This window comes from Takifugu rubripes, chromosome 1 (genome assembly GCF_901000725.2).
Source record: "Takifugu rubripes chromosome 1, fTakRub1.2, whole genome shotgun sequence".
NCBI lineage: Eukaryota > Metazoa > Chordata > Actinopteri > Tetraodontiformes > Tetraodontidae > Takifugu > Takifugu rubripes.
This window is the reverse complement of record NC_042285.1, coordinates 23,009,429-23,153,607: the sequence shown is the minus strand read 5'-3', so window position 1 is coordinate 23,153,607 and position 144,179 is coordinate 23,009,429. Positions and strand designations below refer to the sequence as shown.

At 43.5% G+C, this 144,179-nt stretch overlaps 3 protein-coding genes across 6 annotated transcripts; all 3 read right to left on the bottom strand.

Annotated features, from left to right (window-relative positions):
* Nucleotides 1–13,992: 13,992 nt before the first annotated feature.
* Nucleotides 13,993–15,948, bottom strand: LOC101065798 (histamine N-methyltransferase A-like). Its single transcript, XM_011611632.2, has 8 exons — nt 15,880–15,948; nt 15,623–15,757; nt 15,389–15,528; nt 15,212–15,264; nt 14,997–15,104; nt 14,747–14,877; nt 14,585–14,678; nt 13,993–14,495 (listed from the first exon to the last, which is right to left on the bottom strand). The coding sequence occupies exons 1-8, from the start codon at nt 15,931–15,933 to the stop codon at nt 14,143–14,145; spliced, it is 1,068 nt and encodes a 355-aa protein (XP_011609934.2). The 5' UTR covers nt 15,934–15,948; the 3' UTR covers nt 13,993–14,142.
* A 1,263-nt stretch (nt 15,949–17,211) lies between these two features.
* Nucleotides 17,212–20,696, bottom strand: LOC101066023 (histamine N-methyltransferase-like). Of its 3 annotated transcripts, none has more exons than XM_003962073.3 (7): nt 20,583–20,696; nt 19,879–20,025; nt 19,610–19,662; nt 18,964–19,071; nt 18,132–18,262; nt 17,945–18,038; nt 17,212–17,780 (listed from the first exon to the last, which is right to left on the bottom strand). In XM_003962073.3, exons 2-7 carry the CDS (start codon nt 20,013–20,015, stop codon nt 17,419–17,421), a joined length of 885 nt encoding a protein of 294 aa, XP_003962122.1. In that variant the 5' UTR covers nt 20,016–20,025; nt 20,583–20,696; the 3' UTR covers nt 17,212–17,418. The 3 variants fall into 3 exon arrangements, with proteins under 3 accessions (XP_003962122.1, XP_029703645.1, XP_029703634.1); XM_029847785.1 differs by lacking the exon at nt 20,583–20,696 and adding an exon at nt 20,329–20,503; XM_029847774.1 differs by lacking the exon at nt 20,583–20,696 and adding an exon at nt 20,303–20,334.
* A 4,477-nt stretch (nt 20,697–25,173) lies between these two features.
* thsd7ba (thrombospondin, type I, domain containing 7Ba) lies at nt 25,174–134,175 on the bottom strand. Of its 2 annotated transcripts, none has more exons than XM_029846385.1 (29): nt 133,906–134,175; nt 107,290–107,600; nt 102,909–103,085; nt 79,417–80,272; nt 77,401–77,649; nt 76,449–76,618; nt 74,613–74,771; nt 71,938–72,135; nt 66,413–66,604; nt 64,928–65,159; nt 61,457–61,572; nt 59,955–60,087; nt 59,640–59,743; nt 54,646–54,837; nt 50,753–51,010; nt 49,891–50,071; nt 38,608–38,745; nt 37,887–38,040; nt 35,482–35,629; nt 35,271–35,386; nt 34,827–34,944; nt 33,552–33,697; nt 33,209–33,377; nt 30,315–30,488; nt 29,244–29,339; nt 27,898–27,980; nt 27,087–27,282; nt 26,911–26,998; nt 25,174–26,837 (listed from the first exon to the last, which is right to left on the bottom strand). In XM_029846385.1, exons 3-29 carry the CDS (start codon nt 103,081–103,083, stop codon nt 26,753–26,755), a joined length of 4,926 nt encoding a protein of 1,641 aa, XP_029702245.1. In that variant the 5' UTR covers nt 103,084–103,085; nt 107,290–107,600; nt 133,906–134,175; the 3' UTR covers nt 25,174–26,752. The 2 variants fall into 2 exon arrangements, with proteins under 2 accessions (XP_029702245.1, XP_029702248.1); XM_029846388.1 differs by having other exon boundaries at nt 38,608–38,741; nt 49,893–50,071.
* Between the last annotated feature and the right edge of the window lie 10,004 nt (nt 134,176–144,179).

Below are 144,179 nucleotides of genomic sequence, written 5' to 3'. Positions count from 1 at the left end.
GCTTTACTTTATCTTCCTTGACCTGCACTTTATGTTTTAAAGAGCACATCTTCAAACAGATTCCAACTGAATCATATGTAACATACAGTAACGATGATTAAAATGTGTTTTATCCTTCTCAGCAAAGCAAATCTGCCTTTGAAATGTGCAACGTTTGTGTGTAATGGGATGGGATCCACGCCGACCTGCCTCCCTTTGGGTGTTGGGCAGCAAAGTTAGTGAAAGTATCTGGACATAAATCAGAACAGATGAGTCAGCGGGTTTTAAAGCCTCTGCGTCCCAACGTATCTGTTATATCTCCTGGTTACGAACAAGGTGATGATATATTCTGTTGTGCTTCAAGGATAAAGGAAACAAGGCGACTGCAGTTTGAAGGCCTATTTCATTTTTCTGACTCTCAAAATTCGAACTCAGGAGCCACACTTCCATTACTACAGCCCACAAAAATAAAACCTTTTAAACACAGCTCAGTGCAGCATCTGAATAAATTAGCCCCTTTAATTCTAAGTAGGAAACAGTGAAATTTTACACACAGATTTATACGCTGCTGAAGACACCAGTATTTATGGTCCCGACCGCTATGTATTCAGTATTAACGCAGTGTTCCCAGGCCTCTGCTACCTGAGACTCTATTTCATGTCCACTTTCTGGAACTGTGACAGCAGCTTTAATTAAAGCCAGCGCACGTGAGCGCCGCTAAAACCCCGTGAATTTCTGCATACATCACCTTCTAAAAGGGAGCCGTTATCAATAGCGGTAAAACAAATGTGACAGCCTGAACTGCGTCCTTTCTCCCCGGACCCTATAAAGTCCCCCACAGGGAGGGTGTGATGAACGATTCAAGGCCAGCTCCGGCCCAGGGATGCTCCACTGAACCATGCTCTGATCTATCATCCGGCCTGCCTATATTAATGATGAGGTCACACCACCGAGGGTCACGGCGTTGCTGATAAAAGCGCAAAGCCGGCTATTTGTTACGAGCCCAACTTGACTGATCGTAACTCTTTTGATGAAAGGGGACATGATTTCACACCCTCGCGCTGTCGTGCCCGACGTGGCTCGAGTGTGGCTCGTAATATGTCGTTTGAGGGTGGCGGCGAATGAGCCCTATCATAGTCAATGCAGGAGTAAATGAAGTGGTTGTTATCGCTTATAGCGCTGATTATGGTCTGCTGGGGGTGGGGGGGGGGGGGGGTTATGGGCTGCCCAAGCCCTGCTCATATATAAACTCAGCTGTGTACAGTCAGGAAAGTGCCAGCTGTGCTATTTGCTAATGTTAAAGAATGACACATAAGGACGACAGGAAGACCTGATTATGCCTTACAAGAAAATAGTTCCTCCATCTCTTCCTACAGTTACTATTAGGCTGAATCCATCCAAAGGCGCATAAACACGAACGTCGTCCCCACATTCGTTTCATAGCCACGTTTGTGCGGCCTTATCTCACAACAACATCCTGCAAGTGGATTAATGAGAGTTACAAGAGTGGAGTTTGGGCACAGCCGCAGGTAGTGGAGGTCCCAGTCGCTGGGAAATCAAGTGGGAACCGGCTGTTAGCCGGGTCAGAGCCAAAAAGGAAGGGTAGGGAAAGGTGGTGGTGGGGGGGGGGGGGCAGTTAGCACAAAATAGCATTCGCCATATGTCCCCATGCGCTGGTGGAACGTGGCGTTCAAATCATGGAGAGCGATAATGCTCTCAAAGTCCCAGATTACCAGGAGAAATCGGCTTAATGCGATATTTGGATTGTAATTTTAAACATGGGTTAAGCTTTAGCAACTTCAATTGTGATATAATAAAGAGAATAAGGCCGCGTCCCCGCTGGATCACACAGATTCATCTGTAGCTACAACGTCAGCATCTGTGAAATCACACCGATGAGCAAGACAATAACTTTAGGTTGGCTTTCAATATAACGGTAACCTCAGGTTGTGTTTCACACACTGGAAGAATATCTGCTACTGGCTAATATCTGACTCGTGCTAGCCTGTTTGCTTTCATACTTTCCTTCATGTCCTATTACTTACCTGTGTAAATAGTGTGGTGCAAGCTTCTGTAGACGTGCTACTGACAATTTAGCGGTTTAAGGTAGAAAACGCCAACCACATCAATAGCTTAGCAAGCGGAGCCTCTTTACAGACAGCAACTTTTGTGTTGGACTAAACTTGCAGGTACCTAATTTTCCTTATTATTGAGATGGTGTAGCTGCAACTTCAGCCGTCAGTATTGCTAAATTTGGAATGTAATTTTCTTCAGTTTGATAAATGGAGTTGAAAAGAGGCTCTCCTGTTGTAGACGGCAGGATGAATAGCAGCTGATTGGTTGGCTGATGCAGTTGTGCGGTAGGAACAGACGCGATTCTGCTTCCCAGGATTCGGCTCCACAAATGATCAGAAAAAGAAAACATTAAAAATGAGCGAGTTTTGGGGAAAGGACCCCGTGTGCTTCCAGATGATCTGCGATAATCCCATCCTGACTTTTGATGTTATCAGAGAGGAAAGAACAAACTCCACGTCTGAAAATAGCTCTTTTCTCTCTGCTGCCTGGAAATACCTGATAATTAAATGTGATTTTGTTGAGTCACAGCCCTCGTGCTTCTTTCCTGCTCCTCTCTCCTATTGTGCTCGGGGGGGATCAGGTCAGGTCATTTTTGAGTGCTGCTTTCACTTAGCCGACTAATGAAAAGATGAGCGCCTCCGACTCTCTAATGGTTTTGTGTGAATGTCAGCAGGGAGCCGGAATCAAGGTTTCCCTCTCTGATCAGAGGAGCGGCTTCTCCGATCGGCTGAGGCCACCTAACGGGATCCTCATTAATGTCCTGTGCGTGCGCGTCTCCAAATTTTTGATTGAGTAACCTTCCGCCAGTCGGTGGTTGGCGCGGGCGTCATACGTTTTTGCGTGAATGCAAACGCTATAAAAGGTCAGGGACACGGACGGATCGATACTCCAGGACGCCGTTGAAATTCAACCTGCACCGCGCCATATTTTTTCATCCCCTGTGTTCATTTGAATTCACAGAATCCATCTTCAGGCCGCGTCCGCGCCCTTGCCGCGCCGTCGTCGCTCATTAATAAGCCCTATCAGATCTTCTGTAAACTGCAGCTTATTTTCACGCCCTCAGGCTTCTATCTGGGTCCACAAAATGAATCTGCGAACATCAGAGCGATCGCTGCCCTCGCTGAGCAGCATTCCTCTCTGCTGCCCTGAGTTAGGAGCCATGTTCCGCTTCATTTGAGCCGACATCCGGCCAGAAAATGATCTGCGCGGCCGAGAGGAGTCTTGCCAGCCATTTTGTGGGTGTCTGGATGTGTCGGGCTCCTCCGCGTTCATTAGCAGTCGAGTCACAGCGGTGCGATGGAGCGTATCCTCTCCGAGGCCCGCGGGGACTGTCAGCGGAGTGACTGAGACGGATCGCAGGTGGACTAGCAAGGAGACCTGCCATAGATTAACTCGTCTGCCAGCAGGGGGACTATGTGGCGCCATTTGTTTTTGGCTCAGCTGATAATTTTTCCAATTAACCTTTAAATGCATTGTTTTATGTTGTCAGTGTGGACAGACGAGCGAGTGCCTGCAAAACTTTCCTCTGGTGAGAAGCTGTGCGGGTGTGATGGGATCACCAGACCGGGGGCTCCCAGGTCAGCAGAGTGGCGCAGCGGGAGCGTGCTGGGCCCATAACCCAGAGGCCGATGGATCGAAACCATCCTCTGCTAAAGACTTTGGAAATTTCCCAACATCATGTCGTGCACAGGTTTTGTAATGTTGGTGTGTTGCTAAATTAGAGGTTCTGGTGATGCTCCTGTCAACCTTTTAGCAGAATAATCAGAGACTTGAGTAGATGAACCTCCTTCAACACAAGATATTGATAAATTACCATCACATAGTGCTCGTGAAAGGTGCCTCTGTGCGCAACACTTCACTTTCAGCAACCTAATCAATACAGAAACTATTGGAATTCTTTCATATATCTGCTGTGTGTGTGTGTGTGTGTGTGCCAGTGTGAGATCTCTCAGGGTGCTACCAAGTGGACATGGGACGTTCAATGTCAAACTTTATATTTACTATCAAACGTCGCCCCCGGGGCAAGAGACACTCCTCTGCGAATCAATCCAAAATGGCCATCCTAAGAAGATTTCCCCAAGCCCTGAGAGGTTCATGCTTTAGATTAAAAATGTGTAATTCCGTCGCCATCTGGCTCGAGAAAAGGAAGCGCTGTGTGGACGCCGGCCCAGTGCAGCATCTTGGAGTGGGCTATTGCTTTCCAAATAGCTCTGGGCTGTGCCCCCCCCCATATGTATTTGTGCAGTATCGTTAGCTTGTTTTCTGTCGGCGCCCTCCTCTTCAGAAAGTTTAAATCTTTTCACAAAGCATGGACATTTTTGATAAGGAATCTGGGTCAAGGACTCAGAGGAAAGTCACTGAACAGTAATTAAAGCACTCGGCCGTGTTCAAACTGTCTCCGCCACGAGCTTTGAGATCGACGTGCATTCAAGGATTTGGAGGGCCATTGTTTCTCTCGTCTCGCGAGTAAAATCATGCCCCCCCCCCCAAAAAAAAGCTGAGGCTGTAATTAAGAGAGCTGGGTTGTTATCATGCCACCAGGGGGACGGGAGCGGAGCTGATCGTTCACCTTAAAGTGCACATATACGCTAAGAACGTCAGGAAAAAAACAAACAGGATTTATGCAGATCTTGGGGACAATATGCAGGAACGTCGCCACCGCTGGGACGACCGCGGCCTCGTGAAAGTCATAATCCCTCTCTGCGAGAAGACGATATTTGGCTGCCACCTCTGTCGACTGTAGCATTGTGCCTGTGGTCTTTTTGTTTCTTTAGGAGAGCCTCTGGCTGAGCATTTGAAGTTTTTAATCTGCTGTTCCACAGACTAAGGTCACCTTTCACTCCCTCCCCTGGATCTTTTTTTTTTTATTTGCTCTTGCTTAGTTCTGGCAACCCCACCATTTCACACACTATTAAAAGGAATCTGCTAATGCAAGGAGTGGGGTCCTTGGCTTGTGGAAAGCGATGGCATTTCTGAATTCTGTCTCTCTAAAAGACTCTAGGCGAGTGGCGCAGGGTTTATGACCCTAAGATTAGTCACTTTTTGGAGCTGGATGTACCGCCTGGGGCTGTTTCTGCCAGAAACTGATTTTCATATTGATGTGCGACGTTGAACCCTCTCCAGTCCACATATTGGCTCATGCATCACCTGGACTCTGCTGCTGTCAAGCCTCAGTGATAGCAAGTGGAGCAGACAATTCTTCTGTTAATAAATAAACAAGTCAGACACCGCTCGTACATATTATATCCCCGAGGCTTGAGGCGTCCTGGCCGCGCACGCTCCGCGCATTTCATCACCATTAACATTGCATGACATTCAATCTCAATTTTGGTCTGATTTTATTCCACAAAGCATAATTATGACGCGTTAATGTATGACTTGCATGCAAAGGTACAACAATGGCAGCGATTTTGCCCCCCAGGGCAAGATTATTGTCCTCCTGATTAACTCTAGGATAGTCCGTATCCGGTTTATCAATGCCAAACACAAAATGTCATCATCAAGTCATACCTGCCTAACCTTTCCATTTTTATCAGTATTTTGTATTTCTTTTTAAGATAGAGCACAATAACTAGATTCTGATTAATTATTCTATCTTAATTATCATGATTTATTTATTGGGGAGGCGGGTGGCGCCATAGGCAACCGCCTACATGCCCTGTTTGTGTGATGCTTTCATTATTTTACTGTCCGAAAATATTTGAAATGGGAAAAAAAATGGCGTAAGAGGCACAAAATCATATATAAGTAAAAATGTACAAGTATATATGTAACTTCACATCATCTGCCTTTTTCATCTTTCGCACAATGAAGTAAAAGAGCAGTTGGGGAATTACAGCGAGCCGAGCTTTGCATGTGTTACACAGCCCAAGACTAAAGAGAGATTATCCCAGGCCAGATGTGTCTCTCTCAGAGGAGAAAGGAAAAAAGATGCTGTCCGTTAAGACGCAGCCACATCCTGACGCTTGGAGCAGCAGGGCGTCGGCAGCCGGGCGGCTGAGGCGTCTGAACATGGAAGATTTCAGGTTTAGGACGCGGTCGCCTTTTCATGTCGTCAACGCCGCATCCGTCATACTTACAGCAGCATTCACCGGGGTGACTGATTGACAGTAATACAGCGTTAGCCTCTTTCTGCTCAGAGGCAAATGTCATGGCTGTTTATACACTTCCGGCCTGGGGGGTTTGAGGAAGGGGGGGTTGCGTGTTGGAAGCCAGGGTTCAATTTTGCCTGTTTAAAGACCTGCAGGGAAAGATATGCTGCACAGAGATGACACGACAAAGCCTCTCCAAAACACAACTGATGGATCACTCTTTATTCCTAATATCATCACACCCGTTTTTTGAAATTCTTTTTTTTTTTTGGCGGGCTTTATTTTGAGGGAACGTGCTTTCGGAGCCAAAGCAGCCTCATGAGCTATGGCCCCAGAGCGGAGGACCCGGCGCTCCTCGCAGCGCAGATTGCATTTTATTGAACCAGAGCTTGTCAGCGTTTTTGGTGAGCTGGTAAAATATAATTGTGTCATCCTTTATAGAGCAGTGTTGTGGTGACAGCGCGCAGAGAAGCTTCATTACTCTGCTTTTTATTGGGGGTGGGTGGGGGAGAAGCGGGGGCACTCTCCGGGTGATGAATAACGCCTCCCCCGCATGGAGTCAAGGTAAAACACACTCACGGCGGCGGCGTGCGCCGCTGCAGGAGCACGGATCATTTAATATGAAATCAATTTAACAGAAGAATTAGAGCTGCTCGCCGTAATGGCTTTTATCTGATGCCCATCAATGCCTGTATGGATCGGCTGATATAATCGAAGGTTCCGGGAACAAAGAGGTGACAAAACGCGACACACGCGCTTAAATGCGCGAACATGCGGATCCTAAACTGAAAGGACGCGGTTTCCATCTGGAATAATGAATTTCTTTAAACACAAACGCAGTTTTAGTGCAGCGGGGTCATGTCAGGTGAGCTCCTTCTGGATTTACATCCGTTTTAATTAGATGGAGCTTGATGGGGTTTGCAAGGGGGGGTCGGAACTTATCTCAGAGCAGCCGGAACAGGTCGATGGGCCCTCAAAGGACGCACAGAACGCACCCTTCTGACCCGGAGGGACAGCCTCAGCACTCGCATTTATTCCGCTACTGAGTATTTTACATTTCTGTGATGATTCAACCCAACATTTTAATGTTGAATACTAACCTCCGAAACTGTTTTCTTTTTTATTATATACTGACTGAATATTGCACGGCTGCCAGAGTGTTGTGCTGCTGGGTTTCTATGGTAACCCACAATGGACAGGCTTGAAAAGAAGTCGGAGTTTTTGTGAATATTATCTGTCAGCTGTGGGATTTTAGTGGTGATGTACAACAAGGCAGTTATGGAAGGGTGACCCCAGGCAGCCACCGTAGACCTCTGGAGGAGGTCAGAGGTCAGCCATTGTTCCAACTGGATCGGTATCTCAGAATTCTGACTTTATATATAATATTTTGACTGAAGTACTTAGTTGGAATTTTTACCCAGCCCTTTTCTTATTTAGAAACTTATTTCAATCTGAAGGCAAAGTCTTATTTTTCATTTGGCTTTCACTGGCGTGGTGACTGTGGCAGCTAAAGTCCTCAAACTGACTCAGTTCCGACTGATGTGACGGACACCGAATACCCCCATTCACTGAAAACCCGCCCCAAACGACAGCACCGACATTCTAAACAAAGTTGTATATGGGAGGAAAACTCAAGGCACCATTTAATGAGGATTGGTGGAGGCAAAACCCGGCGAGGATCCTCATCATGAGTCATTAAGAGCGAGGGGAGCCGCGCCTTAAATAAAACCGCAAAGTTTCCAACCTCATTTCATTTTCACAATCAAACCTGCCCCAGAGAAGGGGGAAGGGGGTATTTAAGATGCCATGAATGGACGTGCACCAGAACCAGCGTTTAATAAAAGCCCAGATAGCGCTTGATTAAAGCACCGAAGAAGAATAAAGCCAGAGCAGATCTGCAGGGAAATGTAAAGACTTATTTTCTTATTCTCCTGACAGGGATTAAGCACAAATATCCTCACTGCTGTTATTAGGTCGTGGCCGAGCTGCACAGGATCAGTCTTTCACTGTCTGATCCAAAACAGCTGCAGGACAGACGGACGTCGGCCTCAATAATAACAGCAACAAAACACAGCAGATATCTGTTGGGTTTAGGAGGAGTTTAAAAGGCCTCTTCTTCTTCTCCTCGTGATGATGATGATGATGATGACGCACCGGAGTCTCTGATAATCACCATGGCGACTTCCTATGATAAACTCCAGGGTGCAGTGAAGTTGACTGGTAAATGCATTTGATCCCATGTCTGTTTTGCTGGTGGATTAAAGAGCAGCTTCATTGCTGGTGACTGGACGGCCCAGCCGGGCTGGTCCTGGTGTCGCTCTCCCCTCTGTGTCCCCGGAGTGCAGAGCCACGAATGTGGCTCCCAGCCTGGGGATTTGGGCTGTTTAGCGGGGGTAAACGTCGCCGGGTATAATTAAAGAGGCTCTGGCCCCGGGAAGCTCTCTCGGCTGACGGCGTGAACAACCGCCGGCGAGAGTCGCTGTCACTTTTATCGAGCGAGCGGGTTTAGAAGAGCGCGGCTCAGAGTCAGAATCCAGTTGTTTCTCAAAGTCGTTATCACCGTTTGTCAGGCGCCCGCGACCTCCTTGCAGGAGCAGCCTGCTTTTCTCTGCAACCTCTTTTCTTTCCACAGGAACAAGTTTCCCAGCCGCACTGCTAAAAATCCAAAGACCTGAATTTAGAGTAAATCATTTGTGGATACACCAAACGCTCCGTGTTATCTGTAATTAATCAAAAATGTGAGAAGAAGTGGCCAATCAGTGGCATTTCTTTTTTTTCTTTTTTTGGCAGAGGGGGAGGCTGGTTTATCTCGCATGCACTACTGGTGCAACGGCGTGAAGCTGCGAACAAATACGGAGCTTATCTGGGTCTATATTCTCCGCCCGTAGGAGCAGTCCTGGAAATGGGGATAGAAGGCCTCGCAATCAGCAGATTAATGAGACAGACAAAGCCAAAGTTGATTAGAGCAGAGTCACTCCGATGCTCCATTTTTGATTTGTGGTTAATTGCTTGGGAGTGATTTAACCCCGTGCGTCTTTCTGCAGCGGCGATTCTTGTTCAAAACTGGTGCTTTCATTTCACAAATTTGCCAATCAAAGGCAGGTGGTGCTGGAGCCTGCAGGAGTCTGGAGTCCGTGCATGTGGCTACTGAACAGGGCTAATAGTCCAGGTGAAATACAACAGCCTGACATTTAAGGGACTGTTATCTGAGATATATTTCAAGGCCCGGTTGCAGTTTGGTGCCCATTAAAATGTGCATGATGTATTTAGGGAGCAGCGCGTCCTGCTCTGGTCTCAGAGAGCTCAGCAGTGATAGCATGCCAGATAAAGGACGCCTCCAGAGGAGTGGAGCTGTGTTAAAGAAGGGTAAACGTTGCCAAACAGCAGTCCGAAGCACGCCCCAGTGTCATCTTTGGTTCATTTTTTATCTAATAAGGAGAATGTTACACAAGCAGATAGGCTGCACTGGGAATTAAATGATTTTATATGAATAATATGAATGTGCTCATTTGCCTTAAAAATGAGCTTTGTCATCTATTTTGTCATGGAAAAAAAAATTCTATGAAAATGTAATTAAATAATCACTTTCAAACATGAGCGCTGCCACGTGTAAAGGCTGGAAAAGTCTTGATGAAACATTCATCTGAATTTTGAGACTCTTCTTATCGAGTACAATCTCGCAATTTCCTGACGAATATCTGCTGCTATTGTTCGTCCCAAACCAATGAACAGAGATCTGAATATGTGTACATGCAAGATCACTATTTGGCAGAAAGGAGATCCCACATGTTCTTTATTAATCCAATATATAATAGATGTATAAGATATTTTCCATACTACTGGGACGTATGTCAGTTGGAGGTCCTTCACAGTAACTACAGAGGGATGTAAATAGTTCTTGAAGAACATTAGCTCCAAACTGTGTCTTGAGGTTGATTATCTCAGTGACTGATGCTCTGTCATTGGCTGCTATGAGAGGGGCCCAGCGAGGACCCCCAGTAATGGAGCCCTAGCAGGTGCTGGAAGCCCACTTACACCAGGGGGGAGTGCACCAACAAGAATTTCTGATGAATTTCAATTACTCATCTCTTAGAGCTAATGAGGTAAATGAGCAGCCAGAATGCATTTGCCGGATAGCTGCAGACGAGACCTCTGTGGTTTGTCAGGCTTTGGTGCCCGTGAGGTGAACAATCTGCTACTGAGCGTGTGTAACCGCCTCCAAACATACTGTTGTTAACGTTGGTTCTGTTGTTCTTGGTAAAAATGTGAACAAAATGTAGAATTTTGATGTGATGTCATGTTTTACTGAAAAAAATGTGTGTGCCATTTATTGAAGAACGTGTGTGAAGCGCACGTTCACGGTAACGGGAGATTATCGTGTATATACTGCCACCTCCTGGTGGTAAGATGAACCGCAATAACATCAACCATTTTCTTCTTTTTTTCTATCCCTTTGTGTGTGATTTTTTTAAAATGTAGTTGTATATTAGATTTATTTTTCAAAGTGGTTTAGAGTGTGACTGTGATTACATGTATGGTTTCTCCAGCAGACCAAGGGCATGAAGGGCTTTGAGCTGGAGAAAACACCACCCTCAGTGGTGGAGTGGGCTTCCTCTTCTCCAGGGGCTTCACCCATCGTCCCTGGAGGTGGAGCATGTGGTGAACGGAAGGTTTCTGCTGGTGAAGGCGCGCCTCCAGAACCACACCTTGGTTTTTATTCATATTTATGCCCCCACCAATGGCACAGAGGAAGAGCTTTTTAGAAAAAGTCAGCACAAGATTAAATAGCTGCAGGTCGGAAGAGTTTTAATTCCCAGGTGGGGGTTTTAACTGCACAGAGTCTTTTTTAGACCGCAGTCATGCAAAGCCTCATCCGGCCTCTCAACAGTCTGAGGCAGCTGGTGGGTGTGGAGGAGGATGCACACAGAGAGCAGACGGTACACATGGCGCCGCCTGAGTGAAGGTAGGATGTCCTCGACCAGACTCGACCAATTTTATTGCTTCAAACACCACTTCAGTGTTTTTAGGGGTTGCCAAATTCTGCCAGTCGGTTTTATGGATCACTCTTTGGTCTTAAGTGAAGTCGCTATTAAGAATATTTTACATAAGAGTTAGCTTGTGTTTAGCACCGGACAATGGTTTTAGAGAGGTTTTACGCTATTTCTGGTCTGGAAATCGGATTTTACATGTCTTAGATAGTGGTGGGACAGTGGCAAAACACATTGAAGTCCTCAAGTCCAAAAAACTGGCCTCAGCCAGTCTGCTGTACTGGTCAGGTCCCGGATTCAGAACATCACTGAGAGAAGAGGGGTGGGCAGAAAAGAGTAACACACTCACTGTTTTCGGGCACAGGGCAGGAACTCGTAGAGCCAGACCAGTTAAGGGAGCTCGCAGTGGAGTTTTTTTCGTCCCTCTACACCAGTGAGTATCATGAGAATGAGGCACTTTTGAGGAGTTCTGTAGGGAGCGGCCTCAGGTCTCTGAGGAAACAAAGTCACGGCTGGACAGGCCGCTGCAGCTGGACGAGCTCCACGCTGAGTTTTACAGAGCCTTCAGGGACATTGTGCCCCCCCCCCCACACATGCTGGAGGTGTTCAATGAAAGCCTGGCCTCGGCTACCCTGCCATTGTCCTCCCGGAGGTCAGTCGTTACTCTTCTGCCCAAAAAGGGTAACTTGCAGGACATGTGGTTCTGGAGCACATAGTGGCCGCAGCAGGACCCGACCTAACGGGCTCAGGGGCCGCGGGCTCTCTGCTGGGCATCCGCCCTGTCCAGGCAGCCGACGGAGGTGATCCCTTTCCAGAGATCAAGCTGGTTGCCCATCTTGGGGATCTGGACGGTCCTCTCCTTAGGCCAACACAGCCATCCATCCTGCACGCAGTGGACAAGAAGACCCTGTACCAGAACTGCAGGAAGGTAATCAACAAGAGAGGACTGTCCAATAGAAGAGCCAGCGTGTGGACTGACTGGTTGGGAGGGGATGGAGCCCGTCCCTGCTGGAGGGCGGTTGGGAGGGGATGGAGCCCTGCTGGAGGGTGCTGAACAAGTTGCCCCAGGGACCTCCAGTGGAGGATCTAACATGGGGCTGTTGCTTTTATCTTTAGAATCCTGAATCCTGCTATGTTGGACCAGTGCCTGTTCTGTTGCCTCCGAGAGACAGATGTTAGTGTGAGAGACTCACTGTGCTTTTTAGTGTTTTAAAATGTGTTTTTAATGGTTTTAATGAACCCTTTTCGATTAGAAATTTTATTTTTGGAGTAGAGTATAACAAGACTGTTGGAAACAAGTGGCAGCTCCTGAATTTTATTTGTGGTGAAGATAGCGATTTACATTTCTAGAAAAATAAAATAGAAAAAAAAGGAGACTGTGAAGCTGCCTCAGTGTGGCGCTGCAACATCCGGTGCATTATAAAATGATAAATAAAGTAATTGCAAATAAAGTGTTTTTGTAAAAATCAAATCTTCTTCTTCTTATTTCTCTTTTTCAATAAAAGCATTGTTTGGTATTTTCAAAAAAGGATATAAATTTGTTTTATTAGAACTTTAAAATAGGCTTGTTAGAGCTAAGTTAGAGCATCAGTTCAAACCATATATATATAGCATTTACACTTAATGATCAGATTAGCTAATTAATTAATCAGTGACTTTTCCCAACTGACGTTAAAAATAGAATAGAGGCTGCGAAGAACATTGCGAAAGGTGAAATTAATCCAACTTCTTCCAACAAAGAATTGGACATGTGAGCGCCCTGCTGGAGTGTTCTTCCTCGCTCATCCAGCAGGTGTCGCCCCTCCCCGCAGATCTCCTCACTGTCCTCTGCTCCCCGTGTCCACATGTCCCCACACTGGCTTCAGTCACAGCCCAGCTTTTGTTCTTCCATGTTATGGCAGCTCTTGCCCGCTTCTTTAGATCAGAATATACAGGATCTACAGTAAAATGACACCGGTTTATGCTTCTGAATCACATCCAAATGAATGACAAAATGCAGTTTATTGTTCTGGTCAATTTGTTTGACACAAGTCACCTTTTAATGAAACTCTTAATGTGTGTTTGTCCTCCTGGCAGGCGGGTTTGCTAGCTCCGCTCCCCAGTGCTGCTTTTGTCTTTGTTTCTTCTCCGCGTTTTCTTCCAAATGCTTAATTAGTTATTTATTCTTCCTTTGTTGTCTCACTTAGGTGAGGATGAGAATAAACTTGGAATTTAATTAAATAGGCTTTTAAGCCTGTGTGAAGGTTTTCTATTTGTACTTGTATATCTTAATAGATTTTAATCGTCAAAGTAAAATACAGACTAATTTATCAAGCAGGCACTAAGTATGTGTTATAACAGGTTATGTAGTGAAGGAAAGAGTATCATAATAAATCATAATAAAGGCCCCCCCCCTCACACACACACACACACACACACACACACACACTCGTGGTCAACACCAACAGTGTGTTTTGACCTATGACAATAATATATTGGCAGCAAATAAACAAATAAAAAAATCTTATGAAATTTCATGGCCCACTCCTGCCACTGACGTTGTTATTGGGGCGCTTTGTCTTTTGAAATTTCATAAACTTCAGTCCGTTTTGTGATCTCGACGGTGACTTTAACCTTTACCGCTCATAATCAGTCTGTAGAATATTTACTCTGGGCTGGATTTGGGCCCCCGGGGAGCTATTGCAGCTGCTGCAGCTGTAATTATGGAGTTATTACAGATCCTACCCGACCAGACAGCAAAACCCGAAAATAGAAAGACAACATATAACGGATTCATTATATGTTGTCTGCTTTTGTTGTTTTCCAACACAACCAGAGGTATTTATTTACAGTATGGAAATGAATTCCAATTAAGTAAATTCCAATTTATACTGTTTATTCATTATTGAAACATTTGCAGACAACCAAACACGCAGTCACACAATGAAATTATTTAGTAAAAATAAACTGGCAGGATATGAACAGTTGCGTAACACGATGGCGGTTATGAAGAGAAGGAATCTACACACTCAAGCACGGACGAGGAGGCAGCTCAAAGTGGCGTCGAACACGACCCTGCCGTCTTTCTCTGTGCTGCACTTGTTTTTGAGGAAATCTAAGATTTCCGCCCTGATCTCCGGGGTGAAGGACTGATGGAAGTCGTCTCTGGCCGTCAGGAAGTTGAGCAGGCGGCGACCTTTCGTGCTGCCCGGGTCGGCGCACTCGGTGACGTCGAAGCAGTTGGGAATGGCGTGCTCCTCAAACTTCAGGCCCAGGCTGTTGAGGGAGGCGATCACCTGCTTGGAGGAGCGGTATTCCTTGATGACCTCGTCGCAGAGCACCCTGCTGTAGGTGGACCAGAGTCTGTCCCAGCCGCTGTCATCTGCCGTCACCACCACACGGCGTTTACACACAGACCAGCACCAGCACCAGCACCAGCACCAGCCACATTCAGGTCTCCCGTCTACTCACGTGCTTCAACGATGATCATAAATGTGCCCTTTTTCTTCAGGAGGCCGTGGTAGAACTTGATGGTTTCGGTGAGGGCGTCCACGTAGTAGATCATCTGGAAACGCAGCGGCAAGTTTGGAAGAATCCCGCCTCTCGCGTTCTGGAAAAGCCGAGTCGGAATACCTGAATCGAGTGGATGAAGTCAAACTTCTTCGCGTCCACCTTCGCTTTGACTTGATTGATGTAGCTGTCGCTGTGCATGATGTGCCAGGTGAACGGGACCCCCTGGATGTCGGGGCTCTTTGCCACCAAAGCTGGCAGATAAACAGTCAATGAAATCCAAAACTACCAGCGTGAAGCTTGAGACACTGGGAAAGGCTTTCAGTTTGACCTTTGAACCCCTGAGGGCACTCAAAGATCTAGTGTGTGATACCTTTGAAGCCCTCTGTGAGTTTGGAGCTGCCCTCCACAACGTCGACAGTGATGGGGAGGTCAGGGCACGCGGCCTTGAGCAGGCCCAGGATCTGGACGTCCATCTCGCCTGCGTACAGGTGAGGGAGGATTGTTTCAGGCTGTTTTTTTTTTCATTTTAGAAAAGGAATCTGAATTTCTGGCCCTCGATCACGGATCATTTTCCTCAGCACGTACCTCCACCACTCCCCAGACCCAGGACATCCAGGCCCTGCTTGTCTGCACTGATCCTGTTGGAAAAGATCACAAAAGAGGGAAATGAAAGCGTTTGTGTGTGTGTGTGTGTGTAAGGGGGGGGGGGGGATTCCTGCATTCACACATTCACCAGCGCTGCAGAATTCTGAAGCTTTTCACCTTTTGAACTCTGCTGGCAGGAGGTCCCGAAGGCACTTGAGCATGGCCTCATGCTCTCCTGAATGGTCCAAATAGAACTGGAAGCTTTGGACCGAGGCGCCCTCGTAACAAGACATTTCTTCCGAGGCCATGGCTGATTCCTGAAAAAGAAGTTGCAAACGCCGCCTTCAGTGAAGTCACGATTGACATAAGCAGAAGCTACAGCAGCTTTGGAAGAATCCCATTCCTGTTTACCTTCTCTGAGTGTGGAGCGTGAGGACTGGGAGTTGCTGTGGTTCCCCTTTTAACCCACTGGTTGGATCTCCGCTCCCATTGGCTGGCCGGGCTTCCACCTCGGCTCTTGCATAACTCCTGAAAGCTGAACTTTGCCTAAAAATCCAGTTACAGCTGCACTCACTATAGTGGACAGGAAGTCCACTATATAGTGGACACTATAGTTCAACTATACCATAGTCGAACATCCAAACTGACAAGAGAAATTCAGTTTTAACCTTCAATAAATGGCAAAAAAAAGCGCCTGTGGGTCCATTGGCGTTTCCCTCCATGTGAGCTGATCAGAACATGCAGCCTGTAAGAGCAGCTGTCAAAGACAAATGTCTGACAGCTGCGTAGCTGATTGTGTGTCGGATATGATTCAAATACGTCCGGAGATTAACAATTAAGTTCTCCTGAAAAGAAGCAGAGGTGGTGCTAACTGATAAAGTCACAGTTAAAGCATTTAATACGACTCTTGCCGAATAATCACTGCAGAAATACATGTACAATCACAAAAAGAACAACAAAACAAAATCAACCAAGTTAAATAATTTAAAAAAAATGGAAATATAAAAAATAAGGAGAACTAAACAAAACCTGAAGTTTTGATTTCTAATTTATGATACAGGATGAAAGGTGTGTCACATAATTAACCCGTTAACAGACAGCAGTGTTCTGTGGCTTATAACACACGCATGCACACACACTGGTGTTAAAAATGTCAATTGTGTGGGAGCCCAAAGTACCGATAGACTCCTTTCTGTGGAGTTTCCAGGCTCTCCAGTAACTCCAGTTTCCTCCCAGTCTGAAAACATGCGCGTCAGGATGGAGGAGACTCTTTATTTGCTCCTTAGTGACTGGGTGGTGGCGCATAGGCGCCCCTTGTGGTCATAAAGAGTATGGCGACTGAAGCTGCACGCTGCAGGCTTCAAGAAAGTTTAATTACATTTCAGTTTTGCTTTGAATTTTCATGCCAAAGGGGCAGAAACACTAAGCTATCCGAATCAGGGGAATCCTTAATATCACACATTTTTATTGCGACCATTACTTCAACATGCAATCCTCAAATCTGTGAATCCTCCATAGATTGATAGAGGCCACGGCGCATTTGCAGTCATGTTTTGCCTCGATTATATAATGTAATTTGACGTCTCATTGCACATGTTTTGTCAAATTCATACCATTGTCCCTCCGAACTCCTCCAAGCTTCTGCCCCTTAAACTTCATCGAGTGGAACAGACTAAATATTTAAGTGTTTGTCACCCCACAGAGTTTACTACACTCGCTCTTCTACATCAGGTTATTTACAGCACCGAACATATACACGAGGGTGGAAGTCAACATCTGCTTTTATAGTTTATGTTGGAAAAAATGCAAATCCGGCAATTAAAAGACATATGGACCGAAACAGCTCTGACAGTCGATGTAGCCCCGTGGATACATCTCATGGTTCATACGTGAGCGTGTTCATCCCACTCACAGAGCTGGCTGGGTTATGTCAATACGTATATACATAAAACACAAGTGATATCAGCTGCCAGATGAGCAGTAAATCTCTCAGTCTTTTAAAACAGATCAATTTTATTCAAACTCATTTACAAAGGGGCAGACCTAGTTCACAGGACATGACAGCATGTTAACACACCACTCAACATTTATCAGAATGAGATTTGTTTTAGATGTTATTTATACTGCAGTCTTGACTCCCTGGATTAAAAACATTATTAACTAGATGTTAAAGAGCAGCTGCGCGTTTGTCCGCTCTAATAAATGTACTAGGTGAGCCGATCGAGGACGATCACTCCCAGGTTATTATTAAACATCACCCTGCCGTTGGTCTCCACGCTGCAGTCCGGGTGTCGCAGCAGCTCCAGCACCCCGGCCCTCAGCTCCGGCGGGGCGGTTTTACTGAAGTCCAGGACCTCGGTGAGAAAATCGAGCAGCAGCTCCCCTTTCTCGTCCCCCTGGCTGAAACACTCGGTGATGTCCATCTGAGAGGGCAACTCAAAACTCTGGTACCTCACCCCCTCTGAGTCCAGGAAGCTTTGGATGTCTCCAGTCGTCACACACTGGCTAATGTCGGTGTGACACAGCTGGTTTTTGTAGGTCTGCCACAGCTTTCCCCAGCCACTCTTACCTGGGACCCATTGAAAAGGGGCCTCTTAAATAATGCCCATAATGCTACAATAAACCTTTACAGGCTTTAAAACCAGGTAGCAATCTATATAAAGCACCTAATAGTATTGTAAGGTTATTTTCCACCTGTGTTGTATGCACAGCGTGCACGGCGGTGGCACTTACCAGAGACCAGGATGACAAGAAGCTTTCCATTCACACTCAGGAGACTCTGGAAGAATCTCACCGTCGCTTCGGGGTCGTTCACGTAATACAGCATCTGTTGATAATAAATTCACAGATGATGGAACCGTGTCCCAGCTGAACATGAGTGGAGTCTTTGGGTCAAAGGCATCACCGCGGCAACACCGACCTGTATCATGTGAATGAAGTCGGCCTCTTTAGTCGTCTCGCTGGCTCGCCAGTGCTCCTCAAACTCCGTAGCCGTCATCCTGTTCCAGTTAAATGTGATATAATCTAAAGTCGGTGTCTGGGCCACCAGAGCTGCGTAAGACACAATAGAAAGTAGAAAAACACCTCATTTCTGCAGATGCGCCACATGAAAGTTATGTTGTATCTTGTGTAACTAGTCAATTTCAGTCATTTAAGTTGATTTGTTTTGCCAACAGTCATGATTTGGATGCAGCGACCATCAACATTTTACTGACAACCTGAACACGCTGAATCTGGGATGTTTGTGATGCTCCACGAAGAAAAGGTAAAGAAACCGAAAGGAAATCTTTTTTAAAAAAACCCAAAGGAGCGGAAAAAGAATGACGGGCCAGGTCTATCGTAGGGAGAGACTTGGAACTCTGGATGTCAGATAGTGGTTGAATGTCAGTTCTCCTGTTCAGGAAACACATTTAATCTCAACCCAGAGAAAATTGTCTGACGGTTGTTGTGTTGTTTCCTACAAAACGTGAGCAACACACGCAAAGAAGGAAATGTTCTGAGCTGCAATCCCCAATCTGACCACTAGATGTCTCTATGCTCTTATTCATTCTCTAATTCTCATTCACGAACACACACACACACACACACACACACACACACACACACACACACACACACACACACACACACACACAGTGCTGGATCCCAGTGGGACTCCCAGGAACTGTGACAATTAGTTGAACCAGAAGGAACCCATGGAAAAAACAAAGCTTTAGGGAAACAACCCGAACAAGTGAGTCCAGTTTCTCTACCTTTGTATTTGTGCAGTTGTTGGGCGCTGGGCTCCACCACCTCGTTATCCACTGATGCCCCTGGGTGCTTCGAATGGAGCTCGGAAAGAATCTCAAGGTCAATCTCACCTACAGAGATAAATTCAGGTTTTAAAGATTTTTATGCAAAGAAAACCTTAAAATTCTTTCCCCACAGTATCAAACACAGCAGCTGTCAGAGGCAGCCATTTTTAATGGCTGACTTACACATCTTAACCGCACTGACAGCTCAATCTGCATGAAGAGGAGCTGTGGACAGGTGCTGAATGTGTCTGAATACAGCCATCGGGGGACCGGTGGACTTTACTGGTTCGTTAAACGACCTGCAGCAAGGCTCCCTTCGAAAAGTGACCCAAGACCGCAGGGAAGCACAACGGAGTGACCTTCATGTGAGCTAAAGGTCATAACATCTCGGGGACTTTGGAGTTTTTTATGAAATTAGTCTGGATGTCACCTCGGCCACAGAGGTAAAGTAGAGCAGAGGTAGACGTCAAGATGCTGGTTAGGGATCAGGCAGGTGGCTGCAGGGATGCTAACCTTTGAGCAAATTTACTGGGTGTTATAAATGCTGCCTCTTAAAGCAGCAGGCTGACACATCACAGCACACGGGGGCAGGTTGCGCTCCTACCTGCTCCGCTTCCAACTCCGATCACATTCAGATGGGCTTTTCCATTCCCGACACTGAGGAGAAAACAAAGATGTCAACAAACGACCAACATTGGGGGAGCGGCCAGTACATAAAGCCACACCCCCAAAAAGGCAAGTAATAGTTCAAATTGTATCTTTTCCTTCTTAAAACTCCGTCAAGCAAATGGAGACACAAAGAATAGGCAGACAGACGTTGAATAGCTCATGGGGGGTTTAATTAATCCAACATCCTGTAACACATATATTTACCTTGCCAAAATAGCTGGCAGCTCTTTGTGGATGAAGTCCTGCATACACTGATGCTCAGTGGAACGCTGCAGGAAAAGCTTGAAGCATTCCTGATATCTGCTGTCGTCCAGAACCAGGCTCCTCAGAGAAGACGCCATGGCGGGATCTCTGTCAGGGGAAATGGTCAAAGGGGTTTGAATGTAATTTGTAGTTTTACTGGCGCATGAAACGTGACCTGTGCGTAAAAGTGACACTGAACCCTCCGTTAAATCCTCTTGAAAGAATAAATTTAAGATTTTACAAATAACAGGGTGGTTCTCTTGAAGCATGAACTCTCAAGTCATCACCTAATCACCAACAACGCGTCTGCAGCGATATGAAACGTTACAAATATCGCGTCGTTGTCGCTGATAAGTTTCCTTTAATTTCCCCCTTAAGTTCCCACCCGGAAGCTGCGAGCATCATCGACACCTGCAGAATCTGGACCTGCTTCAGGTCCGTGAGGCAGCTCAGGCATCTGCCATCGCGTCTCCTTCGGCCAATATTTGCTGCCACCGCGCAAAGAAGACCAGGAGGTTCTGTTCCCCGTGGTTCCGGATCGCTCGGTCGCTAAAATGTCACCGCGCATCTTTACGCGCGGAATCGGCTGTGCTGCAAACTGAGACCATAGCGTGGTTGTTTAAACCCTTACTTACTAAACCCTTACTTACTAAACCCTTACTTACATGCAGGCGCAGGCGTGTGGGTGACTGGGTCCAAAGAGTTGGTCGAATAATAAGAACCTCCCACATGGACGAAGAAGGGTAAAGGTCGACAGAAAACCCGCCCAATAAAAATACAGCAATCCGGCGCGCTGAAATATAAATAAAGAAAACGACACAATGGGTAAATAAAACAGTAACGTATTATTATTATTATTATTATTATTATTATTATTATTATTATTATTATTATCATTAGTAGTAGTAGTATAATTATTTTTATTTGCTGTTTTAAGACACGTCTCATTGTTATAAATGTGTTTTTATGTCTGTCTTAATGTTTTGAGCTCCGTCACTATGGACGATAAAGTTTTTTTGTTAAGTAGAGCTTAATTAGTTTAACAATGGTAACTTGCTAACAGAAACACACGCACGCACACACACACACACACACACACACACTCACACATATGTAGATGTATGTTTTCCTTTTATGGATCATCGTCAGGTCACGTCAGGTCATCGGTACAATGTCGCCATCTCCTGGTAGAACGTGGAATTCCAGCATGTTCATTTTTTCCTCTTCCTTTTCTTCATTTTGCCCTTTATACAAAAAAAATCGTATTTGTTCTACCAAGAATTAATGACGTCCTTGGAAGTCCATAAACAAATATAAACGATGTCACTGTCCAATTTCTGTGTGAGGAATATCCGGTTTTACAGGCACACTGCAACTCTCACTGTCACTCTCATGAGTCCATATTGTCTCGATGTCTCCAGCTGTTGGACACTTTGCTATTTCTGGTTTCTGCCACAGCTGTCAGGCTTCAGTTGCCACTCAAGGCCACAGCTCAGCTGCAGACTGCGCCAGGATGTGACTGAGACAGCTGGGTGCAAGAGGGCAGCAGCTGTGGCACACGTGGAACGCCACGACCGGGTAGATAGCATCATCTGCGGAAACATCTGTTCCCAGTATGGCTCCACATCGGAAAACTCTTCCAAAGCTGGTGGATAACAGAGATAAGGTCCTGATTTGCAGGTGTGGCCAGGTGGAATGGTGATCTGGAATCAGCCTGGCCACCCTGGCAGCGGCAAAACAGCAGAAGACAGCGGGAGTAGGAGACGCTGGAGGAGCGACGCCAGCAGATCCCTACAACATCTGGAGGTCTCTGTCCAGATAAAGACAACCCTGAGACACTGGTGAGGGTCCGTTGTTAGAATTCCTGATAAGATTTCAGGAAAATGAGGAGCTATAAACAGCCTGAACGTATCCAGCGGTGTGTAGTGCTGGGCAGAAGTAAGCAGAGAGACCAAAGAAAGGACCTAATTGAAGAGGAGATCTGCCGACCTACAAAGGCTGGAATGATAAGAGGTTTTCCATTCATGCTGCGGAGCGTCTGGAAGCAGCAGCTCCGGGCTCCCTCCCATCACACGCTCTGTTGATCCCGGCGCTGATATTAAATCCGCAGAAAGATGTCGTTATGTGATTAATTGCTTCGGAGTGCTGCTGAATGAAGGCGTCCCAGATGTGTCAGAAATCAAGTCTGGAAGTCAAAAGCGTCGCCGTGGCAACGCCAACCTGTGTCACGTGGACATGGTCGGCCTTTTCTTTTCGCTCTCCAGCAACCCTGGAACTATCTCCCTCCCCGTTAAACATGACATATTCCCAACAACACGGTCGTGTGGGGGACGGAGAAAGAAAGAGACCGCCGTGACTGGGGGGGCTCTGCTGCTGGGTCAACTACGGGGCCGCTCTGCCAACCACAAAAGATGCCGTCGTGCTTTGGAAAGCGCGATGCGTGTGAAAAGACTGAGCCGAGGGAGCGGGAAGTGCATTGAACAGCGAGGTCAGGAGAACAAAGGAAACAATCGGGGAACGGCGGACGCGACACGTGAGGGTCGAGATGGTGATTGTGCTCAGCTCACACACAACTTTCACCAGCCGTCCTGGACGGATTTTCTCCGGGTGTGAGGACAATTGCTGCGAGCTCCCGCCAAAGTCAAACTGGTGATTAAATGTCCACTCTAGAAATAACAGAACACTTACCGGTAACCCCAGAAACCCCAACATTATTTTTATGTCACAACCAGTAAAAACCAAGACAAAACATTTTAAATTAAATCCTCTGCATGTGGTGCAGTGTGTGTGTGTGAGTGTGTGTGTGTGTGTGTGTGTGAGTGTGTGTGTGTGTGTGTTTGCGTGCTTCTTATAGTGATGCAGTTAGCCTCGTTAGCATTAGCTTTAGCTTTAAGGAGAAGACCCCAAAAGTTCTGCTCACCTCCAAATGGCAAATTCCCAATTCAGCAGTTCAGAACACCTTTAAAGTATTAAAGTGGGAATCAGCTTAAGGAATTGCGTTTGGAAGTTTGCAGAAAATAAATTGCTTTTGGATAAATGAAAATTTTGCGTAAATATGATAATCCAAAGTGAGATAGAATCACTGGCTGAGACTTCTTTCTTATTTAGGAACGGGCAGGTTCTTCGTCTGGCTTCTTACAGATGCTAACAGGCTAATCAGGTGATTTTACAAGAGACAAATGAAGTTAAGGGGAATGCAAAGGATCGAATAAGTGAGCAAATGGCGAGTCACCCCAGACAAAACTATATCAGCAGAACAGGTCGGTAACGAATCTGGCAGGCGGATGGATGGAAACCTCTGAGCAATATAAGGTTGGAGGTCTAACTGCCGCTGTAAATGATGACACGGCAGAAAGAGAAGTGAGCTCATAAATCACTGATGTCTCCTCACCTTCACTGTGCGTCACAGCCAGTTACTGTGTCACACAACACATGAAGGTAAGACAGGAGCCCCCCCCCCCCCCCCCCCCAGCTCTGGTTGACATTTGGACGGGACTTTCTATTTCCACTGCTGGGATGGAAGGGGGGGGGGCACTTTGAGCCTTCAGAACCGTCGAGCCTGGAATCACATCCTGCTGCCTGCAAAACGTGTGTGATATTTTAAGGCTTGTAACTGTCAGATTCCAGCGGGAACCTTCAGGTGTGAGACGTTCCGAAGCACCTTCAGCGCCGGGCTCCGATTGTTGCCGTGACACCTTCTGTCTGTCCGATCTTAAATGATGCGTCCACGTTTTTTTCCCTTAGATTTAATTAACATGTAAGATGCAAATGCCTCTTTTTTGAGGACGGTTACAAGAGGCCCACTTTTAACGCCCCCGTGCATCAACGTGGAGGAACATGATGAACGTTCTCCGTGCACTGCTGAGCCACTATCCTGGTTCTCTGCTGGACAAAAGTAAGTTAGTAAATTAGGCAACACGGAGGTGAAACTCAGTTGGAACTCGGGAGGTCTCGATCACTATCAATTATCCCTTAACTGCAATAGAACACTGTTGCTACAGCAACGGGAAAGCCAGAGGATTGCTTCCTCCCTTCTACTACTGCTTAATGTTTCAGGGCCGTGCAGAGCAGACGTTGCATTCGCTGACTGGATACAGTGTGTTTGCTAAGTGGAGAAGATGAAAGGAGTCACATAAGGACACTTTAGTGCCCATAATTTCTCTGGAAGTGTATACTTATGTGTTGTGTTACCCACAGGGCTTCTGATCTCACTGTCTGTGTTACCTGCCGTGGTGGTAGAGGACCCGAACGCAGGCCAGGACACAGTGGTGGAGAGGTCAACGGCTTTATTTACTGGGGGGAGGGGGCACACAAAGAACACGAGGGCAGCCCTCCAGGGCTCGGGGAACAGGGGCGGCCCTCCAGGAGACACGAAGCTGGAGCGGCCCTCCAGGGCAACAGGAACACAGGAACAGGTGCGGTCCTCCAGGGAAAGCTGAAGCACGGGAATAGAATAAACTCAGAGCACCAACACACGACGGAAGCAACCAAACAGGCACAACCTGTTTAAATAGGCAGCAAGATGTAAATTGCCTACAGGTGTGCCCGCCTGCAGTGCCTGCTGCACCCAATTGTGCTCAACACCACCCCCTGCAGGCCAAAGACAGACACAACCCAGAAATCCCAACAGTCTGTTGATAATAAATGAGGATCTATGTCCCGTTTTTATCTACACAAACCTGCAACTGTTTAACCTGAACAGTAATTTGACAACAGCTTTAGAAAGTGGCATTTGTTTAAACTGACATTGTTTACGTTCTCCTGTATGCAGATCAGGGCATCAGCTCATCCGCTCCTGAGGTAAGAAGCAGGATTTAACATAAATTTGCTAATGCCCCCCCCCCAAAAAAAAACCAAATCAGCGTGCTGTGAATGTACGGTGGGCAGGAGAGGGTTGATTTATCTAATCTCTAAAGATGGCGCCAAGGCTCCCTCCTCCCCCCCCCCCCCCCCCCACACTCTGATAAGACGAAGTGGACGGGACGAGATGGGTCCACGTCCCCACCACCAGACACCAGTGTTTTCTAATCAACCCCCTCTCAAGCAAAAGTGTCAGTCTGGAGCAAATTAGCTTGGTGGACGTAAAGATGTGAGCAGGGTTCCACTCCCAAGCTGCCAACGCTCTGCTATGATAATGACAGAGGACAAGATGAGCCCCCAGATGAGCCTCGCCTCACCGGCTGCATCTCTCTGTGCACTTTTTCAGCTCTGAAGATCAGGCGAGGAGAGTCCAAGAAAGAGGAAACGAAGCTGGGCTTTATTGTCACATTTCCACAATTTATTTGCATTGTTGTCCAGCTCGTCATGTACACACAAGAGTAACACAAATATACCATAAAGAATGAATAAAAACACCTTCGGGGAGAGTATCTGGACCTTTTACCCAAATTGACTCTTGCAAGATGTTTTTTTCCCCTCTTTTAAAGTGGAAATCTGGCCAGATAATTGCCAAAACACGGTCATCTCACTCCAAATTGTTAGCATGTCACAGTCCTGCCATTCAACATTTACTTTGTGGGCTAATAAACAGCAGAAAGAATAACAATAAAAATGTCGTAGAACAGAATGTCTGCAAGGCCACTCGGATCTCCAAAACGGTTCAAACGTGCCTACAGACACCCGGCAACCTTCAGGATTTCAGATTTGCTGCTAAAATACATTCAGAGTCAGAACCTTCAATGGCAGCGGCAGAAAGAATCACAACCATCACAAAAGAAGAGAGACAAACGTCCAAATGTAAAAGATGACAATTAAAGAAAAAAGCAACAGAAAAATTAAGAGAAGAGAGTGAGAGAGAAGCTCAGCCATGAGAAATGATCCCCAGTCTCCGTCCACCTCAGCCTAAACTCGCTGCCACGGGCTGGAGTTATTGTGTATTCCTGTCGCTCCATTTGCTGACTGCCAGCCTGCAAATGTGGTGAAACCTTGATGGCACAGAACTGTTTCTGTTCCCGCAAAAATAACGAGAGAAAACCAGAATTAATTGAGGAATTTCAAGTTCAGTCGACTGAAAAATGAAAATCCTAAAAGGGCCCAACAAAGGGTGGAACCTGGGGCGATCTGTTCACGCCTGAGGGATGAGCGGCCGCCAGCATTTGGTATCAGCTGTTGTGTTCGGTGCAAAAATGGAAAATTAGCCAAAAGATCCGAAAAAGAAAAAGGTGTAAACAAAACTCGGGTCTGTCCAGGTTGCTCTCAGACGGTTCTTGGCTGCACTGAGAGCCAAACACCTTCACCAAATTTAGTTGTTGTTTGGAGTCGTCAGTGGCCGAGAGTGAGAATCGACTGCATCGCTGTGCTGTTGACATCCAAGTAAAGCCTCCGTTTGGTGGTTCACAAACACACAACATATGGCATCATCAACAAAACACAATCCCATAGCAACAACTTGCATTACAATTAAAACACTAGAAAAGTTGGAACCAAACCAAAGTGAATCAGCACTAACGTAGTGCATAGAGCATCTTGTTTATTCCCAGCTCCACATAAAAAGGCTTGTTTACCCAAAAGCCTTGTGACATTTCCGTTCACAAAGATCCAGCACTGATGAGACAGAGTCAAATGTCAAATGCGCCGTTGTTTCTTCCTGGAATGCCACGAGCGGCCGCTGCCAGCATCTCCCTCACGACACGAGCACGAGACAAATAACCAGACAGTCAAGTTGAACTTTGCTTTCAGTGAAGGAGGAAGCTTTCTCGGCTCCCATCAACCTTCTCTGATACAACATGTGGCTTTTTTTTTTCTCTCCTTGCTGTAAAAGTGGCAAAATGGTCATCAAACAAGGATCTGAAGGCAGTTAGTGTCCTCATCTTGTCTCTGAGGTATACGAGTCTGTTTACATGTCCATGTCACCGTCGTAGGCCAGGGTCAAGGGTTTCTGCGGCGCGGGAGAAGAAGTCTTAGCGGGCTTTGACGGTGCACTACAGAAAGAAGGAAACACAATTTTCTTATTTGATTTTCATTGGTGCTAGCACAGAAGGCAAGGGTACGTACCAGAGCAGGAATGTTAACGCGATAATGAAGAGAATCAAGATGAAGCCAACTGCAGTCACAGCATAAACCCACAGCTTCACTCTGCCATCTGCGCAAAGAAAACCTTCATTTTAGACTCCGAGCAGCTTTACTGGCGCTCAGGAACGACTCCACACCTCTGTGTGAGGATCGCCTACCTGGTCCGATCGGTCGTAAGGTCCACTCATTGAAGAGGTCCTGGCCCTGAGAAGGTCGGGCTTTGGATCTTCCAGAGGTGGTTTTGACATCAGCTTTCTTGCTGCTGTCCACCCCGGGTGTTCTGGTGCAGTAGTCCAAGAAGCCGTGCGTGGTCATCACTTCCGTGTAACCCCTCTCACACCCACAGACTCCGCTCTGCGTTGGGAGGAGGACCAGGACCAGAACATCATTTACTGGGACAACATCTCTGCCTTCCCCCTGACATAAGACACTGCTGGTGAATCACGCTCACGTGCACTAGAACTGTTTTACCTCCTCAGGGTAGCAGGGACGGGCCCGTTTATCGGCACTTAGCCTCGAAAATGCTATTAATGACAAATACAAAAGCAACTATGGCACCAAAGCTGGTAAACAAACGCAGCGGAGCGGCTCCTTCCGTTGTCTAACAGGTCCACCTAAATAGAAGAGAACAATCTGGCACCTTTTAGAGCCCGATGAATCCATTTCCATTTCCTGAGAGCTGATATTTTAGAAGAGTTTGTGCCATTACACTGATGAGCATTAGCGGGGCAGCGAGGTTTCAGACCCATTCATTCTTATTTTTATGGGCGTGTCTGTGCAGCTGCATCCTAATCTTGACAGAGTTCCTGAATGACAGAGTTCACCTCCAGCTGCAGCATAGCGACCGTGCTTTACAACAACGGCGTCTCGTTCATCGCAGTCTGCTTAACGCCACAGCTAGAATGCTCTGTTAGCAGGAAATGGAGGAGAGGTCGAGATGGAGGAGAGATCTCGGCTGCTATATCCTACCGGCGTGCAGTGTGAGAAGGGTTTGGTGCACGGAGGGTGGCAGTGTCTGACCGTGGTTGGCCTTTTCTGGGGGAAACACCCTCCTGGAAAAAAACAAAAAAAACAGGTTCTCATTTCGGTTCCTCGGCACAGTGATCGCTAAATTAATGCACTGCCACACCTGACAAATGGGCTCGCTAGCCTATCACGGCCTCCGATCAATCCATGAACGGTTTTAATCCCTACATGGAAAATTGCGTGTCAGAATATTAAAGCAATGTCTCTGGGCTGCTGGCTTCCCTGCTGAGGCGGGACGTTCCTCCTGGGCTCACATTTACCTGCAACGCGTTGTTAAACCGATAGGATCACACTCCCTCGCTATTTACAGCATTTCAAGTTTGCCTAAAGCTTCTGCTCCCACAGCACACTTACCTTTGTTCTCTTCCTCTAGGCTTCCCACCGATACAGATGCGTGATTGTATTTATAAGGATTGAAAGCCTGGCGGCTCAGACTCGGGCTTATTGATTACTTTGGTTAAGAGGGAGAGGGGAAATCAATAGGGGCTGTGCTGAGAATAGGTAGATCAAATAAGGCGTTAAATTTAACTTGGAACACTTCCCTAAAATGATTCTCCCTTTCTTTCTGCATGTGTGATGCTTTTCACAGGACACAGAGGATATTTACTGTACAAAACAGCAAAAATAGATTTATTAAGACCAAATACTTATTCTACTGATACACCTCTGCTTGTCACTTGTTTCTTAACCATCACTTTCCTGGTAGTTTATACTTGCCGTTGGTTGTGAAATCTGTTGATGTCCCTTAATATTATCTTATTTAATTGTTTACAACTGTGTCATTCAAAATTAACACCATTGAAGCTAGTAAACAACTAATGGTCGAATATTTATAAAGTCCACTAGAAACAGAGCAGACTATTATTCTATTGGAATCTTTATGGACCATTTTCTATAATCCTAAAAATGTTGATACATTTTTACACTTAAACAAAAGCAACGGTAATTTAATAGTCTAGAAAAATATCATTCATTAAGTGATATTCTTTTGCTAATTATTTGATGAATGCCTAATCAAACATAACCCTGAATTGAACTCCAAATTAAACAGAATAAAGGTTATTGCAGAATCGGGTGTATAATTGCAGCATTGAGAAGTCTTACTGCATAATAACCACTTTTGTCTGTATTTCAGTAATTGTGCTTTTTTACCTACTTTGAGGATTCGTGTCTATTAAGCTCAAATGTCAAAGAGTGCTGAACAGAACTTGAAATAAGGTTCACATTTACTGCATGTTCCCGTTAGTGCTGTTACAGCCTGTCCCAGGTGATCACGTGACTCTGCTCACCTGTGACATTGACACCGTCTGAGCGTTGACACCACACCACTCGTTCATTGTTGCTCCATCCTCCTGTTCTCCACTGGTAGCTGTGGCACTTTCCTCCTGTTAAAAAAAAAAAATCAATAAAGTACAAACAGCAGCAACATTAGGTCAGGGGTGGTCCTCAAATACCAAAGAAAAATGCCCTTCCAGTGGGCAAAATATTGTTCCTTTCTTTGGGATGTCAGGGAAATTATCCGCTTCCTTTGGTGCACAACAACATATTGTAATTCAATAGAAACGGGGGCACGTGCGCTCTGGACAAATGCAGCTTTGGAAGAAAATTAGATAGTACAAAGTGGCTGGAAACGTATGAAAGACACCTTTCATTTTCTCCATGAGGAAGCCTTTTATTTTGCTGTGGTGAACCGGAGGGGAAGATTGATCTGCATAAAGAAACATGCTGAAACGCTTGCTGCTCTGTGCACGTCCAGATCAAAGAAACGAGGCAGAAAATTACAACGGAGAGCATGAATGGGTACAGGGACGCATCCTCAACTCCTTTACAGTGTTTTTACAGACATATAAAAGACCATTGTAGCAACAGATACACAAGACAGTATTTGATTAGAATAAGCTCCCAAAATGTTGAAAAAGCCAGTGGTACACGTCTTTAAAGAAAGGAGCAGGTTTAACTGTCTGTTTCGTGATTGCAGCTCCTCTTCGGTGGTAGAATGATCATAACCACGAAGGGCACAGCCGGCCAGGTATAGAAAGGGTGGCAGTTCGCAATGAGGTCAAATGATTGATCTCTTTTTAAAAACATGAATCCAAATTTATGCAGTTTTATTACTTTTTATCGCTTTCTACCTGAAAAGCATTTGTGTCTCCTCGACATAAGTGCCCACGTATCCTTTTATCTCTGACTGACACACTAAAAGGCCATAAAATAAACGCTGAGGTGGGTCATTATTTCCTGAGGTCTTTACATGGTATCCAGGATACACGAGCAGTAATGTCAGTCATTATTATAGCTGCTTTATATTAGACACTACGTTTAAAAAAAAATGAAAGGCCCGGCTTTGTTTAATTTGGTACCTTTACACAGTCGGCTTTCATACACTTGATGTGGGCAGCTGCCTTTGTTCTCCAAGACCTGAATAATCACAGCTCTGGAACGAGCGTGGCGGCCGGTGGTTTCGAAACTCCGCCCCTCCAGGCAGGTCAGCTGGCAGGTGCTCCACGAAGACCAAACTGTTAAATGGCAGTCCCCTGCCGGCAGAAGACAAAAGGCAAAAAAAACCAAAAACCTCGCTGATTACTGCAGTTAATAACAGGCTCGTATCAACATGCCTTGAAAGTATTTTTTTAAGGAGCTCCTTACAAGCTGCCCTGCTGGCTTCCATAGCACTTAAAAGACTGTAAAAACCACTTAGGCACACTTTAGCAGGGAAAAAAACATTTGTTTTCAAGCAAATAGCCAATTCTGGGAAAGGTTTTGGGAGCTAAATTGATTTGGGAAGCGTGGGTGGATAAAATCTGGTTGATGCATTCAGAGGGTGTAGCAATAACACCTTAATTCCTGCTTCCTTCAAGGTCAAGCATCAATTTCCCGCGTAGTCCTCAATACAGGGAGCGTGTGGAGATAATATCACCCACTTTTGCAGCTCCTCAGCCAAAACAGCCCTCGGATTCTCTGCCCCCAAGCCCCCACCCGTGAATGTGGATGGAGGCGCCTCATTATCTTTCATCTTTACGCGGATCTAATCAATCGGCTCCGACCTCATGCTGTGGAGGCACGCTGCGGGGAGCGCCCGGCAAACAACGCACATATGATTTGTATCGCATACGCGTCGACAACCCCTGCTGGCCTCCCACACGGCTTTGCCACTTTCGTACCGCCACATGCACGAGCAGATATGTACACTGTACACACCCGCTGTCAAACACACATGGTCCTCAGCCACAGATCGCAGCACAGGCACGGTGACTGACGAATCAACATGGGGATCGGGGACGAAGACGCAAACACAAATTCAAACACCAGAAGATGTCCTCCAGAGCAGATGTATTCGGGACAGGCCTGCTTGGTGAGAGTTATGCCTAAAGAGATCAGAGTGATCTTCTTATCAGATGATAATGAGTCTGTTTTCCTTGTGAAAATCAGACCCGAGTCAGACGTTAGAAGCCGAACTGGTGGAGCTGGCGTGCGCATCGGCTGAGCGTGCCGAAGGCATTCCACACTGTGGAAATATAATGAAGCTTGACAGTGACAAGTGATTTAGGTCATGGCTGTCAGCCGGCCAGAGGCTCTTTTACTGGCGGTAAATGCTCCACTCGCATCATGGTAGAGTTGGCACGTACATCCAGCGGAGTATCCAGTACAGATAATGTCCTTTTTTTATACCATCCTGACAGTAAGAGAAGTTGGGCTATTATCTGCATAAACTGTGTCTTCTGTAGGACACGTGTCATGTAGGAGTGTCCGCAGTCACAGTTTCTCCTTTATATTCACTCAAGGCCATTTCAATAGAAGTTACCATAACTATATGAAAAATAGAATGGATGGAAATCCACATTTGTTCTAGGCATTTGTTGGGCTTTAGTGCACGCTGGCCTTTTGCACATTTACGCATACATTTACACCTCAAACATACAGGCAGTGGTAGAATTCCTCTCCTGCTGAGGCTCATATCTGTGAGCTGACCTCTGACTCTTCTGACACGTTCAGCTTTACATATTCAGGGTAACAAACCATGACTAAAACATTAGCATCTATGGAATATGTGTCTCTTAATCTCATCTCTCTGATGTGAAAAACAAAGTTAAGAGGGGGGGGGGGGGGTATTCTTGCCGCTGATGCTTGCTCAAGGGTCAGACTCTGGGTTTGTCCAGTGTTTCGGTCACCTTACCTACTCCAGCAAATGGCACATTAATGAGCCAGAACAGTTGCACGTTTAATCTCCATGTAATTACTCATTAAATATTCAAACTCCTCGTCTCTGTTTCCACAGCACTTCAGTCCATCTGTGAGTCAGTTGACACGTGGGTCTTAACATAAGCTGCATACTGATTCTTTGCTGACAGTTTGCTATCTTGAGGCAGCAAGAGAAGAATGTCAACAACGAACAAAAAGACATTTTAAAATTGCCATACAGTTTGGTTGTAAACTAAAAAAAACGATTTTGTATATTTACCTGCCCTACGGGCCTTTCATACTTTTCTACAGTCACAACTCTAAGTTGTGACAAAACTCATTAGCCTGGAAACAAATCTGGCCCCTTTCACACACTCCTCCCCTAACTTTAGGTGCTGTCTGTGCATTAACCAACTATCATCACCATCCCTGTGAGCATCACGCGTTCTAAATATGACTGTGATGCAAAGAGTGGGCAGAGGCTCAAATAGCCGCGAGACAATTCTGGCAGTGTATGTTATAATGATGCTGTGCAGCAGCTAAACCAGCCAAGCTGGCATTATCTGAGGGGAGTTTAGAGCTCAAGAAGTTTTTGCATTTTAAGATCTATTTGCAATTTGAGGCTGCAGTGAATTAAGAAAAATCAGATATATTTCCATTTGCTCAAGTACTCTCATTTCTTTTATTTAGCCTTTTGCTCCATAATATTGTAGTGCGTCTTCAATGTTGCCATTGATCGATCACTGCAGACCGATGAGACTCATTAGTTTGCCTGCGACTGTTTCTTGATTTTCTGATCATTATTCAACAGCTGGAAATGTCAAAGATTTGGATGAGTAGACAAGTGCATTTAGTTACAGCACATTAGTTTATGTTCAAACAAACACAGGCACATGATTATTCATTATCCATCAAGTCAGACATTAGAAATGTTAAAGCAATTAATAACTCGTGCAAACCAATAGCACCACACTTAATAAGTTGATGATAGAACTGTAATATTGTGTGCAGGCCTGTATCCTATGCTGAGTGGGGAGAAGTAAAGCTAATTAGATGTATCTGACTGTAGGTTTACCTGGACAGGGGATAAAGCAGGGCTTCTCCATCTCCTGCTGGATCGCCCTCAGACGTCTGTCACCACACAAGTCCTCCGGCACCGGCTGAGGGGCTGACTCGGGCCAGTCTCCCCAGTGGACCACGCATGTCAGGTTCCGTCTGTGAAGCCCCTCACCGCACTGAGCGCCCTGCACGGATGCACAAACACGCGTGACATTTGTGAGATATTTTCTGATGGCATATTTATGCTGAGGTGTCTGAACGCTGGAGGGTAAATGACAACATTTCTAATTATAAGTTGGAGGCGTTTGTCAATATGGTGTTTTGTCCGTCCATCTGAATAAATAAATAAACAGTCGTACCTCCAGAGTGCATGGAGACCAGTCACTGAGCAGCCACCTGTAACAAGGCCTTATGGGACAGGGTTTGGTCTGAGTCAGCTGGCTGGGGCACGGCCGACCCTCCTCGTGTGCCTCCTGCAGGATTCTTCGAGTGCGCGTGGAATAAGCTGCAGAAAATGAAAGCCAAGAAAGTATTTGTCGAAAAAAAAAGGAGCAGGAGAAATTCATTTCAGAAAATACATTTAAAAGAGTGTGAATTGTTTGCATTAAGGATTCATAAACGCCCCACTACACACATATGAAGCTCCGTAAGAAACAAATCAGCAGCAGACGTGTATGATGATGATTTATTTAGGGTTGACGATGTCTGGGGAAAATGTTTTACTCATGACAAAGAGGAATTAGTGCAACAGCTCCATGCATCTGTGTCACAGCGCCATTTCATGCTCACATCAAACTATTTTCTGTCATTAATCATGAGCGAAAGAAAAAGTTTTATGGCGACAGCTTCATTTGTTGATCCGCAAAGATCAGGCCTGGAGCAGCCATCCGGCCAAGACAAGTGAGTAAAGACGCTGCTCTCAGGCAAACACGGCCACAGGACAAGTTTAAAATCAAACCCACAGTGTTAACGTTAGAGTTCTGACAAAAAAAAGATCCTTGCGCTGTCTGACACAGATACAGCAACTCAAATCCCATAGCGGGTCTGAGCTGACGGCAGTCGGAGCCGAGGGAGTGGCAGAGAGAGTCACGGCGGCGGCGACAGCAAGCGTCTTAAATCTAAAGCCCGAGTTGAAACGCAGCGCTAGTCCGAGGTTGTACCAAGGAGTTATAATCAATAATCAACCACATTTCTCTCTGGCCTGAACAGCAACATTTTTATCCAGGTTTAATTATTAGCTTTTGTATATTGCATGAGGTTATAGCTGTCTAATTGCACTTTCAAAGTACCATTATTGTATTTATGAACAGTGAATCATTTATGACACCTGCAAAGGTCACTTTCTTAAACTATAACCTCATAAAGCAAAGTTGTCTGAATTAATGATGAGAAAAACTGGTGAGTGATAATGAAGTGAGAATATTAATACATACATTAATGAAGAAAAAACAGTGTGGCGCACTGCTACTCCGTATAATGAGGCTGTGAATTACATATACTGATAAATATTAATACATTCTAATATATTCCTGCTCAACTCAACAACTCTGAGAATGCTCGACTTGGAATAATGAGGCACATGAGATGGACTGTGCGTCCACTTGTGTTCTTGTCTGCAGGTTCCGTTTATTTACCCTGACTGCCACACGTGCGCGAGCAGTCTGTCCACGGTGTCCAGTCTGAGAGTATGCAGCTGATGGGACAGTCCACCACACAGCTCTCTGACAGCGTCCACTTGTTGACCAGACCCAGCTGCAGGATAAACAGCAGACTTGTGAGGACAGTTGGCTGATTTTGTTTGGAAAGAGTGAGGGTGTTATATGAGAAACAGGCTGCAGGACAGTGTGGCTAAAGCAAGTAGCATTTCAAGTATAACAAGGTTACTCTTGTAACATGACTACTTGCTCCTCATTTCAATTTGTCATGGCAATAATCGAAAACTTGTGCATGTCACACTGAGAGTGATGAAATTCACACTCAAGGAGTGAGCCAGACAACTGGTGCTCAGTGTCTACGAAGGCTGGAGGTTAGACCCTTTGACACAGGAAGTGTATCGTTATGATCTTTGCATTTTTTACCTGCTCACACTTCTGCGAATCCACAATTTTTCCATCGCTGCGAATGCAGTCGAGGAGACGCAGGCGGAAACCCTCCCCACACGTGGCATGTTCACTCAGCTGGCATGTACTCCAATCTACGGTCACACGGCACAAACAGAGTCAACCGTAACCACTGAAATAATACCGGCTTCAGGAGGCGAGTGGCACCCTGCTGTGCAGATGATCCTACCTGAGACTCTGTACCGATGGGTGAAGCAGGTGCTGTTCAGGACGCAGGGCTCTGACTGGACCAGATCCGGGCAGGGTGGGTCTTGTGGTGACGCTGGGGGTCGAAGGATTTGTCTGGTCCTGTTCCTCGATGTTTGGTAGTTGCAAGGCTGTGAAACAAAACAAGGTAAAAAAAAAAAGACAAGAATTTATTTAGATCTAAACTTACAGTAGATAAAAAAGCTTATTTATACAACAGCTGAATTAATGCTGCAGCAAAGATTAGAAATGCTTCATTTTGTTATTAAAGCAACTGTACTGTTACTTATGTGGTGAAAAAGGGTTTGATTAAATGCTCTGTACTCATTGAGGCCCTATATGTGTGTGTGCGTGTGTGTGTGTGTGTGTGTGTATACCCTTTAAAAAAATCTTCAGATTGGAACAAACTGTGAATAAACTGCTTGTGTCTCTGTTCAGAGCCTAAGAAGAAATCAGCTGGCCCAGCAGGAATCCGCCTACTCCACTCAACACTAGACTTCAAATCAGGGTGGACATTTAAACGTTCAATTAGCACTTTATTCCTCCATTAGTTCATTCCTCACACCTGCCCCCACCGCGGTCTTGATGTCAGGCCCCCGCTGTGACCATGAATTTCTGATAAACAATCACATGTCTCACCTTTAGGCCGTGCACTGTTTTCTTCCCATCTTTCCGCCTCCACTGCTGGACAATCTGAGCAGCGTGCCCCTCCCCTGACTGCCATATCCATTTGCACCTTATTCAGCCGTATGCACAGATTTTTCATGTCATATTAAACCTCAGGGCCTAGAATTGTTGGGCTCGAGCTTTAAAAGTGCCGTGATAGAACCAATTAGGTTCGGATATGAATTAATCTCGTCTGCTGTAGGTTAATGCTGACACAATGAGCATGTAAGCACAGTAACATTATGCAAATCAATCGCACATGTTCGCTCTTGCTTGGTCAGAGAGAAAAGTAGCCGTGCAGATTGGAATCACTTCACCAGCGTTGCTTATTATCTGTAACTGGGATCATCAGTCTTCTCCTGAACTGAGTGAAAATGGGTGTGTAAGGTTCATCAGTGGTGCTAAATTAGAGTGAGTAAAATGACACTCCTGTGCTCTGAGAAAGGAACTGATCAAATGTATGAAATAGATCAGATCAAATCCGGCCAGCCAGCGTGTTTGTGTTGTGCAGAGTGCCCTCTTTCTCTTCATACCCAGAACCTAGAGGAGATCACCTTCATTTTTACCTCTGAGAAACTGCAACAGCAGCTTTATAAAAGTTTAAAATCTAATCCTGACCTAATGTTGCATCAAAGGAAATAGCTTAGCCTTACAATCTTTGCACTGGTTATTTTATTGTTTTCAAGCACATGCTGAATTTTGCACACACACAACTAAATGCAAAAAGATTTTGGCTTTACGGCCACCACGGATCACCATAATGTGGCTTTCAGTGACTAAAGCCTGAATCAGAACCTGGTTAACTCACCAGAACCTCCCTTGTTCAGGTCTGTTCTGTTTTCTAAATCAGATTCGGTTGCACTAAATGTCTGTGAATCATTTTGTAGCTAATATTTCCTGATATCCTGGTCATTGTGTGCCTTTCCATTCCTGATAGTTCTGATTGTTGCCACCTGTTTCACCTCCCCTGCTCCTCCTCTCCCACCTCCCTCTGTGCTCCTACTCCATTAATAATAAATAATTTTTGATGTCAGTTGTTGTAGGAGCTATCTGTTTTGCTAAGTCCACGTACACAAACATATAATGACAGAGACAAAATTCTTGGAGGGGGAAAATTGGACTTATTAATTAATCTCTTAATAATCTCTCCTTCCTGTCTCCAGGTTCCAGACCTTTGAAGCATTATATTGGACAAGGATCTGCGAACCCAGTTATAGTTCTTGGAAACCTTTGGCGAGAAATACTCGGGAACATATCCTGCGCAGTCTTAGCCTCAGGGCTAACCTTGGATGGAAAATAGAAGAACAACAATTCACGCTCTGAAATCGTGCTGCTAAAGCTAAGACACAAAAAGGTCAAGCACTTGTCTTGATCTTTAATCACAAATATTTCCCCTGATTTTTTAATGATAATGCAACAATATCTTGAAGATTTGTGTGGAGGAAATTCAATGAAACATTGTTCTATTTTAAATCTGCTATCTAAGGTAATAAACTGGATATATGACATGAACTGACTAAATAAGAAGGCAACATTCAGAAATGAGCAACAGTGGAAAGACTTTATATTCATACATTTGTTAGCTGTTGAGTGGGAGTGTGAATATTGCATGGAAAGAAATTAATTCTTACTTCGGTGCTAGTTCATGTGTAACATACATTACACAACCTGATATCAAAGTGTTTAGCCACAGGCTAAAAAAAGCCAGTTATTTCTTCTCACCAGAGGGCAGCTGCTCCATGGTCCCCAGGCTGATGTGACACAGTCTTTAGGACAGGCGAGGAAGCAGACCTGGGCTCTGGACGGCATTTCCTCTTGATCACATAAACTCACATCCACGCCGCCGGCCTCGCCGCTCGTTCCCTTCTTCACACACCTGGCAGAGCAGCAAAACACGTCTGTGCAACTGGTCTCTGGGGCCCACTTAGAGCCCGACTTGCGCATGAGATTTGGCTGCTTCTTCATTTGCTCAGAGGTCTCTACAGTGTGTGTTTACTTGGTCATTTGTCTTTCTACATAGGCCTATGTTTGAAGAGAAGTTTTCGATCACTGGAGTTTTGCATAGTTTTGCATAGTGAGAGTCCAATGGAGTTTTGGTCTATTAATCACACAGTATTTAAAGCCTGGCCATGATTTAGATCAGTGCTGATCCTGCGGAAGCAAAGGTCCACCCTTAATCCATTGTTCCATTTTTTTTAATTTATGTCTTGTCACCTGGAGGACTGTCCTAGTCTTCATCAAAAAGTCCTCTCCCACAGCCTTCAAATGTGCTATAAATGAATTTCAAGTCTCCCTTACATTCATTGACTGGTAACTTCTGACTTGATAAACAGCAAAGGAGAGATCATTTAAATCGGTATTGTTGCCTGGCTGTTTGCAGCGTAGATTTATTCCTCCCGGTGTGCCAACCCAGCGAGATGCCGAGGCTGGCTGACTCACTGACCTGATCTTGCGGCTCTGGACTCCCTCCCCGCAGGCTGGCAGGTCGTCCACAGCGTTAATAGTACAAATGGACCAGGATTCAACCCGCCACTCATACTGGCTGCAATCACTGTGGCAAGGCACAGCTTCATACACCTGCAGGCGTCCGTAAGGAAACACACACAATTAGGGGCTTGTACCAGAGGAGCGCAAGAAAGCAGACGGGTGAGGAATAAATGTACATGCATGCAAATCAACATGCAAACAGAGTTAAACATGTTGGGATGTAGCTGTGATAATGAGGAATGAGATGTCTCAAAGGTTAAAAGCAGTTTTTTCCTCTGAAAATTGCAAACTTCAGTGTGATTTCTTGTCTGCCTTCAATGCCACCGTGTTGTTTAATGTAAGCTCTTACACGGACCTCTGAGTGTGGTCTTTATTTTTCAACATAAAGCTGCATGCATGCTAAGGTTGCTCTGCATGTGACGCCTGCAGTTCCCAGTGATGAAAAATATTGAATACTGGCAATAGACGTGATGACCTGTTCATTTGAACTGAACAATTCCATTACAAGTTCTTTCGCATTTGTGCGCATTGTCCCTCTGTTTCTGGTGGAAAGCTTACAATAACAAAAGACACACACTTAGTTCAGCCTTGGCATTCTGAAAGCATTCAGACCAGGCCTTAACGACCCTTCACGCATCATTAAAGTCTGCTAAACACCACAGCTTTTACCTGTGTGCACACATCGCTCAGCGGCATTCAGCCGAACCAGTAAATAAATTGAATGCAATGCAAATGCAGCATCATGCAGCACTTAAGCTGCCCCCGGTTAGCCGTATAAGTCCAGAGTGTAACCAAAATTCACAGCTGCTTTTAAAGAGGTGTATTTACACTCAAGTGGAGAAGGCACTTTCAAACAGATGCGAAAAATCATTCCATCAACAAATTGTAAAAAAGCTGTGCGGAATGAATCAAATGCATATTCATTAAAGAGAAAAAGTGTCCCTTTTTTGAACGATAAATTTGCTGATGTAAAAAAGAATACGTCTTTTCAAATTAACATCAAATTTTTGCCACTGAGCGGAAGCTACAGTTCCACCAACATTCCTCTTTTTATACTACTTGAACATAAATCTGGATTTCTGCTGCCTCTATTGACCAATTATTTTTCAAATGTTCATAAAACCTGGTTGAAAAAAATTATGGTTGATAATGAAGTTACCCGCAAGGCACAATGCGAGATAAGAAATAAATGTACTCATACATTTGTGGTATATGGTTAACTGTGATTAAACCTCCTTTTAGGGAAGTCTGAGTCTGAAAAGTAAATCTCCACTCGACCACTCAGCGATATCAGCGCAAAACAATACAGGAAAATATGAATTTCGACAGAGAAAAGATGATGATGGAGATGGCAAAGGGCACTTCCACTAAATGCCTCAGGCTGTGTTGAGCTTCTTCATCCGAAACCACCAGCAGAGTTGCGCACTGTCGGGGCAAACATGAGCACGATGGTCCCGCGAACACACCTTAAACACTCAATCTATGCAACAATCTGCCATCGTGAAAGGTGTCCTCAAGAGGACAGTTGGTGGAAAAACTATGACAAGCTATAATGAGTGGGATGGTGTGGAAAAAGTGTGTGTGTGCGGGTAGTAAAGAGAGAACGAGGGTTGATTATTCCCTCCCCTCTGGGCCACACAGATGCCTATTACACACCCTCATCATCTCCCATCTGTCCCTGCAGATGCCCCTGCTGGGTAAGCTGGCAACTATATGACTGGAGGAGCGCAATCATAACTTAGTAGCTAATTTCCATCACCAAAATTGTCAACATTCTTTTTATTCCCAGCGTTGTTTACCTTCACCAACACGTTGGCACAGCGCACTATGGCACATCGCGGATCTAATACGTGCAGAAAAGTAACGTCAGCAGAAAAAAAAGGGCAGCAACATTTAAAAGACACTCTGGCAGATGTAATCAGAACATACAGAGCAGAAACTCTTGTTAAAAAGTTTGCTAATTACCATCTGCTCTTTCGTTTTTATTTGAGTTGAACCGCCAAGCTCGTGTTCTTTAAGTGCACACGGAAAAGTTCTACCAACAAATGTAATGACGTCCTTAATGTTCTCAAGAATGTGACTGTTAAGCAGCACAGATGGGATGTCGTCCGATTGTCATTAGGCTCCCTTGTCTACTGTTCTTTCTGCTGATCCAGGGGTCGCACGAATGTGTAATTTAGACAAATCTGGCATGCATTTTCTCATCATTATCTAAAGCAGAGGATGTAGAATGAACGGCACTGACCTGAGCCTGCGTAGATGTCCATATTAGACGTGCATGGCAAGCCAGAAGTTGGGCAGGGGAGAGAAGAACAATAATATAATCATTAGTTTGTATTTTGCCTGCAGTGACAGAAATACTGCATTGGGCTCTGCAGCAGAGGATGATTGAGTATTTCATATAGAGTGAATCCAGCAGAAACTGGGTGTTTTGCCAATCTGAGTGATTCATCGCGTGGAGATAATTTTAAAACGCTGCAGTTGGTTCCAACAGCTGTGCAATAGCCAGACTTGCAGCTGAAGGCAACTTTGAGAAATTAATTTTCCTGAGATGGTGGAATGAATGAGCATATGCTTTGGGAGGCTCCACTCTCTGTGGCTAAATAACATCGCTAAAAGTGCCTGATATTGTTGAAAACAGATCAGCATAGATGTCTGATTCATTTACAGTAAAATCAGACGGTATAAACATTTTCTGCGTCACCTTCTTGCATAGAAACTCATCCATTACTTGGCGCATCTGAATTGGACAAGCTTGGGACCATAATCCATTATAATGAAAGAAAAGGCAAATGAAAGAACCGCGCTACACAGAAAAGGATGCACATCCTTGCATCCTTGCTTGTGCCATTGGAATCAAAACAGATTCCAGCTCCACTTCCACTTTCATCCAAAAGAAATGAAAACACTTGCAAGGATTTAACGACAACCGCATCCAGAAAGAGCAATGGCATGAACACGCTTAAACAGCCTGCGCAGGCAGCTATCACGCACCTATGACAACGCTCAGCACAAACACACACAGCCACTGACTCGCCCTCCAGCAAGGATGCTGTTTTATTACAAACAGTAGTGGGGAAAAAAGGACGGCAAGCCTGGAGAGACTCTTTTTGCCATCACGCAGCCACAACTTCAAATAAACTGGCCTATTACTGTCAGCAGGCCCACAGATGAGTCAGAAAAACAATGGTTCCTCTGAGATACGCAGCAGGATTTATTCTCATGTGATGCCGACCTCTCAAAAGTATCCGCGAGTCAATCATTTGAAAATATGGAAACATAGAGTAGAAGCAATTAGGATGCCTGCCTGCAAGCTGTAGTTTTCTGAAAACACAGTAGTGGTCATGGACAGGAGGATGCCAAATTGTTTGGATAAGAAAACAGACATGGAAATGCAGACACGAGAGTTTAAACATAAAAATAGTACTGTCAACTATACTGGCGAACTAGTAAACACGGAGGGAATAACAAACATTTCATTTTCTTTTGAACTGTCACAGTGATGCCTTGATATTTCCCAAGTCCTTGCTACAAAGTTTGCAGCTTCTTTTTTAAAAGATCATTTGACTGTAGATGCACTGAACAAAGCTTCATTTATTAAACACACACACACACAGAGACACACACACACACACACACACACACACACACACACAGACACCCTCTCTCAGTAACAAATGCTGCTGACGTATCTATAACAGTTTGGCATATTAATCTTCTGCAGCTTAGTATGTTTGCAGGTTGCTTAAGTGCTTGTTGAGTACACGCAGCTGCTAAAACAGAGAGATCATCTGTTTCAATATTGGTCCTCAGACGGGGGGACTTGAACTGGATATTTCTATAAATAAAATAAAATAAAATATAAGTGGACAAAAACCCAGCCATCAGTTCAATAAACAATGTTTGCTATGAGCGAATCTTAACTTTGTAATCACATTTTGCACTCAAAATAAATGGAACCCCTCAGGTTTAAGCAGAAGACTCTAACTTCCTTGAGTCCTTGCAAGATTGCCGTGGTTGCCCCCCCCCCCCCCCCCCATGGTGGCCCCTCCTGTGCATAATTACGCGATTTATTTCAAATCTATTTCTACCTCAGAAATAATAATGCTTTTCTCTCTAATATATTAGCAGAATCATTTCACAAGCACTTAACCCTGGAGCAGCTTTTAATAAAAGCTAAGGTCAGAGATCTTTCCCTCATACTCAAGCAATAAATGAGGGACATGCACTTTATTGCCAGGGACAAGAACTCCATCTCACAGTTCAGGGAAGTACAGTATGTCTGCTTGCCTTTTTGGCTTATAAAAAAATAAATGTGAGTACATTAGCCAAAGAGCTCACTTGAGTTAGATATCAAAGCCGTGTGCTCATGTTTTCAGGATGATATGATGTGAATAAAAAGATGTCATTCTGAACAGTGGAGCAAACAATAAAGATATTTAATAAAAGGGCGCACGACTGGTGACAGCAAGTAAATACTGTATAAATTCAGTGTGTTTCACAGTGTCAGTCAGTGGAAAACCATACATTTTGAGCAGTGCGTCTTTTTTGACATATTGTTTTCATACTCTTTTTTTTCCTGAAAACTAAATTTAAAGGTGGGTTGAAGAGCTTTTGTCAACCAAATTTGCAATTTTTCCAAGATTAGTTATTGAGGGTTGCAGCAAAGTAGCAGGAAGAAATGTGTCTCAGCTCTGGAGCCGAGCTCCATCCAGTGAAGGCGCTCACTGCCGTTGGTGCAGCCTCAGTGACCGATGGACCACCTGGATGCTTAAATCCAGCTGCTGTTGGTGGGGTGTGATTAACCCAGAGCAGAGCTTGCTTTGGGTTTGTAGCCTTCATCCCTGGAAGTCGTGCCCAAAAAGTGAGGCATCCTCTCACGTTAGACATCTTAAAGCATCCAGGTGGTCCATCGGTCACTGAGGCTGCACCAACGGCAGTGAGCGCCTTCACTGGATGGAGCTCGGCTCCAGAGCTGAGACACATTTCTTCCTGCTACTTTGCTGCAACCCTCAATAACTAATCTTGGAAAAATTGCAAATTTGGTTGACAAAAGCTCTTCAACCCACCTTTAAATTTAGTTTTCAGGAAAAAAAAGAGTGTGAAAACAATATGTCAAAAAAGACGCACTGCTCAAAATGTATGGTTTTCCACTGACTGACACTGTGAAACACACTGAATTTATACAGTATTTACTTGCTGTCACCAGTCGTGCGCCCTTTTATTAAATATCTTTATTGTTTGCTCCACTGTTCAGAATGACATCTTTTTATTCACATCATATCATCCTGAAAACATGAGCACACGGCTTTGATATCTAACTCAAGTGAGCTCTTTGGCTAATGTACTCACATTTATTTTTTTATAAGCCAAAAAGGCAAGCAGACATACTGTACTTCCCTGAACTGTGAGATGGAGTTCTTGTCCCTGGCAATAAAGTGCATTCTGCAAATGCAGACGCACGTTAACCCACAAGAGCACAAAATGAGACACAAATAAAGAAAATACATGTTCTTGCTCTGAGACTACAGTCAGCCACTGGTGTGCACCTCGCTCTGGGCTGTTGTTTATGACTGCAGAGAGCATTCAGATGGCTAAAAAAAGAGACTTGATTACTAAGTGCTGAACATAACATATAACAGTTCCCAAAGGACAGGTTTTATAACTCTTGTATTTTCAGTCACATATAAAAAGGTTTGGACTTCTTCACACTGCACTGATTCAGTAAAACATGCAGATTAGAAAACATTAAGATAATATTTAGTGCAGCCAAATCTCTGCTTTCCAGTTTGAAATGCAGGCATGGACTGTTCTTCACAAGGCACTTGTTTATTTACTTATTTTCTGGAGGGATTGTTCCCTGGAGTAGGGTAAACTGAAGCTCAACAGCTAAAAGATTCATATAACAATTCTGGTTGTATGAATGTAAAAGCTCCTCTTGCTGTCAGTCAGCGAGCGGCGTTGGGGCATTCATGAAGACCTCAGCTTTTAAACATGTGAACGTGTGAGTGAGTGGTCAAGTATCACAGAACAGCTTTTGAATGCTTATATGAAAAAAAGGAACATTTGAAATAATAAGCCCAAAGCTGGAACAAACAGCAAAAATCAACTGCTGGCACCAATACAAAAGGCTGAAGGCTGGACGTCAATATCTGCGCTGCATGGGTGTTTCCAGTGGCGATCACGGTCCTGTAGCAGCTCAGTGGGAGGCAATAATCAAACCCCCTCAGTAAATGAACAGCTGTAATCAATTGTATTTAAATGATTTCTAACCTTTTCCTTTGCCTGAAGTACTGAGAGAAAAACAGCCTGTAGCGTCAGCAGCCACACACTGACCTTTACCAAGAACACAAACACCCTCCTGCTGCATAGATGACATGCACCAAAGTCAAGCTCTGAACATTTCATTTAGTGAATTATGACTCTGATTCTGCTACTAACAGTGATGTGGCTGATAAAGTCAAGTGTGAATCCAGACATTTGACCTCCAACAGCTGAGAGCTTTGAGCGTTTAATGACAGTCGCATCTTTGGCAGCAGTGACAGCAAGCATGACTACTTGAAAATCTGACTGCAAGACTGATGATTAAAGGTTATTTAAGGCTCCAGCAGCTGGGAGGAGCAGACAGGCGGTGCAGCTTCTGCAGAGCTGGAAAAGGTGCCCCTCAAGCACCATATGCATTTCAGATGCGGATCTTTCAGCTAGAGGTCGGCTGCGATCCTCGCTCTGACTTCAAAAAGATCACATGCTCTCTACAGAGTTTAAATATTAAATGCTTTAAACGTAACTTCACATTCTCGCAACCATGGAGGGGGACCCACATTAATATTTATATAAATACAGAGCTTTTGGGCAGTGATGTACACCAGCAAATATCAAGGAAATTAGAGCGCAGACCAACTGATCTGCCTTCAGTAGATGAAGCATCTATAGAGGAGGTCCATGGTTCAGGTTTCAGTGGAGGCGGCAGATTGATGATAGCAGACTCATGATAGTCTAGACCTTCAAAATCTTGCAACTAAAGACCATTTTTGGAGACAGGCAGAACCTTGCTTTCTCAGCTGCAGCCAGTTGTTCTCACAGAATCGTTCAATTTGTGCAGTATATTTTATAGTGACTTTAGGGGGTGATGTTGTTAGATTCATTAGTAACCACTAATCTTCAACCATAAAGGACAAAGAAAACAAACACTGCAGCAGTGTTGATTGTAGAAATAGATTATGGGAACACATCCATTAATCCATGTGTCACTCGGGTCCAAGACTAGCTTATCAATTAAAGCACACACAGTACCTTTTGAAAAGATCTCAGTATCCCTGTATCATGTTACACTTGTAGATAGTTAAGACAAACTGCTTTAGTACCCTATTGACCCGTATATAGACCTGTGTACTAGGTATAGTCACATTTTATCTGTATTGGACAGAATGTAGTGGCATTTGAATGGAGTAGCAGCAATCATGGGATAAAATATCCACTTGACTGACATAGTGGCTGCCAGCATGCTGTAATACAGCTCATGCATTTAAAAAAGAGCAGCTGTACTGCACAGAAAGCTGTGATAATCCACCACAGCATCATCTGGCACATAAGTAATGATGAAAACCAGGAGAATAAATGGATAAAGATGAGTATTACTGCTCAACTTTCATAACTTTTGCATTTGGAAAAAGCAGCTGTTCTATCTGAGTCTCAGCTAATAAGCAGACTTGTCACAACAACATTAGTGATAATTGGGTGTGCGAAGCAAACGGCCATTTGGATATCTTATTGTTTCACACAGGGAGGGAAAAGTTGCTAAGTTATGTTTGTATCCAAGGTAGTTTTCTCTGTCAACTGGACTGGGTTTCTTCTTTTGAAGACGTTTCGCCTTCTATCCAGAAGGCTTCTTCAGTTCTGAAATCGCTGGGGAGAGAGCTTGAAAATATATAGCCCCTGTGGACCATTTGCATGCTAATGATCGGGGTGGTCACCTGAGAGTCGTTAGCAGGGTCGTTGGTCGGGTCGTTCACCTAGTTTCTGTTGAGGTGTCTCCCCTTTGTCTGCTGGGTCACATGGTGATGAGTCACTGGGTCTCCTGGAATGGTATGAATGTTTGTTTTGCTGTTGGAAGGAGTGGAGGACTGCATTGTATGTGGGTGATAGGAAGTGCCTCAGGCCACCACCTCTGTTCAAGGATGGTTTCTCCAATTTAATAGATAGCTTCCTTGACCCCCCTTTCAAACCAGCGGTCTTCTCTGGCCAGTATCCTTACTTGGCTGTCCTTGAAGGAGTGCCCACTCTCCTTTAAGTGTAAGTGGACTGCTGAATCCTGACCCGAAGAGGTGGCACGTCTGTGTTGTGCCATTCTTCTGTGGAGAGGTTGTTTGGTTTCCCCAATGTACAGTTCCTTGCATTCCTCCTGGCACTGTACAGCATAAACAACATTACTTTGTTTGGGTCTTGGTGTCTTGTCCTTTGGGTGTACTAACCTCTGTCTGAGAGTGTTGCTGGGTTTGAAATGAACCGGTATGTCATGTTTCTGGAGGATCCTCCTAAACTTCTCCGAGACAGGTAGGGGATGGAAACGCTGCGGCGTTTGTTTCTCTCCTCCTCTCCTTTGCTGGGGTCTCGCTTTCTTGAGGTCCTGGTGAAGGCCCAGTCTGGGTAGCCACATGTTTTGAGAGCTGTCTTAATGTGGTCCTGTTCCTTCTTTCTGCCTTGGGATGTGGTGGGTATTTCTCTGGCCCGGTGTTGGAGAGTTCTGATCACTCCCAACTTGTGTTCCAGTGGGTGGTGAGAGTCAAACTGGAGGTACTGGTCGGTATGTGTAGGTTTTCTGTAGACTTCGATGGTGAGATTTCTGTCCTCAGGGATCTTGACTGCGCAGTCCAGAAAGGCCAGACTGTTTCCTTTTACCTCTTCCCGGGTGAATTTTACATGCTCGTCTGTTTTGTTGAGGTGATCGGAGAACGCTTCCAATTCTTGTGTTTGAATTTTGACCCAGGTGTCATCAACATACCTGAACCAGTGGCTTGGCGCAGTTCCTGTGAAGGATGTCAGGGCCTGGGATTCCACCTTCTCCATGTATAGATTGGCAACTATAGGGGATACTGGTGAGCCCATGGCACAGCCATGTTTCTGCCTGTAGAAGCCTTCTCTGTACTGGAAATAGGTGGTGTTCAAACACAGGTCCAGCATGGTGCAGATTTGGGCCGGTGTTAAGGTTGTTCTTTCTGTAAGGTTCTTGTCCAATAGAAGGTGCTTGTGGATGGTGTCTATGGCGCTGGCGGTGGGGATGCACGTGAAGAGTGACGTGACATCATAAGATACCATAGTCTCTTCTGGAAGTAGTGTGAGTCCAACGACTTTTTGAGCAAAGTCTTGGGAGTTTTTGATGTGGTGTGGGGTGTTGCCAACCATGGGCGACAAGATGGAGGCCAAGTATTTGGAAATGTTGTAGGTTACAGAATTGATGCTGCTTACTATGGGTCTGAGAGGGGTCCCTGGTTTGTGGATCTTGGACTGAGAATTTACACAGACATAAGTTATGTTTGCTGCCTTAGATAATGAGATTGTCATAATGAGATTGTCAGGTCTGCTGCAGTGTGAACTACGCTGAAGCTGATTCCAATTATGACCATATGCTCGACGCCTGAGCAACGGGACAGAAATAAGCAGCCGCTGACACCACTGCAAATTTTGGCTGCTGAATGCGTGATTCTGAGTGCGAAATGTAAAAAAAACCATGCAGCTGGAAGGGGTGATATATGTTGACTTTGTTGAGGACTTTATCAATGCAGAAATTCCTGCAGCCTAATCAAGGCCAGCCCGACTCCCACACAGCCCGTTTTACCGTCCGCCTGATTGTGGCTCTTTCGCTCGTTATGTCTCACAAGGCGGCACCTTCTTTCCTTCTAACTCTCCATCCCCCCTATATTTCTTGCTTGCTCAACCATGTGATGAGAGGATGAGTTGCGCTGCGCTGTAAACTTCGCGGCTGCCAAGTCAGTCAGATTTTGGCTGCAGCTTGAGAGGAAACATCTGCTGTTGCAAGCAAGGCCGCGCTTTAGCTACAACCAATTGACAACACGAGAGACGGAGAGAGAGGGAGAGATTCACGCAGCTATTAGGAGTGCCAAAAAGGAAAATGAGACGTACACGAACAGATCAAATAAAATTCTAACAAAAAAAGGGAAGATCTGCTGAACAAAGTGGTGTGCCAGTTCAGGAAGCAGCCAGATGTCCTTGAATCCATGTAGCAAATCTAACAGAATTTTTACTAAAGTGAGGATTAAAATATCTGTAACACCTCGGACAGATGTTTCGCTCTGTTCATTGATGTTTTTATACCACTGATAGTGCAGCCATACCCTTCAGGATAATTCTGAGCTGGTCCACTGGCCGAAGCGACCTTTGTCTTCTGAGCCAGAGGTTATTAAAGGGCATAACTAGAGGGGCCAAACGAACCATGTTACTGGAAGCTTCACCATCTGTACACAAATCTTCTGTTGGAATATTTTTCACCCGGTCGTGCCTCATTTTTATACTGACCTCTACAAACTGAAGTGTCCTTTCAGGCCCATTCAAGCATACAGACGACATCCATAAAACACGTCGGCTCTTTAAACCGTGACCCCTCGAGAGGCGCGCCGTCACAAAATATTCAGACGTGTGGATAAAACCTGACCGCTGAATATCAGAACTCCCATCTGTCCACTTGCCTGCCTCCCCACCCCACCTCACCTCACCGCCCTGCCTCTTACTTAAAAGTATCATCTTTTAGATTATGAAAAGGGCATGTCGTACAAGGCCAAAGATGCTGACTGCCTGAAGACGCCATAAAGTGCAACAGCTGGCCGTTACAGAAATGTGAGCAGAGGAGCGCAGCTCATACGTATAAAGAGTGCTGGGCAGCAGTAGGAGAAGGTTATAGCAATTCTGGAAAACTTACATTTTTGCATTTACAGCACGGGTGTTCGCTGACATGTGGTAATGTGGTGTACATGAGTATGAATTACCCTCATTTATCTGTTTCCCTGGAAACGGATAAATAAGTCGCCGGGGAACAATGTAGATGGATGAGCTGGTCATCTGTGTTTGTGCCTGCGTGGTGCACTTTGGAGATGTATATGGCTCTGAGACTATACAGTGAAATAATGGTTTGGCTGGTTCTCGGGTTGCTGAACGAAATAATAAAAAGACAATAACGCCACAGAGGCTGACATGCTGCAAAAGGAGACGTGCTGCTGCGCAGCTTGCCTGATTTTTTAAGTCCAGCCTTGGACACGGACGTCCCCCGTTGAAGGCTTTCTCTCTGAGCCACTTGGACCGCATCTGCAACCCACTGCCACAGGAGGCGCTGCAACCTGACCAGGTCGACCAGTCGCTGAGCTTACAGTCGAGGGGGCACGGGATGTGGCAGACCTCAACCATGTAGCCTAAACTCAGACAGCAGACAGAGAGAAGGATCAGATTAATAACATCCACACGCATGTGCTGCATCAGCCTTTGGGTTGCACATCACAACCTCCAGAGCTAATTATCTGACTAATGAATGTCTCATTTATATTCTGTGCCAGCCCTGCAAGTGGGTTTGGGAATAGTTGTGGTTCGATTGCTCTCTCTTGATAAAATGATCAGCATTATTTAATCTTTAACACTGCAACACGGATAAAAACTGGAAGAAATCAATGCTTTTCTGTTTAGAAAGTTCCATTTAATTCTGACTCGGGTTGACAATCAAGTCCAATGTCATCAACTCATCTGTGAGTTGTTACAACACCTAAGATTTTATTTTCTGACTACATTTGTGCTGAATATGTCACCGTGGTGAAAAGGTTTTGGTAAATCTAAATTATAAATATTTATGCTTTATTTGTTGTTGATATGGCGTCTGATGCTTTCAAAAATGTGCACAAATGGAGTTTTGATAGGAGAAACCGAGCAAGAGGGAGGTATTTTACTCTATAGTATAGCTTGAAGTTTAAAAGCTTCCTTCAGGGAAATCAGATAAAAGAGGGAGAAAAACATAAATAAACCTGACATTTAAATAAATGCTTTAAGCATTTGCTTATTGGACTAAACTTGTTTTTATCAGTTTTTATCTTTATGGTTCCTACCCGTATCTGTACAGAGCGTTGGGTCGACCAGACGCCCCCGCTGGTCCACGCAGGCCACAGCTCTGTACCGTACACCTTGGCCACACTCCTTTATCTCCCGCTGGCTTGTCCAGCCCTTCAGGGCGCCTGCAGCCGAGGGATCAGGGAGGATGCAGGCAGACCAATTCCCATAGGGCTGAGACAAAACCTCATCACAAGGACAAGTCTCCGTCTGTTCCAGCTCCACGTTCAGGCAATGATCCTTCTTTTTACTGCGACCTGGGCAGGATATAGACCAAAAGACTAAATGGATGCTCTTTACTTGATGTGTCATTTACATTTCATCGACACTTGTTTTAAAATAAATATTTCTGAGTGGTAGTTCAGTTAATGATCATAACGTTTAGCCCGATTTACCAACTCAAAACATCCACAGACATAAAGCAAGTCAATAAATCTGCCTAAATAAGCCAATCAATTTTCAGACATGGTTGTAGAACCTGCAGCAAGAAAGCCCTTTTCTGTGTATATTCTAAAAGCCCTCCAAATGACCTTGAAACTTAATTAAACTGTAATTAATTTTATCTGAGAACTGCTCGCTTTAATGTTTGTGTTGCATCTTAATTCCAGGTAACTGTTTCACATACATACATATATAAATATACACACAATAAAGACACATCTAATTATGATAAAAGGCGGCGTTCCACATGTAAATTCTGTGCAAATGTCAGCCCAGCACAGCATGAGTGTTAGGATCAAACAGAGAAGCCTGGGGTCACTCTTGAGACTGATAATCAATGATTCTAAGACAGTTTGGCTTTACGATGCTAAAAACAGCCAGAAGAGCAGCAGACAAGAGAGCTGAGCAAGCATCCACCACTAATAGGTATTTCACACAATACCATGCCAGTAACAGCACAAAATAGAGTTTCAAAAGTAATATAGCTCACAGCCAAAGAACTACATTGTCCACATGAAAAGGATATGGTGTTTTTTAGATTATCATATACAACATTATCATTTATCAGTGCGTAGTATGTACAGCAACTGTCATGACAGATTTTTTTTTCTTTTTCAGCTCCATCTTTGTCTAATGAGGGTGAAAATGACCTTTATTTTTCAATTTCAAGCTGCAGACTTCCATTAAGATCTCCGTCATCAGTGTTTATAGCTCAGTGCACAGTGCAGTTCATTTGAGGCTTTAAATACAGTAATTAGTCCTGTCCTTTAGATATGAGGAGCATTAACACTTCAGCAATGGCAGGAGCAGAGAGCAGCAATTCTTCTTCTAAAGCCACTTTTCATCTCTGGACATGCAGCCAGTCTCACACTGTTCAACCACTCAAAAGTTTCTCCTCTTTAATTTCCACATCATGTCAGATATAAAAAGAAAGTGAGATGCTTCATAGACTTTCTTAAATGATCACATTTTACTGTGAAATGGAAATAAATGCAAAAATAAACAATTTAAAGTATTTTACATCATTTTGCCAGATTGGTTTAGCATATAAATTGCATTAAAAACATTGCAAATCCCTTTAATTTGCACTTTATTTTATAAAAGAAAGCAACTCTACAATACAACTCTGCTGCGTTCAATCAGTGGCTGTATCATGGACAAATGACCTTTTGGTCCAGAATCAGTCCAATCTCTAGCAGATGCTGCAATCTAAAGATGGAGTGGACATTCCAAAGAAGCTCTGAACATTTCTACAGTTGCAGCTGGTGCACTGATGTTTTGGTTCTGTTTGGAAACATTAAACTGTTGTGACACTGATAGAGACGAATACTCCGGAGTGGCCACTCTAATTCCATTTGATGGATTCGGTATTCAGGGTAGGAGTACAGTTCTCCAACTTCACTTTCTTTTCCATCTTAAGAAACTCATAAGCCTCTTAAACCTAACAATGTTTTTACCTTTACATTTCTCTTAAGAGCTTGAGAGTTAAGTTTATAGCATCTGGTTTAATGATTCATAATAGGAGTGACAGGGACTTTTCATGATTCTCTTAACAGACAGACAGCCAGCCAGCCAGCCAGCCAGCCAGCCAGCCAGCCAGCCAGCCAGGCAGGCAGGCAGGCAGGCAGGCAGGCAGGCAGGCAGGCAGGCAGACAGACAGACAGACAGACAGACAGACAGCCAGGCAGGCAGGCAGGCAGACAAACAGCCAGCCAGCCAGCCAGCCAGCCAGGCAGGCAGACAGACAGGCAGGCAGGCAGGCAGGCAGGCAGGCAGGCAGGCAGGCAGGCAGACAGACAGACAGACAGCCAGGCAGGCAGGCAGGCAGGCAGGCAGGCAGGCAGGCAGACAGACAGACAGGCAGACAGACAGCCAGGCAGACAGACAGACAGACAGACAGACAGACAGACAGACAAACAGCCAGCCAGCCAGGCAGGCAGGCAGGCAGACAGAGACTATTACATGAGAAATTCACAGTTCCAGCAGCTTGAAAGATGGAAAAATAGGGGCATGCAGAAACAAATCAAATCAAATACTAAAATATATACTAAAACACCTATATAATATAAAAATATACACTAAATTAGTAGTCCCACTTCAACAAAACGAAGGACAGTGCTTTCCCACCAGGATACCAAATGATTTGTGAATGTGAAATGAACTGTCATGTCTCGAAGCACTGAAATAGTCTTAGGTTTGTTAGTTTAAGCTAACCTCAGCTAAAGGATTTATTGAATTATTCTACTGGTATTGTTAAATTCCTGTGAAAGCTAATCCCACTGCCCTTTCACAGCCGGCTCATTTCCATGGATGCTGGCTGTGTTGCCATGCTGTGTGCTCTAATAACACTCCATCCTTTCTCACAAGTGGATGTAATTGCGATCGTTCCTCAAGAAGCGTGAGCTCACGAACAAAACAACGACAATATCCGCTCAAGTTATGACAGCCCACTGGTGTGAACGCAAATACTTCTGCTACTAACCCTCCCAACAGCTGCGTTAGTGGCACCTTGCACACGCTGTATGTACTCAGCATGAATTATGGCACTCATGCTGTCTTCATGCATTTAACTATGCATAATTTCAAGACTGCAACTCCCTGTTATAAAGCATTTTTGAGTAATAAAAGGCATTAACTTAAATGATGTTTTAAGGTGACTGTACTGTAGATATACCTACCATCTACCATCTTTTATAGAGAGCATTGCTCATCTGAACAGCTCAACTGCATTTGGAAAGTTCAGCTCATATTCTCTGTCAACATACGACCACAGATTGAGCTCATAAAAATGAAAAGAGTGCTGGTGGTCAACCAAGGAGAGGCCCTTAGTTTTACTTCTCCTCTTCTCCAAGAGAAAAAAACACTCAGAAACCCACAATCCAAGCATATTTTTATACTATACTGTGACTTTTCAGTTTGGCCCAGGTCCTAATTAGCATAGCATACAGTGAACCGGTTAATGACCATTTATTCCAGCCAACTATGATCCTAGATGCCAGGGCCAGCTCCTCCAGCCATATATGATTATTCGAAATCCACACGGAGCTTGTGTTACATCCATTTACATGTCAGCACATTTAAAGAAGGATGAAATTTGGCACATGAGTTCTGCTCGCTCGCTGAGCTACGACTGTTTTCATGCGTAGGATTCTAAGAGTGTTATCGAAGGCGTCAAGGTACATTCAGCGCAAGCCCTCTGGCATCCGATCAAATATTCATGATGACAAATAGCATCAAGCCTGGTCTGTGACCCTGGCATGTCATTCAGATTTTGTGGTGTGCACCTAAAAAAGGGATTACAAACTGTGAGAGGCCTAATTTAGGACCTGGCACATGAGTGCAGAGGGAGAGGGAAGTTACAGCAACAGAACCGTAATGAGGAAAACTGTAGCTGCTGCATCCACAGTTGTAGTCGTGACACTGGTACAGCGGTGTTAACGAGCCTCTTTACCTGTAAGGGAGCGCTTGCGGCTACGTGAGCCACCACAGCCGGAGCATTGAGTGAACCTGGACCACACAGTTAGAGTGCAGTCCTCCTTGCAAGGCACTCGGCACTCTCTGATCTGTGGGGGCACCGGGCCGGCCCACCGCAGGCAGTCCGTCACGTTGGCCGTCTGGTCGCTCTCCCCCACGCAACTGATTCCTGCAACACATCAAGTAAAGCCATTCAGTCCGGTCATGTTCTGCGCTTACCAAATTCCCCACCGGTGCGGCTCTATTTGAACCCTGATGAAACCATTAGATCACCGTGATCACAGTGGGATTCTCAACAGGGACTGTGGGAGAAAGGTATCGTAATAGCGTTTTTATGCTTAATAATCGCAGAGATAAAATGGTACCTACAGGATAGAGAGGCAGTGCAAATCGTTGCTATTAAGAACACTGCTGTGCAGGTTTTGTGGTAATGGTCCGTTGAAGTGCAAATTCAACCTTCAACTACATCCCATATATTACTGGCCTTTGGAACAGTGTATGAATAAAGACAAGACATTTATGTCATCAGATTAGGATCTTCAGGAGCTGAAATATATTGTTCTTATTTTTATTTTATATGGATTTGCAACTGCGATCTGGGGGATTGGTTACGACGATTCTGCGACCCGGCTCCAGTTTCAGTTAGCAGCAGCCAGCTCAGCCTCAGCCTGCTCAGTCTCCACAATCTGCATCCCTCACGCCGCTCATCATCTAGTTAGCCTTCCATCTTTTTTAGTGTCAGACAGAGAACGGGTACCGTTGTGTTGCGAGGTGACATGCTTTTCCTCTACTTCCCCCTCCCATGTGTTCGCAGCTCTCTGAGCCACCTCGTGGTCCCTATTCTCCTGCACTTCTAGTTTTCCCGTGCTCCCTAGCTTTCCTAGTTCTATCCACTTGTACTCATGTGGCTCCCTAATGTCCTGTTTTATGTACACTATCACATATCATTACATTTATATTAAAAGAAACATGAACACATTTCAAATGCAATGTCTAAACTAAATTCCAGAAACTCTTTGCAGACCACAGTGTCCTCTCAAGACGCTCATTTGGGAATAAAAAAGCATGCTTGTTTGCATGCTAATGATGTCATACTGATTTCCTTCTCCAACATATACTTTTGTGTTTTCAAAACATCTGTCATTTTCGATTGTGCCATAAAACATGATATAATTGTTAGATCACATACTGATCTGTCCAGCAGGTAATAAGAAGGTTGTTTAATATCTTTGTGGAGGAAATAGACTAGGTGCAGACTTACAGTCCAACTGATAGAAGTAATAGAAAATGGCACCTTAATGAAATATTTAAGACAGAAAACTGCCGCTTGCAATTTGAATACAGCAAAAGTCTTGTTCGCACATTTTGTGGTAGGATATTTGGGGACCATAAAACATTCAACAAAGCACCAGACAGATGAACGCGCGACAACGCAGCCCGAACCTTTAAGACAGCGCTGCTCGATCTTACCCCAGATAACAGAGGATTGGATGGTTTCGATGGATGGTTTCGTTTAGATCTGCAACTACAGATATTTGAGGTGCTTAAACATTCACAGAAGGATTCTGCACCCCTGAACATGTAGCTAAAGTGTGATTAAACTATTGCTCGACACTGAAACAAATAGCTGACAGACTGAAGGAAGCGCTTAAAGTTTAATGGGGATTCTGAATTACATGTTGGATTATTAAAATGTATTTTCCAGTAAAATAAAGTGATATTGTGGTTCTGTCCACACTATTCAAATAAGATTCTTTTAAATCATCCTCTTTGATACCTCATTAGTTGGAATAAGCTACCAATTGATGAGTGGATGATCTAATAAATAGTTCAACCGGCCATTGCCATTATTTTTGATTCATTCCTCTGACTGCATTTCTTATTATTTTTTGTCAATACAGTAATGCCATTTATGGTGGAAGATAAAGACATTGTCCTAATCTACATTGCTGTGTGTTTGAGTACATTCAGCTTTTATTAATGAGGTATTCAATCAATGAGCCAAAATAAGCAGGACTTCAAAAAACCACACAGAAGGCATGAGACTTGCTCTCGTAAGATTGTGGAGGAGGAAAAGATGGAGCTTCATCACCGGATTGAAATGTTTCCTCAACATTAAGTGATCCAAGCAGATGGACAAGCTCACAAAAATATGCTTCTCTCTCATGGAATCATAACAACAATCCCCCCCCCCCCCCAACTGTCTTTAAGTCTTTGAGGGTTCAGTGATATACAAACATGCCTTTAATGCATATTATTGATTTGTATTTGACTTTTAAATCTTGCCCTCTTTCTGACAAAAGGAAAAGCTCGCACTTCTCTGCAGGGATGTGTGGGCAGATCATTTGCATACAAGGCCTCCACAAAGATGGTGGAAGCGAGATGATGGCTGTTATCGAGTTGCATTTATATAGCATTCATAATCTTTGGAGAAAAGCAAAAGACCTGTAATTTTTCCACTCACCTGCTTGGGTTTAAAGGTCGGCGATATTGTGGAGACCTTTCATGGGTGAAAAGTTAACAAACCAGTGAAAAACAACAATTGTGTATCAGCCAATTTGTTGAAAGTCCAATTAGCACCACTGTGGGGATAATTACAACTCCCTGTTGACATTTAGTTGTGTCTACGTTGCACGAATAGTCGTCCTTTTGAGCTAACCCACTCCACCATTTACAACCTCATTCTGTCATCCCCAGTGTCTTTTAATAGCACAGCCTAACACAGCAATACTAACTCAATGATTCTGAGCAGTGTGACTTCCATTTATGTGTAAGGTTATCATTTTCAGCCTCTGCATTACGGATCCATTTATCCGGCCTTTCAAATTGTACCCTATTCCAGCTTTTTTGTCACTATATTTCTGACAGGTGTCTAATTATACAGGTACAGTAATTCAGGGCCAGCTTCAGGTGGGACACTTTGAAAATCACCCTCAGACCACAGATATCCAAGAAGCTTTGCTTATTTAATGATACTTAACATTTAAATTTAGGCGTTTCTGCATGGCAACTCAACAATACATCACATGTGTGCCAATTCAGCTGCACTGCTTTGTCTACGTCTGCAGCACGTAGTGGGAAGACTTGGATCCATCGTTTTATAATGACTAATTACACAAACTGTTCCAGTTCTACTCAGGGACAGAAACAACACATCCAGCTTCACGTTGGCAGGAATCAGACATAATGTGAAATCAGCTGGCTCATTGCATACGGCACACACTCCAAGCTAACAGCTGCAAGTTGCTCCAAATTTATTGTGCAGTCTGCACAATAAAAGCGTTTGTCTCTGAATGGCTGTTGGCTGAATGGCTGCAGCATTTATTAGTGCCGTTTTCAATCGAAAGGGCATTAAAACTTCACCTTGCTGTGAAGGGCAACATCTGATTAACACGTATAAAAAGTGATCTTGAACAGTAAATGCGTCTTTTACCTGCTCTTATCTGTTCTTTTAATTTCTATTCTGAGTTGAATAACTGAGATGTCCACATCTTTGAGGATCCCTAAATGATCTGTATCAAAATCTCAGGTAGATTTGAATAGAATAGGCCTCATATGTGAAGGAAAATCAGGACAAAAATGCTGAAAATATGATCTTTTCTAGCACAGAGACAGAAAGACGTTTTACATGGTGGTGGTACTGGTGTCTCCGTAATATCCCCTCTACCCAGAGATGTATTAATAAGTCTGAAATGTCCTTGTTCAAAGTTTCAATGTTAGAAACTGTATGGCCTTTGCCAAATGATCATGTCTTCATTATGCCTCGACTTGACATTTAGATGTGACCTGCCATGAAATGAGCTCATGTGTTAAAAAACCCAATATATTCTCCACTACTTAAAATCTATATTTAAATCCTGTATCCCCCAACTGCAGCTTCCCCCCTCACACTTCACATTTTTTGAAATGTCAGGTATTCAGTCCGACTTACTCTCCAATCACATTCAAATGGAGCGCTCTAAAGGTCAAAGAGGGTTGCTCTTAACCTGGCAACGCCACAGACACCTCCCACCCCCCATCTTCACGCAAAAGTCATCGAAACTCACTCAAGAAATGTCAGTCATAATTACACCAAGTAAAACCGTATGAAGGCGAACGCAGAAAGCTACTTGACACTTAAAGTCACCCAACTGCAGTAAATGAGTCAGAGGAGCCAGTTTGTGGCATTTACTGAGACATTTGTTTTCTGGTAATTAGGATGGAAGTGAGCCAATTAAAGCTCTTGGATTTTTAATGATTTAACTGAGGTGCAGCAGACTTTTTCTAGATTTAAAATTCTACTACTACTGACATTAAATTATACTAAATCCCATGATATGTCTACAGCCCCTATACCTGCTCCATGAAAAATATAGGCTAATGAAAAGGACTCTAAGTTGCCAAGTAGGATACATATACCAGTTGGAAAAGCCATTAACTGTACCAAATTTGATAAATACAGCTGGCTTGATGAATAACTAATAACTAACTAATAGCTAAACAATTTGATCTCCATTTGAATGAATAATTTAAATCTAGATACATGTTGTTGAGGGGTAAAGGTTGTTCCTGCATGGAGAGGATGCAACATTTCTATTCAAGGTCAGCTTGATGAATGTCACCCAGGATCTGTTTTCAGGTTAAATAGGCTTAAAATTAGACTATTGTCACGTCAACATTTTAACAAAAAAAAGAAGTCTGTCAGTTGCCTTATTGTTTCTGCAAAGACGACGCTGAGCCGCTTGTTGCATTTATTATTATCAGTTTGGCGATCGCCGATGGAACAGATCATCTTGTTACACTCTCTGGACAAATTGTCTGCGTCTTGCATGTTTCCATTACTTGCTCTTTGGAGGAGCACTTCTGAAAGGACCATTAGGTCTCATTAAAGAGAGGGTGAATGGATGGAGGCGCACAGCCGAACCCGGTGATGCGGCAGCAGCTGACAAGTGCAGAAAAGAAAATGCGACAGCCAAGAGAGCAACCACTTACCTCTGGTTTCTAAACCATTTCCACAGGCCTCGACTTGTCCAGACAGTCCACGCTGAACTGAGTCTGGGACCAGAATACAGCTCTGCCACTTGTGTGTCCTCCACCTGTGGAAACATGCAGACTCTAGGTTTTAGTGAATTAAAATTCAGTGAAAATGCAGACTCGTTATACCATTTCAATGGTATTTAAACATTTAAGTAATGCTCCTGCGTGATACTGAAAATATTGTGAAACAGGTTCAGTAATATTCCTGCACATGCTGCCAGCAGATGATAAAAATGTGACATATGGTTGGTCATAAATTGCATTTTTTACCTATAGATGGGACACGCTGGAAGCGAGTCACACTCTCTCTCTTCATACAGCGTGCCAGGACACTCTTGACCTCCATTAGTCGACCTCTGAATGATGGTCCGATATCGAGACTGTGTGGCGACAGTTGCATTATCTGTAAAACATGAAATACAATCTCCAATAAAAAGCTACACACAGTGGCAAGAGTCGTTGTGGAGTTTCTTTCACGAAGAAAAATGATACAAAAATGCAGCCCTGCCCAATATCTCTAAGAGAAGCAAAAACAAAGTGGTCTGAGAATGAAAATGATGAGGTTGCCCAGCTGTGATGCCCTCCGTTTCACTGAAGTCCGTTTTCAGACACAGCGCCACCGTAGTGCTTCATTTGGCTCATGCTCTGAGGCTCATTGCACAACTCTAATGACTAAACAGTGAAAATGGGGCAATTAAGAACAAGAATTTATCATCAGCGGACTCAGCGGACTTTCACAAATTTACAGAGATGAGCTGCCTGCTGAAATTGTACCAACCTTTTTAAACTTTCTGACGTAAAAGAGCAGACATTGCACATGTCAAATTTCTTACACACTTGTAATAGACAGCTCATTTTTCAAGTGTAATTAAGAAATAAATAAAATGTCAGGGGTGAGGGCAGCTATGTTAACATTCCTAATGTGCTAAGAGTTATATTCCAGAATTTTAATTGCTTTTTCAGTGAGTTTCATTAAATCGTGCTCACTGAAACAGGATTTATAGTTGATAAGGTCACTTCTAGGCTACATTTACCCTATAGATTTTCTTTTTAAGTGCCACAACAGACTTTTCTACTACTAATAAATGTGTATTGGTGCAACACAGACAAGAAAGTAAAAAGAAACCAGCTTAAATAAATGGTAAATAAATGAATGAAACAATAAGTGATTACATATTGACTGGAAAAGAGGTCACAGACCCCTGCCGAGGCCTGACATCTGGTGATGTCTCTGTGTACTAGCACAGCTGTAAGATCACAATCCTGCTTATATCCTGACTAGAGATATTAACAGCACAGAAATAGCTACATAACCGGAGCCTACTCCCACGAGCTTGAGTTCACCTTCATTGTAGCTTCAAAATTCAACACTGACGGCGTAACTTTTTGACTGCAATTCTCAGAAAACGACTCACCAAGTTTTCTCTCACAGGTGAAAGTGTTGCGCTCAAACTTCCCATTTGTGCTCGGATACGCAGTCGCCTGAGAAGATTTTCTCCACCCTGAGCTTTAAAGCCGTCTTCACTTTCAGGCTGCTCTTGCTTACATCTGACAAGTTCTTTCGCTCACTTTTCTTTTGGATTTTTCCCATATGTCTGTGTCACAACTGTCAGAATTCAACATCCAGCAGAACCCCAGCTGTGGCGCTGACCACTGAGAGGAACCGATTGGCTCATCGCATCGTGTCAGTTTTGTATTTCATCATGGTTGTGATCAGGAAATCTGTCTTCTGGGTTTTTCTGATTTTCCAAAGACTGTGAGGTGGGAGTTACCTGGCAGACAGGCAGAAGGGCAGGCTGTCCATTCGCTGAAGGGGGTCACAACGCAGTCCCTCTTGCAGGGAAAAACGCAGGGGCGAATGGCTTCAGGACGAGCCGATTCAGAACACCTACAGAAACAAAAAAGCACTCTTTATCCCTTAAAATGAAAAATGCCATCACTCTCAGTGTAGCAACTGCAGAAAAGCAGCATCCCTGCTCATGGCAACACACATATCTGCAGAAAAATGATTGATTACTTGTCCTCCAGCACACACAGGCTAAGAAATAACTTTCTTTTTTAATTACAATTTTCACGTTACAAAACCTCTACATTGGAAATAAATCCACTATAACTCTTGCGGTTATAGATGACTTTTTTTAAAAAGAAATCCCAACATTTCATCGACCCCTACAAGCTTGGCGAGGTAAGGGAGTTTTATTCCAGGCAGAAATGCCCGCCACAGCTGGCGTGAGTAACACCAGGAGTAACACACTGGGGTGGGCGAAACTGGCAGTTTAGTTCCTCCCATCTGGGAAGCTGGACCGGGATCCACCATCTACTGCACCGAGGAACATTTGGGTGCACATTTAAGAGCCCGGAACCCAGGATTTTACAAAAATACCCTCCCCCATGTTTACTGGATGGAAACTTCAGCATGTCATCATCAGGAAAACGCATGCTGTTTTCTGATTTAATAGTAATACTTTGCATCAGTGGCCACATATTTTCTTTATCGTTTACTTCCCGTATGAAAGAATTGTGTTAAAATCCTGTTTTGGTTGTTTGGCAAGTTTCCAGACAAATTTTCTGCCAAGCTGCTTCACACGTCCCTCCGACAGAAATGCAATGGCTGGGAATCAGCTTCAGAACTGGCAGAACCTTAATACAATGGTGGCCAGTGAAAATCTGGTGTTTGAATGAATATTCAGCTCAATGTGATCAGTTTCACCGCAGCTGCCGTCTCCTCACATCCACACACAGAGAAACCACAGCGGATCCCTTCTGTTGCCAGTGAGGAGACGGATGTGATCTGGGAGGAAAAATCAATCACGTCCACAGCATGACTGCTAATTAAACCTGAGCCAAGTGAGGATATACAAACGCTTTCCTAATCAACTACCCCCGACACACACGCAACATACCTCCATTTCTAAAGTTCCATTACATGTTTAAAAATTATGAAAATTAGGAGTTAATATTACCTGACAAACATCCATTCAAACACAGTTTGTGCACTTCCAGTTTAAAGTCGCACAGTAACGCTAAGCAGTCATTTTTAGGGATTTCACTGGCTGGTTTGCACCAAACTACACCATTGGAATATCTGAGCATCACTAAGTCAACTTCAGACAACCCGTGCACTGGCAAAAAACAACGCAGACTGAAATTTTTGCAATCAAAGTCCCAAGGCTTTAAAAAGGGTCTGCAAGTTGCAGCTCAAGATGCACCATTTTTATTATCTGTGCTATTTGTCCCAACAAAGTGGAAGGCAATTAACAACGATTGGGTATAAATCCTTATTTAACTGGATGAAAATGTTCAGCCCTTCAACAAAACTGACATCCTCCCGTCGAGGAGTGATAATGCCAGGTGGCAGAAAACCATAATGGAATCCTAGAAAGGATCCTTCCCCTCCCAACAGGAATTCATCAGTACACACTGTCACATTTGATGTTGTCATTCAGGCAGACATCCTCATACACCGAGGGGGGGGACTGTAAGTAGGCGTCCCTCGTGCCTCGCAGCACAGGACATGAATAACAATTAAGTGATTGAATTCAGGCTGTATTGTACGGATGGCATATGCTGCTAAAGCACAAGTCAGAGTTCTCAATAAACCTTTAGTGGTGGGAGGAAAAAGGGTTCTTGTGAATCACTTTATGGCCCAGTCAACAATATCTGACAAAAAAGAGTAACATTGTTAGATTAACTATGAATCTGTTTCACTGGTGTTGGCTATAACACCATCAGAGTGAGAACATATCAGCCCCTAGCTGTGTTATGATGGCACCGTGTTGTTGAAAAAGTAGGAATTAAAGTTCCCCTGGGACTCTTGTGTTGAGTGTGTACTGGATTCAAACAAAACACAAACAAACGGCTGAGCCATTAGTGCATCAGGCCTGACTTATCTGACAGGCTGCATTCATGTCATTCTGTTAGCCAGCCTCAATCCTGCTAATGTGTCAATGTTACATCTGCATCAACATAAACACTGTTAAGGCTGCGGCATGTTCCTGAGCCTTCCATAACCTCGACCCAGCATGTAGGAGTGCATGGGTGAGCAATCTGGGGGCTTGAACTCTGAGTGCTCCAGTATGCAAACATACGTGTGAAATGTTTTGAGTGGGAGAGTGAGGAGATGGTGATGAGATACAGACTTACCAGCCATGATGTGATCTCTATTCTTTGCATTTCTTCTGTAATTATAATTGACATGACATGCATACTAAAGATACTGATAACGAGCCTAACAAAAATGCCATTTTAATGATAAAAGAAAAAGAGTTAAAGAAGTTAAAGAAACGCAAATAATGCTGTACTGTTTGCAGCACTTACCACTAAATTACCACAATTACCACGAAATATGACATTTCAAACGTGGTACATAAGCCACAGGTCTAATGTGTCTAACCCCTTAAATGACAAGTGCTTCACCCGCCACTGTTACCCCTGGCATCATGGACTCATTTGTCTATTATGGACAGCGTCAGAGCTGCTGATCCAGTCACCTATGTCGTCATAACAACCTAATTTTTCTGGGCTGCATGGTGCATTCTCAGCACAGCTCAGCTATTCTATCAGTATTCCATCATCAAGCATCAGCAATCAGTAGTCTGTAGTGGTTTAGCTTGCCTGTATTATTGTCCCAGCTCGCTTATAACCTCAGCTGAGGTGGAAAAAGAAAAACATAAAACTCGAAAACCTGAAAATAGCGAGTAGTCAACAGGCGTTAAATTACAATATGAAATGGTATATCCATGGACATAAATACTAAATAAATATATGTGTGTGTACACACACACACACACACATATATTTATGCACACACGCATATAAAATGTAGACGTGGTCAACTGCTTCCTCGCCATGGTATACTGTAGTTTGAACACGGATTTTATGTCTGTGTGCCGATTGTAATCTAGACGCTGACATTGAGGAAAACACATCTCTTGGATTCCCTCCAGAACCAAGAAAAACAACAAATCATTATTAGATAAAAGCTGGCGTTCTGTGCTAATGCAGAAAATATGAGTAAATTCTATGGGATGCAGCAGCATCCAAGGGCAAAGAGGAGACAGTGGAAGACAGTTATTGATTTGCATCCTAACACAGAGAGAAACGGGGCTGAGAAAACATGCCAGCATGTTATCAGCATAAGACAACGCCTCAGCACCGCTCTGATATCACCCTAATTGGAATCATATAGGACTGGAATATGATTAGCATCGTGGGAGAAATTTTTGCTGCCCGAGTTTACAAACCTTTTACTTATCACAGGTCCGGAGTTCGACTTCATGCATCTGACTTTGCGGATCTGAACCCCCACAGGACAGGTGGGGGTCACGTCCCAGAGGCTGGTCACATTGAAATCAATAGACACATTCTCGATACAAGGACCCCAGGCCGAAGTCTCCCAGTGGAAGACAACACAGGGATGATCGTTGCAGACTCTCCATTCCTCTAAGGCTGTAGCAGCTGGACACGCCTTACCATCTACACACCAAAACACACAAAAACAAAACACAAAGAGATCTATGAGATGGTCACACAAAATTAGATGATTTCTTTGAAAAAAGCCACATTAAAGCCACAATTTCAAAACTTGGGCCAGTTTCTAAAGAAAGTTCACGACAGTCTAAGTCCTCTTAAGTCTGGATTGCTGACCAGATTTCCAGGGGGACACTGTTCCGCAGCCGAGGCCCAAAACAAAAGATGCACAACCCTCTTATGTTTGTCTTGAACCAGATAAGCTTACTACATGTTTAAGGCATTAGCAAATCACTGATGGTCACTGGACCAAGACCATTGAAATCCCTACAAATGAGGAGTTGCATCCTTTTGAATTCTAAATTTAACTGGGAGCCAGCATAGAGACCTGAGGACCAGGTGATGCGTGACTGATAGGGAGTCCAAGTGTAGTGGTTTGGATTAAGTGTAGCCAGCAATGAGTGTCTTTCTTAGGCAAACATATAGTAGCGCAGTGGGGAGACTTATAAAGCACAAATAGCAGTATCCAGTAGTTGAATGGATAAAAATGGCCATACAGGGGCAAAGCCCATCTGAAAATAGATCTGGAAGTTTGTTTTAATATTTCTATCAAATTACAACTGGACACCTACACTGGCTTCAAATTCAAAATAGGTGACAGGGCCTTAGAAAAGCAGAAATATAAAATTATGGGACTGCTTTTATGTGTCCATGCACATTTTTTTTTGGCTATATTTCAAATTAGAAGATGCTCCAGAGAGTAAGGTCTGAACTGGCTGTACAGGCAGTGCAGCATCTCTGCAACGATAGACCTGTATATGTGGAATGATTAAAAATATGCTCATTTTTAATGAAAGTCTTGCACAAGTGGAGCCTGATGGGAGGCCTTTGTTTTTCTATTAATTATGATATTTGGAGACCACGGAATGACAGTTCAGTTTCAGTTTTGTTCTTAGTCCTGGGAGGACATTTCTGACTGTAGGAATGACTTGACAATAGTGATGCAACAGTTAGAGCACGTTTCATAGTCTCGCCCGTGTGAGAGGGGTTTGATGAAGTCTCAGTCCACACTCTGTAAGGCTCCAATAAAGAATTGAATCAGCTTTTGTGACAGGGAAGAGGTTTTTTTCTCCTTTTGGGCCTGGGCAACTATTTCCCCCTTTACCACTGAAACAGCATTGTATTCAACTGAAATGCTCCAAACATGTCGGTTTTAAGCAGTAGCTTTAGCTAAAACCAAGCGCAAAAGCTTGGCTTACCCTTCCCTGGGAGTGCCAGCACCGTGCGTTTGCGGCTCTGCCGGCCTTCCTTGGTTTTGCTGGCACAGCTGTGTGAGCAGGGTGACCAGAAGGACCAGGAGCCGACCACACAGTCTGCGGCACAGGCCACATCACAGGCCACCTCTGAGGGGGAAGGGTCACCTTCACAGTAGGCAGTGGGCAGGACCACCCCTGAAAAAAAGACAATTGAGGATTAGATTAATCAAGACAGCAACTATTACATAATTCTTTGTTTTTTAATCGGCTACAAGAGGCTGGAAATGGAAGTCAGAGTGGCCACATCCAAACCCTAATCCAAAGCATAAATCCATGGGTGTGTAATAGAAATGCATCATTAAAACTTTAAAAGGGAGTGATCCACATATATGAAAACAGCTCCACAGATTATCAGGTGGTCATCTTGATAGCAATGGCTGTGGTTGTAGAATTTGAATTATTGGTTTAAATACTCTCAGTTGCATATCAATACTCCCCTGCTCTGTTTAGGTGTTCGGTATTGACATTACCATAGACTAGGATGAGGTTTCCCGTTAGATTGAAGAGTATTTATAGAGACTCAGCATGAAGATGTTGTTTCACCTCCTAAAATGAAATAATAAACCAGACCTCTGCCACTTTTATGAAAAGAGGAACTTGTAATGATTAGATGCCAACCAGTTGAGCCTAATCAAAGGTTTCACGCCAAATTTAACCTGAAAAATGACGTCAAATGCAATTTTGTTTCATCCAACGAGGGCGGCTCATTGGTATTCTGAGCTGGTTTTTAAAAGTCATCCTTCATCTTTCATCTTACAGTCACATTATCAAATATTTATCACAGCTCTCACTTTAACTTTCAGCGGCCGAGTGGCAGCCTTTGCGCTGCACTGTGACTATGACGCCTCCCTTATTGCGTTTAAGAAGCCAAAATTAGAGGCAAAACACTCTCAGATGGATGTTAATGGGTGAATAACAGCCGTCGGGTGGAAAAGATCCTGTGCGTTTTTGGCCGGACCTCGCTCAGAGTTAGCGGAATGTGTCAGTTTTCTTTCCCTCAGCAGCAGACAGCGATCCATTACAGCAACAGAGCCTGTCATCCTGGTGTCAAAACAACGCCAGCAGCAGGGAAACATTGTTTTTGGGCTTCGGAGACGGCGGGATCATTAACTTGGTTGAACTCTGCCACTACATCATAAAAACATGGTTTAACAACAACAACCCCAGGATGGATTTGCGATCAATTTGTCTTTTGCTGTTTCCACTTTTTAGCGAGTAACCCCCGTACAGAAGAGAGCAGTGGTGAAAACAAATGCATGTATCGTCTCTTTAGATTTTTTTTTGTGGGAATTTACCAGAGATTTACCATCTACTTCGCGCACTCGCTGATAAACTGAAATTGCGCTTTCAGACACTTTAGACTGCGTCACAGTGTCACGTCGACATCAGCGCTAATCGAGTATTTTTTACTTTTTTCTACTTATTAATAACTACAAAGCAATCACTGGTCGAATTCTTTGTTGACGTACTAATACGCTGTTAATATTTAATTACATTTTTTTAATTAATAATTAGCGTGACCGCAAAGGATGACGGGACGTATTGCTTGGTCAGGGAGCATCGGTTGTTCACTGCCTTTCGCAAGGCATCATGGGTAATTCTCAGTAATATGGTGTAATTCTAATCCCAGATGTTTATACGTATGTAACAAAGCAGAAGTAGGAAGCCACAGCATACAGTGGTACACCTATGAGATCTTTTTTACGTCCACAGTGACATTAGAATTTGAATGCCCATTGCTGTATTTTGTCATTTCTTATGATTACTCATTGAGAGAAAATCATTTATGATATTAGGTTTTCCCAATTTGCATCATTCCTCAGCATGATAAGCAAAGGTTACAAGCTATAGTTATATCTGCTGTGGCCCACCATAACTCCCACTGGGGCAATTATACCAAGCAACTGTGCTTTTTACAAAATGGCCGTTAAAGGAGCTGCAGGATGCAGAACAGTTGGCAGCACCCTGGGACCCACACCTGGAGTGTCAGAGACTGAGAACTGCATCTTCATATAGTTTCTGAGTGAATACGGGAGAAAAGAGATTTGATTTTAACCCACAATCTTAAAATGGATGTTGAAGGAAGGGCGAGCTTTAAAAGGTTAAAAGACAAAAAGATTACTCAGAATTATGATGTTCTTTCAGTGTGATAGAAAATCAGTGGTAAAGCCACGCAGATTTAATGGTTGTGTTAACAATTAACACAAACAGGGGCCTGGAAGGAAACACTGCGCGAAGGAAAGAGCCAGGATAACATGATTCCAGCACCACAAACTTTTGCACGTGGGTGAATGTGAGACTGCACGTTGGGGCAGCAGCAAATACATGGCCGCCCCGGGGGTCCTCTTGCATTATTAATGCAGGGATCTGTAGACGGTGGGTGCTCACTCAGATATAATACCAGTGCCTGCTGCAGAGGAATTCAAAATGATTTTTGTTCTGCTTGCCCACTCACCAATTAATCTTCTTCACTGTTATTATGCAGGTGGGGAGGAAAAAAGATCACCTGGAAGCCGTCACCTTTTCTTTAAAGTTAATAGTCACATATATTCTGAGTGGGCAGGTTTAAAGACAATGTTGGATGGAAAATTGCATAAAATTACAGTGAATATGAAAAGTGGTTTGGAAAGCAGTCGATGGGTCGGTAATTGTTCTTCTTTTCTGTATTCAATAGTCAATCTTGCAGCTTCAGAGTCTAAATGTGGACAAGCACACAAGGCTGCTACTGAAAGTTCACTTCAACTTCAACGGTTTAAATGTCTGAGCTCTTGTTGAATTCTCCAACACATTACCGTCTGCAGGATTTTGGAACACTGAAACTTTGTGTACTCTCAACAGTCACACCCAGCAGTGACATTGGTGCTTCACCTGGAAAATGGCCAATAATAAAAGGGGATCCGATTCCTTGGAAGCAACTAAGGCTTCTTTTATTACAATAAGTTACTTGGAAGATGTTGAGGAGACCAATGAAATCAAATGCACCTCGCATTTTGGAGCTTAAAAATTGGATGTAAATAAAATTGAAATAAAACAAACCCCTCATTTCCACCTGCACACAGCACAGAAGTTGGTGGACAGTTGCTGACAGAGCTTGTGTTTTTGGTTCTAAGGCACCTTTGATGATGAAAACCAAATCATTTGTGCATGAAATCTTTTCTGCTTCACTTGTGGCCTTGAATAATGGCCAGAATATTTTTAGAAATTGCACAGTTAAAATGACATATTCAAAATAATAGATTGACGTGTTCACTGTCATTTCCCCAGCAGGAAACATGCTTGGATGGAATTCCAATTGAGTATTTAAAAACAGTCTGTAAAATTACAAAAAGTAGCACAACATGAGCTTTATGTTCAAAGCGCAAATGTTTCTGGAGAAAAATCTGATCACATCATTTATTTATGATGCACAAAAGATGAAAGAGATTCAATGGTTATCAATCATTCATTAATATGATTGATTATGTCAATATGTTAATATTTTATTCATTGATATGATATATTTTTGATATTTTCCTTCTGATGCATGCTGGAAATTGATGAATTACACCAGCTTTTTATGCGTCTTGTCTGACATGTTACCATTAATTAAGTAAGTAATTAATTCATTTATCTTGTGTTTAACTGTCAAAGGGGTTGCTGGAGCCAATCACAATTATTTATACATCAGCTCTGCAGTATGCACAGCTAGGAAGGCTTAAAGAGGACACATTTAATCAATCTCATGTTGTTTCATTGTGTTTTAATTAACTGTGACTGTTGGGAAATTTGTCCGACATCTTTTAAAGGAGCCTGAATCTGGAGACAGTCTTGCAATTAGCAGCTGCCCAAATCTGGGTGTCACATAACAAAGCAAGTAAAAGCATATTTGACATGAATGAAATCATGATTACTGCCACAAAAAAGGGAGAAAACTTCAGGTTTGTTTGGACAGAAAATAATATTCATTACCAGCAACGTCTGATGATACGTTGTGCTTTTAGCTCACTGAACGAGCCTTAAAAAGACAAGTGTGATTTTAAGTGGGAGTAACGAGTGCATTCTACTTAAAAACAACAAAGAGACACTGTTTGTGATGCACCCTTGATGGGAGGATTACAAGGCTGCCAAATGATTCTCACACAAGTCAGATTCCGCTTAGAGAATGAAAACATGGAAATATTGGACAGTTCATGGACTAAGACAATGTGCATTGATTAGATCGTGGATAGAACAGTGATACATTTGCTTTTTTACTAAAGTCGAACGCACTACAATCAGAAACAAAAAAGGTAGTGGAGCTCTCATCTTATATTTTTAACTGTGACATTTTCCTGCGTAATTATGGTGATAATCACTAAACCACAGTTGCTACAAGAGCTCTCGTCATGTATCGGCAGCAGCATGATCCTGAGGTGAATGTGTGTAAAAACACACAGAACTCTGAGTCCAACAAGCCAATTAAGGAAGGAACAGCGTTCGTCTTGTCAGACCTCACTATGAATAACTCGGCTCCAGATAATTGTGTAGCCTTTGGTCCTCGAACCTGCAAAAGCTTAAATTCTTGTTGTCCTGTCAAAACCCATTAGAGTCTCTCCTCCCCTAATACTTTTGGACCTTCCGCAGCCTTCCTGATAAACCTACACATGATCCATTGTGACAGAATAATAAAACACGGACAAAAACAAGTGCTGCAGTTGGGTTTATAATCTATGGAGATGAGCAATTAAGGCCTGGTCGGAGGCTGTAATTCTGACTTTTAATCATGGACAATGTTTTCCGAGCCCATAAACTCGCTGGCCATCATGAATAATGCATGCTTCATTAACACTGATGTTCCCATTGCCCAAAGTGATGAAACGGCTGGTCTCTGTGGCTCAAGGTACCTGTTGGCAGATTGAAACCTCCCCCAAAAACAACTCTGCTATCCGGAGATCACTAAAAAGTCTTTGTTTCTCATTTAAAATGAATAGCTGTATGCACTTAATTTATAAGACAACTGTTCTTTTTCATTATTATTTCAAGCTTTCTGATGTATTTTTAATACGCCCCGCTTTTGTGGGTGCTTAATTAAATGGCATAGGTCAGGAAGAGCGGCACTCGGCTTTCTAAACTTTTAAAATCTGTAATGTTGTTGGTAAACACTGCTACTCTTAGGTCCTCTAATGAGGCATTAGATCTGGAGCTGCTCAATTAAGCAGAATTACTGATGTGTAACTGTGTATCTCTCATCACTATTGATGACACAGGTTATGTGAAAATTAGACGGGCAGGAATAGGGAATTTGAGTCATTTCTTTCCAAAATGATTAAAAATTGACATTCTGTCTGCAGTGAGATAGCAGAGCAGCCCAGAGCTAACTCTGTGACTCTGTGAATCTTGTTACAACATAAATAAAGTTAATATGTTTTGATATTTGTTTCTCAGAATTTTAAATACAGTCTTATTTAAAAGCTTAACAAGTTTCTTATCCTGCAAATCAGGAACTTTACCTTCAGTGTTGACGCATGACACATTCTGGATGGCAGTTCCAGAACCACAAGAACCATTGGTGGGAATGCATGGTTCTTCATTAGCCTGCCACAGGTAACAGGTGGGATCCTCACAGGGAATAGACTCCACCAGGTGAGGATGAGTCTCCAGAGGACTGCTGGACTCCCATAACACCTCTCTCCTCCTCTGTCTGAAACCTGACGGGATGAGGCAGAGAAACATAAAAACAAATAAGGGAGACGTGGAGAAGTCACGATTGTTTCTGCTTGTGGTTAGGTTTGACTTAGCATATGCACCACATCACAAGTTCAGTGTGACCACTTTCTGTGGATGCTGGGCAGCATGTTGGCAAATGGTCGTTATCGACATTTGGCTTTTATTCTAGAATGTGTATTTCCATTAGTGCTACGTTGAAGATTTTATCTTACGCAGTAATGTTTTGTGTATTTAAAGTGACAGCATCAGGTGATTAGTTGATCTTAAAATTTCAACCACTCAATTTAAAATTAACCATGGTAAAAAAAGTTACTGCACTAATCCTTCAAAGAGTTCCTGTTAAGGTACCTTCCCTGCATGGAACTTGTCTTCTATTCCAATTAATGCAATGAATGATTTCATGTTACACACTGCCAATTCTCTCCCATGAAAAGGCTCAGTGCAGAATATATGAAAGGAAAGCTGTCTCCCTAAAGGAGAACTCCCCTCGGAGTAGCACCTCAACCCACTGGAGTACTTCAGCACCAGGGTGTTAGTGATGAAGTCTCAAGGCACCATTTAAATTCCTTATCTGTGGACAAGATGTTGTGATTTCTCTGTAGAAATGGTATGGAGCTCTTCAAGTCTCTCCTGGCTTCTCAGCATGTGCAGTCATGCTTATTTCACCACGGCTTCGACATAAGACAGGTTCTATATTCTTGGCCTCCTCAAACAGCCCCACCTCACCAGAGGATCCGCTTTACAAGTTCTGACCCCAAACCATCTATTTAAAGATGTTTGATCCACCTCTCTAAGAGCAACGACACTGGATCAATAGCATTACTGCCCCTATAAGCACTTAAAAGCAACGCTGGATGAGCAAGTCCCTATAGTATAATGACTGAATGGAAGTCCATATAGGTATAATGACTGAATGGATTCTTGGACATACCTGGTTTATTTCAGGGAAACAAGTGGTGTGGAGCAATCACCCCTTTCTGGGAGTACACCCATCGGTGTTATAACTAAAGTATTATTTTAATACAATTGCCAACAAAAGCTTAGAAAAGATGGAAGAGCACTTAGAGCTGCTTCAATGCAGCAAAGGGTTAGGATGGTTGGCTCTGCTCCCAGGATCGAAACAAATCTCTGGCATGTTCACTGTGCTTTTCCCACCCCTTAAAATGCATTAATGACACCATGAGAGTAGAAGGCTCATCTTTGAGGAACAGCCATTGTGGAGATTGTGGTGCTGACCTGAACAATCCACACTTCAGTGGCTCTCCGGGGGGCTTTCAGGGACATTTACTGACAGCAGGAGGGAGGTTGTGCTGCCCTTTTATTGGAACGCTAACAATGAGAAACATTGAGAAATAGACAGAACGGTGCACACGCGTATACCCTTTCCAGAGTATTCAGACACGTTTCCTGTTGCTGAATAGTGACTCTTGTGCTTTTTCTTCCCTCTCCATCATTCATTTCTTATTTCAAGCTTTAGAAACCTTTGAGCGTTATTGAAACTATGCGGAGGTTAGTATGTAGCTAGTTATTGACTATGGTGAAGCAACAGATGCTAAAGTGCATTCAGGCTTAAATCAAAGTTGTTGAAAGGCGTTTCCTCCAAATTTTTTGCTTAACTTTAGACAAAGGGTGCGAAGCTCAGAGTGAGGCTGCTGCATTTTAGAAATTAGGAGCCAAGCCGAGTTACAGAGGAAGATCCGGGACACACAGAGGGGATTACATCTACATCTAGATCTGGAGCATTTTGGAGAAGCTGGGGGAGGTAGGTGGGGTAGGGCAGTCTGCATACACCTGCTAAAAATGCTGCCCTGTAGCTCAGATAAGAAGTTGAAAAGGGATTAGGTCTAATCAGTGCATACTGCCAAATATAACATTGGAGTTGCTCATTGGCTCTTGTCTCTACTTGTCTTTGGCATCACCTGTACTTTTACTCATTACTGCCCATGGCAGCAATGGTGACCAAATTGTTACTACCTCCTTCAGTCTGCTTCCATGGTACCTCCAAAACTCATTGTCAATAGTACTCATTGCAGTTTCCTGTGTTGTGTGATTAAACATTAAGTTAGAGTAACTATTGCTGAGTGCCACTCCACTGTCATTTCTGCCATCAGGGTCAAAGTTCAGAACCAGCTGAAGTGATGCTGAAAAGCAGGTGAAAAACACTGCGGACGAATGATGTCCCAGACGCCATCATCTCGGCATTCTGTTGCTCTGCCAGTGAGAGAAACTGGGCAAAATCCACATACACCCAAGACGTTTATATTTGAATAACTACAATCTACAGTCATAACAGTGACAGTAACACACAGTAGGTACTGAAGTCTTACTGAAACATGAAATGATGCAGATACGTGTAGCATTACCTAGTAATAACATCATTATTACATAAAGAGCAGGATAATCATTTTGATATTTACTATCAACATGGCACCCAAACATTGTTTAGTGTATCTCATACCTTTCTTTCCTTCTGCATCTTTGCAGTTGTCGTATAAGCAGGCGCTCCAGGACGACCACACAGAGACCGGGCACTGGTGTTTGCAGGGGACAGAGCAGTTCTGAACAGCCAAAGGAGGGTGTTGACTCACACATAGCCTGGAATCCACAGGCCTGGAAACTGATCAAACATAAAGAACACACAAGAAAAAGACTTACAGGCATGATCTCTTTCTCTGGAAAGAGAATATGTCTTGAAAGCAGTTTTTAAAAAAAAATAAAAAAAAATTGAAAACAGAGCATCAAAGTGCTTCACTGAAAAGCAGAGATGTAATTTATGTTTGGCTGGAATGAGAGTTTTTATCAGCAGGGCTGCTTCAGATATTGCAGACTGCACGGAAAAAACAAGGATGGATTTAGCAAAGCTTATTGTCGAGCAAAAATAAGGAAATAAAAGGAAAGATGATGACTTATGAATCACAGAAGCTGTAGCCGCTAGCTGCTTATGCAAAAAAAGCATTTTCTTCTGCTACTTTCTTTTATTTGATCTTATATTTAATTCTCGAGCACCTCCACAGAGAGATCAACGTGTCACTGGTGTATTTTGTTAATCAGACGTGCTAGTTTTAACACATTACCGCAGTAGTACACAAAATGGATCTTTGCTGTTTATTCTGTATTTTGCTTCATACAAACATACGTTTAAATTAGAGTTGTGCAGGTCATAGGTAAGGAAGCAACAGCGTTAAAATATTGATCTTTGCACTGTTTATTGGCTGAAAGACCAGCCCACACTAAGCTTCCATATTAAGACAACGTATTCACTATCAAATCCCCGAGCACTGGCCAACCTTCTGCAGCTAAGAGAGGCAATATTAAAAACAGAACCATGAATACACACAAGGACAAGGCTCGGCTCATGCCTCAATATTAAAGAAGTTCTTCTGTTTATTTGGCAGGAGTATAATTTGGAGAAAAACAGCCTATTGTTGAAAGCTATTAAAAATTACCCACTGTGCTTAATTAAAAAGATAAATGAAAATGCTTGGTATGCATGTGGTCCTAATTCCTAATCTGCCACTATTCATTTATTAAACGACAACATTTTTCATTTTGCTTAATTTCGATATTGTTAAAGAGTAACCTGTTGAATCAGGCACTGACAAACTTTTACATAGTCTTGCACTCTTGTTTTTAATGCTGGATTCAGCCAAAGCAATTAACTCTGACATCAGACAGAACCTAGATCAGCTCCAATGGGTCTTCTGGGTTGTTTAATTAACTAATGACAATGAATGTTTGACACTGTGAGCACAAATATGTCTGATAGTGCTCAAAATCTCTGTGTGATACTGCTGAATCATCCAAGAACGTGCTTATCTTAGCGTTTCACTCTTATTGATTTATTAGAAATTAGACAGGGCACCACCACATTTAAATGGTGTAATTTCACTGTTATACTGGTGAAATACACGTTATGTGTGACAGTTTAACAGGCCTGTCTTTACTGCCCCCGGAGGCTGATACTCTCGTAGCTAACTTGCTGCACCTCTGAGACTAGTTGAGCTCTACAGAGTCAGTCGCAGATTGAGTGTGCTAACTTTGGACAGACTCAGCCGAGGGGAAGAAAAGCTTTCTGTAGGTTAGTCTAAAACATTAATGCCTCCATTTGCATGCCCGTGTGTGCTGTGTTGGCTCTCAACATGATTCAAGAGCAAGAAATGACCAAGTGTCAGTTGCTGAAGCTTCGGCTCCCTGCTGTTTCAAGTGTCACTACAACCTCTTGGAAACATCTAACGGATAAGCCATCAAATATGATTCTCTCCTTTTACAACATCTCGCCCATGAAATTCTGTACCCTCTTTCCTGTGACGCGGCGTTGTGTTATCAAGGACTTGAACGCAGTAGGTCTTCCTGGTCTGAATCCCGCCTCCGCACAGTAAGCTGATGTTTGCCAGCCTCCGGTCCTGCTGGCCCAGCAGAGGGAGGATGCGACAGTCTTCCCAGTCTGTGGTCTTCCAGACATACCTGCGAGAGCACGCATACATAAAGACATTCAGAAAGTCAAGATTAAACAAATGTAGTGATGTCTAACGGATATATTCTTAATATATATTTTATATGCTGTTCCAGTTGTTACAGGAAAGTTGCACAAACCATTTTTTTAAAATATGAGTATAAAGAATTCCTCTATGCATGCCAAAGTGGAATAATAACTTTGATATTCTAAACTTCTAAACAAATATTTGGTTCTGATTATGAAAAATGCAGTGGTGCACAAAGCAATATTATTAGCAGAGTTCAGCAGAACAACAGCCTCAAGTAATCTATCAAATACTTAATTTCCGTAATGACTTTTCCCTAATCATGTAAATCCTCTGCTCTCAGGCCGTCCATGTCGGTTCAGCGAATAAAAAAATCTACCAGCAGGGGAAATTGTTTTTCTATTGATTATTTTGTTCCCTGCATTTATCCACTCATGCACCGATGAGGTGGTATCACTGTCTGTCATCCGTGTCATGCTTATTGAGTCTGTGGTTCCCAACAGGGTACGAGGGTAGTGAAGGTGTCATGAGAGAATAAACTGTGAGTAAAACTGCAGTGGTAAGATCATGAATATGTGCAGCCTTTAGGTATTTTGCAATCTTTTGGGGTGTAAAGGCTCAGAGATGCAAAATTAAAAATCAATGTTTAATTTTAAACTGCCATCTTATGCATAAACAACTGCTTCACCAGATTAAGCATTCACAGACGTTTTGTCCTGGGGCCCGTAAGCTTTAAAATGAGATGAGCACCGCTGACGACTGTACCTGGGGCACTTCGGAAGTAAATCTCCGATGATATTGCAAGCTTCTTTTTCCTCTTGGGCAGGGCATTGTTTGCCCGCTCCGATTGGGATCTGAGTCACCATCCGTGACCGGAGGCGGTAGCCAGGAGACAGGTCAGTGGAGCGGCAGGTCTTAGAGCAGGGACTCCACAGTGACCAGTCAGATGTCTGACAGTCTTTGGGCATCACGCAAGTCTGGACGGTGAGGGAGGAACCGTCCCCGGTGCAGAGACTGCAGAAGGAAAAACGGGGAGGAAATGCTCATATTCAAATTTTCCAAGGAAAAATGTGTGAATTGATGTCCGTGACAAAGCATCTCTAGGACCAACAGACCGTCCACATTTCATCTACCTGACGGCCCACTTCACGTGTCCAATGTCACCCACTCAACCACAGATCCTAACACCCCCACTGGGTAAAACCTTAAAGTCAGCTGACTCTGATATGAGCCGTGCGTATATCATTATATACTACACGCTAACTGAGCACAGCAGATGGCAGCCGGACTGCTTTTTATACTTCAACGGTTGCTTTAATGTAACTTGGTGATGATGGCTGGAAAGTAATTGACAGAAAGACCAGCAGAGGGTGAACTCTATATCTGTAACTCTATCAGAGATGAAAAGTTGCTACAAGTGCTGAAAGAAAAAGGCGGAAAAATCTTTTTTAATTGAACTTAGTAAGTGGTTATTTTAATTTGCGGATAAAGACCATAACTTACTTGTTCCGTTCTCATATTTAATCCAATGTACAGAGGTACAGGGGCAAATAACAGGCATAAACCCGACGAACAAGAGAATTAGTCATACAATTGTGGCCCCAATTGTTTAATTTGGACAATTTAATGAGGTTATTAAGATGTGAGTACAATGTTCATTTCCAAATTTCACTTTCTAATCAGAGCGCAATTAGGAAAGCAGAATGAGAGTGAACTCAGGTGGGAAATCTGTTTTCAAAAGCTTCCCAGAAAATCAGACAGTGTACTGTAAATCCTCCCGTAGCGCTCCAGTCGCTCAAGTGAACCTTGTTAGGCGTAATCACGACCAGATACATAACGGAACATCAAATTCTGGGCTAACTTGTAATGGAAAATAACTCATAGGAGAAGTCGAGAGCGTGTGTAGCTGTCTTTATGTACGACTGGTATGACGCTGGTCGTTTTTGGAATTCTCAATTGAACGAACATCCACCAGTTTCAATAGGTCACACAGCAAAGTTGATGCCGCAGACCAAAATCTCCTGGAGAAAAATAAATTCATATATAACATTTATTTTAAAGCCATGCATTCGACTGGAGCCCTTCGTCCCGAAACTAAATCAAATTGTAAAAATTATCCATAAGACCGAGCTTGGATTGAATAATATGAGAATAAGTAACTACACAATAAGCTAAATGTGTCAGTCCGCCTAAATGGCATCCTGGCATTTATCCGATATTGTGAGAGGGTATTCATTGTGTTCCATGCTAGTGCGTGCAGACGGTTCCATCCTTATGAAATATAGATTCCAGGGTTTGCTCAAACAGCCGCGACAAGATGAGAGCAACATTTGACATTTAGCACAGCAGGGCCTCGCCACCAAGCTAATGCGCTGGAGAAAACACAGCTCAGCCATGATGTAGCAACAATTGGAAATACAACCAGCGTCGATAAAACCGTTTCAGTTTCAGCGAGCACACGATCCACCGGAGCTGGGAGGGCGGAGGGGGTGTGTCAGCATGACATGTTATGAAACCACACAAGTTCAGAGCAAGGAGAAAGCATCTCCTTAAGGATCATTTCCTCTGACATTTATGGAACATTTGATTTCCAAAATATGTCAAACTTTCACAGAAGCAGATGCCAACTGAGTTCCAGCATCTGACTGAACCTTGTTGTTATGCTCAGCTGCATCTTTTATCAGATTTTGCAAATGATATGTTACATTCTGCAGGCTAAACTGAGACGTGGAGCTGGTGATTGGAAAGGCGGCACTTCATCAGTGGCCACGGTTGACTTACCTCAGCATCGCGTTCCTTCCGTCACTCCGTGTGCACCGGACCTGCCTCGACTGGTATCCCACCTCCAGGTCCCAAACCCTCGGGTGCCTGGTGTGTGCGTTTGGATGGTGGTTATGGTGATGGTGGTGATGTTTAAAGGTCTGTGTGTGTATCATGACGGTGTTGTTCTCACTAGAGGCCAAGCTGAAGTCCACTGTGGTCCTACCACTTAACTGGAGGTCTTTGTGGTGGGGTAATCGGCACTCGCTCCAGGCCCCTGCTTTAAGGCTGTACTGGTACTCGCCCTCCCCAGCTGGGCAGTTAACGAAATTAGAACAAGTCCTGGTCTCTGTCAGGTTGGGGCAGTTTGCGCCGCCGTACATAGGCGTGGCCAGGACGTGTCGAGTCCGGTGCTGCAGGCCAGCACCGCAGGTTCTGCTGCAACTAGACCAGGATGTGAAATCTGAAACTACACAATCCTGTGGGCAGGGGATGAGACAGGCCTGCTCCGCTAGAGGTTTCTGGGAAAAGAATTCACATATTCGCGAGGACACTGCGGTGGTGTTTGAGGTGCGTACGCAGCGGATGCTTCGTCTCTGGATGCCGTGTTGTGCTGTGATGCAGGCAGCTGTCCTCAGGGCTGGTTCATTTCCAAAGAAGGGGACAAGAGCACAGTCCCCCCAGTCTGACACCTCCCACTGAAACAGGTCCTGATGCCAGTCACAGACTTTGAAACACTGCCGCTGACTTTCTGGTTTGTCCATGTGCTGACAGTGGCTGTGGTGGGTTGTCCAGCCCTCTGAGTGGACACACCATATTGTCCTTGACTGGACTCCTCCTGAACCGCACTCCTGCCCGATACAGTGACCCCACTGGCCTGCAACCAAGACACAAAAGATTACAAGTTTACAGATTTTCTTCTGGTGCTAAATTGTGGTGAAATTGCAACTGTACAACATCCCATAATCAAAGACGTTTCAAAGCCATTCACCAAGCTCCCCTATTTTTTTTCCTTTGATGAAGAAGCAATCAAACCATCAGGGGACATCAATTAAAATGATGGAAACAGTTGATTGTTCATAATGAACAAACTCCTCAGTGTAACCAACACTGCTGGCAACAGTTTTGCGGTCTAATTTTAAAAAGATGATAACTTTGTTAAAAAGCTAGCTAACTGAATTGCACCCTTTTCCGCAAATATTTTCTGCTTGTTAGTTTGAATTTTTAGCACCATTTTCATGACTTTATTAATGCCTCTTAACCTCCAGGGCTGAGCTCGGACTGCAACTCATGGCTCAGAGCTTAAGATGTATACTTAGGGTTAGGGTTAGGGTTAGGTCCAGCTTTTACCAGGTACAAAGCCATCATCAGCCCAAAACTATGATAGCTGATATATAACGCACACTGGAGCTGGCATGTGATATTTAAAAGAAAGACAGATCTGACGACAGCCTGTTTTTATCATGCGGACTCATGAGCTAACACGTGTGAGGTATTTTACTGGATAAGACAAGGTGAAAGCTGATTACTGAATGCAAGATTTGCTCCCACAAATATTCCAGGTGAGTTATCCAAAACCCCGTATGAATTTCTTTTAGGCGCAGGTACAAATATGAAACTGATCTTCTTGTCTTTAGCTGTTTTGGTGGGTTTGGGGATTTAAAGTGCGCAGGGTTGTCATGTTTGAAGAAGATTCCTCCGTGATTCTCCGGTCTTATATGAAATTACCACCCTCATTCTGTCTCTAAACTGTTTAGCCAAGTCTGCAGAACACTTTCAACAAAGAGATTTGTGCCCTGCGATTCGGGGGTTTGACCTTTCATCCTCATTTTCTGAAAGAGTAGACAAAATTGGAAAAAAGTAAAATCAATTTACGTATATTATGAGGTTATCTCACATCTCCTTCATTCATTTTGCCTCACTCTATGAAAGGCATAATTTGATTCATTTTCCTGTAATTGGAATTAAATTGATGTAATAATGAGTTCCTCCTGCTTCTTAAATTACTTTCCAATGACAACTCACTCAAACTGTTGGATGCATTTTCAGTTGGAGAAATGTGTAGTTAACACTTTGCTCTCTGCCCAGCCATCATTATCACAACAGTGGAGTTGTTGCTTTATGTTGAAGGAGGCAACACTTCTGAGCTGTTTTGTGGTTCATCGAAGCGCGTCATTGACTTTACATCTTGGCTCTGTGATGTTATTCAGGACTCAACACTGTAACTAACATCATTATATTGTATATAAAGTTCTAAACAGCAAAAGCTTTACTAGTTAATAAATCAAATATGACCTAAGTCTGACTGTAGTCATTAACTCAATTCTAAAAATCACATTTCTGCTTTAAATCTCATTTCTGAGCTTGATTTTAGCCCCAAATTGTCTTCATTTAGTTTGCAGGTATCGACTTCAAAAGATCACCAAATTATTGAACTTTGTGTAATTACGAGCAGTAGCTGCAGCTTATACAATTATGGGCTCACAAAATTGACATTTATCGCCTTTGTAGGTTCCCTGGATGTGCAATTATGGATTTTGGTTGTTTGCACATCATAGAAATGTGCTTTTTTTAAATTCAGATGCTGCACATTATCAGGCTTGGAAACAATTTGCAAAGGAAATACAAGTTTGCCTCAGAGGAGGAGGAATAAAAAGAGCAGGATTACTGCAAAGGAACACAGTTTAACAGCAGGAAGGCAGTTTAATGGGACACATTAGACAGCAGATATTATTCAGAACCAACATTCTTTCTGCGTAAGGTGGTGGATGTGTTCAATTACTGCAGGTCAAGCTGACAACGGACGTGGAAGAACCCTCCATGAAAATAAGATACCAACAGCGATGCACTTGAGCTCAGTCCTACGGTGTCAGCACTCAGCAGCCAAGTGTGCTGCTCTTGTGGTCATTGATGGCCCTCCTTCATCAACACGGCCACCTTTGCTCAGTGGAGCAGGGTTGCACGCCGTGCCGGGATACGTGTGTGTGATCTATGGAGCTCTGATTGGGAGTGATTCAGCTGCCCGAGGAGCTGGCTTACACAAGCTGCAGTCCTTCGCCAAAGCTCTGAATAATCACTCTCTCGGTCTGTCAGCATCTGTCAAGCCCTCAGGAGGAACCAGTCACCCACAGCTGCTTCATTCCTGTCACACTTGCACACTTGCCTTGCATGCACCTCCAGGGGGCTCCGCCGCCCCTGAAGGCTATGTTTACAATTCCATTTGTGTCCTGATTTGAAAGAGAAAGCTACTTGGTAAGAGGATGCGCAGGATTCTTTACAGCACTGCGAGAACAAAATTAGATTTCGCTGATGCGACGTGACTGACAAAATCTCCTCTTCAATAGAATTCAAGTCTAAACCTTAAATTGAACAAATGAGAGCAAAACTCTCTGTTAATAATGAATAACAAAACAATCCCAACGACCTGGAATTAGAAAGAAAGAGGCAAAGCACAAAGCTTCTTAAACAACTGTTGTTCTAGCTGCGCCTGCAGATAAAGCTATTCCCATTGACCTCTTTTAATGACAAAAGACTGCAAAACCTGCGATGGGTTTGTTGCAATGCTGAATTTAATGTCACGGGGCTGTTCATTTGAGAGCAAAGCTCCAGCTGCAGACAGAGGGCACAGGAGAGGCAGAATTAATGACAGAATCTATGATATGGGATTAAATGACTGCATCAAATGTTCTGGTGCAAGTTTTTCAACCTCAAACACCCCTAATGATCAGTGATAAGCAGCCCTTCACAGAAAAAGATGGGCAAATATCCCATTAATATAGGGAGTTCCTTCAGGCACACAAATGCCCCAACTTGGTCATGATTTCTCAACACATACATATGAGAAGAAGAGAAGGAGACCATGCACACGCCACACGGAAAAGCCCCTGGCCACAGAGGGGCTCCACCCTGGCTACTTCTGCCACACACTACAACTAATTATAACATTAGTTTGTGTCAAGAATTAAAAGAGGTAAATGTATCTTGAATGCATCATTTCATCTTTGGACAGCCTTTGTCAACAGAAAAGGACTTTCTGTGAAGAAAAGCAATCAAAACAGGTCAAAGTGGACACAAATTCGGTCACACACACACACACACACACACACACACACACACACACACACACACACACACACACACCTGCAGTAAGAAATGCCATGATAATGAAAACAATTAGCAGCAATTTGACCTTTGGTTTTTAAATTTAAATCACATCTCCATAAATGCTCAATAAACAAATGTATTACAGCATTTGTGTTTCAAAACGAGCTCCTTCATGACTCAGTTTATCCTGAGGCAAAACATCACCGTTGGTGTCCAGCACTAATGAAAATACCATGAGGCAGAAATACACATAACACTGGGGGGCCTCTGGTTGCTGTATAATTGAGTATGGGCTCATGTCGTCCTACAGCGTCTCATCGCTAATTTGATGGTCAGTAAGTGACAACCAGACATTTGGTCATTTGCTCAAACGAGCTGCAATGGAGATTCATCTCCAGCCGACCGCTTTACGATGGCAGGGTATTGCAATTATTTCCATCCTGTTAACGAATATTTGATGTGTGCACCTTGGGACAGATCCAGGGCATAAATCCAGATTTATGCACAAGCAAACGGCCTGAGAGCCGTTCTCACACTTACCAGCGGTTTAAAAAAAAATCATACACAAGCTCCTCGTGTGATTTATCTAGAATCAATATTGTGGTAAATAATGTGAAGTGCCATCTTAATACAGCATGGCGATTTAAGTGAATAATCAATCATCTTTAGCCAGAATGACCATGAGTCATTAAGAGTTGTCACACTGTGGGGCCAAGACAGCATTTAGCTGCAGCCGTCAGAATATTCCAGCACTGTTTATTCCACTATTCAATTTTGGCACCAGCACAAATACACCAATAACCATCAGATATGTGGAATATTGAGGATGAGGTGCAGCTTTCCTGTGCTGTGCTGAATTGTTTTACAGTGACAACACACCAACGGTGATGGGAACAAAGAACCATGTTCTGTATCAATTAAGAATAAACTGCATCATTATTGAAGAAGAACTGGCAAAATAGCATCGGTATTTGCCATAAAATTGCTGCAGCTGTTTACGTTGTCTGTGTGAAGAGGTGCTCGGCCCACTCCCAGCCGCTCCTGACGGAACCTTTATCTTTATAAATGACAGCCCGTGCACATTACTTTTCTATGTCGTTTATGTGTTTTTCCGGCTCACATTTCTCTTGGTTTCTCAGTTGTTCTCATGTTGGCGGCCTGTCACAGATGCTAACGGGCAGCATTATCACAACGTTTTCCCCCCACTAAGTCTTGATAAGGGAGGCAGATAGAAATTACACTGATCCCAGACACAGCGCTGGTTACTGGCCTTTTGTCAGATTCTGGCTTTTTCTATAGATTTTTAAATGTCTGCCACTTTTCCACCATACGTGTGGCACCGAGTGACTTCACCCTGATCAATATCTGAACTGCGAATAGCGCCCATCCATATCTAGCAATAGTGCTGTGACGTGCAGGAAGAACAGCAGCAAAGAAATCACATCAGGGAGGATTCAGAGAAGAATGCAAGAAGGAGACAGATCGAAGGAGGGAAAAAAAGAGACAAACATCTGTTCAGGTAAGACTACAGCTGGAAGGCAAAGCAAGAGGGTAATGTCTGAATATATCAGATTACAAATTATTTAATGGATTTTTTTTTATGTTTCTGTTGTGCATTTAACCTACAAATGCACAGTAAGTAATTTTAAATCTATTTTTTTTTTATGTTCCAAAAGGAAAACTCAACACAAGCACAGACTGCACAGCAGGGCGTCTCTCCTTTTCTGTCCTACGTTTTATTAATTTATTTTCTTATTTTGTCCAGTTTGAGGCTGGTTTATAATGGACAAACCTTAATTTCATCTGCTGGAAATCGTGTTTTTGGGGCTTTTTACGCCTCATTCACCCCCAGCCAAATATGAAGCTATGAATGGATTTCCAAATCGATCAGGTTGCATCTGTAAATGCCACAGTGCTGCAGTTGACACCTACAGTATATGACAGGAAGTGGCGGCGATTCTCTCTGAGTTGACCAGCTTCCTTTTCTATTTAATCGCTGGTCTCATGATCTCCAGACTCCCGCCAACCCACGAAGCGATGACAAGTAATTGGATCTCATTCCATCCACTGTGTGAGCAGCACCGCTAAGGGAAGACCCTGATGTCATGATGCTGGTGACAGGAACCATGCCAGGACAGTTAAAGGCAACATTTACACTGAGCTCTGTGGGAGAGCTTGTACTTGTCTGTTGTTTTTTTGGTTTACTTGTTTTTATATATATTTAGAGTTAAACTCAACATCTGGGTGGCCAGAGAAATGATATGATGTGACTGACATTTACATCTTCCACACGATCCTTCTATTGTAGGATTGTAAATGAGGGTGCCATTGTGTGCATTTTTCCATATGTTTGTATCAAATTGTATTGCATTTGGTGTGCCTTCATGTCTGGTTTCGTCTTCCCTGTGTCAGAGCTTGAATCTGTTTTGTTGTTTAGTTCATTATCTGCTATATTTTGATAGACTTGTCATCTTGTATTGTCTTTAGGTTACTTCCTCCCCTTGTTCTTTCCATAAGCCCCTTTGTGTGTCTCACATGTGAGTTTCTTTGCCCTGGGGCGTTTATAAGCTAGGCCTTCCATCCCTTTGTTGGCAGTTCGTCTTGTCTTAGAGAGCAACGTTCCACCATTTCTTATCTGTTTCCTTGTGTTTTAAACTTTGATTCCCCTTTTCCAGGATTTTGAGATCTTGTCTGCTGATTTCTTACCTCTGCCGTGAGTGTTGGCTTTGGATGGAATACAGACACTGAAGACCTTACTCGGACCCCGTGTCTTTCCTGTGTCTTTCTCTTCCCTGGCTGATCTCTGCTTGCCGTCACTTGTTCTCATGTCTCATGTATTTTAGCTTCAGGGATCTTGCCATAAACCTTAATTTGGTTTAGTTCCTCCATCTGTTCAGTCAGTTGTGTTTGTGAATCATGTAAATCCCAGTACTTAGTTCTGTGTTTTACTGATGTTCATGACACAAACATGTTTAAACCTCCGTCTGTCTGTTGATCTGTGTTTCTGCTTATCTGACATCAGGATTTAGATCCAAATAATAAATATAGATGCAATTCCTTCAGTAAAATGTCTTTTCCTTTTTTTGGAAGGTGACAATTTCAAGAAAAGCGTTAATTCTTTTTTTTTTGGGAGGAAACAGGCAATATGCTCATTTTACACCCAGAAGAAATGAGAAATTAGTTGGATGAGCTGTAGGAAGGATAAGGAACAGTCTGACAGCAAAGGGTTTTGAAGCTGTACTTTCCAGATGTGTTTAAAGGGGAGGATGGTGGTCTGGCTTCATGGTTGAAAATTTGCTCCAACTTCATTTAAGTTGTGATTGCTGATGCACCCCAGAGGTTTTCCTACAGCTTCTCTCAAGGTTAAACAGCTTTTCCAGCAGTGTCACTCTGCTCCCTCTTAAGTGGAAGACGAGTACTTCTCTACCAGTGCAGTTTAACTCAGTAGGCTGACAGGATTTAACTTACAGAAATGTCTGGGCGCACACTTTGTATTTAAGGACAACAAAAAGTATATAATTAAGCACCCAGAGTTGTTAATCTTCAGTGTTTTGGGTTTCTTTGTAAATATCAAAGTGTCTTCTGTTTTTGTGGAATATTTGCTGTTGCGAGAGAAAATAAGTTCACGTTGCCCTGATGAAGGCCTGTGGTGCTGAAACATGTTTTTAAAGAGCCTGTAGCCCTAAAAAGAAATAAAGGATTAATAAAGGAAATACATGCTTTTAAATTGTCCCTGAGTGCTTCAGACTTTCTCAAAAATCATCCAAAACAGTCTTTTTTATGGAGGAAGCCAATTTGTTCAACACTGTTCAAACACTCAAACACTGCAACATCCCATTTGTATGCGGTGAACAAACTGGGAGGAAAACAGGACAAATTAAAACCTTCCAGAGAGAAAAAACGTTCTATTACCTGCAAAGGTGGTCCAAATAGAATTATTAATGTGACCCTCAAAATAAGAGTGCAGAGTTTGGCGTTGTGTCAAATGGCTCACCATTTTAATTATTCGCAGTAAGTCAAATAAAAAGAAATGGTTGAATTTTGGATTTTAAGCCATTTGCTATGAACATCAAAAGGCTTTGAACTCATTTTTTTTCATGCAAATGTGTGGAAGACAATATAATCTCCTTGGTGGATGGAAAAAAAACTCTTCGATAGTGTAGCATATTCTACGATGATGATAAGATGTGACTTCAAGGTGTTAAAATTCAGTTACCATTCAAACAAACGTCCTTTGTTTATGGCTGAAAATGGAGTTCATTAATAAAGTCCTATTTTGCAACGCATCTCTGTCCACTGGGTTTTTCTGTTTCAGGCTCTGGGTTGATTCAATGAGGCTGAGCCGAGACACTTTCTCTCACAAGGAGCAATTGTATCAGAGAGCCTCTGGAGCATAACCTGCAGAGGCTAAATACTTTAGCACTCTCCCATCTGTCATCTGTGCTCCCTTTTTCCCTCAGTTATTAATCAGATGGCCGCTCATTTTATGGCTTCTGCGATGTGGAGACGATTCAGCGATGAACTAGGAACATAGTACGATGCCAGTGCTCATTCCAGCCCAATTTGGGGAAAAAGAAGAAATCTATCCTTGGAAAAAGTCCAACCAAAACGCCTTGAAAATAACCGATGATTATCATGAATACAATCACAGTTTTATGGACGCACCACCAGTCACTCTTAGGGGACATTTTGGGTCTCCGATCATCGAATTAGGCATCTTTTTGGACTGTGGGAGGATTTTTACAAAAGTGCATTTTATCATCTTGTCTCAAAGAGTCTGGAAGTCATTTTATGAGAAGAACAAAGGCTGTGATAAGAAGCACTGCAGACATAAACTTGGATGTTAATAACGTTTAAAATATAAACATGAGCATCGGCCAATTAGCCTAAAACCAAAGTGGGGGAAAAGACAGCTGATAGGAGATGATCAAAAGAGACACATCAAAAAGTGAAAAAGGTGTGTAGAGAACATGAAAAACCTATAAAAGCAGAAAATCAAGCAAACATTCTAATCCCAGGGGCCAATCCATCGTCTCTGTTTAGATGTGATCTCTTTTTCTTGTTGAGAGGGAATCTTTAAGATTGCAGGCACTAATTAAACATTGATATCTACACACACATGCACGTGCGCCTGTGGATGTCACCGAGGAGAGTGTGGTGTATTTCACGCTAAAGTCTTGCAGGCGGCATCAATCTCAGCCAAACTGACTCAAACACGAGTTGAAATGGCAGAATCTGCCTTTGCGCTGGCTCTGATTGTCCCGAACGAGCACTTTGACTTTTCCATCTCACACGAGCCAAATTACTAATCCAAATCTTGATGTGTCGAATCTGAGCCGAGGGAGCATGAATCCGATTAATGTCCCGGCATCACCAGCAACGATCGCTTGGTGCATCGCCGTCGACTCCCTGCAAGGGGCAACAGCCAAAGAGCCACCAAGTTGCTCCCTCGCCATCGAGTCGGCAGCACCGGTGTATAAAAACGGAGCCTCACGTGCAGCAAAACAGAGGCGGCCACAGTTAAAGTAATAAATCAGTCCACAAACCCCGAATAAAAGTCTACGTCCCTTTTCTACTCATAAAATTATGCAGAAAAATGATGATGTCTGGTGTATCCACTATACATTAATTATACTCCCTGGTTCCCTACTTGTATTAAACTAAACGTATTGCATACTAAGTCACTTCCCATGTGCTGTATCCCAGACATAATTTCAGCTGATCTGACAAAGAATATTAGCCCATTTCTTCCCTCTTGGCCCCAGATGTATTTCAAATCGTATCGCTCACAAGTCTGTTCTTCATGACCACGGCGATCTGCACTTATCTCAAGCTCTCGTGTCTTTGTTTAGAGTGGTTCTTGATAAGAACATCTGCAAACATGAGGAAAAGCACGGCTGTTTACAGAGCGGCGCCGCAGCAAAGCAAAGGTGCCACATCTGTTCGCTGCCTTTGATCTCCTGAACAAAGCCAAAGCTAATGCAGTAAATAAGCAGGGCGATGTTCTGCAAATCAAAGCGGCTAGCACGTGGCAGGCAGAGGCTTCGGTCTCCGGTGCCACATTTCACTTTTGCGACAAGAGGTGTTTCCTAAATGATGGAGTACGCTGACAGGAGCCCTCATATATCGTCCCAATTATCCGATGAAAGCTCTCCTTCTCAGCTCTGAGGGGAAATGCTGCTGTTGGAATGTTTCTTCTGCGACAGCTGCAGCTGCAGAGATGGAATGTGACTGGTCTTGTGCGGTGTCAGGACAGAAGCTGAAACTCATTTTTGAGAAGTTAACCTCGCTGAAGACCTTGATCAGGATTCGTTTATTCTTCGCGGAGCTCTGAAAAGCATTTTGTGGGTCTTTTGGCAAAAGTCTTTTATGTCCAGTGATGGAATAAAACATTAGAATCCCCGACTGATCTGAAAATGTAGAATTTTTTTTGGCCTCCAAAGAATTTCTTTTTTCTTTTCGCGACTTTGACGTGATGAAGCTGTTATTAACTGGAATATTTGGTTTGTCCACCTTTCACACTGATGTTCTCCCCTGGATTCTGCAACTCCAGCCAAAGACTGTGTCACAGTGTCCAATGTTTGATGTCAAAGTCAAATCCAGGGCTGTTTATCGGTGAGCGGCAGTGTGCTGCAAAACACTCACTCTGAGGGAATGATCCCTGATCAAGGAGAGCACCTCAAGCACCCCTACAGCAAAACCCACCACTACCCTTTTCCCATCATTGTCTGTTTATTATTACACCCGTGTTCTCTCCCCTGGTTACATCTTATTGAAATTCCAGTTCTGCGAGCGCCTTATTTAAATCTGTGTGAACGACAGCTCCCAGTTGTGCTTCGCCCTTTTGTGCAGCCCCACAGAAAGGAGGCGAGATACTGGCAAAAAGAGAATATTAATTATAAATCCACCTGTTTTTTTTCCCGAGGAGATTTTTTTAGACTTCTCACTATCTCAGATTGTAATTTTAACAGAGTCACTTTAGCGGAGGTGAAAGTTGTTGCTGTTTTTTGGCTTTGGTTTCAAAGCTGCAGAGACCATAATGACCGTCAATGCTGAAATACACTGACCAATAAACCCATCATTCCTGTTCAGATACAATTATGTTGCACACAAAACAGATGCCTTGAATTGTGGATGACGTCCTGTATCTTTAAAAAGGGCTCACTTGTTTTAACCCGAGCGAGCATCAATTTAGATTTCAGTTTTTCGCTCACTGCTTTGCGTTTTGTCTGAATAAAACTCCGCTTCTCCAACTCTAACCATTTATTTTTGCACACAGTTCAAAGGCCTACAGTATGATCAGGCCCCAGCACTCTGCAACTGCCTAATATAACCCACCAATTATAATCCTACAACTACTTTATCCTGTGGGTTGTCAATAATAACCGAGTGTTTAAATGAAATGAGTTCAGAGACGTCCTATTTTTTAAGCTTTGCTTGAGTTATTTCTGTTGTTCTCTTGGGAACTGGCATGGTCTCACAAGGAAAGCAATTCCATTATTCATTGTACTCCTAAAACAAATATTCTCCATTGGCTCCGGACAGAACTGATTTATAGACACAACCTGAAGTGTCGATGGTTGTCAGGCAATTTAAACTCACCATTTAACATATTTGCGTGTCTTGTGAAGCTCCGATTAGGCCAAAGTAGATGGAAGATGCATCGACTTGACAAATGTGTGCAGAACCTGCTCAGAATAAACCAGGGAAATTAAAAAAAAAAAAAAACTATTGCCGGCCACAGTAATATCAATGAAATGCCTGATTAATTATAAATAATGTTAATTACCTTTAATGGGTCAGTAGTAATTAGGGCTGGTTTTTCAGCCTAAATTCCAATTGTTAACAGTTTCTACCGAAAACAATGTTGAGGTTACTGAAAGCTTCTGTGCTACAGGTGAGACTTCTAAACGAGTTCAACCAAAATCTTAACGCGGCCGATCCATTCAATAGGAATCAGTCTTGGTGCCAGCATCTCCAGACTATTAATTCAAATGAGGCCGTCTGTGCAGAATATTTCTGCTCTGTCCTTGTCAGCAAGGTTGCGTCGTTCAGTCTCATCCATTCTTGCCCAGAGTCTCCCTCTCTGTCAGCTCACATTATTTCATCTTTCTACATCTACGACGCACCAAACGCTCCGTTGAATTCGCTCTTCTGATGTTCAGAAGGGGTCGCGTGAAGGCAGCAAAATTGAATAAGTAACAGGGAAAAGATTGATTTTAATGATTAATTAGCTCTGATTAGAAGGGAAGCCACACGCCTGTTTGAGAAAATCTGAGCAGAGATTTCCTTCAACAGCCTCTCTGTTTTCTTCACACCTCCTGCTGCCCTTCAACAGCCACATTAAACAAACACTATATGAAAATGAGGACATTAGCAATGTTAATTAATCAGGTGTGTCTGCTGTGTAATAGCTCAGTCCCGCTCTCCCTCAGCTCTCAACAGTAGATAATTATTTAGGGTTCAATCCCTGGGTGGAAACTGTCAGCAAAGACCAAGCGGTACATTCAAAAACCAACTTCAAATATAATTACTACGGTCCATGAATGTACCACAAGCTCACTCTAATCCTCCAGGGATGAAGGAAATAGATCCCAACAAATTAAATAATGATGCTTTAAAACACTTATTGCATAAAGAAATCATTTTATGGACTAAAATGCACCAAAGTGTGGAGTCGAATTTAAGTGATTGATCTTGAAGCAGATACTCATAAAAAGAAAGTGCTCAGGTTATGGATCAATCTCTTTTTTATTTCAGAGACGTCATTTTCTTTAGCTGATATTTTTCCTTTTTTTGTATGTTTCTTTGCAGAGTCTATATTAAAATCTAAGCATTCAGGGTGAATGTGGTTTGAAGAGTGATGAAATGGATGAGTTCTCAGTCAGATCAGGAAGAAGTAAAATTACAGTGGTGTTTTTAACCCAGATTCTAACTGGGACCGCTCCATTCAAAAACAAGCTTTTTTAAATGATCTCCTTCCCTTACTTACTGTACGTCCAGGTCATGACAGCATTTTGGAAGGTCTTTTCCTGTCCCAGTCACGTAATTGTCACCTGATCACCAGGTGTGGCCATTGTCTGGGGTCAACTCTGACTGTAATGAGTGTCTTTGTGTTGTTGGATGCAGCCGTTGCATCCCCTTCCCTCAGCCTCTCTCCTCCACACATTTCCATGTGCCTCTCCTTCCTTTGACTACAATGTTTCAGCGCCACATTTGATCAAAGGGTGAAATAATACAAGCACTCTTTATAGATGTTGCTCAGAACTCAGAAAATACATATGGGATTTAGTTTCTCTCCCCCCACCAAAAATCCATTTGGCTTCACCTGTTTCCCCCCACTGGGTTATATACACAGCAAACAGCACAGGTTATTTTAGGAGCTTTCCGTAGAGGCTGCTGTTCAAACATCACTAACATTTCCCTTTGATTTCCTCGACAGTGGGCAGTAGAAAAGGAAGGAGTCCCATCCTCCATTAGTCTAAGATCTTTTAAGTGAAGTGTAACATACACCTGCAGGAAACAAATACCATGTTATTAACTATCAAACAAAGGAGAACACTGTGGCAGAAATGAAATAAAACTAGCAGCCAGAAATGAGAAATCTTATCAGCTGGAAACCCATTTACTTCCACCTCTCTCTGCAGTCTGGGGTGCAGGCGTTTGTGCTGATGGCAGAGCACTCCAACATAGAGAACAGCCTGTCAAAGAAACTCCACCATGAAGAAGATGAACACAAAGGAGCTTTTTTCCACTTTTTAACGCCATTTTTAGCACTTAGGTCCATGCGTATTGTCTGGATTTTCTTATTGTGCTCAGACTTACTTGGTTCTTTTTAGCTGAGGGAAAATGGAACACAGAACAACAAGCACGTGTTAACCGCCCCTGAGAAAAATAAGGAACGGGAGAAGCGAGTACCGGTAGTAACGAGGCGTGACGCCGAGGCTTAATTTTGTCAGGGCACAGCAGAGGATGTACCCACGGAGACAAATTAGTCTGTCCCCAACCCCCTCAGGTCCAAAACACCCAGGTTCAAGGTCATTTGTACCACCCTCCAAACACAAGACTGCAGAAGGCTTTGGAAGATGCTTTCCTGGTTCTAATTACAGAAATCTCTGCATATGGGTCAGGTTGAACCTCAAACATAAGTGAAGCTTCCTTTAGCAGCTTTGTGCTGCCTTCATGAACACGAAGATGTTGGCTGACCACATTATTATTGATGAATAATAATATCATTATTATTGGGCAGCCTGATTTGGGCAATGTTAATTTTTTCCATGCGATTAACAGAATCAGAGTGTATTATTCCACCACAGGTGTTGAGAGGCAGCAATGATGTTCTGCCACCCTGCCTGGAATCTCATAGGGGGAAAAAATATGGTGTTGATTGATGATTCGAGTGAATTGCATTGGGCAACTGTTTTCCAATGTCGGTACCCCAAGGTAACAGCGCGGACAAATGGAACAAATGGAATGACCTGGAAGAAAAAAGAATCCGTGGAAGCAACGAGGCAAGAAGACAGGTGAAAGAATCCGAGTCAAAATAAGAGACAGTTCGGCCAAGAGCTCTCTGGAGTTGTACTGGAATTGTCACGGCTGTCCTTAGGGTCAAATTAAAGCTAAGCCTACCTTTGTCACAGAGCTGGAGCTCCAGAAGTTTAACAGAGAGTGGGAAAGACCGAAGCTAACATCTGGGATCTGCTCTGTGCCACAAATAGATCCTGTGCCACAAATAGATCCTCTTCTCCATGTATTCACATTATTCATAATTTTAAAAGGGCTACACCCCATTATGTAAATAACTGACCTGAATTGTAGCACCAGATTAATTTATTATTGGAATGAGAAGAGCAAAAGAAAGTGTGCATGTAACCATGTGTAATAATGCCGAACGGACTGATGGTGTATGTAGGGCGCCGAGGAAAAAAAGAATAAAATGAACATTAGTATTAACTGAAGCTGCAGGAGTCATTCAATGAGAAGTGCCTCTATCTGTGATTCACATCATTTACACAATAGAACTGCAGACAGGTTATTTCCAGCGGCCACGGGAGCTCTTTAGAATTCTCTCCCTAATCATTTCAGTGAGTGCTCCCTCCATTCTTCCTTCCATGCTCCACTGGCAAAAAAATCTGTCCGGAATAAGAACATTTTTGCTGATGCGTGGAGCCGCTCTGAAAGCAACTGGGTCCTATGTGAGCGCGCGCTTACTGGATTACAGCTGCACATTCTCTTCTCAGGAACTCCCGCAGGGGTTACCCGGAAGTCTTTAATGACAACCTCAGATGCCAGAAAGCACGTCAATCAAAGGGAGGTGAAAATGAGGCCTCGGCACCTTCAGTGTGAAAGTCTTGTTCCTGGGACCCGTCTGGTGGGATCAAGGTTGCAGATGTGTTGATTTCTGTATTGATCCTATTTAAATCAGACAAAAGCACGGTGTCAGTTTGTGCTCTGCTTTATTGGCAATGTTTTCTGGCAGGGGTGTGCTCAAGGGGAGGGAGGAAAAAAAGGGAGACTATCGAGTAGAAGCGAGATCTTGCAGCGTCGGATCAATACTAAACTAGTGAACACTGAATTTTATTCACCTTGATCCTGATCAGGCTGACTTGATGCAACGGAATTGGCCAACCCTTGGGAGCTCCGGCTCTGCACGAGCTCAGGCGGACAGGAAGGAAGATCCCTTTGTACGACTTGCTGAATTGTGACGCCCTGATGTATAATTGATACTATGTGAATAGGACAAGGGTGTGCTGCATTTACACAATGAAGGGGGAAACAACTGGATCAGGAGCGACACATCAAACGGCTGCGTGAGAAAAAGCCGGCGTGAAGGAGGCCCTCTGAAGTCATAAATAAATACTGTGTTTGCCGGCTTTGTCATTATCTGTGTCCTAAATTCTGAATTTTTGATGCACGGAGGTCTTTTTACTCTCCTCTTTCCCCTTTTTTTGAACCTTTGTGGCAAGCAACATTGAGGTATTAAAACTCACCCCTGTAATTAAAGAAAAGCCACTGATGGATTACAGTTTCCCCTCTCATTACTGGGAGATTATTTCTCCAAAAATGACTTTTTAGTTTATTTCAGAGTTATAATTCCAGCACTTTTAAAACAAGCGTCATGGTAGCTCTCAGATTAATTAAGTCTTGGATGAGTCTTGGATAGTGATGCTGTTCAAAATTCAGCATCAAAATTCAACTCATCCAATACTTTTAATCCCCAAATCTACCCTAATTAATCTAGATTTTATAGCATTTTACTGGCACTCATCCTTTTGAAACCCAAACCCAGAACCATATTTTCTGGAAAATTCCTGAAAAGCCAACAGAATTATTAAGGATTACGTGCTTGTTCCGGATGTCTAGAGACATCCAGGGGCCTCCCAAATCTATTCCCTGTTCCAAAAATATTGTGTCTGTTACTATGACTGAGTGAATTGGAATAAATCAAAGAGATTGATGCTTTCCCTGAGTTTGACAGACACCATAAGACCATACTAACGTTGACGTGTATTGAGGGATAAAGCTTCTCAGACGTGTGCTGAGTCTACAGGCCCACGGTCCCCACAGCCTTTCAGTGACGGCTGCGGGAGCAGACGGTCTCATTTCCATCATCGATGAGTTGACCTGGCCTCCTGGCCATGGTTGCCACAACCACGTCTCAGTAATCTCCTTTAACCTTTGGGACAGACGATAAACACCCCCTCTTGCAATTGTGTCAACGTGACCAACGCAAAGCTGGCTGAGGTCTTTAGAAATATGATGTTGGGAAATAAATACTTGTAAAGTCAGTTTGTCAGCTTTTTTTTTAAATACCAGTTAATATGACTATGGTACGCACTTGTAGAACACGTTGCCGTGGCTACATCAGCGTGTGCAGTCACGAGTCCTTCAGCTGTTCAGCTGTTGTTCTTCGGTGCGTGATGCACCTCAGCCCGGCCCTTTAATCCTCCTGAGTATTCTTGTGTCTCATTTGCTTCTTGTGCTCAGGATCATTGAGCCTCTAATCCAGCCAGCCACGTCTTCTCCACACACCACAGCGCTTCATTTCCATTAAGCCTTTTACATCTGCCAGTCGCCTAACAGACCGCTGCATGAAAGGAAAAGCCTTTCATGCAATCTATGAAATCACAACGGCGGTTCAGATGTCCAGTGTGTCCACAGGCTTGACCCGATTAGACCATATTTTTATATCTGCCTCTCTATTAGTGCCAATTTGGTCATTTTTAGAGCTGTAGAGGCAAAAATAAGCAGTGTGTGTTCACTTATGCGACCCAAATCATTGATTCTGCTCTTTCGGTCCACTGAACAGCTCTTCTTCATTACTCCATCCTTACCTAAAGCTGAAATGATATAATTTCTCCAAATTCCTTGTTGCAATGCCCAACGATCGCTGTGATCCGCTTGGCTGTTCTCCTCGTCCCTTCTGTATGTCCTCACACACATTTCCATTTCAATTCTATTTTTTTTTCTGGCCCAATGAGCGAGACATTGAACGAATAAATCTGCAGATGCAAACATTTGTACAAATTTAAGCGCTGCGCACTGGGTTTGCTGAGCGCGCAAAACAGGCAGAGCTGCAGGAACATGCCATGAGAGAAGTCGCTACACCGAGAGACTTGCAGAGAGCTGACACCCAGCCATAAATCCACCAACCATACATAACCATCCCTTGTTGAAAACCATCACAAATACGTGATTATTATTCTTGGATTGTGTTGCTCAGGAGAAAAGGACAAGATAGAGAATATAAGTAAAAGTAATAGGATTCATCGTAGTCTTAATCTTGATAGAAGTGTGTGTTTGTCGCTTTGAGTTGCCCCTGAAGCTGTTTAATTTTAAATAGCTTAATTACAGATCTTAATTAAAGAGCTTCCTGAAGGCAAGCCATCACTGTATGTTTGCTAAACAAGTGAGCTACACAACACATTCATCACAGAGCCCCGTGGACGCAACTTTAATAAACTTTAATCCATGCATTCGGTCCACACAAAATGTTTAAATCTCTGCGCTCCCACTGTCATTACTCACTAGCAGCAGCCTATCGAGGCGTCCGGCTGCGCTGTTGTGTGCACTAGCCCATCAGACATTCATTTAGTAGTGCAAACTGCAGTTGCGCTAATTTATTAAAAAGAAAAAAGAAATAAAAAGACATTGTTAAATAGGAATCAGCAAAATAATCAAAGGCCAATAAGTACCTTCAATGGCAGAGGGACAATATGTTTTTCTAATTTAAAAAGTTTTTAAATCTTATGCAACCCGTCTGGTTTCTTGATTGTTTTCTTGCGGAGCTGCTAATTGTATTGGCTGTAAAACTCATTAAGATTTAGAATTCCAAGTTAATTGTGTCTTATAGATCTGACAGAGAGGTCACAAAGTTTATGCACGCGGTGCAATTGAATGAGGCACATGTGAATTTTTTTTGTTGTTTTCCTTTGCTGATTTTGTGCAGCTAATCACATTTTACTCTACTTCTGGATTATTAAGTGGAGTGTGTGTGGGTGTGTGTGTGTGTGTGTGTGGAAGGGGGGGGGCAGGTTGCTGCATGAAACTGCCAATTATTCTTTGGTCTCTAGCTGAGGCACTTAAATATAAAACTACACTCAGGGTTGTGTAAACAGCCGTGAAAGGTACGCTGCCATAAATCTATATCACATTAAATCCGTTTCTCCAAAAGCACAAATAGCAAATTGTCCCCGTAATTAAAAAAGGGGGGAAAGATCAATGGGAACAGCCACGTAGTGCCCCAGAAAGACTTTGGATGTTCACTGTGTGACGTGTGCTGTTTTCAACTACATTAAGTCCCAGTGTTGTAAATAAGTAAAAATGACCGGCTTGATTTTCCCGAGCAAAAAAACAATGTTTTCCTTGAATTCAATTCTCCCTTTAATTAACTGCGTGTAAAGGCAGTTAATGACAGCTCTGAGCCTCTCTCGGAAACTTCAGTGGGGTTTCAATTGGAAAGGGTTTGGCACATAAATAAAGGCAAATCAAATATTTACTGCAGCGTATGTTTTAATTAGTTTAATTGCATGTTTGCTGATAATAAATCAAGGCGCTACAATCACCATGGAAACACCTCCCCTGCTTCCTATTCATGCAGGGAAAATAGATAAATAAAATAAAGCAATAGAATGTGTTGAGTGCCGACAGGAGTGTAATTCTATGTAAAACTGATGGAAATAATGTTGTGTCTGCGTGTGACATGGAAATTGTGCGCGTCAACCTTCCCTATTCCAATAATCCCTGCAATGTGGAGTAGGAATTCAGTCGGTACGAGGAGCTGTCCTCTACAAATCAGTGCTCAGGCAGCAAGTCTTTATGTGACTGACAGCAAACTGTGCTGCCATTAAAACAATATAAGCATCAGGCTAATTACTAGTGATAACTTCAATAAATGTTGTTGTCGGTGGTAATAAATTACATGCTAACGAACACTGGGGTGAACTCTCTAAATTGTGCACCTGATATCCAACGAAACGACGCCATGAACCAACGAGATGGAGGAAAACACCGATAAAACAGACACTTATGGAGATCTTTGCTGTCACGCAGCAGATGTGTGAATCCAGAAGTGACACAGAACCTGTGCACTTCCATCACGGCTTGTTTATCCCAGAGTCACTTTAAATTCAGCACCATTTGCTTCATGAGCTGTGGCAGCGCAGTTAGAAGATACTGTGATTTCCTGGTTTCTCCTCAGCTCTGGTCACAGGAGAGCCCACTATAATATTTACTTTCCCAGCTTGTGTGTTTGCTTCTGTATCTTTATTCAACTTGTCAAACTTTAAATAAGCACTTTTTCCTGACTAGATTGCGTGCAGCGGTGTGTATAGTGGTCTCAAGAGAAAGGTACCTTTTCAGTCTGGAGAGCCCTTAATCTCTACTCCAGCACCACCATCAGACGAAGCATAGAGATATTCAAGAAAAAGATCTCAGATCCTTGAGGAGGAATAAATGTCTGTGACAACAGCTGACAGGGCAGCTCGGCGAGGATGCGCAGATACAACAGGCCCTCCAGGATCATTCCGTCTTCTCTGTGTTGGCTGCAGACAAAACTTTGCCACCGTGGAGCAAAGAGACAAAAGATGTGACGCTGCGAAACTTTTTTGGGTCAGCAGTTCAGGCTTCTGGAGGAGTGATTATGGATTATTTGCAGGATAACTGTGGGTGTATTCTGTCAACAGTTAAAAGGATTCAAAAGTGAAGCGTGTGCGTCGCCCTGACTCCGTCTTCACAACAAAAAACGGGAAAAACGCACCGCGATGTGTGATTATTTTTATTAATCGTTACCCTTTCAGCCTTGATAAAACAGAGGGGTCATGCTATAGTGGTGACATTTAAAGAAACTATTTTTTCCTTGGCAACAGTTGTTTTCACACACATCGCTGGCGGTCTCGATCCCAGCAGATGGGCTTCTGTGAGTTTATTTTTCAGAAACAACAGAAGCTTGTGGCAGGGCTGATATAGTTTGGTTCCAGCTTTGATGGCGCAAGAGTTTGGGGAATTTGCAAATGAGTACATACGGGCCCAAAACTGAAATGTAAAAGCTTTTTTCTTTTTTTTTTTAAAGAACATAATATATTTCTGTCAATGAAATGGTCTGGCTGACATGTCCTGTCATCACATTCACTTTGAAGAGCCAACTGTTGCTCTTTTCCTCCCAAACCTAATCACCTCATGTGTCTTACCTGTTTGTAATCATCCTGCTGCGCTCCTGGTGTATCTCCTCCCCACCTGTCCCAGGCTGGCCTTAGCCATCAAGCATCTACCTCCTGTTGTAATTTGGAAATTGTTTGAATTCCTCACTGTTGTTTTGTTTTGCTCATTTGGTTTGCTTGACAGTAATGGCCTCACTAAATAAGCTGATAAACATAGTTTACTGTCAGTATTTCCCATTGGAGTCCTGTGCGTCAGGTCCCCGACAAAAGAAAAACTCCCCTCATTTCTATGAACAAATTCTGGCAGGGAACATAGCACCAGCTGTAAACAGAAAACAGGAGGGCTTCCACAAATGGCTAATGATCCAAAACACACCTCAAAGTCCTGAAAGCGGAAGGCCTTGCAGCACGGCCCTCATAGTCTGCTGACCTGAACATCATTGGAACTCTGTAGATAGACCTCAAGGAGCCATGCTTGGAATCTTGCAGGAGTGGGGGGACTTTTGTAATAAAAGAATGAGTGAAAAACCTTCATACAAGAACTTACAAGCTGTGACACTCTCCAAAGGCGGCATTAACTATGGAGGTGACCAAACTTTTGCTGTGGGCCCAATGTGTCATCTGGAACTTTATAGCTTCCACTTGCTAAAGCCTTCACAGTAAGTCACATTTGGTGTGATGCTGTATCTATAAACCTACAGTTCCATTTGTAAAGCCATTAATTAGCAATTCTTTGCCTAATTCTGCTTTCCAAGACGCTGGTGAAGGTCAGGCTGGGATATGTTTGAGATGGGCTTTCACCCACGGCTCTGGAAGCTGGCTCCAACAAAGCTTTAGTCCACAATGGCACTGGCCTAGATAGATCTACTGAAAACACAAAAGGGTGCTGTGCATAATTTAGGGCACATCTTTCTGGCATTGACAAGTCCAAAATTAAAAAAGGAGCTTGTCAGCCCCTGTTCAAATTTATTATGTCACAGAGGACGGGGTAGAAGTTAAATCAATATTTGGTGGGATGGATGTTATGCCATAATGCTGGAAGCTGTGGAGAGAGTGAGTGGCGGACAGATGTGTGACCCAGCGGACTGTTTAACTTTCAGCCCCATATACCAAGCACAGCGCCATGTCTCATCGCAGTGCTGCAGTCTATTGTAAAAAGTTACAGCGTCTGAGGTTTTTACAGGAACAGGAGACATTAGGGAGGAGGTATTCATGGTAGAGAAGGTTTTGCCATTTGAAAATTGCCTTTTCTTGCCTCAGAGTCTCAAACAATGAATTGACAAACTCACGGGGATGTGTGTAATGACATTTTCTGTGAGGTTTAAGAGAGCAAACATCTTAAGAAAAAGAAAAAACGGGAGAAATGAACTGTGAATATTGCGTCGTAGCGACCACCCTGCAGACAACAGACACTTGCCATGTGGATTCGTGTTTATTCCGCTGTTATAGTTTCAGCGTTTTTCCATTTGACAGTGTTGGGAACTACGCTTGCATCAAACACAATGTTTTCTTCTCCTTAACTCCACGAGTGTTACAAATCCTTCCATGCATCGTCCCATTTAAGCTACTTTATAAACACATAGGCTGTCAAATGAAATGAATCAATCTGTTTATCACTTGTCAGAGTTACCCAACCAGAGTGAGAAGTAAAGGTGCTCATCGCAGAAGCGAGTGATGCATTTTTTTTTGGGTGGGTGATTGTTTCCCCCCTAAACTGCTTGGGAGAGGTGCTGTTAATTGGTATTATATTATTCAGCCACTTCAGTGAGCAAAGAATCTAGAGATGCCTTCTGAAAAATGGTGAGATGAGACATGAGCAAAGACAGAAAAGTAAATCATAAAATATTCCCCTGCTGCACGAACATCTTTGTAACATAGTGGAGATAATTGCAACCAGAACATTTGGATCCACAGAAGCACGCTGTTGCTCTAAATGAATTCTATGGGACATTACCGCAGTCAGAAATTGTCAGCAGGACAATCCAGGATATGGTTATTTACTGTGCAACAATGGCTCATTAATGGTGTCACGCTACCCGGCACACATCGTTATGGCTATTCTTGTCACCACAGGCACGGAAGGGACAGAACGTCCACATGAAGGCTCTCTGGCTTGATGATCTCCGATCCAAATGCAGGGTTTTATGGGTTTTATGGTGCTCATAATGTGCACAAGAAAGAGGAGGATTTCTTTTTTTTCTATGAAACTGGCAGCACTGACAATAAATGTAGTAAAAAGCAGTAATGACTAGCTCCGGGGGGGTTGCGCAATCAGCAGAGCACATGTATTTGTGTGTCAGTTTAAACTATTCACCTTAAACAGTAATGACACCCTTAGTTGACTATAATAACATTTCCACCAACATTGTCAGGAATGACAAGGATTTTTTTTAACCTGGGTAAGATTTTAAAAAAGATCCTGGTAATCTTTGTAGTTTACATTTCCACCTCAAAGTTCAGAAAAATGTCGAGGAGTTGTAAAATGTGTGGTAATACGCCTCCGCTCCCCTAGGTGGCAGTAAAACGAAGCCGAAGGCCCCTACCAACTCAAGAGTTTCACTAAAACTGAAAAGTCCTACCACTTTTTTAGGAACCTTTGGAGGCTGAGCCAACTTTTTCACAGGGTAATTGGACTGTCAAAAAAGGGAAATTAAAAGGGTTTTTTGTGGAAAAGTGCCTAAAGTCATGTAGATGTAAACTGATCAAAAACATAAATGCTGGTTAGTTTGAAGTGTAGAAGATTGGCTTTACCTGTTTTCCATGAAAAGTGTTGGTTCTTAGGAAAGGGGATGTCTGACAGGGCTGAGGAGGAAAAAAGCGACAAAAGAAGCAAAAGGCTGAGGTAGTTCCCTGCACGCCGTGTCCACGCAATGACCCCAAAATCATCTTTTAGAGTCATCATCCGGCCCATTGCGTCCTCTTTCATTCCTGTAAGGAGGCAGAAGAATTCGTGAGCATCTCGCTTCCAGAAACAGGGCATCATCAGATGAGATCGAGCTGTTAAAAATGTTTGGAGGCACTCCCACTGAAAACAGTCTTAACACCTGCAGAAACACCACTGTACATATAAATCAGGGCCTCTTATTTTGTTTGTTAGCAGCTGCACGAGAGGCTGCTGCTTCTTCACTGTAAACCAGAAATAATTGATAAAGTGTTTTAGGCATCTCAGCCTCCCAAGGCAGAAGTGGAAACATATACTGAAGCTGTAAGCTTGGAATAATACAGGGTATTAGTATGTTATTATTGCGGTTCATTTATTCGTATCTCCTGCTGCTACGATTCATGTCCTGGGAGTGTTGGGGATTACCGTGGATTCACTTGGCTTCTAATTGTGTTTCACCAACAGCAAAAATTAATGAATACTGGAGCAGAATGTGTAACGCCTGATGTATTGAGAGACTGATGTCGTGGTATTAATGACGGAGGAAGTTCAATTCACCTGAACAAATCTCGCCGCACGGAGGCACTTTGGGTGTTGTGACACTGGTTATTATCATGCCTCGGTGCAGTCCCTACCTGAGTGATTTTTGGCAATCATGCAAATCAAAAACAAGGTTCTATCCCCAGTAGTCCCCTGCAGAACTGCTGTAATTTGGCTCAGAAAAGAACCGTGTGTTATTGTGACACGTTGGCTTGAAAATGTGACCTGGTGCCTTAAACCCTGAACCCAGACAGACTTCAGGGACACTGGTGCGGACTTAAGTGGGAGAGGCAGCAAGGACACTAAATAGTACAAGCGAGGACATTCAAGCTACGACAGCTCATGATGAGCCCTCAGCCACATGACAGATTAACAGTGGGACAGTTCTAAAGTCTCGCAGCCTTCCCGAGACTGCCTCTCAAAGTCTGTGGCAATGCTGGGATTATGCCTTTATCACAGGCCAAATACACAGCTACAGCAAAACATATCCCCCCCACCAGACCACAAATACCATTTAATTCATGCTGGCTTCCTGGCTACCAGGAATTCTGTGCCAGAAACTAGAGCAGACCCAAAGAGGTCCTTTGTTCACATCCTGAAAGGAACTATAGGTCGTTTGGGTGGCATTCAAGGGACCACCACGCAAGTACGGCTGTTTACTGTTGCCGTGCCAATTAAATTGTGTCAGTGTTCAGCCAAGAAAATAATGTTTTCATGTAAACTCAGAGGTGCTCTGGAATTAAATCAAATGTGTCATGATACTGAGGTAATCTTCTTCATAATCCATAATTGCAGCTTGGATCAACACAACACAGCAAGTGAACATTTTATCCTAATATCCAAGTGATTTCCAGGATTATTTACACATGGTGTTTCTGAAAACAGTGGTGCCTGATGTTTTTTTTTTGCTTGACTTCATCAAGGAAATTAGATATTTATAGTGCTGGAGGCAGAATAAAAGCTTTAACGAAGGCTGTTACATTCTCTGGAAGAACATAGAAGTTTGTTAGTGTGTTAGTTAATACTTGGCGATGACCCCCTACCGCGGTCACCACACTTCTTCATGTGCACAAGCCGTTCGGTCTTTGCTCGGGGCCATTTATGCTCACTTCTAGAATGTGTGCACTTTGTTTCATGTTTTTATTGGTTACAGAATTCATTCTGCTTGGATGAATGAGCAGACTTGCCTGGGTCTCGCCAAGCCAAATGCCAATTAGACAACTCTGGCTGCTGATTACATGCCCGCCTCTCGGGCTGCGCGCCTCCGGAAGCCATACCTGACTGCACCCAGATTACATTCTCCCTCCAGCCAGATTCATCTGACTATTCATGGGACGAGCAGCGCTTCGCTGATCACATCAAAAAGTGTCACCACTGATTGAGAAAGGGTGAGCCGAAGTGTTCCAAATCTAGATTTGACTCCTCTAACAATAGTATTTTACGTGAAGTCTAAAGAGGTCATGACTAAAAATATAAAGACGCAAAAATGTGGGTCAAATCACACCGAGCTCTTCAGTGGCAAAATCCTAAGCATCCTCTTAGCAACTCCATGATCTGATGGAATGTAATCAGCTTCTGTCTCCTGTGGATCCTGTTCAGAGCTCACTCACTGGATTCATTTAGCAATTACTGAACCATGACTATAAGAGACCAGATGATGAACATCCCAAACTTAACAGGTCGTGATGATTAATAAGGTTTTTCATACTGGGGGGACCACTCTGCTCCATAGTTCATGAACTATTCATTGTTTTTGTGTGATCTCAGAGGAGGAACCAAGATTTTCACCTTTAGAATGAGGAATTATTCTGCGGGGGAGGGTCCAAACCACTGGAAATGAGAATTATCAGTGCTGTAGCTGTGTTAGGGTGTAATGATTGTCATATAACAATGAGCACCATGATGAAATGCCTCTAAAAAGTTCACAGCCATTTACAGGAAATCCTGGTGCTGGTGTACAAATAATTCTAGACACATACGACACAAGCGTTCACCTCCCCACCCAACTGATAATTCTGGACGTGCACCATAGGGTGGTTACGAAACTGAGTGGGTCAACGTTGAAATTAGGGGCACAGCTCTTAGGCAGTTTACGAAAAAGGTAGCGTGCATCAGAATAGCATCACCATAAACTAGTTAATCCGGGATTACCTGCCGGGCACAAAGGTTGCGGATGGAAGATAGTGCTCCGTGTCTACCGAGCAGTTAGCTTCATAATTTATGCATTCAGTGTCACATTTGCCAACAGTGTGAATGCAACCAGGAAAATGGTGGAAGCAGCTCACAGGGGAGCTCCACAGGCTGCTGTAACTGAATCCCAGAACTGCTTCCTCCAAAGGTCAACATTTTTATTTTTTAGATCCACACATGCAGATGGCAGCAGTTTATTGTGTTTGCAAAAGATGACACAAGATTGTCCGTATTTTCCTTGACCTAGGTCAGGAAAGTATTTTGTCTAGAGTAGATTTTGATCCCAGTGCTTTAAAAAGGCTTTAGGCAGGGATCAAATTCTCTTGTCACAGCCTCGTCTCAAATCTCCGATATCCGCGCCTGTAATGCAGCGCTCGGTTAATGCGGTGAACTACGTCACCCAAAAGCCCGTTGAGCCTTGCAGGTAGTGTCACGTATGTCAAACTCGGTTCTTGAACACCAGCACATGAGCAAAGTTTCTGTCCATCATCGATTTAATCCCAGATTCCTTTTGACACAGCGTTCGATTCAGCAATATTACGCACATCGTTCAAATTCTATCAGTTAAGCAGATGATGACATTGTGTAAATCATATTCAATATTTTAAAAAGGTTTTTGATTCAGATAGACATTTCCTTAATTTTGTGCATATGGGAGTTTTTTTGAAGTATTGTTTTAAATTACGGATCGGTGCGGCGTCCACAGTAATGCGGACTCTGCACCGGTCCGTTGTGGTGAAGAGAGAGCTGAGCCGAAAGGCGAAGCTCTCGATTTACCGGTCGATCTTCGTTCCTACCCTCACCTATGGTCATGAGCTTTGGGTAATGACCGAAAGAACAAGATCACGGGTACAAGCGGCTGAAATGAGCTTCCTCCGTAGGGTGGCTGGGCTCTCCCTTAGAGATAGGGTGAGAAGCTCTGCCATCCGGGAGGAGCTCGGAGTAGAGTCGCTGCTCCTCCGCGTTGAGAGGAGCCAGATGGGGTGGCTTGGGCATCTAGTCAGGATGCCCCCTGGACGCCTCCCTGGTGAGGTGTTCAGGGCATGTCCCTCCGGTAGGAGACCCCCGGGGAGACCCAGGACACGTTGGAGAGACTATGTCTCTCGGCTGGCCTGGGAACGCCTGGGGATCCCTCCGGATGAGCTGGAGGAGGTAGCTGGGGAGAGGGAAGTCTGGGCTTCTCTCCTTAGGCTGCTGCCCCCACGACCCGACCCGGATAAGCGGTAGAGAATGGATGGATGGATGTTTTAAATTAGCAGTTCCTTTTGGAATGACTAAACCAGTATTGTGAATCCACAAATCTACATCTCAGAATGTCAGTCTTTCCCACATGTAACCGACATGCCACCATCCACTTGTCATCTTTTGTGACAGCTGAAAGGAATGAATGTAGACAGCCTCCAGCCCACATTCTCATGTACAGCCGCACAACAGAGATTGTGCCTGTGTGTTGGGCAACATGTCACTTTGCTGCAATGAGATATAACACTGTCATAGCAGGATCTGTGAGAAGGTCCATACCTGAGAAAGATGTCTTCTACTCATCCATTTGGGTGGTCTGGTTGTAGCAGAAGCAGATGGTGACAACTAGTATTTTTCCTCCGAGGCGAGGAATGGGTCGAGGGGGGGTCTGCCAGAGACCTTAAGTCTGACACAGATAGTAAATCAGCTGCACCAGCCCTACTGTGTGAAGCATCATGCAGTGGCTTAATCTTGAGTGAATCGATGCGTGGGGGGCTGGGACTGTGGCACACCTCCAGAGACTCCGAGAGGCTTCCCCAAGTACCAGTGCCACTGCTGTCGCTGCTGATGTCAATACGCGTCAATCTGAGCTGGAGGAAAAAAGGAAACAAAAAGACAAGATGCTACTGTGAACACAACCTTAAAATCTGAAGCCTGTCATCACATTCTTGAGAAGTCGTTGATTTAACATGATGCCTGACAGGGAGGTTGCTCATAATCACTATTTGTCTACGTTCTCCAGGATGTGATTGCTTTTGCATGAAATTGCTCACAAAGACTTTTTATCAGCCAAGATTCTGTTGCTCTCCTCTGACTAAAATCTGTGGTCCAAACCCAATGCTGACTGTTTTTGTGGCTTGGTTTTCAAACGACCGCGATCCCCTCAGGTCTTTGCTGGCGTGATGGGATATTAGCCTATTGGTCTGAAAGGGAACAGGGTCATTTCCTTAATTAGAGCCACCAAATGCATAAAATTATTTGAATGGCGACATTCAATTAATTTTTAGACCCAGGGGGAAAATCCCAAATCAGTGCCTGTGCCCCCATCATGAAGCTCAATTCTCCCAGTGGCATGGGCACACTCAAAACCTCATATCCCAGCATACCAGAAATTTACTAGGACATTCCTCATTCTCTGGCTCACTGCATACCAAAACAAAAGCCGGCCAAAACAGGAGAGGTAATCATGGGGGAGGGAGCACAATCAAGTGCAAACATACAGTTTCAGGTGGGAACACCAAATTCATTCGGTCTTTAATCAATCTCAACTTCAGACTTGTACTGTGGTTGTTTGTGTATAAAGTGTTTGCATTAACGAGTGCTTCTGTTGTGTGGATTTGTTCATCTGAGCAATTGCTATGTTTTCTACTTTTTGGATGTCATGCAGGAGACACAAAAGCACAATAAACACAGTAATAATTAATGGGGAATCACGGCCTTTTCATTAACCTTCAGGAGTTCAGTTCTGTCCCCACAGCTAGTGATAGCATTGCAGACCTGCTAGCTAGCATTGGGACTATTTCAGGTCAAGCTCGGTAAATGAATACTTTAGAGTTTTGACGGTTTTAGCCATTCTCTCAGGAGCTGGATGCCTGGTTTGGCGTGAGCTTTAGGGATTGCACATAAAGACCACCTGCTGTGCTGCCTCTTCAAGTATTCTGGCTGTATCAGACACGCCGCCCAGACTAGAAACCAACAGCCAACAATATGGATGGTGTGTCAGAAGAAACGGCTCCTATCAGAAATTGAAACCAAACCAGAGCCCAATAATGATATTGTCATTGTGAGGAACTGCTGATCTTCCCTTGAACCAGCTAATCTGACCCTCTATGAAGAGACCCACATGAAGGTTTTCTGTGTGTCCATCAGCGTCCTTGTGTGTCTCGTTTCACTCTGATTCACTAAAGCTGAGCAGACGGATCACAGCGATCCCTGTTATCAACTCTCTGGGCATCAGAGCAGTTTATCAACAGCCATCAAATTCCAGCAGTGTGGTAGAAGGCGCCACGAGTAGCGTTGTAATACTTATTGACCTTCAGACAGCTTGGACAGCCAAACACGGGTTTGCTGTGTAACAGTCACCGACTTTAATGTCAGGGTTAAGAGCTCGGGGCTGTAGCTGCTGAAACCTGGAAATGGAGGCTAGGATCGATGTTCTGACGAAATAATTATCAAGTCTGAGCCATTTGTTTCTAGAATATTCAAAAATGGTGAACGGCCTGGCTTCCATGATGAAGAATGATGGCAGAAAGTAGCTCTCAAATGGTTAACCTCTTAGTGTCTGACCATGTTATTCCTAAACTGACATTCATTCCATTTTGATTTCTGAAAGTTTAGGAACTTTGACACAACTGCAAGATTGAAAAGACGATAGGAATTGTAACTTAATTCCCAAATTAGTGAAAGGCAGGTTTCCTTTTCAATTTGGCTCATTCTAGCAGGGAATCATTTAGGCAGAGTCACTTTAGGACATAAATAATGCTGCAGAAGCATTTTGTGCATGTGGGTGGATTTTTGATCTTGACCATCCAAAACAGATTACCATCTGTCATCTTAAAATTGATAATTTCTTTTAGAGAGAGAGAGAGCAGACCTTGAATATGAATTGTCATTCTTAGCTGCTTAGATGGAGAATTCGTGACAAGAAGAGCTAAATGTGTTTCCCCCCGATCCCCCCCCCCCCAAAAAAGTTTTTGAGTCAATTCCAACAGGCAAAACTTTCTAACACTGAAGTAGGTGAACCTCAAACTCAGCTCAGGTGCTTTGACAACAGTGGCATTACTAAAACAGGCTGTATCTCCCGTTCCAAGCTGACAAAATATTGTACGTGGCCGTATCTGAACGCTGGTGGTATCTCTGCTCTGCCAGCGCCTTAAACATCCAGGCGGCCGCTCGTGAATCGGAGGCGGTGAACTCAATCAGGTCGAATGTTTATCACTGTGGCACATAACGTTCTTTGGCTCTCTGGGTGCCGCTGGTGCGGCGATGGGCGGTCCAGTGGACCCACAGGGTCAACATACAGATAAGCAGGAGAGCCGTGCTACATAGAGACGTGTCGAGTTTGTTGGGATTTAAATCCAATCTCTATGTGATCTGAATGCCGCCGTGTGAATAGCACATCGCTTTGAGGCGTATGCTTTGTTCCAGACATGCTTTTTTTTAAAGAAACACATCCAGTTTTTGATTGTTGGTTGTCTCCTTCCCCATAGGAACAGTTAACAGCACCGTGTGCCTGACGCACAAAAAAAATATGTGTTAGTTGAGGATTTCTTGTATCATTTATCTCAATGGGGTGAAGTAAAACTAACTTATTTCTTTCTCTGTTAGTTTGCCTGGTGGTTGAGGTTTGAATTTGTGGTCATATAATCTAAAAATTCCATTATTGTGCTGAACCACAGAACCTCTCTGAAATCGTATATTTATGCATTATTGTGTAGTCTCTCTGTGTAAAACCTCTTCATTAAATAAGGAGGAATCCACATCCGGAACACTGGGAATTCTTTATTTGATTTGCAAAATGATCATAATTGATCTTGATTTAATTTGTCAGCAAGAAGATGAGTGAGCACTTAGAGGAAGGAATTAAACCATGTGGAAGTAAAACCAGTGTTTTCTGCCCAGGGTGAGGGATTCCTTGTCTGTCTGATATAAATAATCTAGAGACAGACCCCAATTTTTACATACAGCAAAGACTTAATGGTTATTACAGATCCAAATGTTCAAGCCAGATTTTCTTCGATATGGAAATAAAGTCTGATTCAACAAATGTATAGTCTGCAGAGACACTGAAGAGATTCTCACTAAATATTTTAAATATCTTGACTGATTGGACACCAGAGAATTCAAGTACAAAGACAGGACAAATTCTGCTACATGGAAAGCCTTTAACTGTGTAAAAGTGGGGCCGAATTCAATGAAATTAAAACAACTCTGCACTTTTGGGTCATATTGAAAAGCTGCAACAACCTGTGCAAAAGAGGCGAAAGAAAGGATTTGGAGCATAAAGCACCACCACAAACAACTGTCTGTATTTTCTGAGGAGGGGTTGGGAGATGATTCCACAAAAGACAGAATGAGAGAGACGGAGAGAGAGAGAGAGAGAGAGAGAGAGAGAGAGAGAGAGAGAGAGAGAGAGAGAGAAGCCTTTCCCGGATAATCGGATTTGTTTTGGCTGTTCCACCTGGCCTCCCTGCCTCATTAAATAAGCATACAATTAATGCAGGCTGCAGTCCTGTTCACCTTATCTGTCCCTTTTTTATTAAAGAGAAGAGTCTCCTGGGGATTTCTATATGCAGGTGACCGTGTCTGAGTCCCAACTTCAGGGGGACCGGAGGGGGTTGATGCCCAGAGAGAGAGCCATCAGTGCGAGCTGGGGGTAGCGTGACCGCATCGGGATTAATTTTGAGGACGCCTGGTTGCTGAGGTAGGCTGATAACATGGGTCAGCGGTCGCACAGACATCGGGACCCTAAAGCCACGAGTCTCTCTGTGGGGAAAAAAGCTGTTAATATACTGCTGGCTGTGAACTTCAAGTGTGTGTGTAGGTGGAGCAGCCACCACCTGCCCAGCCTGCATTACATGTCCAGAGACTCAATTAAATGAAATTTACAAGAATATATATTTTTTGGAAGGTGACGGGAAGTGGAACCGCGAGTGGAATGAGAAGCAAAATGTGGTTATCTGTGATTGTGCAGGCAAAATGTTCCCACTGTTTGAGAGAATCACAGAAAAAGAACCCACATCTGACATGCCGCGTATTCCACGCGTGACGTCTATCATGATATATGTGTTGGGGTCAAAAAGGCTCTCTGGAGGAATCAAAGACTTCTGGCTGCAGATAAGCTGGAATCTTCATTTATATTTAATCACACAGTCAGCAGATTTACGCAGAACTGGGTAAAAACTGACGAGTCGGGGAGATTTAAAGTCCAGTTTCAGTGCTCAATTAAAGCAATTTCTTTAAATTATTCAATTTGAAATTGAAAGAGAAATCTCCTGCGTGTTCTTTAAAAGCCCTGGACATGATCCAGCACAGCTGAGTGTGTGAATATGACCTTTTTTCATCAAGGCTGCTCAAAGGCACTTTAACACATTTGATAAGAAACAAAAAGACGCTGTTGATGGTTGAATGGCATCGAAGCAGGGCTGCTACAGTTCAAACTCTTCCTCTTCATCTGAACAAAGTTCTTCAAGGCACCAGGAGTCTTTCTGTGCAGCGGCAGCAAAAAGGACAAGCAACCATGAGCTGAATGGCTTCCTTCCTCACTTATGGTCTGGAGTCTGGAGATAATCGATGTCAACATCAGACAGCTTGACACGTGCCACCCATCATCAGCGGTCCTGATGGAAACCGAACCTGCTTTTTCATCTTTACGTGAGTGCTGCCACAGCCCAGACTGCCTATTTAAATTTAGGGATGTCGTGTCTGTGCTTGGATTGATACCAACAGTGATGATTCGGCCTGCGAGGGTGAGGTCTGACCAGGCTGAAAACACACTTCATTATCGAACGATGGACCTACTTTCTTACACCTCACTGCAAAGTCAGCTGCAGAATTAATGACAATCAGAGCCTCCTATACATTTTGGGTGCGTTCAGGACCTCGGACGGACTTGAAACATCAATTTTCTGGAGGGGAGAGCGCAGCAGTGGCTCCATTTCCTCAGGTCTCTGAAAATAATACACTTGTCACAGCCGCTTCTTCTCTCTTTTTATCACCGCCCCACTGAATGCATCCTCACTTGTGGCATATTTGTGCGGTTTGGAAGTGGCGGCCGGGAAAGTCCTTCAAAGAATTGCACAACATAAGGTCATTTTAGCCCTTTTTGTGCCTTTGCATTCATTCTGACGGACCATAGTTTGTCTTTTCCAATTGTTTTTTAATTAATGCCTGATATTTGAATTTCTTTTTATTCGCAAACAGAACTTAAGGTTCATTATTCTGATAGTGAAATAAGTGTGAGTATCCTGGTATGAATAGACATGTAATAATCAGCTAAGTGGATACTGGAATCTAACTTTGTTTTATTTGAGTCAACCTTTGGCTTTCAGTTTTGTCTCATTAAAAGCATTTTCATTATCTATGCCAGTCTCCCAGTTTGAAATGTCAGAACGTTGCTTTCTCGTTCGTCAGTGACCTTTCCTATCCCATCAACACGTCTGGCAGCACTAATAACCCCACACAAACAGCTATATTTCTGTCTCATACAGCACTATCTACATATCTGAAGCACTGAGCAATCATCGAACCAATGTGTCTATTAATGAGCCCAAATGTGACATCAGCCCGATGCTTTTGGTTTTCCAGCTAACTGAGAGGCCTGCTTATCATCGTTTTTTGCTTTCTTTGGTTTTCACCACCCCGAACAGCTGGACTGCGCATGAATGCAATGCAAAGATATGCAAACAAACAGAGGCAGCTTATGCACGCATATGCACGCCTTGCAGAAAGAGCTCTTGAAGTCACGTCCATGAAATTTGCAGAGTCTAAGCTCCATTGCAGAGTTCAAAGTTCACGTTTTTAAGGGGGTTTGAAACAAGTCGGCGCTTTGTGCTGTTGAGGAGGCACCGGCATTGTGTAGAGAGATAAGGGCTCAGGACAATAGAGAGGGGCTGCATGAGAGACCGAACGCTGAGTCCAGAGCTGTGTGGATTATCAGTATGCTCACCGTGGAAATGGAAAGAGAGGAGAGAAAACTGGGAGCGGCTGCTCTAGCATCTGTTACTGGGAATTATGGTGTGCTGCAAGTAGGGATAAAGGCCCTCAGATGGGTGACTTCCTGTATTGATTGCTGAGTGTTCCAGTGATTTAAGCTTAAATTTATGTTGAATCAAGTTACATAGTGAGTTTTGATCATGAGAGGGAACTACTTTTTTAAATGGCTGGTTTATTTCCACTCCCTGATGTGGTTTTATTTATCATTGCTAATTTTCTTTAGGAATATGGATAACGTAACGATGCTTTGATATATTGCTATAACTTTGACATTGCTGCACTATATACTGGTTAAAAATAAGATGAGATATTCCGGGAAAAAAAATCAAATAATAACAACTGTTTACAAATCACGCTCAAGCCAGTTGTGACAGGCGGACAGGTACACTGCAGCAGCTTAGTGCCGCAGCACAACCGATGTCACTCACAGGCGCTGGCGAGGTTGACGAGTGGAAAATAGAGATAACAACACACAATTTGTCACTCGCTCACTGAGCGGGTGTTTGTATAAGACGAAACATGAAAAGCAAGTAAGTGCCCACTCCAGTATCAAGTGCAACAACATTGATTTGGCAGCATTTACACTGCCTTCCAAATGTGTGAGAGTATAATTGCAGCTGCTGTAACCTTGTTCATACTTGTCTTAGCTTTTTTCACTTTTTCAACAATAGTCTGTGAATGGCTGCAGCGTGCTATTAATGTAGCGGACAACAAAGAACTGAAATCATTTGGCACCTGGTTCCTATTGATTGGCTGTTAAACTCATAGTGGAACAAACACAATGGATGAAACAGTTTCTATTATAAAGTGGTAAATTTGGCAAAGCCAGTGCACTTTTTTTTGTGAATGTACTGTCACAATATCTGTATTGTGTATTTTCATGAATTTTGATGACACATGATGATTTTGCATGTTTGGCTTGGCTTATTTTCCATTGGTGGGTCTGGAACCACAGACCTGATCTGTTAATGGATGCAACCAGAGATTTATCGAGTACTTGTCAGGTATCATGGCCTGTTCCATGTGAGACATGCGTAATGACTATATTGTAACCATCGAGTACAAATTGTCATGAAAATGTTTTAAGAAGTGATTCTCTAATTTTGCTCTCTCCTGGTGCTCCTTTCACAGCAAGTGACAAAATCGGCCAACCCATCCAGAAGAATAATGCATGTTTTTGTATTAGGAGTGGAGGAGAGTGCGGAAAAAGAGCGAAGACCCCAGGCGAGTTTACCAGAGTAAGAGACGTTAATTGAAGATGAAGAAGGATGACTTGGTTTCAAGCAAACGCAGCTCTGGCTCTGACATGGGTTCAGGTTTCGCCAGGAAGACGTGGAATAAAATAAGGTTATCTGCAAGATATATTGCAAAACCATTTGCACCAAAGGCACCACGAATTTGCTTCAACACTTATCATCCGCTACAAAAGGAATAATGCCTCAAACTCTGCATGTCCACGTCTCTACCAACACTACATAAAACATTAAAGGAGCCGGCCCCGAAGCAAAGGACTCTGGCTCCTTTGTTTGCCAATTCCCTTATGAAGGGACCAATCCATGGTCAAAGACATGGCACTGGTTAATATTTTGGAAAATCCAAGGTTTAATTAAGACCCACAGTATTATTTGCCCGGTCACAATTTCTTTTCTTTATTTTTGCAGAAAAAGCACGACCAGATTTGGACATCGTAGTAAAAGAAAAGGTGGCCCAGCAGCTAACAAATGTGGATACGGATCTTTGGTCCAGCAGAACCTTAGCTCAGCTGGCAGTTAAAAAGTTTGTGACTGCTCTCATGTCAAGGAACATGTCAGAAACTCACCAAGTGATAAGAAGATAACCAGGCTAATATAATCAGCCTGAGTGGGTGGTCAAGACTACAAGACTACACCTTGCAATCAGTGTGCATTCGTGTGGGTTCGCCTTCCTCTAATATCCGACCAAGGCACAGCAGGGTCTCCTGCCTCACAGCCTCATGACGCACTAGCAGTCTCAGAACCAGGGCCACCGAAACAGGAAACGCTCAGAAGTTTCTTCAAAGAGGCAACGATGACCTCTGCCACAGCCCCAGAATCACTCAGAGAGCTGATGAAAACAGAGTTGTCTGCCTACTTGCAGTCTCTCAGTGCTGACAGTGAATCAGATCCCCTGCAGTGGTGGGGGGACCACGAGGGAATTGGCCATCGCGACGGGCAGAATGTGGTCAGGTGTCACGATACCTCACTCGTGCCAGAACCCGTTGACAGGCTTGTGTTTTTGGCTCTAAACCTCTAGGCAACTGTGGCCACTGATTGGCTGTCATAAACAAAACAAATCATAAATACAAGCGTGATTCCACTCCTCCTGTCTCTCTATGTTAATGAGCGAGCTTCACAGTCACAGCCTGGATGTCGGCCTCTGCGCTTTGCTCACTTTACTTATTTTGCTTTATTCACAATCAAGCACAGAAAGTGCACTTTATTACGATAGGTTTGAAAGTCTCTCTAAAAGATTCTGCGCCTTTTTTTGTAGTACTGAGTGCTGTTTTTGTTAAGGGTCTTTGAGAATTAGGCCATGGAGAGACCCGCCTTGTCAATTTTTATTTTGGTTTTGTGAACACAGCAGCCTGCTTTGTGATTTTCCCCTTTTTGCATGAAAATTTGTCAAAAAATCCAACAGGAGGGTCGACTATAATCATTAGACTGTCATGTTATGCACCAAAAGGTTGAAGTTAACATTTATATAGTGATTTAAAGGAGAAATCAGAATATGGAGGTGTGTGTATCGGGATTTAGCCTGATAATACCTAGATATTATTTTAGGCCTTATCGTGCAGCCATGGATGTTTCTCTATAAATATTCATTTCAAATCAATATCGGCATGAAAGTCAGGACCCGGAGCTTTCGAGCATGGTATTGCGCTGTTTAAAGAGGTTACTCGTTATTCAGTAAAGCGATCGAGTTTGCTCGTGAAGCTTGCACCATCAAATAATTGACAGAAAACTAAAATATTTAAAAGTAGAGTGTTTATCAGATTTAGAGGTTAAAAACACACACACACACACACATTTTGCTTATGGGTGTTGCATTTTCATATCCACACTTTTTTCTCCTTTTTTTGGCCTCACAATATGTCACTTTTATGATTTTACAGTTATTATTCTTCATGTTTCTGCTCTTGTTCAGTCAAAGATGGAGTTTACGTTTCCAACGGCAGACATGGGAAATGTTTTATAGAAAAGATATTGTCATGCCCAGGAAATGTATTATTTAAAGGTCCCCAAAATCCATTTGTCAAATGTAATACACTCGCAGGGAAACATTTTTATAAGTGAGCTTGAAAAACAGGCTGAAATATTAAATAGGTAACTTGCAAGGGGGGTTCTAGGTCCACGTTGGAGGCATAAATGTCTCCTCTGGTCTGAATTCAGTCATGAGATTACCTGTGCATCATCCTCACTGGTCAGCGTTTCTAAACTGTACTTTTAACCTAATTCAGGGGTCAGAGAAACAGCAGGAAAATGCATAATGACATTCCAGCATTCCTGGAGGTGCCAGAAGGAGATCATTTGTCAAGTAATCCACTTTCCAGGTTTAGTGTGGAGACAAACTGAGTAGAATGAGGCGAACTTTTGTGAGAGGAGGAGGAGGGGGAGGATGAGGAGAGGGGAGACAGCTGCAGGACTCTGGCCTTGAAAGGCTGATTTGTGAATGCTGAATTACAGTTAAAGCTAAAATAGGCATACTCTGAAGGGCCAGCTTGATGAAAATTACAATCATTCTTCACGCATTCAGACATTTTCTCTCTTCTCACTGTGGATCAAATCATCCCTTTTCAGTTGCTGTAGTCCATAGTGGAGTCATGGGGGTGACGGGAGCCCTTCTGAGCTGCCTTCAGGATAAGTCTGGAAGTAGACGGGATAAACCAAGTACACCAAGTCACCAGCTGCAAATGACATGGCTAACACATAGAAATAGACAACCATTCACACCAATATGGAGTCCTCTTTTAACCAACACCTGTCTAATCAAAGCCAAGAGCCTGAGGACACTTAAATGTGCTTAACAGTGATAAATGTCTGATATCTGCATGTGACTGTGTCATTATGGCGCTTAGATATTATTGCTCTGGACTGTTGAACGTTCCTCTGGGGAAAAAAAAACTTGATTAAAACAGAACAAATCAAAGAACAAGACAGGAGAATAAAACATTGCAATAATAATGAACTCTTCCATAGGTGGCTATGAGTAGCATCACCAACAAAACAAAACTGAAGATTCTGGTGCTTTATCAAACGTACATGGCTTTATTTTTATCCCTTCAGTGGTTTTGCAAGAAGTCCATTAGGCATAATATACCCAGAGAATATCCTGAAGCTTTTAAGCAAGAACTGTAACGAAACAAAACATATTATATATATATTTCAGGACCAGAGAGCAGAAAAAGTTGTGTTACTTCATTCAGTCGATGGACTGCATTTTCCCAATGCCGATTATATTGCGATTTTTTGTTTCTTCATGTTAAAAAAGATGAACGTAGCATCAAGGGGCTAATGTGCCTCAACACATGAAATACAGCCTGAGTTGCATGATCAATAAAAACGCATTAAAGAGCTCTTTTTTTTTTTAAGTCAATGTGATGAGCTGTGAGAAAAAAGCCGCAGCTTCAGGCAGGGAACAAAAAAATAAAAAAATAAACCACACATCTATTCTGAGCCATACAGGTGTTTTATCTCACAGACGGTGCTGGAAGAATCAAACTGGTGTATTTGCTGAGAGGACGTCTAAGTGAAAGAAGACAGACGGACAGAAGGAGAGGCTTCCTCTCACGACCAGGTCCCTCATCACATTGCTGAGAACAGACCAGAATAGAACTGCACAGAAGAACGAGTACTGTCCATTGGGGAAGTCTGTCTGTCTGTCCGTCCGTGCATTTGTCATCTATTTAGACCAATAGAGTGTTTTAACCTTAAGCCGACTAATGCTTGAGTGCTTCCACAGTGTTTTATTTTCTTTTCCAAGTTTTTCTTTTTCATAAATATAAGAAAGGCATCAAAAGTGCTTGCTGTTGAAGAGACGGTCCATCCTGCTGCGGCGTCTTGGATACACAACCTTGTTCTTTAAAGCCAGGCAGTAAAAGGTCAGTGGCAGAAGACAATTTACTGATCATTTCTCTCCGGCAGATTCTTAAAGTACGGAAAGGTCAAAGTCACTTTTAAGGTTGTCTTTCTTCAGGAGAAGCTGAACGAACACGTACATACAGATCAACTGCACCAAGATGTAGCATAGAGAACATTAGCCATTGTTTAATAAATATTGCGTAAGTAATATTGTTCCATGCTTCTTCACTGGGAGGTTGTCTTGTTGAACTGAGCCGTCTGACTCAGAAGCGATGGAATGAATGTGTTCTGTTGAGCAGCACTTTGAGTGGTGATAAACTCCGAAACCCAACTTTGGACATTTTAAGGTCCTGAGGTGTGAGTTACACCGAGGCTTCGCTTCGGCTGGGCCTGAATTTTGCTACACAGCAGGACTGCATCTGCTGCTTTTCACTTCAGCTTGTTCCTTTGTTAGCTGACCAGCATAAAGTGGGCCCAGGCTCGAGAACTTCTGGAGGGGGGGCTGCGTCTACGTTCTGAGGCGGGTGGGCCGAGCGCTCTGTCTGACCTTCCCCACTGCTGAGTCCATTACGCTTCAATTAACGACAGCGGCCTGCTGCGACCAGAAGCAGCAGCTGCTGAGCCCACATGGCGGTAATTCGATGAAGGTGCCGGATAGGTGGGGGGGACACACACAACCTGATCACCCAATCAGACATACCTTACACAAGGGGATAGGAATTTACTCCGCTGCACCGGGCTCTTAGATAGAGGAGCGAGAGCCCGGAGCAGGACTCCGCCAGGCTCTCCCGGCATGTGAGATATATTGCTGAGCTCTGCTCTACAGGTAATTTCATTCCAGAAAAATGTGATCAGAGCCTGTACTGTCAGCTAATGGGTTCCTCTAAGTTAACTTAAAAGAAATGCAATGATTCCATTTATTGTGTTATGCAATGATTTGAGTGAGTGAATATGACTCCTTATTTGGAGAGACTTGTCTGTTTGTCTCGATTTAACTCCATAATAGGGTTGTCAAAGTCAGATATAAACAGAATAAAGGGAACATGTTTGTCTCTGTATCATCATGGACTGCAGGAAGAGGAGAATCCAGAAGTCCAGTTCAGGGCAAACAGTATATTACGATGAATCTACCTCCATCTTATCAATTCTCACATTTAATGAGATGGACTCAACCTTAAGATAGTCCTTCCTTCTCCAAATGTCCTGCAGGAACAATAAAGCATATTATTTCAACCAGAACTACATGGGAATGGTAACCAGCTAACACCGAGAGCACAGGCCAATAATGACAAATATCACAGCATTTCCCAATGCATTTGCGGTGTTGGGGGATTGGATCAGGTGAAATGCTATAATTATCGCCTTCCTTCCCACACAGCTGGCAGCTCTCATCTCTCTGCCTTCTGGAGACAATGGCCCACAGCCTCAGTTTGACACCTCCAGTCACGGATGAAAGTTAAAGCTCCTTGCATCCTTAAACATGAGCATTACCATCGATAATTAAGCTGCATACTGATCCTGACAGGAGATGTGACTGTCGACTGGCTCACATCACTTTTCCCCAGGACAACGGTTCTCTGGGGAGGTCCCCAGATGGCTCCTGTAACTGTGCTGCTCTGGGTGATGTGGGGCGTGTGGTTCTTTGGGCCCTTTGATCACATAGACTGGTAATTCTATAAATACAAACTCAGCCTCAAAATGGTTCCATCTTCAAGTGCATCAGCTCGGTTGACAAGCGCAGCGAGCACAGACCTCTATATAGATGGCTGAGATCTTCCTCCATTTTACTCTCTTTTCGTTTTTGTTGTTCCCTAACGTGGAGGTTTGGCCCTGGATCAAGGCCAAAACATTTCTCAAAAGTCTTTTTAAAGGCGTTAACAGCAGCAACGACCATCTCCTTCGCCACGGCGTCCAGTCACTGCTCATAAACCAGGCACAAGCTTCAGCACAATAGAAAGTAGCCTGGTTGTTGATTCCTGTGTTTTCGGAGCAACAGCAACGGATGATGTGCAACAGGAGAGCAGTTAGGGAGATTAATTACTGTTAATTAAGGAGAGGCTTTTGTAAATATTTTACACGGAAGGCACGGCGCAGACGTTCCTGCATGAAAAGTGACCTTGAAACTTGGGGCTGGTGGTGCAGAGCATCCACCCAGTCCTGACAGTGTGGTTAACATGAAAAATGGGCAACAATGCGTTTGGATAGACAAGGTTCCCCTGACCACAGCCTGCCTTATCTGCAGCTGGGCCCCGACTCCGCCATGCTGTAATTATACTGGGGCCTGTTAGTCTGGGACAGCGCTGTTCACGTGATTGGATCTCACCTTGGCCTGACCTGAGCGACCCAGAGCAAGAGGAACCACTGCCTGCATCTCAACCAGGATCAATGCGTTGGTTAATCAACTGATAGAGACATCAGATAAAAGCATCCTGGTCCCATTAGAGCTGGAAATAACTCCTGCGCCTTGGCAGTTTCACTGGTGCTCAGAACGGGAACGCCGCAGACGCTGCGCTGGACGCTTCACTCTGAGCTCGTCTTAACGAGAGGTTTTTTTCAATGTGGAGTCAGCAGGACGTGCTCACAGACCAGACATCGTCTTTGCAGACTTTTAATTAATCTTGTCTTACACAGAGGTCAAATGAATAAAATTATAGATTTCTGCATAAACCCATACAAGGTAAAACTAAATAGCATAAAGCACTATTAAAACTGCATCAGCAGTGTTCCACGGGGCCTGTGGTGAGTTGAAGTGGATTTTGATTCATCGATGAGTCTGTTTAGATGAACCTAACCGGGAGGAATCTGAGGTGCAGCTCCAAACTGGGATCAGACAAAAACCATAGCTTACATTTTTGTGTGTTTGTTGGCTTTATAGGGGTGCATATGTGGTGATAGTCAGACTTAAACTTCCTGTGATTTTCTTGTCCTGTCAAACGGGGTGACCTCCATGGTCTTAGCATCAGTGGTGCTAGCATGGAAGCTAACCGATCAGGAAAATCGGCTGGAGTCATTTTCTATATTTTTTTCTCTCTTTTTTTGTAGACTTGAAAGAACAACATAAACCTAAATTGCCTGCCACATGCCTGAAGTCATTGGAATATTAGGGAAGTGTTCTTTTCTTTGAGCAGTGCTGAGATTCTTTATCATGCAACAAGCCTTTACTTTGTAGTGCGTAGATATCGTCGTCCTGGCATCCCGCGACTTTATCTGTTTGCCTTCAGGTTGTCGTGAAGAGCCTTGAGTCAGCATCTCTACAAATGACCTGTTGGAACACAAAAGTCTGGCAGAGGAAATGTGCCTCGCACCAAAACTCGTTAAGCAGAAGCTGCTGCACTGAATAATACATTCCTCCTAACAGCGAGGGGCAATGGCGGGAAGGAGGGCTAAAGGACCGGGGGGTGGTTGGGGGGGGGGGTGCTGACGGCCTCAAATAAGGTGCTAATTGAAAAACCTGACAGGAAGCACTCCTTTCAATTCCCCATATAAAAACACCTAAATTGGAGCTTGTTTTTCAGACAACAATGAACTAAGCAAATGAAGACTTTGAGAATATTTCCTAATGTTAACATTTCCTCAATTAACAAATCACAGCCAGAAGAAGACAAGTGATGCCGGGAGATAAATTCCAAATCCCAATAGGAAACTATGTAAGGACTCTAAATTCCTTCAGTGCAAAATGCCCTCATGCTCTCTGCCGTCATTATGGGAGTTAACAAATCCTCAAAAAGAGCCTAAAATACTGGGAAACAACACATACCAGACAGATTACATTAGGTTTTCCACAGGCAAAAGAAAGAAACGTTATAAAGACTCATTAAATTACAGCAAATGTGATCACATTTCTGCGCGCACGTTCTCTGTTGTGCAAGATTTAAGGCTGCAGGCGGTCAATTTATCTCTACAACAGTCCCAAGAATAAAGAGCTTGGCTAATTGTGCGGAGATGAAGGGATGATTAAGGCTTTGTGCATCAAAAACAAAGGATCTTATCTGTGTCATCCTACAAAAGCAGCAGGACATGACTCATATGTTCCTTTTAAGCAAAGAAATGCGAGTCTGGACGTTCCAGTCCAGATAAAAATGGGGTTTTTTGCATTTATCTGTTTGTCCCTCCACACCAATGACTGAGTGTGAGCGCCTTCTTGTCACTTGAAGCCTGTTTGGACATTAATACCACTGATGACCCGACATCAACCACCAAAGCCCTCGTTATTGTTTGATTGAGCCAGTTGGATCAAAATTGGGAGGGAAAAAAAGGTTAAAAATGTTTCTTTGACTGCAGAACCAGAAAACTGGTGGCTTTGTAGATACAACAGAGCTTCAGAAAGTTTAGATGTGGATTGTGAATAATGAGATTGCATCAATATAATCTTAAAATCAGAGCAGTTATCTAACATGAGCTCTAAAAATAACCATGATTCATGAAGTCTGATCTCTTTGTTTCTCTGAATAAGGTCCTTGTGGATTATTATGCATGTTAGCATGCATTAGCCGTACAGCCTATTTTCTAATGTAATGAGAGCAAATATCACAAAGTGAGTCTTTTGAACCGAGACTGCGATTCTAATTTCTGTTTTCTAAATCTGACTGTTCTTCTTTGCTCGGCTTGATTTTGAATTCTTTGTGATTCTGCAGCTTTAAAGCTCAACTTGTTGGGAACAAACTATCGGCGACCACATTCTAACCAATCCTCAGTCATCGGAGGTTAGAATGATGTTGGAGAGACACAAACACTTTATTATTTGATTAAAGATGTGTGAAAAATGCTTCTTGGGGTCCAATATTTGTTTCTTCACATTCCCGTTCAGTCACTGTCAACTTATGCTCTTCTTTCATCAGGCCATTATTAAATGTTGGACAGATGATCATATCACTCATTGATGGAAAATTAGGAGGATTATTTCACTTCTCATTTGTAAGTTAATTATTGTCCAAACAAGAGGGGGGAGACGTGTGTGTGTGTGTGTGTGTGTGTGTGTGTGTGTGTGTGTGTGTGTGTGTGTGTGTGTGTGTGTGTGTGTGTGTGAGAGAGAGAGAGAGAGAGAGAGAGCTACATATAAAAATCTAAAATACTCTTTGTTCTAGGAAGGGGAGAAAAAATTGGAGAAGTGAGGAAATTTGGCTGAGCTTAATGGTTTTTAAGGTTGATGTTAAAATTGGGTTTAGGTTGGGGTTAGGGTCAAGGTCAGGGTCAGAGTCAGAGTTAGGGTTAGGGTTCAGGGGTCAGTTGGAATGGTTAGGGTTCTGAGCTGTACTAGGTATTGGGGCTAGGAAGTTTCTCACAAAGACAAAAAGACCACAATTGTCTGTGTGTGTGTGTGTGTGTGTGTATGTGTGTGTGCGTGGGTGTGTGTGTGTGTGTGTGTGTGTGCGTGCGTGTGTGTGTGCGTGTGTGTGTGTGTGTGTGAGTGAGTGAGTGAGTGAGTGAGTGAGTGAGTGAGTGAGTAAAGAGAGAGACTGGATTGAACATTCCATCTCCATAGACACTGTGAGCAGAGACAAATGGGCCAGATCCAGCCTAATGCTTGTAGGGTTGACTGGCCCAGTCAGATGGTTCTGGTTCTACTTTTGTTCTGGTTCTACTTTTATCAGTCTCTCTCTCTCTGTCCTCTCTCTCTCTCACTTTAGTAGCACGATGCATTTAATGTATTCCAATATATGTATTTGTGTGCATCATCTTATCATTAGAACCACATGTTTGTGGTAAAGCCAGTAGAATATTGCCTGTCTAACACGTCTGTTGTGGGAAAAGCTCCACCATTGCCGATACGACTCTGCTTTTCCTCATGGAGCCTGTTTTGATCATGTCTGGTTTGCTGGTTTTTGTTGCTCTTGTTTCCTTTCTTATACCCATGTCTGCTTTTTTTTTTTTAGAACTTTTTCACACTTCACATTTCTTGTCTTTGGTTTTTTTCCTGCGTGTGTTTGTGGGCGCGTCCTGCTGACCTGCTTTTCCCATGTTTTTGGAAGTGTGAGGCTCCAAGTTTCTTTACTGGGCTGTGCTGGGGTAAAAATACAGACATTTTTACTGCAGTTGAGCAAAGATTAAAATTTTAAAGCTCTGTTATACTGTGGTATAATGTATGTTTACGATGTCCGTTACATAAAGCAGAGCGTGAAAGATGCAGCCACCACTTAATGATGATAAATTAAATCAATTATAACTGACTGCAGCGTGTTGATTTTATTACATACGGATTTGCCGGCTGTCATTTCTAGTTAAGTGACAATGAAGGGACGAGTTAACCTGTATTGTTACACCATTTGTGGTGTCGCCACCTTGACTGTTCCGGCAGAATCGATCGGGCAGAATTCTCTGCGGCTGAAGATCATTAATGATCGATTAACGAGCCTTGGTTTGTACTTAAATTGTAACAATGGGAGAACTGAGACCAAGTCACAAAATCTTTTGATGAGAATTTCACCGTTTGCATATAAAAGGTTTTATTACAGCAGCAGCTTATCTCAGGGCTGTTAAACACTGCGGGACAAGAAGTGTTTTTGGAGGAAACTCAGATCGTGTCCAACGGACAGTTTGTGCAATCTAACGCAAGCTCATTCACCGATACAGGAAACAGGCTGAGGTGTCATCTTGGGCTAATTTTGTTTGCCAGTTTAAATGTGAAAGACACTGGCTTGGCCTTTATTTCTACTTAAGGAGATGCCCCGTATTTCAGATTTAGATCTCTGGCTTAAGCAGGATCATATCTAGAATTCTCTATTAATAGTTAATATCAATCAGTTATCACATGGACTTGTAATTGCTTTGGTAATTGGCTACTGCAGCTGAAGTGATGGGACTGTTAAAAGGATGACACACAGCCTATAAAAATCATTGACATTTATAATTAAATTGAATAAGATAGCAACCAGCCTGCGATCTATTGGCCTCCAGTAATGTGTTATAGAACTGCTGCAGCATGCAAAGTAACCATGATGTTAATAACACTCATTATTAGCTCTTACAAAAGACTGGATTTATGTTATGTGATTAATTATCCTGTACAGAAAAATAGCAATAATAACATACGCCTCCTTGTTGTTTTGAGTAATATTCAGTGTATATGTTGAATGTCCCCATCTGTGTTTTTTAGTTACATTTGTTTTCAGTCCGCAGGCAACCGCTGCAGAATTAGCATGTCGTTAGCATATCTACAAACCTCAAAAGTGTCTGTATTCAATTGGGTATATGTCAAAAAGTGTCCCAAATAGCACAGTTGTCTCTGGGTTTTAATTGTGCTTTGCATCACCCTATTTTTAGAGAATGAGAGCTGATGCGGATGCTTTGTAGCAAGTGAAATATCTTATTTGGAGACAAAAAGGGATTTATGATCCTGGGAAAATATTTGCTTCAGGAGGTTAAAACCTATTTGAAGGTGAAACCCGTGAAATCCCTTCATTGCTGTACATGCGCTGAGGTCAATGATGATGACATAAACCACATAGGGGAGGGCTTTTTAAATAACCACCGATATTTCCCAAGCTGTGCTTGGACTTTCCAAAGTACTGTTATCCTTAAAATGGAGGCATAAGAACAAAGAGGATAAGGATGACAGGTTCTAATGATTTTAATCAATCTGTTGCTAATTTGTTTTCCAGACTTTGATGTTGCTTTGATACAGAGACGGGTCCATTTAATGGTGTCATCACTGATGAATGCGGCTGAACGTTTGGAATTCCAATCACGTTTAAATCGGTTTGTTCTTCGTCCGTGTGGCGCTCTCCAAGGTGCTGAAGTTTGAATGTGCATCCTTAAAATCATAATGAGACAGCCATAATAGGGCATCGATCATTAGGGTTCGCCCGGGTTTACTTTTGAAACAATTGTCATCAAACATCAAGCAGAGTGCCTCTAATTAATAACCTGATATGATAATCTAATATTGATAAAAGATCTGCATCAACAAAAGCTCTGCCTTGTGGAAAATTCTACCATTCTGTGTCCTCATGATTAAATGCGGGACATTCCAACATGCTGAGCCATTGATTAACACCAGGATTCTGTCTTTCCTGGACCTCAGCATGTAGCATCGTGTCAGGCCTACTACATGCCGACACGCTTGTTTACACAAGTTGAACAGATGAGAAAGCAAAGACTGTACAGATTAGGGGAGGCGGTGTTTACACACTTGTGTTTTTAGCTCAGGAACCCGTGCCAAGAACAACACACACCTTCACCGACACCATAATAAAATAAGAACAACAGAGGAGCAGTTCTCTGTTCAGCCTGATATTTTGCATAAATACGTTTGCTTTTTCAGTCTCTTTGCATAAAAGTCGGGATTGTTTGGGGGTTTTCAGTCCATCCTGAACCAAATAATTCGGTCTGTAACACAATTACCAAATTTGTGAAAACCATTTTTTTAATGGAGACAAAGCAGCTTTATTTTTGTCAGTTTAAGGGACCCTGACATTAATAAAAAAGGTACCAGAAACTCAGGTAAACTATTTAACAGTTGAATAAATAAATATCCTAAATCCCTAGAGGGTTCATGTTCATATTCAATCTATGGGCCTGCTCAGTCTTAAGTGGAGCCCAAATGTGTCGGGAGTGATTCCCATTTCAAGGCTCTGGATCATGGCCAGGAGCTACTTAGCGACCAGAACAAGGAACCGGGCAGTGCCAGTCATTATCCCATTGTCAGGAGGAACATGGTCTGTCCTAATGAGATGCATGAAAGTAGAGACACAGTATCTGATGTCACTGCAAATGAGGCTGGAGAACCATGGCGCTGGTTCTGCTGCTGCTGCTGCTGCAGGTCCGTGTGTGCTAAAATGATGAACCGCTATGAGAGCTTTTCCTGCGAAGTACTGCACCTCAACAAAGGGCCTTAAATAACCAAACGCCAGGCTGTTCGGTGCCTTTGCCTTTGGATTTCGATCATCGATGAGATGATCTATTCCCAAGCAGGCTGCAGTGTTTTGCCCAGCACGAAAACAGTCGAAGACAAGAGCTTAAATCCATATCTAGGTTCTGCTTGTGAGTTCAGTTTGGAGAGCCAAGACTCGCCAGTGCTGTTTATACTTAACGCTTTCTTTGAAGTTAAATCTAACCCAGATAATCATTTCTGCATCCTCCCGTCACAGTGGACAAGTGATTACAGATTCCCAGGGCCTGATTACAGGCCCTTCTATTTCCCTCTTTACAGAAGTGCATCCACTGAACAACAAAGCGGTGCTTGCAGGGTGCAATGCCAAGTTTCTCCAGATGTGGTAAAAATCATATTTGCGCACTGGGTATAAAATAATGTCCCGTGCATCGACGCTGCACCATAAAAGAGCCACAAGCGTGCAGTGCTGACGCTCTAAAACACACCGACACAGAGACGGCAGCTTATTGCAGCGAATCAGTCAAACCGAACCCTAACCTGAGTGTTCCCCTGGAGTGGCTCAGAGGGGATCGCTCTGGGCTGCCTGTATCTGGTCCAAGTCTGCATTACTAAGTGGTAAGGTATGCATCTCCCACTCGGCAGCCATTACTTGTGACACTCAGCCTCTTTGTGTGGAGCCACAACAACCCTGAGTATCAAAGAGGAATCACGTTAGATCCACCTGGCTGCAGCTGCGCGGTTCTGATGCAGAAAAAGCAGGAACGGCGTGTCTTCAGCGGATGTTTTTCTTTTTTCTTTTTTTCAGACGAGCAGGTCTTTTCTTTTCTCATTAGATGCAATTACAGGTGACAGCAGGAGAGGAGCAAGTGCAAATGTCCACTGAGACTGTACCAACGGGGGCAGAGAAAAGACTCATTTGACCATTAAGACAGAAGTACATCGCTGCACTAATTCCATCACATGAGAGGCAGGTTTAGTGAATGTGGCCAGTGATCCAATCTTAATGGGGGTGACATAGACTGGCGAGCCAAGCTGAAGGCATATGGCCGCCGAGGATAGCGTCCGACAGCTTTCTTTTAGCTGTCGGACGCCTCCACGGCAACAAAAGAGTAATAGGTCCAGCAAGTAGGAAAGACCTCAAGACAAATAAGACGGCCAACTGGTGAGATGAATAAATGCTCTAACTCTCAGATGTATTCCAAGGGGTAAAAATAATAGAAAAACTGGCGAGCTGTTGGGGGAGGTAAGCAAATTCAGCAGGCTTGGGCCGAATATTGGGGGGAAAAAATGTGTTCTGAGCTGCAATGACCCAACTGAGGACAGAGATAACATACAATTCTATCCCTGGTGTGAGTAAAGAAGGATGGATTGAAACCTTTCCTTCTTAAATTAGGAGATTTACCAACCTTTTAACGAAACGAACCTGAGGACTGCTCGTCATCACCAGGAGAAATAAGTAGCAACACCTCTTCTACATTCAAACTTTGGAACCTTTTTGTTGGCAGCAGATGTTCCTGCCAGGTCATAAAAACCTGTGCACGTGAAGGTGTTTGCACCGGAACTGTAAACACATCGTGAAACAAGTCCCAGCCCATCATGTCAATGTGAGGAATATACCAAGAATTAAAATATGCATGCATTCAGCTTATCTTCTTCTATTTTCACGTTCAAGCTTCCACTAATATCAGAGCCTCTTGGCCAGCGCCTGATTGCTGTAAACATGTCAGATTTGCATATGCCTACAGTATGTTTACACGAGATCCTCGCGTGTCACCATACACCTGTGGAAGAGGAACCTTTCCTTTCACAATAAAGTTGCTTTTCAAGCTCTTGAAATGAAACCAGAGGGAGACAAAGGCTTCACAATGTGATGAAAGCAGCTCAAATACTCAAAAGAATTGCGAAGGAAGCGGTGCAATTATCTGCTTCCTACTGTATGAACCCTGCAGCTTCTGTATCAGGCGTCACATCGGTGAGACGAGTCAGAGAATAAAAATAATAAAACAACGGCGCAATCCGCGGCATCAGGAGGGGCAGCTTTCACTATCAAGGGCCGTTTGAGATTCATGCCATCTTTTGAGGGCTGCACAAAAGGATTAAATATATATCACACTCGATTCCCCGATGTGAGGCTGCCTGTCTTTGGTGAGGAGCCTCATATCAGATGGCCGGCGCGATGGTGCCACGCGCTGCCTGTTTTGAAGGAGCGGTTAGGTCATTTTATGACAGAAATCAATGTGTGCAACAGTTTTAAAGATAAGCTCACAGCAGTAGTTTGCTTGGCGCAGAGATTTTTGAAAAAAGGACTTTTTAGAACAGCATCAACACATCCTCCTCTGACTTTAATGGCAGGCGTGAGAACTACCATGAGCTTAATTAACAATCGAGACAAGGTGGCCACAAAGGGAACCAGTTAAAGATGAGTGATGAACGTCCCCAATCGTGTCGCACGTGACTGCAATAGGCACGGGGTGTCTTTGGGCAAGGACCTAGCGGGTAGCAGGAAGGGTGGGTCTGTCTATTCTTGTGAGGACATCTACACACTCAGCAGCTAATTCAAACATCTCAGCAGGAAAACGAAGGGCCGTAATTACTGCAGCTTTGATTTTTACTGGACTCATAAACTCAGCTTGATTCAGTCTGGTAGAAGCACTTTCACAGCAACAACAGCAGTTCTTCAAAAACTCTTCCTCCAAACACCACTGGAGAGTTTTAGTTATTAGCTCACTCATGACAGACCTGCGGTGTTTTCTTGTGAAGGAGCACTTGGATCCAGCTGACTTGTTAACTGTCAAATTAATGCGCATTCGTCAGCACGACTTATCCGGTTCAGCATGTTTCCTAATGTTGTGGCACTGGTAATTGGGCTTTTTGATTACGTTGATCCACAAACTTGTCTTTGATAGACTTTCAATTTTAAAATTCCGTTAATTTGCTGGGAAACCTGACTTGCCGGCTTCTAAATACCTTGATTGCCCTGTGACATGTGGTGCACCATGACGAGCGAGGCACCCTCTCCTCTAATAAGATGAGTTTTTTAAAGAAGAAAAAGTAAGTGACATCTCTTTTTTCTATTATTACGGTAGGTTGTTTTCTTCATATAAAGGGTTCATCTCGCAGGCTGGATCAAATACTGGGGAAGCTGAAACACGACCAAGTCGAGAACTGAGAACAAAATCTTTCCTGCTCCACATGTCTGAAGTGCTCATGTTGGTTGATAACTGGATTTGAACTGTACTGCGCTCCTGCTTTCATCACGGGTTCATTCTCCTCAAATGTTTAAAGGAGCCTCGGAAGGACGTCGGTCTCAGCATTATTTGTTTGTCAGCCTGTTTGTTTGTTCGTCACTTCTAGGTGAGATTTAAAGAGAATTCAAGTGTTGTCTCCAACATTTCAGTCAACAGAAACATGTCAATGATGTTTCACTTAAGTCCACAGTTGTTTGCAATTTCATAGAAGGGAGAGCGCAATCAATTTATAGATCCTCCATCACACCGCTTACAAGAGAAGTGAATGTACAGCTGCTTACCTGTGTAATCTGTGGGGTCCTGACATCAGTGGGAATGTTATTCACATTACTGTGATCCAAACACACTCCTGCAGGGACCTGCACCCTCCACATACAGTGGTGCTGCCTCACATCTTTCTTTAAAGGCATTTTGTGTTTTAAAATCTTCAGCTTACACTGTTCAAGACTAAGAAGAATACCGCAACTAATTTTATTTTTCAACAGAACAATGACTTGACAGTAAAATCGACAGTGTGTTTCTGTAGTGTATCACAGTCTTTGAAATGGCTATTGGGAGAACCTTTGCCACGTCTGACCCTGAAACCTGATCCTGCCGCCAACCGCCCGACGTCGCCAGCATTCGTCTCACATATCAGCACAACGGCTGCGGCAACTAACGCAGCATCCTAAACATCATAGATGTGTGCAAATGATGCTGTTTACAAGACAATGGCTGTTAAAAATATTCAGAGATAACCTGATTTCTCTGTGTATCATAAATAAATAATTAAAGAAAACAGGTTAAGCCTCATAATCAGGATGCTGAAGTACGTGAAAATACTCGTTATATAAGGAGCTAAAGTGAGCCAATGCGCGTGGCTGCGTCACGCTTAGCATTGGCAGGAACATGGGAAAAGTGGCAGCAGCATTGTATCACAGGAGCCCACATGGGACAAACATAAAAGCCCCTGAGAGACACGAGGCTCGTGTTGGCTCCTTCCTGCACTGCTGCCAGTTGAAGTCAGTTTACCAGCCCGCCTGCTGCTCCACTGTACAGACTGTAATGTAATCTTTTGGCCCCGACTCATGCTGTTGTGCCCTGACAGGCTTATAAAAGATTAATTATCACATAAATTTGCCAGCAGCGTGGTGGGGAAAGGACACCCGCCGTCTTTTCAGAAATCAAATCATGGAGTGCTCAAGGTTACAGGGTGGGCTGCCTGGAACTTGACCACCAACCTCAGTGTGAATAATCGACCTCTCCGGGGGGGCCAATTTACCCCCTTCATATTTCAATCAATAATCATGGTAGGATGCAATTAGTGCCTTGGAATGGTTGCGAGAGCCACATGACAGATCAATTGAGCAGAGGCGGCGCAGCCATCGGAGTGATTCACAGTTTGTCCCCCGCTCAGTCTGATTCCACGCCGTCTATCTTCTCTCAAGGCTGGAAATATGCATCTGTCACACGTCCCCCATTACTCCGGCTGCCTGTCACACCTGGGGCAGCTCACAACCAACCAGACACAAAAAGACAAAGTGTCGCTGTCAGCAGGGAATCCTCAGCGGACTGAAAGAGCCACCAGCTTCCCCCAATTTCTCTGACTCTAATTTCCAGAGAATGTGGATATTTTTCTGGGTCTCTGCCTCAGTGCTGGGTTAATGACACCCGCTGTTGTCAGGCAAAGAGCTCGCATGGCGGAAAACATACACCGTTTCCAAGAAATCACTATGATGACTAAATAACGTGATGTAATACCATAGGTCTTGCTGTTGTGTAGCTAAAATGGATAAATCATTGTGTTATTTTCTCCCCAAATGGCTCAAATGTGACCGAGCTGCTTTGCTGTGAGTCCGCCTGCCTGGCCAGTTCGCTCAAAATGAGCATTTTTCAGTCTGGCTTCACTCCTGCTAGTAATGTTTCCCCAGGAGTGAATCTAGATGTTCTTGCACCTCAGCAACCAATGTCTTTTCACATCACGGGGCTATTTCTCTCACGCCGCTCCGCAAGAGTACAGCAAAACTATGTCACGAATGAAATATAAGAGGGAGACACAACTTTGCTGTGGGCTATTTTCAGAATTCATTTCTCGTTGACGGTGTGATTAATACCCCCCCCCCCCCCCCCCCCCCCCCCCCCCCAAACTCCGATGACAGGGCGTCAGAAAATTAGGGATCGAAGGTGAACCTCAGAGATTAGCTATCAGCAATGACCACCTTTCAAATAAGAAATTACGGCCACATCAGTTTTTAAGTTAGGTCTCAGCGATCAAGCCCGACACGAGAGGGGATTTTTAGTAACCCCAATGTGCTTCTTCAGACAGCCCGTCGATTCTTTAGACATGAAAAAGCTCAACATCACTCGTCGGCCAATTTTTTATCCAATTAGAGAGAAGAAGAAAGAGCTACCCCAGATATGTTCATTCATACAGAAATCACTTCCACGAATGCCAACGTTATCATGATCTTAAAGTCAGTGACTTCGGACAGGGTTCCCATTCAGAGGCTTGTGTCTGTGCACCGGGTCCAAGTTCTTGCATCAGCTTCATTAGATTTCACCTCAGATCCATTCTGAGAGGAGACCGCCGCAGATCAATACCAAGTTCAACTCGTCACCTGCTGATCTCTCCACCAACACCTGAGCCCGCGCTCCCTCAACTTTAAACTCCCGAGCTCAGCGGCTCGTTTGTCTGTGTGATATCCCGTCATGTGCATCCTGGCTACTTCCTCCGCTGTCTCGCCATCTCTGTATTCCTCTTTCTTTGATGTCTGTCTTTGATTTTTGCAGGTCTAAATGCGGCTTCAGAGCGGGCCACAGTCTTGGGACTGAAGCGAACCCTGATTCCAGAAGTTGTCACTGTCACATCTGGCCAGCAACAGCCTGACTTCTAAATGCATCTCTCAGAAGGCTGAATCGGCGGTCCACCTCACGTGCAAGCACAATCCAGCAACGGGCTTTTCTGCGGTCACTCTTCCAGCTGCTCAGAGCAAATTAACATACAGGAGAGGGGAAAAAAGGGTCTTACCTGGACTCCTGGTGGGGCTGCTGCTGTTTGGAACAGATCCTATCTGTGACCGTGGGACAGAGTCAGAGAGGCAGAGCAGAGCGGAGGGAAGGTGCAGTCAAAGGCTCCATGTGGGTGGGAGGGTGGACGAGGAGGGAGACAGAAACATCAGAGAGGAGGTGCGAAAGTGTCTGTGAGCGGAGCGAGAGAGAGAAGCACGGGCAGAGAGAGGGGAGAGCAGCGATAGTGGCGCTTTCACACAGCGCTGCCACAGACTGAAGGGGATGTGCTGCGTGCAGGAGGTGGTGCCTCTCAGTGAAATGACATCTCCCTCACTCTTAAAAACGATTGGTTAAAAGGAATGATTTCCTAATAAGCCATCCTCTCTGTCTCTCCATGACACACCCCCTCTTTCTTTCCCACCACTGTTTGCATACACAGATGGATGGACACGCTAGCACACACACATGCTCTCTTTCTCTCTCTCTACCCCCCCCCAACCTGTTCTCTTTCCCAACACTGTTAATTCTCCCAGGTCAATTCTATCAAGTGCTGCAGAACATTTTTCCATTCAGCGATTTAAAACATCTTCACCCTCTGACTGCGCTCTCTTTTAAATAACGTTCCAACAGCTGACCAACAATGACCTGCTCTCCATGTCTAGCTCTCTATAGTGTCTCTATAGGGTCTGAGAAGTGTCGGAGAAAAGCAGAGCAGTCTTTCTCAACCATAATGCACAGACTCAGGCTTTGAATATAATGGCCGCCATCCCGCTGAGCTTCCATTTTGCCTCCCCGTGATGCCTGAGTGGCAGATAAGTTTTAAACTCGTCATGCAAACTCCGTGACTGAAAGTTAGCGATTCATTCGAGCACTTTCCAGTGGGAGTCACAAAACCGAATGCCAGATGCAAACGCTAAAAATCATTTAATTTCAAGTATCGCGCTGTCAATTAAAATGCATCATGCCGTTATTGTTGTCGCCTACCCACAGTGCTCATGTGAGGAGTTGCCAATTTAAAAGGCAGCAACAACGAACGAGTTAGAACCGTGTCCAGAGAAGAAGACCCATCCATGTGAGTGCCCAGAGCTTCGGTGGGCTCTGCCTGAGATGGGCGTTTCCCATAATCTGAAAACGAGTTCACAGATCCAGTTCAGAAAGGCACCATCTGTGATGCATGTGTAGGTGTTAATTAATGATCTGCACTTGTGAAACACTGAGAGAGGCACAAGGATTCATTTTACATGTTATATCATCTGAGATATACAAGTAACTCAACATTATCATAAATCCAAGTTTCTTATGTCCATAGAGCATCAGAATTGTCTTTACTTGGCCTGTAAGTCATGACTATCAGTTATTTCTGGCTTATCTTCCCCGTCCACACACTCCATATACATCCTGCTCTCTTCCTGATAAAATCTATATTATCTAGATCTTTTGCTATACACAATGTCCAAAGGGCTCGTTTTTTCGGTGTGCAGGATGCAAAGCAGATGTATTAGATTTATTACTGGTATTAATGGCATCGCCTCCTCTACTGTTGCTGGAGTGAAGCTGAAATGCTTTTAAAGCAGTAAAAGTGAGTGAGCGGCGGAGGAAGAAAAACAGCTTAGGTGCAGCAAAACTGACAGAATAGACGACTGGAGTGTGTCCTCATAGTGATAAATTCTTCCTGTGACACCAGAACCACTGTGTGTTTGCTGGCAGTATTTTTCTGCCTGAAATTTAACTCGGTTCATCAGAGCGATCACAAAAATACTGTTTAGGGAAACACATTAGTTCCACCATAAGAGCTCACACACACAAAAAGCGTTAAATACCAACACAAAAAAGGTAGAACTGAAGAGGTGAGTGTATTAATCATATTAATTTATCACATTTCTTAATAGTCAGGCAGCTCTTGGTCGAGCATCACTGTTTTTATCTAGATAAACTGAATCTCTCAGGCCAGACAGAAGCTTATCTGCTGGATTCATGTCCTCCATAATTGCATTTCTGGGGGACGCTTTTTGTTTGACCCATGCTCTTCTTCCTGACATACTGCTGGAGTAATTGGCTGAGCTTGTGATAACCCCCTTGAGTTTTGCCATTTCGTCATGACATCCCTTGGCCGCCCCAAATTTTCATCCAAAGGGAAATATAACGCAGCGTAATTGGATTTCTTTTCTCTTTTTTTTTGTCTTATCTGTCAACTTGTCTCACAAGCTTCCCTGAAATAAGAATCTTTGCTTTTGACAAGAATCATGAAATACCTACCCACCAGGGACTAATCTACCACAGTGATCATATGCGGAATGCTAATTAATCGGACAGCAGATGATCAGATTCGATTTGCTCGGGCGCAGAGGGTCAGAAGGTTGTTACAGGTTTTATTCCCTCAATTCTACTGTCGTCAAGCATCCAAATCATCCTTTCTCTTCAGCTATTGCAAAGAATGAAAATGAAGACTCAGATTCAATCTTAAAAGCCAAAGACTAAATGAGAATCTTTGGATGGCATTAATCCCGACAGATAATTCGAACCACCCAGCGCTGTGGGCGTTCACTCTCTGCGTCTCAGCCTCCAAATGCTCTCTTCACCTCTGCCTCTGCCTGGGGGCTGCTATCTGATTATGTGTTTTTATTTAAAGTTTTTTACTAATCAGGCTTTTGCTCTGGTTGCCGATTTCTCTGTCGATTTCCTTTTGATGCGTTTGAGTCACATGTCGTTATCAGCCATGGGCAACCTCCTGAAGAGAGAATTTACTAAATATTCAAGCATTATTGGAGCCCAGTGCTCTCAACATCTTCAGATATAAATCTGCCCATTTAAAAAGAAGAAAAGCGCCTTCAAACAAGACAATATCATTTGCTCCTGACATTTTCTGGTGTAATCAACACGATATTAGCTCAAAATGGCACAAGAGAGTCTTCTACTTAATTTGCTGATTTAATTTGACAAACACGCTCTGAAGAAAAAGAATACTTTAAAAAAAGGAAACCAATTCTGAGTGTGCGTGTGTGTGTGTGTGTGTTTGTATGTGTGTGTGTGTGTGTGTGTGTGTGCGTGCGTGTGAATTTTCCACAAAAACAGCTCAGATTTTAATTATAATCATACCGGTACTTTACTGGGATGCAATAATGAATCCATTAGTCATAATTAATCAGTGGCATTGTTCATGATTGACGGATTACATTTATGTGGAAGATTTTAACATCAGGCTAAAACACGAGTTTATAAAATCTGCTCTCCTGACTTCACCTGTAGCTAATTCACAGTTTTGATGGTCAGACTCGCGCTACAGCTGTTAATTTTACTTTCTAACCTTGGGAATTAATCGCTGTATAGATTCACTGAAAATAATGCTGCTGTGTTTGTGTTCACACTTCAGTCGAAGGCCACTGCAAACATACAGTAACATCAGCAGGAGGTGATGGAAGTAAAAGCACAGGGACTCTTCAAACTCCTGGATAATTAAAGCATTTGAGCTGGGGAGTAATGTGAGGAATAAAATAATGTTTTGTTAATCACCGCTGTGGGTAAAGCAAGTCCTTTCAGGGGATTTCAGTTTCTTTTTCTATTAAATGAAAAACTGAATGAATTGCACTGTGAGAAATCCGGGAATTATTTCACTTTCTATAACTCCGATGAAAATCTTCTTCTGTTAAGATGTCCAGATGGTACAGGGCACGGCCACACCCATGCTAACATTCTCATTCTGGCTGATTAGACCTTTTTCTGTGCACCAACAAGATTAACAGTCACTCACAACTCACCGATGAAGCTGATCTCAGCTGTGCTAAAATAGAGGCCCACGCACGTGAGAGTCTGGGACAAAAGATATCCCAGCCACTTTAACACTAGGAGTGTGTGTGTGTGTCTGTGTGTGTGTCTGTGTGTGTATGTGTGTGTGTGTGTTGATCCCACATATAAACCGCGACCAATAGAACAACAACAGAGAAACAGCAGCCAGCACCAACTTAAGCATGATTTATGCATATTGTGGTGTCACTGGGACGGGGCTGCATACATCATTCTTTTTTTTTGCCCTTTTTGCATAAGAATGAGGCAATGCTTGCATATGCCCTCCCGATTTTTCAAAGCCCAGCATTTGTGCACGCTGCACTCTGTGTTCCAACGTGGATGACTTGGAGGGAAATCTCATAAGTCGTTGCGCAATTACACATGAAAGTAACCTTCCATGATTCGAGCATAAAGCAGGCAGAGATGTTAGGCTGCGGTTCCACATGAATGCTGTCGTCTGTGTCTTCCTCACAGATTCTTAATTTGAGCGTGACTGACAGCGCTTTGCTTTTGACGTTGCATACGGTGTCCCACGTGGGACAGCCTCGGCGTAATTGCAATTTTCTTTCCATCTTTCTTTTCAAGACCTGATGTGACAGCCAAAAAAAAAAAAACTAATCAGTGAAGCACATATGTGTGATACATCGCCCTCATCATCATCTGGGAGGAGACTTTAAAGTGGACCATCCCTAATCTCACCGTATGGTTAGAAACTGAAGGGGATATTGGCTGAACACACAGTCAAACCAAAAAAAATGTGCGTGGCCCCATCACAACTGTGTGTGCACAGCATAGAGACACATGAAGGCTAAAATTGGCCAATTGAGAGTGGACTTGAGATATTCCCAAAAATAAATCCTGCAGTAGTCATGCTGCACTGGCCATGGACGGGAGGCCCCAGTTAACTATTGAAAAGACACTTTTTCCTCATAATTAAAATTAGCCTCTGAGAAGCAAACGTGTCGTCCTCCTGGCGAATCGCATTTGATTACTACAGCAGAAGTGCGTCTGATCTCTAAAATCAACGTGATTAACTAATTAACTCCCGTAAACCGGGAGCCTGATTTCTTTCAGCAAGGACAGAACCGCCACACCCTCCAACAAGATCAGCAAAGCACAAATTAAAAAATTCCAAATGTCACTAAAAAATGCTGCAAAGCATCATTAAAATTGACCTTAATTAAACACATAAGAAAATGGGTTGAGGGTGTTTGTGTTGGGTTTTTTTGTCGGTGTCCAACACACATGGACAAACCTGGACGCTTGTGTCCGTCCATCAGGTGAAAGTGGCCGAAGGGTTCTTTACGAAGGTCATTAAAACATCATTTAAATGTATTCCTTTTATTTCATTTATTTATTTATTTATCTATTTATCTATTTATTTATTTATTTCCCTTCAGGGGACTTATTGTAATGAAAACAGTGCCAGCAGGAGACAGAGAGTAATCGCGGCGCTGCTCCGCCGGCGTTATCCATTACAGCTGCATGTGGTGGGAGGAGAGGCTCTCCCAGAAACGCTGTTCCTATTTACATTTAGACAAGTCTTTTGTTGACATCAGACTCTCTCCTCCCTCCCCCCTCTTGACAGGGTTAACAGTCTTTTAATCTGCTTTTGTCGGCCGAAGTCGTGTGACTGATAAGCTGGGGAGTGGGAGCCGGCGTTCCCGGTGAGGGCCAAACTTGTACAGTGAACATTCCCATGCACTGCATACAGTAAACACCACAACAACGGGCCTTTTCTTCACCTGCGCACGGCCACGCCGCCGAGGCCAATCCATCACCACAAATAACCTGTTTTCCATATTTCCCAAGCATGGAGTTTAAGGTCATCCATAATCATTTCCGCTGGCGTTGCGTTAAATGAACGCCCCCCGACGTCTTCATCATCGTCGGATATCTTCCAGCTACGTTGACAAGATGAGAAATACCAGGATAAATACTCGTCTGAACTTGAATCAAAAGGATAAAAAAATAACTTTATTAATAGCACGCCATGGACAAACATCTTTGTTCATTGTCACCGACAGTTTTTTTGCCCCTCCGTCTCTGAGCTACAGCGTGATTTTTTGACGGCTTCCTTTTCATCCTTTATAACTGTTATTGACTTTGCTCTTCATTTCAGTCCTCCTCAGTCACACAACACTCTCATTAAACAATTCAAGCGTCAGAGTATCTTATTTTATCTGGAATGAATTCATTCACGTGTAAAGAATCTGTACATTCTGAAACCCTCTGGACAGTCAAAGCTAATTTCTCTAGTAATGAAAGTCAAATGAAAATTGAAATGATAAGAAATCTTATTTTTATGTGCAATGGCTGGCCTTGGCTCCGACAAATTGTTACAAAAGACTTTTTTTTCTTTATTTTATAAGCGGTTGGCAGTGGGTTTTTTCTTACAATGGAAATATTTTCCAGCTTGAGTTAATTCAGACTGATCTCCACCCATGAAAGCATCACCCCTGCAGTGGAAACCTGGGGAACAGCTGTTATTACAGCTGCAATTTGTAGGATCCCTTTCTTGAATCATTTGAGTACCATTAAAAATGTGTTTACAGGGAACAATTGCTGTTCCAATTACTCCAATGTAGCAGAAAATAAGCTCCATTAAAACCACCCAGAGCTGCCCCTGAATCAGCAATTCCTCCATTTTGTTTATTATGGAATATTGAATATGCTGAAATGGTTTAAAGTCTGCTTCTGTGGAATGTCACTGAACACCTCACGTGAACTGTGCGCAGGTAGAAAAGAAAAAAAAACAGGGATTGTGCAAAAAGCACACAGTGAAAGTGTTAAAGATGAAACAGACAGAGAAAGTCTTTGGCATCATTAATATTGAGGTTCATCTAATTGGAATTCTGCACTTGTTTGATGTTCTCCAGAACGATATAATTGGTTATTTTAAGTATTTAAATTCGAAGGAGCTCAGCTCAGAGAGTCTCAACAGCTGCAAAGTGATGGTGTAGAAAGAACTCAGAGGACTCGTTGTTTATTGTTTTTTGAATCTTATTTTCGGTGGGTTATTAAATGCAGAGCATTTTCAGAGAATCTCTGTGTCGCGCCGTGACACTGTGTGTTATTGCGGCGCAAAGCGAGCGAGAAGAAAAGAACAAAACATGAGGAAAATAAAGCCCTTCGATGGATGCTTGAACGCAGCTCTGCAGAGAAAAGCAAAGTTCCACCAGCGTTTTCAGTCACGTTGCAAGAAACCATCATGGAAGTCGCCCCGGGTTCCAGCGCGGTGCGTTCAATGTCTCGACGTCTGGGGGGACAACTTAGTGCCAAATTAGAAATGGCTCAGACCTCCACAGCGCGGGTGCGTGGAGCCGTCCTCGTGTTAGAACACAACGTCACACTTTGATTGAAGCCATTCAACCGAGGGGACGGGGGGGGGGGGGGGGGGGGCTGCCTGCAACATCTGCAATCTCACACCTGCACAGAGGCTCCAAAGACGCCATTAGAGATGTCACAACAGCACAGCTTCCTCAGACACATCTCCAGCTTTTCATCGTCAGGACGTGTACAACGTGTGTTAGAAACTGCTGTGCAGGGGTCACCACCAATGACCCCCCCCCCCACCCCCCCCCCCACACACACACACACACTGAGGAGCCACAGTCACACCGACACATCAGGTCCCTTCCTCCCTGACGGTTTAAGTCCCATTATTTCATCTCCTGTATCTCCTCCCACGTCGGCTCTGCCCACGGGAACGTTCGCGCTGCCTTCAGCTTCACTTTTGCAGCATTGCCACAGCGGCAGTTACTGGGCAGAGCAGCGACGCCGATGTGCTGCCGGAGCGTTTCAATCACCTGTAAATGCATGTGCAATATTCCCGTCAAAAGAGGTGTTTAACAACTACAGTCCAAGATTATCATTATTCTGCTCTGATGTGATGTAACACTGCAATTAGAAATGATTGCGTAACCCTTCCTCCCTTTCACTCCTCCACGACAGATGGGTTATGACAGCATTTGTGCCACGCTAAGCTTCCCGTTATTTACCGATTGCTGCCAAGAGTCTCGTTGGCAGAGCCAGACAATTACCAATGTGACATTTGACTCTGGGCTAATAAATCGTAAGGGGTGACTTAAATTTCAGGAATTTGTGAGCTCCCCCACAAGGCAATTTCCCAGAGAAAAAGAAGGCAGTAAACATGCAGCGACGGTCGACAGAGGGGAGTGATTCTTTGTACAACTGGGACGTGAAATTTCAAACCATAAATAAGTCCCTGAAATGAAGCAAGTGCTTTGTTTTGATTCATGCTGTTGTAATCAGATTGGGACATTTCTAATCAGATTTATGCGTACTGATCCACCCGGCTTGCATGGGAAGATGGGACATCGCTACTCTCCAGGTGACAGAGCTCGGCCAAAGGGTGGCTGATCAGGGTGGATTTAAACTGTAAGCCTCATCGCTACGCCGTCGTCACGCAGCAACATTTAAGTCGAAACTGTTTTCTTTTGTTTTGAAGCAAATGAGTCTGTTCTGCATCAACTTATCAGTCAATGTACATTTGGAGAGTTTGTTGCTAATTGCTAATTGAGCATTCCCTTTAGAGGAGGGTAATTGGGGGGCAATTGTGATAAGTAATTGTCTTAGTTTGCCCTGTAGCAGCAGATAAAGGCTTGTTTTATCCCTGTAAAGCCCATCTTGAAACACAATGCGGAGCCTTCAAGAAAATTCTGAAGTGGAAATCTGACATTCTGATTCGACAACACAACAGGAAGCAATCTGTAAAACAGAAGTTGTGCTAAAATCCATTTAATTTGTGAGTCATAGGAGATGGCTGCTTGTTGGACACGTCTTCCATGTAAAAAGAATAACCCCTTTGTGACCCCTGTCAAAGTCTCCGTTCATTCATTATTCATACATCAGGAGAAAGGCCGACATTCCTGCAAATTACATCCGTCTAAAGCCTGAAAATGATGCAATTTAGCTTTAAAGACACAATATTAATGACGCCTCAAACTCAATGCACGATGGCATTTAGCTAATGTGGATTCAGAGAGTCTATTTAACTATTGTCCTTTCACTACATTTCATCATCAGGACTGTTGGTTTTGAAAATTTGTCTCCATACGAGGCAGTTTTTTGGGTTTTTTTGGGTGACAGAAGGGCAGGGACAGAATAGGAAAACAGTCTAACAAACACTCAACACTGTTTCTGTTGAGTAATTCTGGACTAGCCTTCGCCTCTGGTTCCTCCAGTGACCATGCAAGAGTTTCTGCTCAAGGTCTCGTTGACCATTGTGTCAAAATAAAAGCACTATCTGGCCATAGCTACGCCTTGTGCCAGTTCTACTTAGAAAATTTGTTTAAGATGTTCATATAACTGGGTTAAATGGCACAGAATGTCAGTTAGTCGGAGTTCTAATACCGGTTTTCTAACCACACCTCTTCATTAGCAGCTATGCACAATGAAAGGAAATGAAAACAGCTGAATCTGGATCTGATAAAAGCCTCTGGAACCTCACAAGAGGAGATAACTGAGTGAATAGCCATGAGCTACAGAAGGAGCATGATTTTTTTTTTTTTTCAACAGGGGCCTGTGACTGTGGCACATCTTTTGTTCCCAACCTTCAATACATGGAGGGCTCCATTTTCTCCTTCTGACTAAGCCCTTTTCCCTCATCAGCAGCACAGATGAGCGCAGGTCCCATGGAGAGATGAAGGAAGAAACAGATTAGAGGGGGAAAAAAATCTGATGTACAGAAACACCAAAGGTTCCCGGAGGACAGAGGAGGTCTGGTTTAATGTCAGCCCAGCGCACCATTAGGCTGCAATATATTCGCCATTACAGGGGAAGAGGATTCATTCAGGAGGAGAACGCGACTCTAAAGGTGGCATAAAAACAGCAGTTGTACCTTCAACTGTGTTTTTCTCTTATTGTTCACATATTTGTTCACCAACACATCTGTGAGTGTTTGGCACAGAAAGAAAACAAACATCTGAAGGCAACAACGTGGCTCTTCAGTCGCTGGGTCAGTCACTTGAGCTCAACCCAACCGGCCACAGAGTTCATGTAGACAAAAACAGAGCAAAGAGTTTTTTACCTCTTGTTGATGTTGCTTCGTTCTATTGTAGAGTGATCATACCTGTTTTCTGACCCTAGAACCCCAACCTCAGTAACAATTTACCCCACATGACTGGTGACGATGGCGTCGCTAAAAGTGACGCTAGTCTTCTTCAAGCTACGTTTTCAATGAAACAAACTCCGAGCAACACTGAAACCGTGTTGCCTGTTTGACTCTATCTCCAGGTGCCTTATTATATTCCAAAATACTCTTTTTTGTGTTTACTTCTAGCATTGTTTTCTACTTAATTCTGCTGTATTTCTGTTGGGCAAATGCGGCAGCTCATCCTGCCCTCCCTCCTCCCGTGTGCACACACTCAGCAGAGATAAATTACAGAGAACCAGATGTGCGCCAGGTATAAGATAGCAATACTGCATCTGTCAAAGGTCCCCCTCTGCTGTAATGGTGCAGCCAGGGTCCTGTATTTCTGTGTTTTT

Bases quoted from the DNA above. Each gene is read 5' to 3' on its own strand.
- LOC101065798 (XM_011611632.2), bottom strand. From the start codon at position 15,933: ATGGAGGGAAACGCCAATGGACCCACAGGCGCTTTTTTTTGCCATTTA. The intron at 15,265-15,388 runs GTGAAAAGCTTC...CTTTTCCAACAG, and splicing joins CTGCCAGCAGAGTTCAAAAG to GATCAGTGCAGACAAGCAGG. The intron at 14,679-14,746 runs GTATTCCGACTC...CTGCGTTTCCAG, and splicing joins ACTTCATCCACTCGATTCAG to ATGATCTACTACGTGGACGC.
- LOC101066023 (XM_029847774.1), bottom strand. From the start codon at position 20,322: ATGATGCTCGCAGCTTCCGG. The intron at 19,072-19,609 runs GTAGGAGCGCAA...TTATCTCTGTAG, and splicing joins CGGAGTTGGAAGCGGAGCAG to GTGAGATTGACCTTGAGATT. The intron at 17,781-17,944 runs GTAAGTGCCACC...AATGGGTCCCAG, and splicing joins TCTTGTCATCCTGGTCTCTG to GTAAGAGTGGCTGGGGAAAG.
- thsd7ba (XM_029846385.1), bottom strand. From the start codon at position 103,083: ATGAAAGAGGACGCAATGGGCCGGATGATGACTCTAAAAGATGATTTT. The intron at 80,273-102,908 runs GTAAAGCCAATC...TCTTGGTTGCAG, and splicing joins ACACTTTTCATGGAAAACAG to GCCAGTGGGGTCACTGTATC. The intron at 30,489-33,208 runs GTAAACCTACAG...TTCTGCCGGCAG, and splicing joins CTGCTTTATCCCCTGTCCAG to GGGACTGCCATTTAACAGTT.